The 143,980-nt window shown below is 42.0% G+C and overlaps 5 protein-coding genes and 2 long non-coding RNA genes across 15 annotated transcripts in view; 5 read left to right on the top strand and 2 right to left on the bottom strand.

Annotated features, from left to right (window-relative positions):
- Positions 1-37,629: 37,629 nt before the first annotated feature.
- Positions 37,630-48,675, top strand: ifngr1 (interferon gamma receptor 1). The gene is made up of 8 exons (XM_048988318.1): positions 37,630-37,647; positions 38,529-38,607; positions 42,341-42,461; positions 42,611-42,789; positions 43,615-43,793; positions 44,960-45,122; positions 45,442-45,575; positions 46,578-48,675. Exons 1-8 carry the CDS (start codon positions 37,630-37,632, stop codon positions 46,944-46,946), a joined length of 1,242 nt encoding a protein of 413 aa, XP_048844275.1. The 3' UTR covers positions 46,947-48,675.
- A 6,422-nt stretch (positions 48,676-55,097) lies between these two features.
- On the top strand, positions 55,098-57,007 carry si:ch211-132e22.4 (proteinase-activated receptor 2). The gene is made up of 2 exons (XM_048986944.1): positions 55,098-55,255; positions 55,692-57,007. Exon 2 carries the CDS (start codon positions 55,847-55,849, stop codon positions 56,753-56,755), a length of 909 nt encoding a protein of 302 aa, XP_048842901.1. The 5' UTR covers positions 55,098-55,255; positions 55,692-55,846; the 3' UTR covers positions 56,756-57,007.
- A 3,172-nt stretch (positions 57,008-60,179) lies between these two features.
- LOC125715455 (uncharacterized) lies at positions 60,180-64,047 on the top strand. Of its 2 annotated transcripts, none has more exons than XR_007384067.1 (3): positions 60,180-60,317; positions 60,459-60,627; positions 61,070-64,047. It is a non-coding gene; the product is annotated as an uncharacterized LOC125715455 (long non-coding RNA). The 2 variants fall into 2 exon arrangements; XR_007384066.1 differs by having other exon boundaries at positions 60,502-60,627; positions 61,070-64,046.
- Positions 64,048-72,036: 7,989 nt separating this feature from the next.
- On the top strand, positions 72,037-85,340 carry capn9 (calpain 9). The gene is made up of 20 exons (XM_048986904.1): positions 72,037-72,359; positions 73,363-73,432; positions 74,841-74,959; positions 75,169-75,302; positions 76,094-76,262; positions 76,940-77,023; positions 77,573-77,658; positions 77,744-77,821; positions 78,586-78,746; positions 79,319-79,482; positions 79,755-79,963; positions 80,506-80,542; positions 80,633-80,713; positions 81,002-81,059; positions 81,173-81,237; positions 81,661-81,729; positions 83,973-84,051; positions 84,593-84,709; positions 84,801-84,859; positions 84,974-85,340. Exons 1-20 carry the CDS (start codon positions 72,153-72,155, stop codon positions 84,998-85,000), a joined length of 2,073 nt encoding a protein of 690 aa, XP_048842861.1. The 5' UTR covers positions 72,037-72,152; the 3' UTR covers positions 85,001-85,340.
- A 7,917-nt stretch (positions 85,341-93,257) lies between these two features.
- On the bottom strand, positions 93,258-95,299 carry LOC125715458 (uncharacterized). The gene is made up of 2 exons (XR_007384071.1): positions 94,504-95,299; positions 93,258-94,248 (listed from the first exon to the last, which is right to left on the bottom strand). It is a non-coding gene; the product is annotated as an uncharacterized LOC125715458 (long non-coding RNA).
- A 22,385-nt stretch (positions 95,300-117,684) lies between these two features.
- Positions 117,685-132,901, top strand: LOC125715424 (B-cell receptor CD22-like). 7 transcript variants are annotated; one of them, XM_048986920.1, is made up of 9 exons: positions 117,685-118,299; positions 125,935-126,291; positions 126,571-126,918; positions 127,279-127,536; positions 127,807-127,888; positions 129,157-129,208; positions 129,727-129,863; positions 130,295-130,378; positions 131,111-132,901. In XM_048986920.1, the coding sequence occupies exons 1-8, from the start codon at positions 118,245-118,247 to the stop codon at positions 130,371-130,373; spliced, it is 1,368 nt and encodes a 455-aa protein (XP_048842877.1). In that variant the 5' UTR covers positions 117,685-118,244; the 3' UTR covers positions 130,374-130,378; positions 131,111-132,901. The 7 variants fall into 7 exon arrangements, 4 of the variants coding, with proteins under 4 accessions (XP_048842877.1, XP_048842876.1, XP_048842875.1 ...); XM_048986919.1 differs by having other exon boundaries at positions 130,295-130,379; positions 131,107-132,901; XR_007384056.1 differs by having other exon boundaries at positions 117,686-118,299; positions 129,761-129,863.
- Positions 132,902-140,221: 7,320 nt separating this feature from the next.
- The window catches only part of LOC125715433 (zinc finger protein ZFP2-like), a 9,121-nt gene continuing 5,362 nt past the window's right edge, over positions 140,222-143,980 (bottom strand). Inside the window, exons 2-5 of one of the 2 annotated variants that reach the window (XM_048986938.1) lie at positions 143,784-143,933; positions 143,544-143,611; positions 143,313-143,447; positions 140,222-143,135 (exon numbers count right to left, since the gene is read on the bottom strand). In XM_048986938.1, the coding sequence (XP_048842895.1) occupies positions 142,404-143,135; positions 143,313-143,447; positions 143,544-143,611; positions 143,784-143,907 (1,059 nt within the window). In that variant the 5' untranslated portion in view covers positions 143,908-143,933 and the 3' untranslated portion in view covers positions 140,222-142,403. Of the gene's footprint in view, positions 143,136-143,312; positions 143,451-143,543; positions 143,612-143,783; positions 143,934-143,980 lie in introns of both variants that reach the window. The other variant, XM_048986937.1, reaches the window with a different exon arrangement.

Here is a 143,980-nt window from a genome sequence, read left to right as displayed (position 1 = left end):
CGCCGACGCAAGGCAAGCAAAGCCCCTGTTATCTTCTGTGTTGCTGGGGAAGTGGAGGAGAATCCTTCCTCTATCTGGAGCAGCAGAGCGACCACCTCAGGCGATTCTTGAACAGTAACGATGTCGTCTTTGCGGTTCGGTCATTCTGTCACGCCATCAAACAAGGCACGACCCAAATCAGGCTGCTGTCAAAGAAAACCCATGTAAGGGGGTTTATTGATGAGAACAGATCATAATGATGGAACGAGGAGCACAGGACTAAGTGACAATAATATACAGGACTAAACAAAGGGGCAAACACAAGGCACCTGTGGCATGTTAACAAGAGGGCAGGAACAAGATTAACAAGATTCAGGTGTGGCAGGTTTGGAGGGAAAAACAGGGATAGGACATGCGGGGCAGGACTGGACATGACGTTCCATCTGTCATGGGCCACCGCACAGACATAAATCTGATCGCAGCCTGGGATCAGAAACAAAATTCCTTGGTCGGTGAAATTCACAAAGCGGATAGGGCTGGGCAATATAAACGATATATCCTATCATTATATAAAATTTAAACAATAAGAAGATGAGAAACTTTGTTTAACACTCTGCTTAAAATTAAAGTATTGCCACACACCAGCAATTAAGATTTCCACTTTCAATCTGAAGAAATACAGAACAGATCACACAGGGTTTCGGTTAAAAATGGGATACAGCATTTTACTTTTCACTACAGGATGGGTGACAAGTGTACCAGCAAAGCCAGTCCCATTCCCGGTAATGAGCAGTGAGGCAGTAAGAGAAAAACTAGGGCCGTCAATCGATTTAAAAATTTGTTAATTAGACTCACATTTTGCAATAAATAAATTACGTTTAATCACAATTAAAACTTTTTAAGACTAAAGCTTGTTATAATGCACATTTAAATGTAAAATTAAACACCAATTTAATGTAGAATAATCGCAAAATATGTATATTTCAGACAGCATTGTTTAATAGCACTGGTCGGCACAGAACTACACACAAAACTGTGCAGTCTTTATGAAATCACACTATGGATGAGCAAAAGTTTTTTACGAAAATTAATTGTCATAAGATGGAATTAATTGTCATTGGGACAAAATCCACACTCAACATTAGCCCTATTACCCTCAAACTGGACCACACCACCATCTCCCCCTCTCCTCTGATCTGCAACCTTGGTGATACCTTTGACCCAACCCTCTCATTTGACGGACAGATACGTTCCACAGCAAAAACCACTTACTTCCATCTTCGTAGCTCTGCTTAGGCTCTACCCTTCTAACTCTGCTGCTGACTCCCTCATTCACACCTTTATCTCGAGCTGTCTTGCCTACTGCAACTCGCTACTTGCTGGTATCGCTGCTAAATCTCCCAAGAAACTCCAGATATTCCAGAACTCTGCTGTCTGCCTCCTCTCCCACACTCATTCCTTCCAGCACATCACATCCATACTTCAGAGCCTGCACTTCTCCTGACATTCAAAGCTCTTAATAACCAAGCCCCATCATATCTTTCTGAACTGCTTCTGCCCTACCAGCCTCCCCGCAGTCTTAGATCATCCTCTTCTGGTTCTCTCGTCATCCCCCCATCCAAACTCCAAGGTTATTCCCGTCTAGTTCCCCGATTTTGGAACTGCCTCCCCACAGCTACGTTAATTGCGTTAAATAATTTGTATGAATTTCAATGATTAATGCATTAATTTTGACAGTCCTAGTAAAAATTAGATTTTTTTTTATTTGATATATGACACAAAGAGTTTTGTTTTGATTATAATTTCTTTGGAAAAGTTTGTGTTTTGGATAGTTTATTCTTTATTTTATTTTTGTGTGAAGATCACAGTAGCATTATAATTGTGACATACATTTATGTATAAGGACCAAATGCACTGTGTTTATAGTGTTTGTGGATTGTTGGATGGTTGCCAACTGTCCCGAATTAGCCGAGATGTCCCGTATTTTGATTACAATGTGCTTGTCCCATATGGGACAGTCATTGCCCCGAATTTCAAACTTTGCTTTCTGAACACTGAAGTATTGCGCTTGGCAAAAGTTGTATGGGTTTCCTCCTGCATTTCAAAACATGTCATTAGAAGAAATTACTTGTCAAAATTGCCCTTAAAGCATGAATGTGCCTTTACAAGGGCTGGCATCCTGTCCAGTGTGTCCCCAGCAGGATGCCCAGGATCACCCACAGTGATACCCTGCACTCAAAATGTTCCTGTGGCAGTCTTGCTTGATATCACATTAAAGGCTGTTAAGAGGCCAGGCATAGACGGTTAGGGCCTGTACTCAGAAGCAGCTTCAGAAATTAAAATTCTAAAGTTTGGTAACGTCAAGATAGTCATGAGGTGAGCTGCTGCTGTTTATTAATTTATCCATGATTGTGTACACATAATTGGTACTGAGCTGGATCCACTTTGCCTCCAGAGCTGCTTTAAGAAGAAATGAGCTACGTGTTCTGAGAGGCCATTTCACACAGCACTGTTGACTTAGGGATGGGCATTTCAGGCCTAAATACTACTGGAATTCCACCAGTCATTATTCAAATAACAGTTAATTATACCTATTCCCACATCGCCCCCATTTCACGCACAGAGAAACGTGCATGGCATACGGATCAAAAAATTATTTCAATACAAAATAAGACATTACTTGTTGCTGCAAAGGGGTAACGTAAAACATTAAAAGTAGCTTGAATAACATAAATTGAAGCTAAAATTAAATTAAACTGAAGCGATAGCTCAAGTGCAAAATATCATCTAATATCCTGTGCCTTAGACAGTAACAGTAAATAAAGACTTCTTTGTTTTTAAAAACACAATTCTAACAATGCTTATAGGATATTCTATTCATTTATTTCCATAGAAAATGAAACTCATTGCTACCAAAGGATAGGCCTAGCTTAAAACATTAAAAGCAGACTTAAGGGTTGAATGACATTAGAAAAATTTATCATGCATATTTTTAACCTTTGTAATAAATATTACGATATTTATAAAACAGAAAAGTAGCTGACCCAAAATAAAATAAATCAAATAGAACTTATCTACCAATAGTCAACCATGCTCCCAATTTGAAATACATATCCATCCATCCATGCATTCATCCATTTCCTATTACTACTAATTAAGGAAAAAGATGCAGTGATCCTATTCCAGTAAGGCAGGGTATGGAATAGATAGGGATCCGGCCCAATGACATATGCATATCTATACGTCTCCCATAATCCCTTGAGCCTGTATATAAATACTATATAGCATACCAGTACAGTTCCTGGCCTTCCTCTTAAGTGCTGGATATGGGACAGAATCAGTGTAATAAAGTTTCTTTATTCTCAATGTGAAAGTAACAAGACTATATTTGGTCACTCTTTGGTATTCTTTGTACTTTGAGTAGAGCATAGGCAGTGCCATCTAGTGAAAGAAAAGAGCAAGAACTATGTACAGCAACTGATGTAACAATGGATGTGGAGAACTGTAGACAAATAATCAGGATACGAATAATAAGATTATAAATAATAACAATAATAGATTTGGGAAAAGGACATAAACCCATGTTTCAATCCATTCCTAAAGGAGCAAAAGTGTCATTTATTTGATTTTATGTGTCCCTACTCACTATTCTCAGGCGGGGACAGTGAACAACATCCCAATGGGATGTTCAAACGCACAAGTGATGTTTATAGGCTTGGGATAGAAAAAGAGTGAAAAGACAAGTGATCAAAACAGCAGGAAACCTAGCGGAGGGTAGCCAATGGCACATTAGCAGATCAAACACCAGAGATGCTTAGAACCTGGGCATGTAACGATAAATCCCGAATCGATTAAAAATGTAAATGTATGACGATTTAAACCGGCTGATGTGGAAAATGAATCCCTACTTTAGGAGTACTTCACGATACTTTACTTTACAGAAAAACTGGTGTAATATTACATTCGATTTCACAACGACTGTTCGACGTCAGATGTCACTGCGTATTCACGTCGACGTCGTACGTTTGCTTTTGGTTTTGACCGAACGTGAAATGGCGAGCGAATTTGAAATTGAGGACGCACCGCCCAATCGTGAACGGACAAGCACGGACAAGACAAAACTGTGTGCAAACATTGTAAAAGACTGATAAGATACACAAATAGCACAACGAACATGCTTCAGCATGTCCACCGGCCCCACAGTGAACTCAATTCACCACCGCAAGAGCGAAGATTATTAAAAGGGCAAACCACGCTAAAAAGCTGCACATGCAAATGGATCACAGCAAGCCTTAGTTTATTTGGTAATGCTTTATATTAAGTGCACCTTCATAATGCATTCATTATGCATTTATAGAACATTCAGTGCACCTTCATAATGCATTCATAGAACATTCATAAACAGCATGCAAGTACACCTTAACATCCCTCAATAGCTTTAGTATACATTAATAACAAACATTACATGATTATACAATTCTAATGTTTGTTGTTATTATTATATAATGTTTGTTATTAATGTGTATTATAGCTATTAAGGGATGTTAGGATGTAAAGGTATACATACATGATGTTTATGAATGTTTTATGAATACTTAATGAATACATTACGAAGGTGTACTGAACGTTTTATGAATGTAATATAAAATTATTATGAAGGTCCATGCAGTTAATGTAAAGCGTATGCTACCATTTATTTATCTGTAGATTTTTTATTTATTTATTTATTTATTTATTTATTTTGATTTGGGTTTTTTTAAAAACAGCATTTTATTCAATTTCAGTTGCACTGTTAAGAAGAGGACATGTTTTGCACAATTTAGAAAGATAAATAAAGGAATATTTTTGAATAAATTTGGCTGCAGGTCATTCTGTTAAAAAGTCGTGAGAAAATCGTATAGTGAACGAATTCGTGAATCGTATCGAATCGTGTGTAGAGTGAATCGTTACATCCCTATTAGAACCATCCATCCATCCATTATCTTCCGCTGAATCCGCGGTCGGGTTGCGGGGGCAGCAGTCTCAGCAGGGAAACCCAGACTTACCTCTCCCCAGCCACTTCATCCAGCTCCTCTGGGGGAATCCCGAGGCGTTCCCAGGCCAGCCAAGAGACATAGCCCTCCAGCGTGTCCTGGGTCTTCCCCAGGGCCTTCTCCCAGTGGGACATGCCCAAAACATCTCATCAGGGAGGCATCCATCCTAATTAGATGCCCAAGCCACCTCATCTGGCTCCTCTCAATGCGGAAGAGCAGCGGCTCTGCTCTCCTGAATGACTGAGCTCTCCACCCTGTCTCTAAGGGAGAGCCCAGCCACCCTGCGGAGAAAACTCATTTTGACCGTTTGCATTCACAATCTCGTTCTTTCGGTCACTACCGATAGCTCATGATCATAGTTGAGGGTAGGAACATAGATTGACTGGTAAATCGAGAGCTTTTCCTTTTGGCTCAGCTCCTTCTTCACCATGACAGACCGATGCAGCGCCCGCATCACTGCTGATGCCGCACTGATCCGCCTGTCGATCTCCCGCTCCATCCTTCCCTCACTCATGAACAAGACCCCGAGATACTTAAACTCCTCTACTTGGGGAAGGACCCCCTCCCCGACCCAGAGAGAGCACTCCACCCTTTTCTGGCTGAGGACCATGGTCTCGGATTTGGAGGTGCTGATTTTCATCCCAGCCACTTCACACTCGGCTGCGAACTGCTCCAGTGAGAGCCGAAGGTCACGGTTCGATGAAGCCAACAGAAGCACGTCATCTGCAAAAAGCAGAGATTTAGTCCTGAGGTCACCAAACCGGACACCCTCAATGCCCTGACTGCGCCTAGAAATTCTGTCCATAAAAGGTATGAACAAAATCAGTGACAAAGGGCAGCCCTGGCGGAGTCCAACCCTCACTAGGTACGAGTCCGACTTACTGCCGACAATGCGGACCAGGCTCTGGCACCAGTCGTACGGGGACCGGACAGCCCCTATAAGGCAGCACGACACCCCATACTCCCGGAGCACTCCCCACAGGACTCCCCGAGGGACACGGTCGAATGCCTTCTCCAAGTCCACAAAACCCTTCAGGACCCTGCCGAGAGTATAGAGCTGGTCCACTGTTCCACAGCCAGGGTGAAAACCTATTAGAACCATATTGGCATATTGGTAAAAAACCCAAATTGTCATCTTGATAATGGGGTACCAGTTATCGCTATAATATTATTGATGACTTGGCCCTCCTGTCTGTGTTAAAGCTATATGTTGGTGAGTAAGTGAACAGGAACTGTCAAAAAACCATGAACATTTTAAAAATATGAATCCTTGAACTGCAATGTTTGAACATTTCTTAGACATTAAGCAGTGAGGTTCTGGGAAAGGCTCTACATGTGCTCACTACAACAGTGTATCAAATCAGGAGTGATATAAAGGATGCTGGGATGCAGGGGCATTGGAAGCATTTTGATTGTGAGGGACACACACTGGCATAAAATTACTATTTTATGTTAAATGTGGGGGGTCCAAACTAATAATTATGAAATGTGAGGGGGACACGTCCCCCTCAGATTTAATGACAGCAACGCCCATGTTGGGATGGATGAATGGATAGCATGATTTCAGGTTTTGTAATGGCCTCTTTGAGTCCTGCATTGCAGGTCCTACTGCTTTTCCTGTAAAATACACTCATGCTGCGATATGTTTGTGAAGGTGCTTCTCCTCCATGGGACGTACAACCAAGGAACAAAGAAAAAAAATGGCTGAAATTGTTCCTTTCCATGTAGCAAGCAATTTCACGTGTCTGTTCTCAATTGTATCTGAAGTACCTGTCAAAAATATGGAGGATTTTACTATTTTACAGTAAAGTAATAGAGTAAAATTACAGAATGAAACTCAAGACAACAAAACCATTAAATAATTTACATGGAGTTATGCAGTAATAAATTTATTTTATGTGCGAGCCCTAAATTTAAGTCCAATCGTCTCTGGCACGCTTCCTACATTCAGAAGAAGTAACAAGCCCTTCAGATGACAGGGCCTTGTTTTTATCAACAACTGGCCTCTTTTCTGTGCCAAGCATGGATTGCATCCAAGTAAGAGTGGCTGATTGGTTTTAGCTGAGAATATTAGTGAGGCTTTAAATAAAAGGTGGGCAGATTTTTCTTGATATAAGATATAATAATGACCCCTCTGCCAGTCTCTCTGCTCAGCATCCTTTTCCCTGTCAAGCTTTATGTGTTACACGAAACCTAGTGCAAACCAGCAAAATAGGAATATCATTTTTAATCATTTGATCCCTATAAAATTGTTGAAGTCTTATCATAGGCAGATGGTTACTGCTAAGATGTCGATGTTTAAATGCAAGGTCTCTTTCCAGTAAGAGCTGATTTCATCACTTCCAGTGATCTTGATTTTTTTCTCTCTTACTGAAACTTGGTTAAAGAAAAGGGACATCAGTCAACTTGGTGAAGTTTGAATTTTATGTTTTTTTAGCAAACCTATGTCGTACTGGTAGCCAAGGTGGTAGTGTAGCAGTGGTTTATAGGGAATCCTTCAACTGTAGCCTTCTCAGTACTGGTTAATTTGATTCATGCTAGTTGTTGATGCTAAGCAATTCAACAGTTCAGTTAGTATGCAAGGAGCCTGCCGTGTGCCGCAGAATCCATCGTCTTCTTAGTTCTATGGCCAGTTTCTTTTTTTTCCGAGGATGTTTTAAAGTATGATAAAATTTTAATTGGTGGAGTTTTTAATCTACATATTGATGTTTTCTGATCCCAGTTTTGCTGATTTTTTTAAGGACTACCGTTAACTTGATGCAGCGCATAAGCGGCTGAACACATAATCATGGTCACATCTTGGATTTAATGTGTACATTGGATATAAAAAGTACACATACCCCGTTAAAACGTCAGGTTTTGTGATGTAAAAAAAAATGGTACCATTATAAAACATTTAAAAAAAAACCTTTAACGTGACCGATACCCTGTCCAATTCAATTGAAAAACACACAAATCTGTTAGGAGGAAAGATATAAGAAATAGAAACATACAGTACAATAAGCCGGTTGCATAAGTGTGCACAACTGTAAACTAATACTTTGTTGAAGCACCTTCTGGTTTAATTACAGCATTCAGTCTTTTTGGGTTCACACCTGCCATCAATTAAAGTGACTTCAATTAACCCCAAATAAAGATCAACTCTCCTAGTATGATTTTCCTGACATTTATTCAGTTGCATCCTACAGCAAAAGCCGTAAAAGTTTTGAGTGTCTCCAAAATTGATGAAAAGACAAGACGAAAACTGGTCAGGAAGGCTGCCAAAAGGCCTACAGCAACACTGAAGGAGCTGCAGGAAAGGATTGTTCTGGCAAGTATTAGTTGTGTACTACATGTGACAACAGTTTCACGTATTCTCCACATGTCTGTACTATCGGGTAGGGCTGCAAGATTCAAGCCATTTCTCACAAAGAAAAAGATCCAGGCTCGGCTAAATTTTGCAAAAAAAAAACAATGCATCGAATCTCCCAAAATCATGTGGAAAAATATGTTATGGTCTGATGAAACCTAGGTTCAACCTTTTGGCCACAATTCCAAGAGATATGTTTGGCACAAAAACAACACTGCACATCACCAAAAGAGCACCACGCCCAGGGTGAAGCATGATGGTGGCAGCATCAAGCTTTGGGATTGTTTTTATTCAGCTGGAATTGGGGCTCTGGTCAAGGTGGAGAGAATTCTGAACAGTTCTAAATAACAGTCAATTGCACCAAAACTTTCAGGTGTCTGCTAAAAAGGTGAAATTCCTCTTCATCTTCAGCTTTCAGCATGACAATAACCCCAAGCATACAACCAAATCAACAACAACAATGGCTTCACCAGAAGAAAATTAAAGTCTTGGAAAGGCCCAACCATAGCCCAGACCCAAATCCAACTGAAAGTCTGTGGGGTGACCTGAAGAGGGCTGTGCACCAGAGATTCCCCCACAATCTGACAGGTTTAGGGCGATTTTGCATGGAAGAGTGGGCAAATATTGCCATGTCAAGATGTGGCATGCTGGTTCTCCAACCCAAAAAGACCGAATGCTGTAATTAAATCAAAAGATGCTACAACAACGTATTAGTTTAAGGGTGTGCACACTTATACAACCAACCTATTGTTCCTTTATTTTTACAGATTTATTTGTTTTTCAGTTGAATTGTACAGGTCATTAAAGGTTTCATTAATGGTCGCAAATGTTTTGAAATGAACGTGGTCTCATTTTGTACATGACAAATACCTGCCATTTTAACAGGGGTGTGTACTGCTGTATATCCACTTATATCTATTATCTATTATATCTATTATACCTTATTGATCTCAGTAGAAATTCCAAAAGTAACAGCATCACACACAAAAAGTGACATCACTGTACATATACAAAAGACACAAGACATGATACTGTAGAAAAGACACATTACAAAACCAAATTGCAATGTCCAAAGTGTGCAACTTTAAAATACAATACTATTCCCAAGGGCTGGCGATTGAGGGGGGAGACAGGCCAGGGGGGACACTTATTGTAGCATTTGATGGCCACTGTACATCTGGTATACTTGCAAGCATTGATGATATCTGTGTATCTAATCATGGCAACTTTTTTATGTTGAAATCTCCTCTGACACAAAGCATCAGTCACTGTTTTCATTTGTGGATACAGACACTGCCGCAAATATTTTTTCTACCTCTCGCTCCAGGCTGATATCCAGGTGTGGATAAGGCAGACATTACACAGAGGGTAGATGCATTCAGTAAAGCTACGTCTGTCTGTTTTAGATTCTGTTTCCCCTTTTTAAACTAAGTCAGGGGCAAAACATATGAGAACCAATAGGATTGGTGATCATATCCATGTGCTGAGGAGACAATGTATGACAGGTGAAATAGCTACTAATCTGTGCATGCATCTTGAAGGATCTTTTAATTTCACACAATTTAGCTGTTAAGACAGTGTATTTCTCACAAGTTATAAATACTAATAGGCTCACTTCTAGGTTTTTGTTTAAAACTTTTAATGACCTTGTCAATCCTGTTTTACAAACAGCAGCTTCAGACTCTGTTATATCATTTTTCACTGATAAAATTAAGAAAATTATGGCTTCTATGGTGCATCCTTAGCCTTACAGTGTGGTGCAACATGTGGAAAGTGACATGATCAGTCTCAATCAACCCTGTCCTGATTCTGTTTGGCCAGCAGATGTCACTGTTGTGCCCTTTCTTGGTGTTTACCCCAACTATTTCCAATCCATTGTTATGAGATTATTGCTATGGCCACACCTGCCCCTATTGTACACCTTTGTAACAGTATTTATATGTGCCCCTCCGTCATATGTTCCCCAGTCATGGCATTGTCACTTGTCGTAAGCCCGAGCTCCCCTGGAATTTCTGTAATAAATTCCCCATCAGGGGGTTTCCTTTACTATGGCTGCTTCTGGTGGATTTTACTCTTCCTGGCCACTTCAGACGTGACAGATAAGGTACTATTGAGTCCATTTAGGCCGATTTAAGAGCCAAAGTTCACTGAAATATTGTTTCAGCATAAATCATCATCTAGTCCTGTAGATTTTATACCCACTAGACTGCTCAAAGAAGTCAGCGATGTAGTAACCCCAATTCTTTTATTTTAGTTCTTCGGCCACTGGTGTGGTTCCTAAAACTGCCGTGGTACAGCTTCTGCTCTGGAAACCAAACCTTGATCATCCATCCATCTATCCATTTTCCAAACCGCTTATCCTACTGGGTCGCGGGGGGTCCGGAGCCTGAAGCAATGGGCATGAGGCAGGGAACTCACTGAAGCTCAACTCACTGACACTGAAGCTCAACAGAAGATGGGTGATGCAAAAGGACAACGACCCAAAGCACAGAAGTAAATCAACAACAGAATGGCTTCAACAGAAGAAAATACGCCTTCTGGAGTGGTCCAGTCAGAGTCCTGACCTCAACCCGGTTGAGATGCTGTAGTATGACCTCAAGGAAGCGATTCACACCAGACAACCCAAGAATATTGCTGAACTGAAACAGGTCTGTAAAGAGGAATGGTCAAGAATTACTCCTGACCGTTGTGCAGGTCTGGTCAACTACAGGAAACGTTTGGTTGAAGTTATTGCTGCCAAAGGAGGGTCAACCTGTTATTAACTCCAAGGGTTCACATACTTTTTACACCGGCACTGTTAATGTTTACATGGTGTGTTCAATAAAAACATGAAAACATAGAATTATTTGTGTGGTATTAGTTTAAGCAGACTATGTTTGTCTATTGTTGTGACTTAGAGGAAGATCAGATCACATTTTATGACCAGTTTGTGCAGAAATCCATATAATTTGCTTGCAACTATATCTAAATTGCTAGTATCCCATCAAACGGCTTTATATGACCAAAATTTTGTTCAAGACCTTAGAACAGCTTACCTCAAAGCAATAGATCAACGGACTCAGTAGCCATTTTTAAGTAACCTTTAAAAACACACTTTTATCACTAAGCCATTATAAATGTATTTGTTAGGGGTCCACCCAGTATAGCTGCAGGATCTCTGTTGTTTCTGTATTATTGTATTGTATTTTGTTTTGATCATACCATGTCTTAATTTGTGTTTATGACATTGCACACTTCTTTGACATACAGCTGTACATTTAACCCACTTCATAGGAAATTTAGATTCATATATACAGATATACATACAGTGTTATGTAAAAGTTTTCATGCTTTTCCTTTATGAATCACTGGTTGTTTGGTTCAACAATTTCAGTTAAATATATCATATAGCAGACGAACACAGTGATATTTGAGAAGTGAAATGGAGTTTATAGGATTTAGAGAAAGTGTGCAATAATTATTTAAACGAAATTAGGCAGGTGCATAAATTTGGGCACCCCAACAGAAAAATTACACTAATATTTAGTAGATTCTCCTTTTGCAGAAATAACAGCCTCTAAACGCTTCCTATAGCTTCCATTGAGAGTCTGGATTCTGGTTGAAGGTATTTTGGACCATTCTTCCTTACACAACATCTCCAGTTCAGTCAGGTTTGATGGGTTCCGAGCATGGACAGCCCACTTTAAATAACACCACAGATTTTGAATAATATTCATGTCTGAGGACTGAGATGGCCGTTCCAGAACGCTGTACTTGTTCCTCTGCATGAATGCCTTAGTAGATTTTGAGCAATGTTTAGGGTCGTTGTCTTGTTGAACTATCCAGCCCCTTCAACTTCAACTTTGTCACTGATTCTTCAACATTGTTCTCAAGAATCTGCTGATATTAACTGGAATACATGTGACCCTCAACTTTAACAAGGTTCCCAGTACCTGCTCTGGCCACACAGCCCCACAGCATGATGGAACCACCACCAAATGTTACTGTGGGTAGCAGGTGTTTGTCTTGGAATGCTGTGTTCTCCCACCATGCATACCGTCCCTTGTTATATCCAAATGACTCAATTTTAGTTTCATCAGTCCACAGCACCTTATTCCAAAATGAAGCTGGCTTGTCCAAATGTGCTTTAGCATACCTCAAGCCACTCTGTTCGTGGCATGTGCACAGAAAAGGCTTCTTCTGCATTACTCTCCCATGCAGCATCTCCTTGTGCAAAGTGCGCTGAATAGTTGCACAGTGACACCATCTGCAGCAAGATCATGTTGTAGGTCTTTGGAGCTGGTCTGTGGGGTGACTATGACAGTTCTCACCAAACATTTGCATATATATATATACATACACTGCTTAAAAAAATATAAGGAACACTTTTTAATCAGAATATAGCATCAAGTCTATTAAACTTTTGGGATATTGATCTGGTCAGTTAAGTAGCAGAGGGGGTTGTTAATCAGTTTCAGCTGCTTTGGTGTTAATGAAATTATCAACAGGTGAACTAGAGGGGCAACAATGAGACGACCCCCAAAACAGGAATGGTTTCACAGGTGGAGGCCACTGGCATTTTTCCCTCCTCATCTTTTCATTTCAATATGCAGAGGAACACAGAGAGGAATAGAGAGTGATGTTGCTCATTGTGACACGTCAAGTGTTTCAGCACATACCTTAGTTTGTGGTGCTGGGCTTAACCTCTCTATTTTTTCTATGGGTGTTGACCATAGTTATCTTCATGCCATCAGTAGCACTGTGGTTTTTGTTCCCAGATGTCATGGGTGTGCTCAGCAAGTGTCTTGCTTTCCTTGTTTGTGGTTGTAGCTGGCCCATATTCTGAGAACTGTAGAGCCGTAAAACCGGAATTTTATTGTGGTTATCTTGCAGTATGTTTTTATCTTTCAGAACTGTATCCTGGTTCATGTCTCCTGGTTCCTGTTCCATTTTCCCTGCCCTGTTTTTCCACTGAAACTCCCATTCAGTCAGCAGCCCCCAATCCCACTGGTCCCCTGTGTCCAGCGGTGCACAGTCTAAGATCTGTCATTGCTTGGGGCACCCTGCTTTGGATTGTGTTCAAGTTAATAAGGATGATTTTGTTTTTTTTTGTTAACACTTTATTTATCACTCACACCACACACGAATTACACAAACAGAACATGTGGTCAGTAAACAGAGCGTACCATTCAGGAAAGAAAATCCATATCCCCTACACGGCCCATGAACACATAGCGCAAAATCCTGAATAATTACTAATAACCTAAACAAGCGACAACAAATGAATAAGAAAACAAATGTATTCAATAAAAAAATGAATAAAAAAATAAAATACATAGAACATGATGTAAATATTTGCCTTACAGCAGCCGTGCCTGTTACAGCGTAAGCAGTAAATCAGAGCGATAATAGAGTTGAATACACAATGCTGTCACGCCCTGAATTCCTGTCCCCTCCTTCTCTCCCTAGTGTTATTAACAAGCAACACCTGTTGATTGTTTGTCTTATCTCTCGTTTCAGGTTTTGTGTGATTCACACCAGATGCCTCTCATTTGACCCTCATCAGTGATGTGTAAGACTGCCTCCCAGTGCCGTGCTCCCCAGTTTGGTCTTTGATGTTACTACCTGTCTTGTGCCTCGTGTTCCTGCCTAACCCGCATCTCCCTGTTTTAATCCCTCATGGTCCATTTAATTTGCCCTGTCCATATTCTGATTTCCTTCAACAATGTCCCTCTGATTTCCCCCCAACACCTGCCTTCACCTCTGTGCTTGTCCATGACGAACTACCAGTGAAAAGTTTTTGCACACCATGGCTTTTTACCACTTTTCCATTTATTTCATGAAGTGCTGATTTTTTTGTTCTTGTTAAGCATTGGAATGTTGATTTAACAACTATAAATGAAAACACAAGTCAAATAAAACAAGTTTCCTTTGTAACACGGAAAGAGCATGTAATATGTCTGACATCCTATTAACTGGTTGTGTGGTGATGGCATAGTTAAATTCTAGGCTGTCCTTTAACTGTAAATGCAATAGTTAACTGTTTCATCACATGAAGCAGAGCAATATTTAATATCCCTTGTAGAAAGAATGCCTTGATTTTCTCTGCTGTTATAACTTGTAGAGGATGTTACTTCGATGAATCAAAGGTATGACATTTCCTTGCTAATAAAGGTACTCAAACATACATATGGAGAACATACTGCAAATTTATTTGCTAGCAAAGAAAAGTGAGTGTATTTGTAGTAGATGTTAAATAACTTGCAGAACTCACAGAAACCCGTCCTTACATGTGGCTGCTCATCTGCGCCCCCCACCCCGCCACCCCCCGACAAATGTGCAGTCTGAGTCTTCTTCACAACTGTAAGGTACAGGTAAGCTTACCTGACATTGCAATGCTTGCAGAAATGGAATTTAGTCCAGTTAATTGAGGGTAGGATAAGAGAGGCTGAACTGTCATAATGTCACCATTGCCTGGCATCTGAATCATTTCATGAAAGGGCTTCAGTTTCATGAAAGGGTTAGGCTTAGGCTTAGGGTTAGGGTTAGGCTTAGGCTTAGGGTTAGGGTGGTGTGCTGTTGTAGGCTAATGGAGTTCAGGATGAGGTATATCTCTGACTCTAACTTCTTAAAATACATAATGACAAGGGAGTAAACAATCATAAAACGGGGAGTAAATGTTGTCTTTAATTTAAAAAGTGCAAAATAGTTTCTACATATGTTTACCCTCTACTACACCCCTGATGACAGTGGCAGTTGGCAGGAATGATTTTCTGAAGTGGTCCTTGTTAGCGGGGCTGGATGAGCCTGCTACTCAAGGTGCTCCAGTGGTTAAGGAGGATATTGTACCGGGGATGTTAGTCACTGTCCATAATTGAGAGCAGTTTATTGATTATTCTCCTCTTCACCACTGACTCAAAGGGGTCCAAAGTGGAGCCAAGAACGGAGCTGACCATTCTAATTAGTTTATTATTATCATCTCTTTCTGTCTGTTGCTATGGTGCTGCTTCCCCAGCAAAACACCGCAGAGAAATCTGTACTTGCTAAGACAAACTGATAAAGGATTTCCAACACCTTGTTGCACACACCTACGATGGGTTGGCGCCCCATCCTGATTTCTTCCCTGCCTTGTGTGTAGCCCCCGGGATAGATTCCGGACCTCCAATACCCTGAATAGGACAAGCGATTCCAGAAAGTGGATGGACAGATAGATGGATGGATGGATGGATGGATGGATGGCTGTTGCACACATCAAAAGATCTGAGCTTCCACAATTAATAGAGGGGTGAGCACCATTCTTCTATACAGCCTCTATGTTCTCTTTGTAGTCCAGTCTGTTGTTGAGATGAACTATTAGTTATTTGTAGGTTTTTACCATCTCGTTGTCCTCCTTAAATATGGAAATTGATGTGCTTGTCCCGGCAGCAGCCTTCCTGGTCCCAAAGTTTGATCTGAGTGACATTCAGCACTAACTGATTTCATGCACACCACCATACAGTTTCCTACCTGCTCTCTATGCTCTGCCTCCTCACATCAGTGAGATACCCAACCACTCTGGAAATTTCTGTAATGGCAGGACTCTGAACTATACTGTGGAAGTCAGAGGTGTACAATGTGAAAAGACTTGTGATGTCCCCATACTGCCTATCACCTGCTCAGACATACAGGTCCTCAACCACACAAACTGAGGTCTAGCCATCAGATGGTTTGTAATCTAGGAGATGGTAGGTGTGTCCACCTGCATTGCAGCATCTCTGTCAACAGCACTGGTTGGATGGTATTACATGCATTTACGAAATCAAAGAACACAATCCTCACAGTGCTCTCCACTCTGTAGCACACATTCTGCAGGAGGTAGACAATAGCATTGTCCATGCCTACATGAGGCTAGAAGGCAAACTGCAGAGTGTCCAGTGAAGAGCTCACTTGGGGACTGATGTGGGCCAGCTAACCTTTCCAGAACCTTCATCATTTGTAAGGTGAGGGCAATGGGTCTGAAGTCATCAAGTAAGGTGGGGGCTGCCTTTTTTTGGAAGAAGCACCAAGCAGGATGCTTTCCATTAAGCTGGTACTCTCACCAGAACCAGACTCAAGAAAAAGATGTTTCAGAGTCACACAGCTGAGGAGCGGAGACCTTGAGGACCATGGGGCTGATGCCATCGGAGCCTGCTTCCTCACCTTCGTGGAGTTTCTCCAGCTGTCGTCTCACCTGGCCGGTTGAGACAGACAGGGGGAAGTAATGAGTTTGTGTTGAGGGGAGGTGACTGTGGGGGTGTGGAGGGAATGCGGTCCGGACAGGTGGAGGTGAATGTAGCCATTGTTTTACTCATTTGCCTTTTCCAGACTGCCCACACTTTCTGACTTTTTGTGACTGTCATATTCCCTTTGACTCTGTAGCCAGTTATCTGCTTCATGGCAGTCCATACATCTCTCACTCTGTCCAAGTGTATTTTCCAGCTTCCTCTTGTAGGCTTCCTTGTTCTTCCTCAGCTTCACTTTCAGACACTTATCAGGTTTCTGTTCCTCGCCTTGGAGGCCCCCTTCTTCCTGTTCCACAGTTCTTTCAGATTGCTGGTGATCCAGGCCATGTTGTTTGGGAAGCAGCTGTTACCACGGAGCGTGATGTAGTCTGACATACATTCATCCCGATTTGTAGTCTCAAAACAGTCATTCTACTGTAAGTGTCAATTGCCTCAAGTAACCATTTCTTTCTTGGTCACTGACTGACGTCAGACAAAAGGCAAACAAGTTGATGTTAGTGGCACCAGATTGTGAACAGATCTTAGAGAGGAACACCAGTGGCACTGTATGCATTCTAAACTTATAGTTGAATAGTCAGAGAGTGTTTATAAAAAAGACTCAAGAGAGTAAATGAGTATCAAAATAAAGTGCCAATATTATGAACCAAGTGGTGCCTGCGGTTCACGAACACAATCCATTCCAGGAAAGTGGTGAACTCAAAGAAAATCAATTACATGCTACTTTTGAAAGTTCTATGAATGCATAATAAAATCATTATAAAGGTTCACTTAATGTAAAATGTTACCAAATAGTATTGTATCAATTCTAAGTCTAAAATGTGCTCTGAAGGTCAAATTTATGAAAGTACATTATGACACATTTTTGACTGGGGTTATACTATGCAAAGGATATGAAGCAGATATACTATTTATTGCAGCAACAATTCTTGGATTTGGCTTCAGCCCTCTTAAGAAATACTGTATGGTTCACCACTCCAGGATAAAACCTGCTGAGCATGGGATAAGAAATGTAAACAAACATCACGGGTTCTCTAAATTATTTGGTTGAAGATGATAAACTGTGATATATGAGACTAGGGGCCCCACGAAGGATTTCATGTTAAGCCGGATAACTTGTCAGATTTAAGGTACCCAAGTTTCAATGGACTCTTATCTTCGTCACCGACTGTACATTTAACCCAGACTACCTTAAACCCAACAAATTATCTGACTAAGCAAGAAAATTTGCCCATTCTGAACCCCCACAGCCACAGATACAGTGGAAATGGGTAAGAACAGAGGCATTAACTGACACCTGCTTGACTTGAGTATCCTATATACACATGGCACTCTGAATTTAAGCTATTAATCACTTATTCACTGCTATAATGCATCTGTCACTGAAACAAGGAAAGACTAACCGCAGAAGCATAAAGCAAGAAGGTACCAAGACAGAAGGGATACACGTATTCAAAAAAAACATGGTCAAATGAACAGAAAAGGCAGGCAGGGTCAGGCGGTAAAAGGGTTAGAATTGGGAACAAGAAGGCTACACGAAGGGCAGAAAAACAGCAAGTCTGGAATAGACACTCCAATGCAGGAAAAAACACAGACTTAGCAAAATTAGGGGCCGCATCCTTCTAAGGCTGCATTCGAAGACTGAACATGTCATGGCGATGTGACAAAGCCGTCACATTTCAAAGGCTCCTTCAAATTCAGCCTAGATGTGCATCCTTTTTTCCAAGCCATTAAGGATCCATCTGATGGATCCATCGCAGCCCAACAAATATCCTAAGATTCACTGCGTAGATATTTAGGAGAACACAGCCTATAAAGGCTATGCAGTCTGTGTCCTACAAAGGAGGCGGCCCCTGTATTGGGACACAACTACTGACAATCTCACAAGGTAAGACTGGGTAGAACAAGACTAAATAGGGTAAAAAAAAACAAGACACAGCTTGGCACAATGAAACAAAGTTAAATGAGAGAAGAGAAACAGGTAGGTGACAATGTGGGAACAGGAAGTGGCCACAAGGGAATCTTGACATTTCAGCGTCTCCATAGTAAGTTAAGTTCTGTAATTGGGTGTTTTCATAATAGATTACATTAAGTTACAATTAGATTCATACATCTTCCAACAAAATATACTGGTCATGGTGGGATCTGAAGCCTATTGCAGGCACCATTGGATGCCAAGGATGACATACAGCCTGGGAGGGATGCCAGTACATCACAGGGGGCACACGCACGCACACACACACAATCATACAATATAGGCAACTTAGCACCAGTTGACTGCTAGTCTTTGAGTTGTGTGAGGAAACCAGAGTGGCAGCTGGAAACCCACAGAACACAGTTAGCAGCCCATAACAAATAAAGATGACAGAGCTATCAAGATAAATGTAACTGAATTTAAAGGTAGGGTAGGCAATTTTAATCTGATACTTTGTCAAATTTTGCTAATTTTCTCTCATAGTCAGTTAGCTGTCCATTCTGTGTGTGCGTTGAAAAAAAATCCAGTGTTTCTAGGCAGCCCTGGCTCTGTAAACGGGAAAAACACAGAGTGGCTTTGATTAAGCCACAGAACACTGTTTCATCCAATCAGCAGCAGAGGGTATTCATGCTCATGCACAGAACAAGGGGAGGGAAATGATGATCCAAACAGCAAAAATTGAAAAAGTTCTTAGGTCAGGCAAGGGTGAAAAAAATTACGTCTCCACTATGCTGTCAAGCACTCCTCCAACATATTTTCATTTGATCTGCATCTCACAAATGTTCTACATTGTAATCCAAACACCTCAAACTAGCAATTTTTTCCAGTCTTTCTCTGTCCAGTGTCTGTATTCATTTGCCCATCTCAGTCTTTTCTTTTTATTGGCCATTTGGAGATAAAGATTTTTCTTCTGTATGCCTATGTTTTGACAATCAAGCCATGAGAGGAGCCGTAGTTGTCAACTGACCACCACATGTCGGGGGAAGATGCCGGATAGACAGGGTAGGCTCAAACACATAGTGAGGGTATGCTGGGAGTGTCTGGTGGAGGCCCCTTTCTGGGAGATCTTCAACTCGCACCTCCAGCAGAACTTCTCTTCTCTCCCATGGGAGTCATGGAGCTTGAATGGGCCAAGTTCCAGGACTCCATTGTTGAGGCGGCGGTGCGGAGCTGTGGTTGTAAGGTTGTTGGTGCCAGTCGCGGCAGCAATTCCAAAACCTGGTAGTGGACACCTACGGTCATGGATAAATGGAGCTGTCAGGCTGAAGAAGGGGCTTACAGGACTTGGTTAGCTTGCGGTACTCCAGAAGCAGCGGACAGGTACTAACAAGCTAAGTAGGAAGCGGCAAAAACTTGAGTGTGGAAGGAATTTGGTGAGGCTATGGAGAAGGACTTTAAGTTTGCCTCAAAAAGGTTCTGGCAGACCGTCAGTTGACTCAGGAGGAGGAAGCAGATCTTCACCAATGCAAATATATAGCAAGAGTGGAGAGCTGTTGTTCTCAACTTGGGATATAGTCAGGTGGTGGAAGGAATATTTGAGGAACTCTTAAATTCCTCGGAGGAAGTAGAGCTGTAAGACTCAGAGGAGAACTTTGCCATCTCTGGGGCTGAGGCCGCTGAAGTAATGAAACAACAATTTGCTGGTAGGGCTCCGGGGGTGGATGAGATTCGCTTGAAAGCTCTTGATGTTGTTCGGCTGTCTTGGCTGACATTCCATTTAAACATTGCGTGGATGTTTGGGACAGTGCCTTTGGATTAGCAAACTGGGGTGATGGTCCAAATCTTTAAGAAGAGAAACTGGAGGATTTGTCAAACTTTAGGAAGATCACACTCCTCAGCCCCCCTGGGAATGTCAATGGCAAGAATTAGTCCGTTGATTAGTCGAACATTGGATCCAGGAGGAACAATGCAGATTCTGTCCTGGTTGCGGAACACTGGACCATCTCTCCACCCTCACAAAGATACTGGATGGTTCATGGGAGTTTGCCCAACCAGTCTACATGTGTTTTGTGGACTTGGAAAAGGCGTATGACCTTATGCTTTGGGTTGTCCTCTGGGGGGTGCTCCAGCAGTACTGTATGAGGTACGGGGTCTGTTATTGCGGGCCATTGGATCTCTGCATAAACGGAGTTTGGTTCGCATTGCCAGCAGTAAGTCAGGTTCATTCCTGGTGGGTGTTGTCAGGACTGCTCTTTCTCATTGATTCTGTTCACAATTCTTATGGATAGAATTTCTAGACATTGTCAAGGGGCGGAGGGGGTTCAGTTCGGGGGTCTCAGGATTGCATCTTTGCTTTTTGCAGTGATGTTGTCCTGTTGGCATCATTGGACTGTGACCTGCAGCCAGCACTGGGGCGGTTTGCTGCTGAGTGTGAGGTGGCTGGGATGAGGAACAGAATCTCCAAATCTGAGGCCATGGTTCTCAACTGGAAAAGGGCGGATTGCCTTCTCCTAGTGGGGGATGTGTTACTGCCTCAAGCAGAGGAATTCAAGTATCTTGGGGTCTTGTTCACAAGTGAGGGAAAAAGGGAACAGAAGATCGACAGATGGATAAGTGCAGCATTGGCAATAATGTGGATGTTGTACCATTCTGCCTTGCTTGACAGATATACATTCCTACTTTCACCTATGGTCATGAGCACTGGGTAGTGACCAAAAAAATTAGATTGCAGATACAAGTAGCCAAAATTAGCTTCCTCCACAGAGTGACTGGGCTCAAGCTTAGAGATAGGGTGAGAAGCTCAGACATTCGGGAGGGGCTCAGAGTAAAGCCGCAACTCCTCTGCATCAAAATTCAGGTAGTTCGGGCATCTATATAGGGTGCCTCATGGACAGCTCCCAGGGGAGGTATTTCAGACATGTCCAACCAGCTGGAGACCCCAGGGCAGACCCAGGCCATTATGGAGAGATTATGGATGGATAGATGGATGGATGGATGGGCTTTTTCTTTGCAATTCTGCTTTGAAGGCCAGCATCCTGGAGTTGCTTTTTCACTGTTGATGTTGAGACTGGTATTTTGTGGGTACTAATTAATGAAGCTGCTAGTTGAAGACCAATGAGGTATCAGTTTCTCAAACTACACCTTCTAATATATTTACAGTTGCAAGAAAAAATATGTGAACCCTTGGGAATTATACAGATTTCTGCACAGATAGGTCATAAAATGTGATCTGATCTTCATCTAAGTCACAACAATAGACAATCACAGTCTACTTAAACTAACACCACACAAATAATGATATGTTTTCATGTTTTTATTGAATACACCATGTAAACATTCACAGTGCAGGTGGAAAAAGTATGTGAACCTTTGGATTTAATAACTGGTTGAACCTCCTTTGGCAGCAATAACTTCAACCAAACGTTTCCTGTAGTTGACCAGACCTGCACAACGGTCAGGAGTAATTCTTGACCATTCCTCTTTACAGAACTGTTTCAGTTCAGCTATAGTCTTGGGTTGTCTGGTGTGAATCGCTTTCTTGAGGTCATGCCACAGCATCTCAATCGGGTTGAGGTCAGGACTCTGACTGGGCCACTCCAGAAGGCGTATTTTCTTCCGTTTAAGCCATTCTGTTGTTGATTTACTCCTATGCTTTGGGTCGTTGTCCTGTTGCATCACCCATCTTCTGTTGAGCTTCAGCTGATGGACAGATGGCCTTAAGTTCTCCTGCAAAATATCTTGATATACCTGGGAGTTCATTTTTCCTTTGATGATAGCAATCTGTCCAGGCCCTGATGCAGCAAAGCAGCCCCAAACCATGAGGTTTTGATGTTGGTGTGCTGTACCTCTTTTTCTCCACACATAGTGTTGTGTGGTTCTTCCAAACAACTCAACTTTGGTTTCATCTGGCCACAGAATATTTAGCCAGTAGTGCTGTGGAACATCCAGGTGCTCTTTTGCAAACTTTAAACGTGCGGCAATGTTTTTTTGGGACAACAGTGGCTTCTTCCGTGGTGTCCTCCCATGAACTCCATTCTTGTTTAGCGTTTTACGTATCGTAGATTCGCAAACAGGGATGTTAGCACAAGCCAGGGATTTTTGTAAGTCTTTAGCTGACACTCTAGGATTCTTCTTCACCTCATTGAGCATTCTGCGCTGTGCTCTTGCAGTCATCTTTACAGGACGGCCACTCCTAGGGAGAGTAGCAACAGTGCTGAGCTTTCTCCATTTATAGACAATTTGTCTTACCGTGGACTGATGAACATCAAGGCGTTTGGAGATACTTTTATAACCCTTTCTAGCTTTATGCAAGTCATTCTTAATCGTAGGTCTTCTGAGAGCTCTTTTGTGCGAGGCATCGTTCACATCAGGCAATACTTATTTAGCAAAGCAAACTCAAAAACTGGTGTGTTTTTTATAGGGCAGGGCAGCCTTAACCAACACCTCCAATCTCATCTCATTGATTGGACTCCAGTTGGCTGACTCCTGACTCCAATTAGCTCTTGGAGATATCATTAGTCTAGAGGTTCACATACTTTTTCCACCTGCACTGTGAATGTTTACATGGTGTGTTCAATAAAAACATGAAAACATATCATTATTTGTGTGGTGTTAGTTTAAGTAGACTGTGATTGTCTATTGTTGTGACTTAGATGAAGATCAGATCACATTTTATGACCTATCTGTGCAGAAATCTGTATAATTCCCAAGGGTTCACATATTTTTTCTTGCAACTGTATCCTTTGCACAGCTCAGTTTCCTGACAATTTCTCACATGAATAAGCCTTCATTTCTCAGAACAAGAATAGACTGACGAGTTTCAGAAGCAAGTTCGTTGTTTCTGACCATTTTGACCTTGTAATTGAACCCACGATTGCTGATACTTCAGCTACTCAACTAGTCCAAAGAAGGCCAGTTCTATAGCTTTTTTAACAATTTTCATCTGTGCACATAATTGCTAAAGGGTTTTCTAATGATCAATTAACCTTTTAACATGATAAACTTGCTTTAGCAAACACAACATTCCACTAGAACACAGGACTAAATGTTGCTGAAAAATGGGCCTCTGTACACCTATGTAGATATTCCATTAAAAAGCAGACTTTTTCAGCTATGATAGTAATTTACAATATCAACAATGTCTACACAGTATTTCTGATGAATGTGATGTTATTTTAACAAAAAAATTTTGTTTTTTTTTTCAAAAGCAAGGAAATTTCTAAGTGACCCCAAACGTTTGAAAAGTAGTGTATGTATACGCAGTGACAAAAAAAAAAGTTAAGCACATAGACGTAATGGTTTGATTTGAATGTAATTTGGCACAGGTGCAGACCAGCGATGGGCATGTAAATGATTTGATTTGCAAAGATCTGGCACATCTAGTCACCAGACACAGCGGATGCCTCATAGAGACATTAGACAACATTATTGGCACTTGCCGGAGTTTGATAGGAGACGCATTGTGGGTTTGCATGAGGTTGGGTGGTCATATCATGCAATTGCCCAGCATGTGGGGCTTGCAGGTGTCACAGTCACCCGATGTTGGAACCAATGGGCTCGTGAGGGCACCCACACACACCTAGGGAGGATTGTTGTATTGTGTGGCAAGTATTACAGAACCTCATGACATCTGCACCTTCATCCGGACACAGGTATTGGACACCCCATGTCACCCCGCATTGTGTCTCGACAAAATACGGAATACGGGTTCACCATCCCACGCGTAATGTGGTAGAAAAATTATGAATCAACCTCTCCGATAACACAGAGAGTCACTTAGAATAAAAGTCTGGATCTCTCAGTTTGGTGAGTAAAGAAAATTTCTTTACTCAAGAAAATTTTATTCCAGTAATTCCAGTAAAGCGCTCCCGTCACACTTTGGCACTCGGTACCAAGTCATCCCGAGCACACAGAGCAACCATTTGATAAACCATAACTCCCAATTCCCAATAAGGACTTCTAAGTCCTGATTGGTCACAGAACACCAACAAACCGAGCTCAAACGTATAACAAACACAATTCTCCTGTTCTATTGGGTCACCTTGGTAGCAAGGTAAAATCCACCCATCTTGCTCAATTTACAGGAATCTGCCTCAGCTTCTAGACTCTGCTTGAGATATGTATATAGATATTGATCATATGAAGTTGAATCACTGTTAATGTTTGGGTGTTCCATTGATTAATGATTAACACATTGACGTATTGTCACTGAATGACTGTAAATACGTGGTTAACATATGATTAGTATGATTAACCTGATTACTTATACAGTTGCATTACCGCGTAACATATTATATATTGTCTACTGCGACTATTTTATAAAGCTATAACTCATTGTGCACCAGTTGGTGCAAATCTCACCCTGCAGGCAGTTTCTCCCCCCCCCCCCCCCCCCCCCCCCTTTGCTCCGCTGTCTGCCTCTCCAAGGTCCGAGCTTTCTTCAGGGACTGCAGAACTTACTGCAGGCAGCTATCATGAAGCGAGGTCACACAGTATTCAAAACAGTATTCAATCTCTTCCTGCCTAAGGCCTAAGACATAACAGACCCAATATGCCTCCCCTCCCAGGCTACCAATGTCCAATTTTACTTCCACAGTAGGCTGCCATTAAAGTTTTTAATATAGACCAGGAAATTAATTAACAAAAATTATTATTTGCTAGGCTTGGGAACGAATTGATCGAATTTCTTACGGGGAAAATTGCCTTGGTTTGCATACAGATCGCCTTAATATTGTAATATACCTTAATAGCATGAATATACATTAACAACAGCCAGCCCATCACAGGGCAGGGGGGGTGCACGTCCTGGATGGGATGCTAGCCCATCACATGGGAACAGAATGCCAGTCTGTTACCGGGCTCACACATGCACATGCTCACGCAGTAAGGGGAATTTAGAGACGCCAATTAGCCTAACTGCATGGAGGGTTCAGTGGAAATGCAAATGACATGCGGAGAACATGCAGACTCCACACACACAGAACAGAGGTGGGATTAAAACTCCCAACTCTGGAGGTGTGAGGCCACCAGGCCCCCACTGTCCTCAGAAAGGCCTGCGTCATCATAGCTCCCCCGAAATCTCAAAACAATATTCATGGCCTTTATTTACTCATGGCTGGTTTCTAACTGTACATGCATTATTATAAGAACATGTCACATCAATGTCTATCCATCCATTCTCAGTACCCACTTATCCTATTTAGGGTTGCAGGTATTCTACAGTCTATGGACACAAAGCAGGAAACAACCCAAGATGAGGCACCAACCCATCAGAGGACACACCTACAGGCAACTTGGTAAGTCAAATTAACATCAGCATGTTTATGGACTGTGGGGGGAAACCAGCATATACAGAGGAAACCCCAAGATGACACAGGGAGAACATGCCAACTCCACACACATGGAGCTATATGGTGGAGACTCAGGTCCCAGATGTGTGAGGTATTAATGCTAACCACTGTACCACCTAACCCCAGTCTGATTACAGTATATAATTATTAGTTTATATTTGTGGTGAGAGAAGTTCACTAGCCACAACTAATAAGTAACAGAATTTGATCTTTAACATCCATGATCACTGTTGTTGCATATTCTCACCTTTCCAAGATATTTATTTTTTCCATTAAATTAACTTATATTCATTATTTATTATTTCATTAGGGTCATCTCAACCAGAAGAAATTTTTATGTTTAAAATGTTACATGGTTTTAACGTTTCATATATGAAATTATTTACAGTAATATAGTCATATCCTCAGATGAAATTTCAAAATAAAAGTCCTAGTATGGGTCCATCCATTTTCCAAACCGCTTATCCTACTGGGTCGCGGGGGTCCAGAGCCTATCCCGGAAGCAATGGGCACGAGGCAGGGAACAACCCAGAATGGAAGGCCAGCCCATCGCAGGGCACACTCACACACCAGTCACTCACACATGCACTCCTATGGGCAATTTAGCAACTCCAATTAGCCTCAGCATGTTTTTGGACTGTGGGGGGAAACTGGAGTACCCGGAGGAAACCCCACGACGACATGGGGAGAACATGCAAACTCCACACACATGTGACCCAGGCGGAGACTTGAACCTGGATCCCAGAGGTGTGAGGCAACAGTGCTAACCACTGTACCACCATGCCACCCCCTTGTATGGGTCATTTCATGTCAAATCTTCACGCTTTCGGACCTCATCATCACGGATTTTAACGAAACTTGGCAGCTGATTTTGTCACATGAGTAACTTATGAAACTGAAATTTGTCGTGTCTTTTATTAATATTGAAGGAGATTTAAGGTAACAAAGTTAATTTTAACTTTTTTTTTGGGGGAGGGTACAATGACTTTGACTGGCTATATTTACCTTAATATAAGCTGCATAGAAATGGTCCTCATACTGTTTTAAAGCTATTGTCCAGCTCTATAGATTGAACAAATATGCCATCCCCATATGAATAAGTACTATGTAAAAACTTATTAAAATATTAAAAATTCAATGACAAAAAAAACTATATTTCAAATTTGATAATTTTTTTACAAAAGCTATGTCGTAATGTCATGAACATCTCCAGAAAATGTGTCCTTGGTTTTTAAGGTGTTGCTGAGATATCTTGACATAAATGTAGCGTCACATGGTTTCATATCACTAATGAACCTTTTTAATGGCAGCCAAACTGGCATAAAATAGTATAACAAGCACAGGTGTAAGTAATAACATTAATTAAGCTTACAAATATGCTACACTGAAATTTAAGGAAAGCTTCATTGCAGACAGCTGTACTTGCCATAGTACTGAAAAAGTCCACATGGCTAGTAAATATGGCTAATAAATGCCCTGCATTCATCAGAGGTGAGTGAGGTGTGCAAATCGGTGCAGTATAAGTGCACACTGAGGGAATCACTTGACTTTGCAACCATCAAAGGTTATGTCGTGGCTGCATATGATGATAATTGATGGCTAGGATGTGTTGAAAAAATTATGCCAAGCGCTGGAGAGTTCAGACTGAGCTTTTTACATCGAGCAACAGAGTGGACATACACAATTCCAAGCAAAGACACTATAGCTGCATCAAAGGCTCTGATGGACTATAAATTGAGAGTACAGAGTACAATCAGGTCCTGTGCATAAGCAATTCGTGATTCGCAAATTCACAGATCTGCGAAAATTACATGTACATGTTTCCTTCACATACTTTATTGAATTATACCTTGGTTACGTATACGACTTCTGTCAATAAGTTTACAGTCCTGCTCATTTAATCATTTTACCTTACTGTGAATGCAAAAGAAAACAGCAGCCAATGCCATGTTCTATGAATTAGTAGGGGTAACATTAGTACACTGTGCTGTAATTGTGCTAGTGTGACAAATATCCGTTAGGCGATACTGTACTCTATTTTTACAACTCTATTTTAAGCTAACTTTAAATGAAATGAAAGTGTTTTGGGAGCATGACTGGGGTCATAATTAGGGTTTAAACTATAGAAATAAGCACATATTATGATTTTTAGTGAGTCTACCAAACATCCGCAAATCCTTCTCATTTGTGAGCGGTTCTGGAACCTAACCTCGCGAATATCCCAGGTCTGACTGTATAGTAGTTGTTTATGTTCTTACATTCCCATCTTCCCATTAAACAGTACTGCTTGTATGTAACTTATGCATCATTACACAAATGCTCTCTTTGCCCTAGTAGCATAAAAGCCTATCTAGTTTGTTCATTTTTGTTATTATTTCAGGTTTTTGACAAATGAAGGCCCTTTTTAGTAGGCCAGTGTGTAGTCAAAAGTGTAAACTAAAGTGGAAAATAAACTATACTGATTGTACCATTAATTATCTTTTTTCCAGTTACTTTGGCAATATTGTCTTTTTTATTCATTTTTAATAGCAATTTAAAATGAAAACCTTAAAAACAAGACAAAACCATTACTGGGGAACAGCGAACAGGAAACACAAAACAGGCACAAAGGCAAATACCACAACAAAACCTGACACAGAACAAGAAACGCAGACAGACAACCCCGAAAAGCAGCCACGGGGCGAACACCAACAGGAGGATTTCACATGGAATGAGCCATACGAGGATAACTGTCAGACTTTTATTTTGAAATTGCATATGAGTTGACAACAGGAGGGAGGACTTTTTCTTGCTTTGTAACTCACGTTTATTAGCACTTACGCACTTCTCTGAAATCCGGTTTATACCTTTCGAGACGTGATTTCCTGAAGTTAAATATTTTAAATATGTTTTCGTCTTTATTTTAATTAAGCAGAGATATAAATCAGTTTTTTAAATAACAAATATACTTCTTTAAATATGATTCTCTGTTCGATCAAAACGTCCTTCGTTGCTTCCGTATTTATTCTTCTTATGTTGACTGGAAAGAATACCTCACATGGTAAGTAAATCTATATTGTGGTTTTAGATTGGTGTCTATATGGTACATAATTAAACATTAAAACTTTTGTCAATCTTGCCGTGATATTTTTATTATTCTGTACAGTTTCTAGAAAGATTGGGATTCAAGTATGTTATTGAATGTTATTTATTGTGGCTATTCACATCTTTTCCTTTATAAAAATAAGTTTATTATATTTTGATCTCGCAAGCAACAATATGCTCTTATGATTTATGTAAGAACGACCTTTTTGTTATCACTTATAAGATTTGTGATTTTATTTCATATGAATGTTTCAGATTTTAGAGCATTTGTAGTTTTCGAATGTAATATCCGTCAGAATTCTCCTGTACACTTTTATTCCATTAACATGAAACTAGCGCGTCTACGGTGTAATCTAATGTCCAAAGGTTTATACGCCAAGACATAAAAGCGCATGCCGATAAAACATGTCAATAAAAGAGTTATTAAAGTTGCTCATTTCAATGGGCTGACTTCAATACAAAATATGCAACCTTGTACCACGTTGGTAGATTATATGTAGGTACATAAGCTGTTTTACATTCATACATTATTTAATATATACCGAAGAGATAAAAAAATATATAGAGATACACATTTAATTGAGGAAAGTAAAACATTTTCTCATAGTATATTATATAAATATTTCTGCTTAATAGGTATGGAAGTTGTACGGAATAAAAACAGAAACGAGTTCTACTTCAATTGGGAAATTTCGGAAAGGGCAGCGTTTGGCTATGAATCACAGGAATTCATTTACTCAGCATTTCCTCGACAGACGTACTAGTTAACTGGAAACTATTCAATTAATTTTGCAGTCACTTGCCTATGACGTAGTTTTAATGCCACTACAAATAAAAATATAAAACCTCGAGAATAAAGAGAAAGTGTACTGGGCATCACACTTCTGTCATTAAAAACGCCCCACCTTACTTCCGCTAAAAGATATTAAAGCCAGAAAACTGAATATCGAATATGAGGCTATTTTGTCAAGTCCTTACACGATTCTGAACCTTTTCGCATAGTATTGAGTGACTTTATTCTTGAAACATTGCAGGTTTTTTTCTCGTAACTTAATGACTTTATTCTCGAAATATTATAACTTTATTTGAGCAAATTACTACTTTATTCTCGATAGGTGTGACTTTTTTTCTCGTAACTCTGATTTTATTTTCACTTTATTCTCGAATTATTTTGACTTTGTTCCGGCAAATTACTACTTAAATCTTGAAAGTTCTGACTTTATTCTCGAGATTTTATATTTCTATTTGTATTAATAGCGGCCCTAAAACTCCATCGTACTTTCCTAAAATACATACCTCAAAAATAATATTGTCTATTGTCAATTAAAATAGATGTCATTTAAATGTAGGATGCATAGACAGATGGTGAAGTATGCTTGACTGTTGACTGGGTAGATTTAGACAAAGTTAGAAAAAGTGGCAGTGTATATTTTCAATCTCTTTCAAGGTCATGGGCTTGGGCATGGACGGTAGGTTTTTGTTACCGATCAGACACACAGCCAGGTGGAAGACTTGAGAGTCTGAATCCCTCCCCAAAATATTGTTCAGTCCCCCAAGTTGATGAAACCTACTGAGGAAGGTTGCCCCCCACCCTCAACAGTTGTATTTGGCTATCAGCCCACCATGTAGCATTGAGGTTTGCTTACCCTTTCACTGAGGATTACAATGGCTAAGCCGCATGATCTAAACAGTTTTAAATGTGTCTTGATTGTTTGTGTCACACATGGTCATTTCAGCATCTAACAGCCACCCTGCTGGGATTTGGACACTGTACAGTGTCTATAGACTACAGATGGTAGTCTGATAAACAAAAAAAAACATACAGTGGCAGATCTGTTGCTGAGATAATGAGAAACATCAGAGGAGAACATCAGACTCCTCCAGTACAGCGGTGTGTGGAGGGAAATCTTCAAACCTGTTAACCCTTCAAGTGACCTAGTTTTATAAACAAAAGGAAGCTTTACCAGGTACAATTTTGTGGTACAAATACTGATATTTTGTCAATTTACAAAATGTATCGGCAGCCTCTTTTTGGGCCCCAGCTCTTCACAGTCCCCAGGATGAAAATGCTTAATAACTTTAGTAAACAGGCCTGAACTAGACATCACAAAATGACTTTGAATTCCCTTTGTTCCATAAATGTTCCATAAATTAATTCTTTGTACGTGATATCTTTATTCATAAGCTCTGTGTCAAATCTTTTCAGTTGTGAAGGAAAATGTTTCGAATCGAAGTCAAACATCAACCTAAAGCTGCAACAGAATGACTGGAATATTGTTTCTTGTGGACAGAATCATGTGCGTTGTTGGTTGAGAGTCTGTCCCAATGTCAGTGTCATTTATTCATCACATGATTCAACACTGAAGTGATTCTTATTTCTGGGGTTTAAGCTGCTGGTCTCCAGACTCTAGGTTGTGTCCTATAAAAAGCAAGAGTTAATAATTACCTTTACAAATTTTTTAAACAAATAAGGTAATAAATAAAATAAAACACTTTGTTAAAGAAATTTGCTTAGTCAAAATTGGTGTGTTGTGTAACTGAAGTTTTTTTTGCACAACTTTTTTTTTGTTCAAAAGTTGGCCATATAATTGTGTTAGGGATGTGCATCTCCATCTCTGAAGTGATGCGAGTCACATCTCGGTGCATTGCCAATGATAGGATACATTAAAGATACGTATGAAGCAACTACTATTGTGATAAGATACGATTCACCCCTATTGCGATGCAGTGCAATTCGACACCATACATCGCTGGACACGCCTCCAACTCACACGAGACTTGGCTGGCAGACTTGCAGAGAATTAGCCACTGGCAGCAGTGGAGAACTGGAAACAAGAGAGTGCGTTTTAGAAACAGTTTAGAAATAAAAAATTATTGGTCAGAAATCATTGGTTGCATTTCTATATAATAAAGACATAGGGCCTCTAGTAATAATTTAATATTTGTGTAACCCCGGCGCTGTGCTGCATCCCATTTGATAACTCCAGTGGACAGGGCAGCCCAGGCCCGGGACCCTCCCATCGTGGCACTCTGCATTGTGTTTTGGCATGTTGGTGATGTGATGTGACATGGTGAGGGGGGTGCAGGCTCAGGTGCGGTACAGCAGTAGTAACCATGGTGAATGTCTGGCTTCAGCTGTTCTGACACAGCAGGAAGTGCAATATGATGGGAGAGGTGGGCGATGGTGAACACAGTGTGGAGGTAGTATGACTTAAACAACAAAATAAAACAAAATACTTAAAGAAAATATAGCAAAGCAAGAAGCAAACAGACTTTGGACTGCATTAAAGATTCTCCTGCACTTTCCCATAAACACAAGAACAAGTTGCCAATTCTTCTCCCTTCACAGATGCAAAATAGATACTGCTTTTGCATGTAACTGTTTACAACAGTCACAAATTACATTTTTCAGTGTTGTGCATCTGCCTGCATGCAGGGACTCTGTGTGTATGTTCGTGTGCGGGGACTCTGTGTATCTGTGGGGGGACTGTGCCTCTGTGTGCGTGTGTCTTTTCAGGAAATGACATGAGAGTACGTGTAAGGCATGTCAAGTGCAAGGTGCAGAGTCAGGGTCCTGAAGGGTGCGTGGGAGTTTGCCCAACCAGTCTACATGTGTTTTGTGGACATGGAGAAGGCATTCGACTGTGACCCGTTCCCGGTGAGGGTTGGACTCCGTCAGGGCTGCCTTTTGTCACTGATTCTGTTCATAACTTTTATGGACAGAATTTCTAGACGCAGTCAAGGCATTGAGGATGTCTGGTTTGGTGACCTCAGGATTAGGTCACAGATGATGTGGTTCTGTTGGCCTCATCGGACCGTGACCTTCGGCTCTCACTGGAGCAGTTCGCAGCCGAGTGTGAAGCGGCTGGGATGAAGATCAAGACCTCCAAATCTGAGACCATGGTTCTCAGCCAGAAAAGGGTGGAGTGCTCTCTCCGGGTCGGGGAGGGGGTCCTTCCCCAAGTGGAGGAGTTTAAGTATCTTGGGGTCTTGTTCACGTGTAAGGGAAGGATGGAGCGGGAGATCGACAAATGCATTGGTCTGTCATGGTGAAGAAGGAGCTGAGCTAAAAGGCAAAGCTCTCGATTTACCAGTCGATCTACGTTCCTACCCTCACCTATAGTCATGAGCTATGGGTAGTGACCGAAAGAATGAGATCGCGAGTGCAAGCGGTTGAAATGAGTTTTCTCCGCAAGGTGGCTGGGCTCTCCCTTAGAGATAGGGTGAGGAATTCGGTGATTCGGGAGGGACTCAGAGTAGAGCCACTACTCCTCCTCATTGAGAGGAGCCAGATGAGGTGGCTTGGGCATCTGCTTAGGATGCCTCCTGGACGCCTCCCTGATGAGGTATTCCGGGCATGTCCCACTGGGAGGAGACCCCGGGGAAGACCCAGGACACGCTGGAGGGACTATGTCTCTCGGCTGGCCTGGGAATGCCTCGGGATTCCCCCGGAGGAGCTGGATTAAGTGGCCGGGGAGAGGGAAATCTGGGTATCCCTGCTGAGACTGCTGCCCCCGCGACCCGACCTCGGATCCAGCGGAAGATAATGGATGGATGGATGACAGTGCTCTGTCTGAGCTGTCCAATGAGCTATAGTTGGGTCAAGTAGTTGTAATAGTAAAAAAAATACAGCTCATAAAATAACACTCAATATTTTTAGCTGACTAGGTAGCTGAATATCAGCTCTGTGAGGAGTCCTTTTGTTTTTAGTGAGTATTTGAAAAGTTGCACAGGCTGAAAAACTATCATTACCACTTGGTAGACTTGATTCTTTTGCTTACTTTGTAGTCATCCCTGGCATATTTTCTTTGGTCATTGTTACTTAAGGCCTCATGCTGAATATATCATAAGCTGCCGAGCACAGTTGTGAACCAGTCTTCGTCTTTTGTCCTATCTATAGGCTGTTTCATTGTAGCACAAATGTTTTTCGAGTAATCTGAAGGGCGAGGTGACTGAGTCTGTGCCATTGTCCAGGGAAAAAAAACAATGCAGGTGGCAGCAAGGCATGTTAACAGACTGATGAGAAGATAGAGGAGCCTTTCTTGAGAACCAGGCACGTCACCTCATTCTGAGCTTTTGTCATGTTTTGTTCTATGCTTGAGGCGATCTCTGCCACGCAAGTGTTTCTCAGGGTTAGTTCAGGGTGGTCCTACTTAGCTTCTGTAATCCGGTCAGCTAACAATTGTTCAGCCACATGAGTGTTAGTTTGAGGGGGGATATACTCTGACCCCAGTAAGTATTATGGAGTCATTTGCCTTGCGCCTGATGAACTCGGAAGTATTTCAGACAGCATAATTAGTTTGGGAAATGGACTGGGAGTGTTCCATATGTCAAGCAAGTCATTCCCATTATTTTTTGTTTATATTCGATAAGGATGACAAAAAAAGACATAAGACGTCTTAGCATTTGCATGAAGGCTGTTGTGGTACTGGTATTTGATTTTTGCTTTGTACTTTTTGCATGCTTTTCATATGTTCACAACGCACAATGCCTAATGCCGTGCCTATCACTATACTGTATTATTCATTTGCACCAGCTACTTCCACACATGAAACACTAACATTAATTACCCCTTTTTCTTTATATTTACATTTAAATTGTCAAAAATGCACTTAAGTGAAATGTGTGCAGCCGTGGGTGTGTGTGTGCGCGCCCTGTAATGCGTTGGATTCCTGAACTTGCCTTGTTCCGCATGCATCCTGAAACAGGCTCCAGGCAACCCTCTAATGGTTATGCATTTGAAGATGGGTGAACTTCCATACAGTACTTATTCTTCCGGAATTTCCTATCAATCACCTAGTTTTTCCTGAGCTGATGAGTTCAGTGGAAAAATCAAGGACTAAAATAAGCTGAGGTTTTGTCAGGATCAGTCCCTTCCATGTGCTGTTATTTTTTGTATTGCTGGTCATTCTGTTCTTTCCTCAGTGTTTACCTAGGCTGAGCATCTTAATTTTTATTGCTTTCCCCTGCTCCATAGGCTGCCTCGTGGCTATATGAACAATTAACAAGTACTGGCACAAGAAAGCAGGCAACAGGTGGAACTAATAACAGATGATCACTGAACTAAGAAGCTAAACAAATTCAGAAACAATCTTGACACTAGAAAACTAAAGCAAAGTAGAATAATTACAGAATCACAAAGGCAAAAACACGAGGAGGGCAAACCATGGAAAGAAAGAAAGACTTGGGAACAAACTCATGCTAAACACTAAAAAACAAAAACTCAAATTAAAACAGGTGAGTTTAGTATTAAGCCAGCCTTGAACCCACAACCAGCAGATTTAGCCTGAGCCGCACACACAGTATGTATGTGGCCATTAGGGACACCAGAGAAACGCAGAAGGGTTAGACATGGATAAGGCAGATGGTGCAACCACAATCATTATTACTACTAATGCATCAATTTTCTGAAACCACTTATCCTATTTAGAGTCACAGGGGTCCAGATCCTATCCCAGAGGCTACAGGAGCAAGGTGGGGAACAACCCAGGATAGGACACCAACCCATAGCAGGGCACACTCACACGCCATTCACTCACACATGCACACCTATGAGCAATTTGAACCCTGGTCCCAGTCCACTGCGCCACTGTGCCACCCCTTACTACTAATCATAAATGCATAAAACACATAGGAGTTAACAATGTCTGATGAAGTAGAGACACTGAAATGTTATAAAATGTTATGACGGTTTTCATTTTGAAATAATTCATTTGTACTCTTTTATTTCATCCAAGGATGATTGTTTGTTATGGACTTTAGTGCTTACCTTAGTAGTTTTTCATATTTATTCTTATGAATGTACTCCTAGTACAAAATTGTTTGTATTTATACTGTAACGTTACAGTATACAATAAAGTTCTATAAAAAAAAAATGTGATTACAACAAGTGTAATTGGTTGTTCTTGTACGAAAGGCATGGCCATGGATGGACAGGTTTTCTGAGTGGACAGTGCCGTGTTTATATCTGTGATCTAATCTGGTTTACATTGAATAAAACCGCTCTGAGCAGGTTTGAGTTTACAGATTGGTTGCTAGGACAATCAAGCTAATAAGAGCTTCGAAGAATAATATAATAAAGGGCCTGGAACAAACAGGATCTTGGAAGATGAAAACTAATGGAACCATAAGCCTTATGCTATAAATATGAATATGTGGGAAATATCCTAAATCCTATGAATAAGTCCTGACAAGAATCTGGAGCACAAAGGTATTTCGTCTAACATCAAATTTCCTCTGAAAGGCAAGATCCTCATGACATGGGGAATGAGGGGACAAAATGTGGTCGTTCATTAATTCTTAACAGGGTCTTGTCTTTTTTCCTGTGTATTTCATTTTGGGTTTATGGGTCATTATTGTTCATGGTATATCTTAGATTTTTACGCTATTCAGTGCTTGTGTGTTTTAGAGATGCACTAGAACAAAACTGGTATGTTCATCTTGCCGATCCATTTGTTAAATGAACTTTGGCACAGAAATGATTGCATAATCTGTTGTTAACTAGAAAGACAAGATTCTTTATGTGACGCACCTTCAAAAGGGAGGCATAGCTGCCAACCATACATCACACTAGGGCAGATCACCGTAACATCCACACACACAGAGCAGACAAATACTAATATCAAAGACCTAATAAGAAGTAGGGGCATCTTGCTGTCATAGAAGTACTGTATTGTAGGATACTGAGCCATTTTTCATCAAGAAAAGCCTCCATTTGTTTGATGGATGGAAATGTACTTTGTACATGAACTTCCCATAGACATCTGCGAGTGTTTCAGTCTGCTAATTGTATGTTGGATTCTGCCAAAGCTGCCATTTGTCAGCAATTCTGTTCATAACCTTTATAGACAGAATTTCTAGGCATAACTAAGGGGCAGAGGGGGGCCTGAGATCAGGATCAGCACCTCCAAGTCTGAGGCGATGTTTCTGACCGGAAAAGGCTACATCGCCCCCTTCAGGTTGGGGATGCATTACTGCCTCAAGTGAAGGAGTTTAAGTATCTTTGGGTCTTGTACACGAGACATAGAAGACGGGAGCGGGAGATCAACAGGCAGATTGGTGGAGAAGGGACTAGCGTAAGGGAGGTCTGGGCATCCATGGTTCGACTGCTGCTCCCTTGACCTAGCTGTGGATAGGTCAGGTGAGGTTGGGGAGCATGCACTGATGCAGCGTGTTGCCGTACCACCACATGGCAAAGCTCATCGGGATCCCGACTAGCAACCCCCAGGCAGACACGTGGTCCAGTCCCAGAAATGACCTTCCATTTGCCACAGGTGAACCAGGTGCTAAGTGAGGATCCTGTGAGCCGGATCACCCTCAGGGAAACACGCCACATGGCCGTAGTGTTGTATCTAACATTCCTTCACAATGCAGGTATTGTCCCTCATTTGAGACTCCTCTAGCTACTGCTCATTTGAAGCAAAGTCAAACCAGCAGTACCCAAGGATTCGGACACAGTACCGAAGAAGTCCAGTCTTTGTCTCAGCTCACTGGAGAGCGGCCATGTCTCGCAGCTTTACAGTAAGATACTATAGGAAGCAGCAGGACTCTAAAGACTTGGACCCTCGTGCTTTTCGATATCTTCGTCCAAAGATATTGTGGACGGCACACCCTCCTGTCCAGAGACCTTATGATTTCCCGTACTCACCCAATCCGTCTGCTGATAGGAAGAATCACTAGAGCCATGAATGTTGCTGCCAAGGTGAGTAAATCTCTCGACAATATTAACATTCTCCCTGTAGACAGAAACACTACAGATGGCCATGCCTAAGACGTCATTAAAGGCCTGGATCTCGGTCTTTATCCAGGACACTCACAATTCACAATGGAGAAGTTCTACCACGGATCCCTGGGGCTACCGCTGATTCACCGCCCGTGCAATCTCAGTGAAACTGGGTGATTCACAGCTGATTGGAGGATCAGCCTCAAGAACTGTAGACCCAGAGATGAAACATCTGGTTCTGGGAACACTGGCAACACCAACACAACTTTCGGCAACCTTCAGAGACTTATCACGGAAGGTCTCCCACATCACATTAGAGTCAGCGGTCACACCCAGGTCTGCAAGTTCCTCAGACAAACTATATGCAAACTCATCAGAAAAAGCTTGATCTTGGAGTCTGGCCAAGTCCAGCCTCATTCTACTAGTAGGTGGTAGCCTCCTGGATCTAAGCTGAATCTTCAGAGTAGCAACATCAAGTCTGTGGTCTGAATTCACAAACTGGGCACTTCTGTTAACTCCAGCCTCCAGCTTCTACCCACGAAGATGTGATCAATCTCATTTGCTGTACCACCAGAACTGGAATACCAAGTCCAACGACATGGCTCAGGGCATTGGAAGCAGAATCCAGCAAGGAACATGGAGCCACTCTCACCCTGGATTCCTGATCCACGGGAACCAACACAATCGTCATAGCCAGCGCTGTCAGTTCCAGTGATCACATTGAAGTTACCCATAAGTAGAGTGTCACCTCATGGGCACCCATCAACCACTGAGTGAAGTTGTGAGTAAAATGTCTCCCTCAACAAGACTACGTGGTTGGAGCAGTCTCATAATACTCTCACTGAAAGGAGTGACATTAGACACCATCGGGAGGAGCTGATCCATTGCAGCAACAGTTACTCCCTAAGTATGGCAGTCATCACACTGACCAGACCAAAAGTAGGTATACCCACCTACAGAGATCTGGCCATTGCCCCGTACTCCCTGCTTTGCATTCATTGCGTCCAAGATCATTCATTGCTCCAGACCCCATGTGACCCTGAATAAGAAAATAGAAAATAGACTGATGGACATTGACTTGATGTAATCTTACATATATAGGTAGAAACCAGCCATCATGAAATAAGGGTCATGAATATTGTTTTGAGATTTCGGGGGAGCTATGATGACGCAGGTCTTTCTGAGGACAGTGGGGCCCTGGTGGCCTCACACCTCCAGAGTTGGGAGTTTTAATCCCACCTCTGTTCTGTGTGTGTAGAATCTGCATGTTCTCCACATGTTATTTGCATTTCCACTGAACCCTCCATGCAGTTAGGCTAATTGGCGTCTCTCAATTCCCCTTACTGCGTGAGCATGTGTGTGTGTGAGCCTGGTAACAGACTGGCATTCCATCCAGGGTGTACCCTTGCTTTAAAACCCTGTGATGGACTGGCATCCAAAAATGCTTCATAATGGCAATATGAAAGTGTTACCAAATACTGTGTTATGTTGATTATTTCAAAGTCTGAAGTGTGATCCGAAAGTCAAATTTACATTATAACACATTTTTGAAATTGTAACTCTAGCTTATAAGAGTGATAGGTAGTTACACAGACACTAAAGATAATCATACAAAGACTTCCTGTGTATGGATGTGGGGCAAAAAGAATAAAATATAATTCCATATACCATACTATTATATCCCATTACCCAGAGGTCATTTTGTGAGACTCACAACCCACATTATTTGTGGACTAGGTCACAGAGGGGTTGCATCAATCTATTTTAATGTTTGAGGTCATTAATGTATAGCAGCAATCCTGCTTCAACTGAGCTGGCAGTTTGTACATGGCTGCAAATGCCGTTATTCTTTTCCACACTGTTCATCTTGCCCCATAAAGTCTTTTTCACTGAGGTACCTTTGAACCTCTGCTGCTTAAAAAACTTGCATATCAAAGCATTGATTGCCAATTCACTTTTAAGGCTTTCATGTGCTACTGCATGGCTTTCATTTTAATATGACTCACCTGTGCAGCCACGTTTATGACATTGTTCAAGTTACTTCAAAATTAAAGTTCTCTTTTCACGTGGTGTTCCCATCTTCCACAGTTTGTGTGTGTTTATAGATGACAGCTGCATTTTCCTTGCAATGTGGAAATCATTTGTGATTGGCACCTCCAATATATATTTATTAAACATTTTTGATATCTTTTTCTCATCTTGTTTAATAATAATTATTGCTATTCTGTGAACTGTACTGCAAAGTCTTGAAATGAAGCTTTACTTGCCAATAGAATAGAATACAATGACTTTATTGTCATTGCACATTTTTTGCGCAACAATATTCGCAGAGCAGTCCCGATGTGCATATATCTAGTCATCGCAACATAGGATAAATAAAAAAAACACTTAAAAAAAGAATGTCCTTTATAAATATAAATTGATGTGCATAGTTTTGGCAAGTTATTGCACAGCTATTCAGAAGTTTTTTCCAGAGCATTACACTATTACTTCATATTATGAATGAAGAGTGTCTTATTTAGTTTTAGTCTGACAGGTGTTCAGTTCGGTAATAGCTCTGGGGAAAAAAAACTCCTCTTGCTCCTGTTAGCTCGGGTCTTTAGGGTCTTGTAGCACTTCCCTGTTGGTAGCAGGGAGAAGCGGTGATGGCAGGGGTGAGTTGTGTCTCTCAGGATGTTGCAGACTCTGCAGAGGCAGCACGTCCTGAAGATGTCCTGCAGTGAGGGAAGAGGAAGTCCTGTGATCTTCTGTGTTGATGACTCTCTGTATTGCTCTCCTGTCTGCTGATATGCAGTTGTCATAGCAAGCTGTAATATGGTATATCAAAACACTCTCAACAGAGCAGCGGTAATAGGAGGAACGGCTCTGCAGCCAGGTTGGTCATCCTAAGTGTCCTTAAGGAGTATAGTCACTGCTGAGCTTTCTTGACTAGGGCAGTGGAGTTGGTTGCCCGTGTGACTTTGTCAGTGATGTGGCTTCCCAGGAAATTGTAGCTGGAAACCTTTTGGTATTCAGTAGTAGGATGTGTACTGTACACTACTCCACCAGTTCGTCTCTGTATGCTGTCTCGTCCCCACCTGATATCAGCCCCACCGCTGTTGTGTTGTGGTGGATTTGAATGTTGTATTTGTGTAATGTGTGGCGACACAGTCGTATATGAATCAGGAGTATAGAAGGGGACTCAGCACACAGCCTTGTGGCACGCCTGTGCTGAGGGTCAGACTTGGAGAAAGGTCTAACTCCCTGGGGCCTGTTGGTTAGAAAGTCCTTAATCCACATACACAGAGGATTACTGAGGCCCAGCTAAAGGGGTTTGATAACTAACCTACTGGGGACTATAGTGTTAGTACTGTGCTGTAGTCCACAAACAGCATTCCCACGTACGTCCCTCGCTGTTCAAGGTTAGTGCTGTGTGGAGAGCTCCGGTGATAACATCCTGTGTGGTATGGTTCCACCTGTAGGCATACTGATGCTGATCCAGGGTGGGAGGGAGTGTTGGATCCGATGTGCTTCAGGATCAGTTTTTCTAAGCTCTTTGTTATGACGGGAGTGAGTGTCACTTGCTGATGAAGTTGTATAGACTACTGATGTTAGACTGTTTGGGCACTGGTATGAAGGTGGTCGGTTTCAGACAGGTAGGTACCTTTGCCCGTCATTAACATTCGTGCCTGTGTTTTCTGTCCTGTGTTTCCAGAATAAACTTCGTTTACCCGAATTCACAGTGTCTGTGCTGCTTCCTTGGATGCTAGCCTTAACAGAGTACAACAAAATACCCACTTTAACAAAGATCATAGGGGAGGTGCAAAAATAGGTAATAGCGAAACACAAAATAGGTATTAGTGAAACATGTGAAGTGCATTGAAATACCCATAATTAAGGTGCATGTTGTAAAATACTGGAAAAACAAAAAGTAAAAAAAGTAAAACAACCCAATAAAACATAAATTTTGCACGGAGTAGATACAGTCCAGTGTGTTTTCCCCTCTGGTTACACATTTACTGTGTTGGTTGAATGTGTATGTGTGTGTGTGTGTGTGACATATAAATGTTTTTCCTCAGAGTGGTAGTACGTGGATCATTGCGGAAGCGAATATGCGCTTTGTTTTCTGACGTGAATAATATTGCTGTTTCATGGATTATTAGGGGTGCGTTTTGGTGGAAAATGCTTAAAATATATGCCTCATTGCGCAAGGGATTAGTCTTGGATACTTTAGTGCACAACTGGACTGAGTAAGTTCTCTGGATTCCAACAAAATGCAATTCATGTCTGCACTTTATACCAAAGATATGAAACTTAGGTTGATGGTTGCGAAAATCAACACATTTTGCATTTGTCGAGTTCTAAGGGTTAACTCAGAACCCTTCAATTTGAAGCAGATGTCGATTGTATTGAATGACAGCAGTAAAAATGCAAATGTGTAAGTCAGTTTTTGAAATTATTCGATTTTGGCAGTTAGTAGAGATGGACACTTTATGCCTGTCTCATGGGGTGCTGAGTTTACTTGTACACATCATTGTAAGATTTGTGTTTTAATCAAGGTTTCTTCTTTAGAGAAAGTTAAAAATCAAAAGCCTCTGGCTAAATACTGACTTTTATTTTAGCTCTTTGACTGTATTTTGTTCACTCATCTGGCATTCAAATGGACTGCAAAAATTACCCTTTTTTCTTCCAGCAATTAGTCCTCCGTTCAATTTGACCGTGAACTGCCGCAACTTCACAGTCACTGCACACTGGAAACACGTGGAGCCCTCCCCAGGGACACAATTCAAAGTGAAAATTAACAGGGAAATAGAGTGAGTTTACACTTGTCGTCTACACTGTCAACTGTTTTATTCTCATTCTGCATAAACGATTTCCATTAGCATGTGACAAAATAACGTGAACGTCAGTAAAGCGTCAGCGTTTACCGGTTCAGTACCTTGTGATACTCTTTAAATGGCAGGCATGGAGACCCTGACATAATTAACACAACGCACCATCACTGTGACGTCTCCTCCTTGATCACCTCGGTGGAGAATAGCTACTACCTGGAAGTAAATGCCACAAATGGAACTGAGGAGTCTGCTGCTGAGAAATCCGAGACGTTTAGCTTCGATAAGTATATGCCATCGCAGGTGAAGTGTAAGTGTCATAAGTTATTTCTCCTGCCAAATAAAACCTCTTTGTGCTGTACAGCTTATTTGAATCCTGTGAACAGACGATTGATAAGACATAATGACTAACAGCATTTTGAAAACTGTAATAATTAGCAGCAGCCATTTGTGATGCAAACATGCTTGGTGAATGAATGAATTAATTAATGTAACATGTGTCTGTGTCTCTGTGTTTTGACTATATGATAAATGCATATAATAATTTTTTTTTCTTTTTTACTTCTTTCTTGAAATCTATATACACTTAAGATTTGGGGGGGATATATTAGTTTTTGTAAAAGGAAGTTACCCCCAGGCCAGTCTGGGTGAGAGGGACCATGTTAACGCTATCAGCTCTTAATGCAACTTTCAGGCCTGAAGCAAAGCACAGAAACAAACAGTTTCTTTGCCTGTAATGATCTAAGCACACTCTATCAAAGGTATCACAAAACAATTAAAACAGCAATAAGGTATTTGCATCAATGTAGGAAAGTAAAGTCACGGCATCAAAGGAAAGTCACAGCATCACAGTAAATCCTTCTTATTTAAAGTTCATTAGACGTTCCTCTGGAGGGTGTCAAATGTAGATGTTGACTCACCAAACTTTGAAGTCAAACCCGTCTAGCAAGATTCATGGTTATTAGTAGTGAGGTGTGAATTTGTTTGAATTTGAATGCACCTTCAGCAGGATTGTTCAAAATGCTTTTGCAGAATAATTAATTCAGATCTTTCGGTGTTTTAGCCTGCAATTCAACATCTTGAATTGAACTGAAGCTTGCTTGTGAAGTACACATCACATTTATTTTTGTGTCAGGTGTGTTGGATTTCCCTGCTGTCAAGCTCTCCGTTAAGGGTGGGAAGATCATGGTGCATTTCGTGCATCCGCTTCAGCTTTACAAAACAGCATCTGTCCTGCAGCATCTGAAGAAGACAGCGCCTGCAGAATACAACAAGCATAAACAGTTTGTGTATGACGTTGCCGTAAGCGGCGAGGTAATGTAACCGCATGAGAACATACTGTATATATACTGTATGTTACATATATACTGTTATAGTACCTAAGTGAAATTATTAATACATAGAAATAGCTATAGACATAGCTTATTAATGCATTGTCTGTTTAGTGAGGGTAGCTCAGGTGGTAACCCTATTGCATCAGATGGTCAAGGTTAAGGGTCTGAGTCCCACCCCTTCTCTGTGCCCACTTTGCATGCTGCTCTTGTGTCCATGTGCTGTAGTTTCTACCCAAAGTCCAAGAATGGGTGGCTAGTTGAGCATCTCTCTATATTACCTATAGTGTGTGTGTGTGTATGGGGGTCATGTATATATTACATTGTGGGGACTAAATTTTCCCTCAATGTGATAAAAACCTGTTATTTTGACATTGTGGGGACCATTATTTTTTCAGTCCCCACAAGGGGAAACTCAGTTTTATAAAAATCTGTGACTGCAATCAAAAAACTAAAAATCAAAAGTGTTGTTTTTTGTTTGGTGACTTATGGTTATGGTTGGGTTAGGGGATTACGTTTGTCAACACAAATGTGTGTGTGCCTGTGTGAGTGAACCTGCATGAAATTGCCCCCCCATATGTTTCAGATTTTAACCAAACCAGTCTCAATCATTTGTGATGTTGAAATCTTTGTTTGTGTTGCTTTCATTTTTTAAATATTTGTTTACATGGTAGCATTATGACTGTGAGTCCACTGTCCAGATTCCATCCCCCTGTAACGTGTCGCTCAGCTGTTTAACCAATGATGCAGGTTCAGGTTTCAAGTTCATCCTTACTGCTGCTGCAAGCATTCACACCAACAAAATACGTTTACAAATGTTTTCAAAACATGTTTTTAATTATTAAATCATTAACTTTTAGCTTGGTAGTATAACTGACATGTCAATGTAGTTTCTGCACACTCTGGAGTAGTAGCTTCTACTGAATAATGAGGTGATTCGATGGTTAAGTAAAATAATTAAGCCATTTATCTTGACAATGAAAATCTGGGTGCATTTTGATGTTCTAGAAATTGTTATCCAGGTGTAACACCTTATATTGCTGTTTGTACACTGATAACTGGATATTAATCTATATAGATGTTTTTTTGTGTTTTCTCAAGTCTGCTGTAGTGTAACATATGGATATATCTGGATATATTTCACTACAGAGTACATTTCTTTTTAAATGCATGGTGTCAGAGAACAAATGCCATGCAATCATCCCAATAACAAAGAAGAAAGAGATGTACTGTGTCACCCTGAATGGACTGCTCAAGAATACTGTAGTCAGAAGTTCAGAGTCAATATGTGGCCACGAGGAACCCGAGTACGGTAAGAATTAGTGTTTATATATGTTACCTATCCTAGGGGGTATGCCACAAAGCAGGATTTATTCCTTAGCCAGATAACTTAAGCCAAATGTGAGGAAGGCTCAATAGGAATGCTACTTACCTCTCTTCTAGTTAGACAGTTTCCACGTTTTTCTTAAATTATATATATATATACTATATACAATGCGTAGGCTAAGGATATTTCATCAGATGTTCTTGTTCAGTCATAGTGGCATCTCAAACTGACAGCTTAATCATTAATCCTTTGTCTAATAATGTTTCTCTTGGCTATAATGCCATCCACTGGTCTGGTTTTACAGGCTATTACAGGTGGCATCTCCTCTTGTTGTTGGTTCCTTTGGTTCTTGCTGTATTCATCATGACTGGGATAACAATGTTCAAAAAAGTGAACAAAACTACATCAAATCTGAAATTTGAAGAGCTGAAAATTTTTGTAAGTATCTTTGGCAATTATGAAACTGATTTAAGCTTCAAGGAATGTGCTATCATGACCCACCCAAACCCCTTAACCCTAACCATGCTAATGTAGGTATATTAATATTGGTGATTTGAAGTCCATTTCTTATGTTAAAATCAACTTTTTCTGTCGACTGAAAAAAAAACAACGTTTGCGATGTCATAATGGTCACCCTAGTGGCCAGGCAGTGTGAGGCCTACAGGTTCACACTTTGTAGAAAACAAGGTGAGCGACTAGGAGTAGACTATGATCAGAAGAATGCTGAAACTGCCAAACCAGATCAGTGGGTATTTTATCTTCCTGAAACATAACAGCGTTAAGGAATTTACTGTAACAGAACAGTAGTGATGAAGTCAAGAAGAGAGAAGTTTGACCAGATGAGATTGTAATAGATGCATAGCTTTGTAGTAATTCATCTGTTAGGCTTATTTTAGTTCCTGGTTAGGCTAGTTATATGCCTGTGTGGATTATTGGTACTAATTGATGGGGCACAAATACCTAATAGTAACTCTGTTACTACTGAAATGCAAATCATGAACAAATACATTCACTACTTCAGATAAAAGATGTCATGGATCATTTGTGATGAACAAACATTGGATCAGTATTTAACTTATACATAATACATTATTTGTTCCTTCAGTAGTTCACAGTGGTTTGCAGAATTAACAGATTTAGTAACAAATATTGCACCTGCTTGGGATAAAAGATGCATCATTATTCATTAATGACAATAACAAACATGAGATCAGTATGTAAGTAAGAATTAGTTTATGGTTAATTAATATGTAAGTAATAGCATAATATTATATTATTTGTGTCCCCTCAAGTAAAGTGTTATTGGATTATCTATTTATGTCTAAGTCTTACTTCTTTTTTGAATGTCTTGTTTGAAACAGACATCTACAGTATAATGAAATAGTTTCAGTACAGTTCAATTGATTTCCGAATGTGATCATAAATGCATTGTGTCTACAGGCCTTTGTTCTGTCAAACCGAAGGCCTGAGTGCAACATAATACAACTGGAGAGGGTGTCAGTGCAGAAAGTTCAGTCTGTAGAGCCCTGCATCAGCTCCCCAGAGGAAACGCACAGTGGCCAACTGCATACCACTGTCATGTCCCGGAATGGCTGCTTCAAAATCGGCCCAGGCCAAATGACCGGGAGTGCAAAATCAGCGGATGCACACAGCCTTCTTGATGACTCGGACATGGACAGTGGTCAGCAGAGTGAATCGAGTAACTGCCAGTCGGAAATGGACGAGTGTGGGTATGACAGGCCCCACCTGCTTGATTTTGAAATGAGCCCGGGGGACATGGTCACTGGTTACGGCTGCTCTGAAATGTGAACATGTTGCTTTGTGAGCATCTGCTAGGCTGGAATCCGTGATGTTCAGCCTTCTGAAGTTGCACACTCCACCTGATGCCTTTGGCGTAAGTTTAACCCTTAACTATGCACTTAACTATGTGAAAAATGTGAATGACCCCAGATCTATGTAATTCGACAGATCTGAGGTTCATACTGATATACTGTATGCCATTAAGCACCTGTAATTTTAGGAGTGAGATTACGTGGTATCCATGGCAATTCTAGGTTGTGAACGTATGTCAGGGAGGGGGGTCAGTGGGGACTCCCATGAAGAAATTTGGAACATGACCTCAAAATCCCCCCCCCCCCCCCCCCCCGACTATAATATTTATTGATAAAATGCTAAAATTTATCCAAAAAAATTGATGGATGCCTGAAATTCCCCATAAACGGTGTGCAAAGCCGTCTGTAGCATTATTTCATATGCAAGCTGCTGAGCGTGAGTCTTACCTTGGCACTGCACATGCCAGCCAGGGCATTCCCCACCTTCCAGGCTCCATGCAAACATGGGAAATGAGTAGAGTTATGGTATTATATTTTAAAAAGTGAACACCCTTTTTAAGCGTGCTGTAGGACAGATAATGATGTTTTTAAATACGGTTTACATTTGATGTGCGTACATCATCTGGTGATGAATAAACTGCTGTCTGACCTCTTGGTGGAATTTCCGTTAAGGTGAAAACACTTAAAAAGTACTTAAAAAGTACTCTTCCACTGATATTATCAATGTTTATACATGTATTCCTATATATTGTGTTTATGTAAGTATCATTTTCTATTGTAGTTTATTTCAGACAATAAACATTGAATGTTGATCTCTATATCTAACTCAGGACAGTTGCAGTCAATGCAGTGAAGCTCCTACATTTGGTACCTGTTGGAAAACCCACTGATAGAGGAGATCTGTCTCCTACTGGAGGAGAGGATGGGAAGCAGGGCTTCCTGTATTATAGCTGGCCATAGTACAGTACTGTGCAAAAGTCTTAGGCAGACAAAAGAAATGTTTGAAGCTGTTTATCTGTGTAGTAAGTGCACATTTGCTCAGAACAAAAAAAACACAACATATGAAAATAAAGAGTACGACAATAAAAACTAGAATTTTATGTGTTCTAAGTTACTGAAATGTAGTTGGATGGCTAGATGAACACCGCTTCAGTTCCCAAACCTCTCCTCGGGGGCACCTCAGCCATTCCATGAATTTATTAAATTTCACCACCAGCTCATTTAATTAACATTTTTAATTGATTAGGAAAAGTCGATGAGATTTTGATTAGCTATGCAAGGTGTCAAAAAACATATGGCTGTATTGGTTGGCTGCTGCAAATTCTGGGGTGAAGTTTTGAAATGGCTAAGCTGACACACTTTGAAAGGCATAGTTTTCCACACACATGAATATCATGTAAACATCCTTTTCTTTGGCTGCCTCCGACTTCTTCACAGTACTGTAAGTTAGTGATCAAGCTGAACTGGCATGTAATGTGGGTGTCATTGTGTATGTGTGCATGTGTCTGCTTTCTGGGATAGTCTCACAGATAATGTATGTAATGGGAGAGGAAAAATTTAAGGAGCTCATGTTATTTGTTTTAACAGGAAGATATCTGGTTGCTTATAAATTGTTTGTTTTGTACTTGAATTGAATTTCTGCTGTTTACTTGAATTTGAGAAATTTACATAATCACATCAGTCAGTAAAGCATTGTTTAACTAAAACTATTGGTGTCTGTTTAATTTTTGACCATATAAAATGATATTGCCTGATATCCATCCATCCATCCATTTTCCAAATCGCTTATCCTACTGGGTCGCAGGGGGTCCAGAGCCTATCCCGGAAGCAATGGGCAGGAGGCAGGGAACAACCCAGGATGGGGGGCCAACCCATCGCAAGGCACACTCACACACCATTCACTCACACATGCACTCTGACGGGCAATTTAGCGAGTCCAGTTAGCCTCAGCATCTCTTTGGACAGTGGGGGGGAAACCAGAGTACCCAGAGGAAACCCCACGACGACATGGGGAGAACATGCAAACTCCACACACATGTGACCCAGGCAGAGACTCGAACCTGGGTCCCAGAGGCGTGAGGCAACAGTGCTAACCACTGCACTACCATGCCGCCCCCTTTCCTAATATCAGGTTTGGTAATTTTTATCTCTGTATTGACATTGAAGACTAAATTCTCATATTGGTTGGGATTATTGCTTCCTAAGGATCTCCATCCCATCCACTTTGTTGTTGTTACTGCTGTTTATGTGTAATTTTTATAATGTAATTTTATTCATTTATTTTATCAGTTAGTATATCTCTGTAAAGCTGACCTGAATGTAGCGCAGCTTTAAAAATCTTTTGCTTATCAAATCAATTTCATAGTATTTTGCTGAAACATAAAAACAATTTGACAAGTGAGGCCTTGTCAACTGTAATAATGTCATAATCTGCCTTATATTGCTGGGATTCTGCAATGGATAGTGGAATAGATGGATTTTAATAGATAATTCATTAGGCTCTTTCATTCCAAAGGAACTAGCATCTTTTTTTCCAGAACCAGGGACTATTGTCGTGTTCACGCCACAGGAACCCGGCCTGATTGTAGTTTGTTGCTCCAATCACTGAGCTGGAAGACACCCACTCTGCACAGTGAATCTTGGGCTATGTTGGGCTGTGAAGGATCCATTAGGTGGATCCCACATGAATCTGCAAAGGAAGGATGCATTTCTAAACAGCATTTGAAGAAGCCCTTGAAATGGGACAGCTTTGTCACACTGCTGACGCATTCGGTCTCGATGGATACGGCCCCTAAATTTCAACACAGCCTGAGTCTTTTCTGTCACTCACACACCATTCACTCACACATGCACACCTACGGGCAATTTAGCAACTCCAATTAGCCTCAGCGTGTTTTTGGGCTGTGAAGGGAAACCGGAGTCGTATGAAAACATGTGAAGTTTAATGTATGAGGTTTTTGCATCCGCCATGCTTATTTAGCATAAAGGTCCCAGTTCCTGTTGTGTGATGTGAAAGCGACACACAAAAGTGGCCAGGAGCTACAAAAGTTCCAGGCTGAGACAGACCCAGAGTTTGTAAAACAGGACCAGAATCCAGAACTTTGGTGTGAAAACACCTATCGATACCAAGTAGGAAATTCTGGTAGCAGAGCAGCAGATGAAACAGGCATTATCTGCCCTGTCATAGAACAGTATCCCGTTTCAGGAGTAATGCAGACTTGTGACCTGTGCTGCCTACTGTAGGACATTCTCATTCCTTCCAAAACTGCAAGTGGAACAAGCAGGGGGAAGCTCAGTACTGGATGGATGGGCGGGAGGATGGATGCATGGATATTGCAATGCATTCAGAATGCCCCCCTTCCCCAGCTCTCCATCCTCTTACAGTCTCCCTGAAGGTTTATTTCCTGCTTGCCTTCTCATACCACCTCTCTCACCCCTAGCACTATGCATGTGGCCAGAGAAATTCATGGAAGTCTGCAATGTTATAAATTCTTACTCTGTGTGCAGAGGGATGAATTTTTGTCATCAGGGGTGTCTGCCGGTCTGTTCACGTGCCGCCCAGATTTTGGGTCTAACACATTTTTTGCGTGGCGATTCACGCAAGAAAATTGACTGGGTGTTTCCAGTAGGTGGCAGAAGAAGGTGAGTAGCTGTTGCTGTGGACGCTTTTGATGGCTATGTGAGGAGGTGCAGAGGTGCCCACTTATATATAACTCATCACTGAAGGTGCAATAAGACGTTTTCCGGTGCATGAATTCTTGGAAATAAATGAGGATGAGATGAGAACTTTAGTGTTTTTGTGCATTTCTATCCTACAATACTATTTAACTGTCTAACTGTGACATCTTTAACTGTTCATAAAAGTCATTTCACTACATTGCATGCATTTGTGTTTGCTGCAGTACATCTGCCATCTGCTGGTCTAGTGGAGTATCACTGCTTCATACATGTGCTGATTATATCTCTGTCCACAGGGAAATGTAGTATGTAAACAAGAGACTGTGTGCGCAACTGTAACGACACGTGGAAAAGTGAAGTATGACTTATGCTTAATAAAATAGGGATCCAGGCTTCTAAAATGCTAGGCTAACATGCTAACTCCAAACACTAGCAAATGATTCATGTACCAGCAAACAAAACCTGTCAGGGTCAACTAATTGTGTTTCTCTGTTTTTGGTCTATGCCAGCATCTGCTATCTTTTATTATTCCTGTGCATTCTGATGGTTGTAGTCTTTCTTAATACTGTCATCCTAGTGTTTGTTTCATAGTTTTCAGTTTTGCCGTTTCCCAGTTTCCGTGTGCTTGTTAGTGTTAGTAGTTTCACCTGTTGCCTGTTGTTCCTGTGCCTTCCTTGATGGGTTGATTAGATTATGATTTACTTCTGTCTCTTGTTTGCCCTGGTTGTTCCTGTGTATTTAAGTTCCTGCCTTTGTTCAATTGTTTAGTCCATCATTGCCTGCCATGTCCTATGGTCCCAACTGTACCCATGTATGGTTCTGTTAGACGTATCTACCCCTGATTAGTTCTGTCCCCTCATGGTCCTTTTTCTGTTTTCCTCAGTGTGTTCAGTTTCTTTAATAAACCCCTTTGTGTCTCCTGTGGATTGTCACCTTTATTTCTGCCTGTGTGACACCATGACAACCTGCTTGTTTCATTTGTAACAAAATGGGAAATGGAGTCAAAGATTGGCTACTTTTCGTTCTTTAACAGTCATTTAAATATAATCTGTTATGGTTAAGGAGTGGTGCAGTGGTTAGCATTGTTGCATTATGAATCTGCCTTGTGCCCATAGCATGCATAGGACAAGCAGGTATGGAAAATTAATGAAGAGATTTGGTTATAATTATATAGGATGATTTTCAAAACACCAGTATACCATTATATGATGTACTGCTTTTAAAAAAGATTACCAGTATTCCAGTAAAATAACAGAACTAAACTGCTCATACAGGAAATTGCATTGTGTTAACTTCTCAGGATGTTACATTGTGAAAAATAACTCGAGTGTTTGTTAACTGTACATTAAAACTGCTTTTAGGGTCATTGGATTATATTTATTATAGAGCTTAATGAATGTAACTTTGGAAGTGCTTCAGTCCTTAGGTTCAATAGGTTAAGTCCTTGGTCCTGCTCTCTCTGTACACTACCTTTCACGGTCTGATCATCTAGTCACCTGGCTTCTCCTATTACTATTACACTGATGACATCCCGCTCAATCTGAATGTCCTTCCCACAGATCTACAATCGGTGCTAACCCCTAACGTTTCACATTTCTTCTGGTTACTGTTTCCAGCTCCTCCTAGTGGCCAATCCTGCTCTAGGTTATGACTCTTTTACAGTTTTATATTTTGCCTTAAACTCCTTACACCTGATCTTACTTTGCACACCTCTTGATGTTGTAAGAGCAATTTAGCTTTTGTTATTAATGTAGCAGTAGTCTTAGGGAATGAGGTCTGTGTGCATTATGTATGCTTCACTTTAGTGTCTGAATTGGAAGTGGTTTGGTTTTAGCTGCTTCTGTAGTTTGTTTTGAAGTACCTTGTTTGTCCCAATTGCGGCCCTTCCGGGTAGGTGCCTGGAACGTCTTGTCTCTCCGGCATGTTTGCCATCTTTCTCTGCTGTCGGGCGAGCTTAATAAATTCATAAATTTGGTGCCGGCACTCTCTGAGGTACGCACACCGGGGAGTGGTCAGATCTCTGCATGTGGGTACACCTACTTTTGGTCTGGTCAGTCTGATGGCTGCTATACTCAGGAAGTAGCTGTTGCAGTAGCAGATTGGCTTCTCCAGATGGTGTCTGATGTCACTCTTTTCAATGAGTGTTGTCATGGACCAGGGCAGGTTTGGGGCAACGGCGTGACATGGTGCAGGTCAGAACGGAAATACTGGACGACTCACTTGCGGTTTAGGAAACACTGGGGTTTATTAAAAAGGGAAAAACACTAGGGACACTAATAAAACAAAAGTAGACCACGAGGGGTCAAAGACAAAAGGGGAATAACAGTAACCAAATATCAAATAGACTAGGACAAAAAACAGCTAGGATCAGGCAGGCAGGCAGGCAGGCAGGCAAAATACAACAAGCTTGAGTAAACTTGAACAACTAACATTCAACAAACCAACAGTGAAATGAACAGAGGCAGGAACCTAAATACTAAGACTAACAAGACTAACACAGGGCAGGTGAGACTAATTAACATGGGTAGGGAAAACAGGCAATGGAAGAAACTAATTATAATAATACAATTAAGGGACAAGGAAAGACAGGATGGCCAGCGCCACCTGCTGGCCAAACAGGGAAGGGACACGAAATACAGAGACAAAAGAGGTGCTGACCCTGACAAGCGTATTATGAGACTCAGGCTAAGGCACTCCTTGGGTGTCTTGTCTCTTGTCTCAGTGTATCCTCCAACTGCGGTAAGTGATATCTTGTTGAGGGAGACATTTTACTTGCAACGCCACTCAGTGGTTGATGAGGTGACACTCCTCTGGTCATGGGTGACTTCAGTGCGATCACTGGCAGTGACAGGGCTGGCTGTGAGGATTGTGTCGGTTGCCATGGGTCTGGAGACCAGGGTGGGAGTGGCTTTGGGAGAAAATGAGAGGCAGCTGGAAGTGAATGACATGAGGGTAGGAATGAGAGGTATGGAAAATGAATTACAGGCATGGCTTGGTAAGGTCACATCAAGAGGAAGACAGGAGGGTCAGGTGGATTTGGTGGGCAGGACACGACACATTGGGACAGAGTGGGAGGAGGGGAGGAAATTCAGGACAAACTTCGGGAAATTACAGTACAAGTGTTCGCCAGTATGATGACATAAGCTAAATCACAGTCATGTTGTCAGTGATATGTTGCATACTCCAAATGGATCCAGATGATTGAATTATGAGATTGAATTATGAAAATGCCATGAATATGTACCATGTCATTTTGTGAAGCATAAAATAGATTCTCTTTCTCCCTCTGACCCCTTCCTTTGATTCTGTCTATCACTCACTGATGTGTGTCTTTTTCTAAGGGTCTAACCATGTATCAGCTATAATCATAACCATAAAGCACCCCCCCCCACATGCATGCACACCTGCTTACTAATGTGATGTAAAGAGCAAAGCTAGTTTTAACTTTGGAAACAAAATATTACTGTCATAATCCCCATGAATCATAACAGTTGTTTTTGGAAGGAAGACAATGTAGGAGAAAGATGTAAGTGGGTTACGTTTAATTACTTATACATCCAACAGCGCATAACTACAAACACTGCAACTTCTAACACACCCATTACTACTCAAAAGACAAGAAAATGTTATTTCCTTAATCAATCACAGCTGTAGTTAATACATACCACCATAATTCCTCAAATACAACACAAGGGCGAAGTGGGAAAAAGGCTGACAAGAGTCAGAGTCTCAAATTTCCAATTTTGCCTGAGCAATGCCACCTGCAGTGTCAATGGGAACGTTTCTATAATCAATGTCTCCCCTCCTCCTAAGGATGGGGGTCAGCGTTCTACACACACTGACTAACTAGGTGCAGTTCCCAAAATAATTAAACAGGCATCCTTGAGCAGAGCTTTCCCTCCCCATGAAGATAAGGCAGGTGTCTCATACACTGACCAGTGTCGTACAAAACATATTGAGCAGCACCTTTCCCTGTCTTCAGCAAACCCCTCCAAACCTGGGGAAACATGGTGAGCGTCCTTGAATAGGGTAAGCATTCCAGAATGAGGATTCTTCCACATAAGATAATGATACTCTGAAACCAGTCATTTGTGAAAAACAAGTTATATAAGTGATCAGAGAGGGGAAAAAAACTTTCACCTTAATACAATAATATCATAGGTCAATCATGGACGATGTATCTGAATCTCAGGATGATCAGTCCATACACGATCAGAATCAATCCACACCTCAATCACCTCATATGTATGTATGTAACAGGAGGACAATGATTAATTCTAGGCAACGTAGTCGTCCGCAAATTCGTTCTAATACAGTCAGCAAAAAAAAAACTATTTCAAGCTGTCCTAAAGTGGTCTTTTTGTGAAATGTTTCAAAAGCACTTCCTGTGCATGAGGGATGATGCCTGAGTGGTGCAAAGTGGAACTGCTAGAGGAAAAGGAAAAAGGAAGCTGATATATAAATCAGCATCTCAGTGCTCTGTGCTCCTGCATTGTAACTCACAACACTGTTCTTCATTAAATGTTCTTAGAATTATTACTGCTAGACTAATTAATTTTTGTTTCTCAAGAAAAGGAGACCATCGAAACCTAATTCACCACTTCCCAGGTAAATTTAACTAAAATCTTATAAAGATAATAATAGGTTAGCTTCCATTAAAAATAAGTTTTTAAAAGTAAACTATATACTGAAATGTACTATATATTCACCTTTACTATGTACTCAAGAGTTTTTTTGCTGTCTAAATTCAAATTTATTTTAAGTGCAGTTTTAAATTGGGCACATGGTACAATATTTGGTGATATCAGCCAGTTCTTTTTCAACAACTCTTCATAAAAATGTTAATTGTAAACCCCACATTGCTTTACTCATTCATGACAACTGTCTATTAAACTTTGAACTATTGCATTATTGAATAATTTATAGTAGAATAATTCACAATATACAGATATTTAACTCAATGTTAATATGCAGGATAGGATTTCATTCAATTGCAAAAAGGATATTCATTCTGATTTTTAATAGTCTCTGTTTTTGCTCATAGAGATCAACAACAAAAAAGGCAGCATTTATCTGAGTAAAAATAATCCATTAATACGGTCATCAAAATTCCAGAAGAGTCCATCAAGGAAGTCATAAGGATTCCATAAGAGTTCATAAGGGAGTGTTATCCGCGAAGGATTCCTGTAAGATTCCAGAATGAATGGATCCAGCTCATTGAACTTTACTGTAAAGCATGTGGAAATCTTTGAAGAAACAGTTGCATGGACAATATTATTAATTGGTCTTCCTGCAATCAGCCTGGCTTGTTATGCGTTGTACCGCTTGATCAAGGCTGATCATGTCGCCCCCCTATATGTCATCAACCTCCTCCTTTCAGATTTGGTGCAAATCATCTGCAGAATATATTTTGTTACTCAGAGGCATTTCGGATTCCAGTCTCCAGAACTTACCAAAGCTCGATTAATTTTTCTGGTCATTGTCCGTTTTGGCTTGGTTGCTAGTCTTGGCTTCATGGTGTGCATCTCCCTGGAGAGATACCTGGTGGTTGCTCATCCACTTTGGTATCGGTACCGTCGCAACCTGAAGTACACAGTGTTAACGTGTATTTTCATATGGCTGTTTTCTATGATATATGCAGTGATTGATTATAACATAGAAGAATACAGAACCTTCTTAAGTGTCCTAGCACCCCTATTCCTGCTGCCCTTTCCTTTTCTTCTCTTCTTCTACGTGAGTTCACGGAGAGCCTTAAAAAGAACTATTTCAGTTTCTGTTGCAGAAAAGAATCGTATCCTTGGTGCCTTAGCCCTGGTCTTTGGCATCTATGTTGTGCTATATCTGCCCTTTACGTTCATGGCATTTTTTCTGGTAATATCTAACATACGCACTTACACAGTGTATTGCTTTATGGCTGTTGCACGCTCCATGGTGCGTCTCAGTCCCCTTGTGGACCCCTTCCTGTACATTTTCATGAGAAAGGGAGCCAGAGACACACTGGAGGCCTTCCCCTGCTTCAGGAGGGTATTTGGATGGAGCACAACTAGATCTGATGCAGAAACTCCAAGTACACTTCCAACTGGGACTGACATGAACAGCAGTATCTAGCAAATACAGGAACCGTTGACCTGCCTTTTTAATCCTCTTCATTGTTGTAATCTAGTAGGAAACAAGCAAAAAAAAGTACCATTTTGAGATCCCTTCTATTTTAATTGTACTCCAAAGACAAAGCATTTGTCTTTAAAGTTTAGTTTTTTGTTCATTTGTTTATTATGTTTTTTTCTTTTAAAAACATTCTGCTTGACATGTGTAGGGTGTTTTGGTAGTGATGTAAATTTTCAGTCAATTTTACTTCTTCTAATAAAAAATAAAAAAGTCATTGTCCATCCTTTTCGGCTTCACTATGACATCATACCACTAACCATTGTGATAGAAAATTGAACAGAGGATATATTTTCTTAACTAGCTTGTAGATAAACTGCTTTTGGAATATATTTTTATATTATTGCAAGAACACCTGTGTCATGCCCAGCTCGTGCGATCCTCATGTGTGCCACGCCCACTGATTATCCACGTGTGCTTCCCTGATCGTACCCAGCTGTACCCTGTTGTCTTGCCTATTTCAGTCCATGTCTTGCCTTAGTTCTTGGTCCATCATTAATGTTTGTTAGCGTCAGTAGATGTCTCCTGATCTCTGTTCAATCCTGCTCCCAATTAAATCCCCGTTATCCCCGTATTTCGCCTGCCCGTCTGCCTGCCCGTGCAATCACTGGCTTTAACCGGCGATCGTAACAACCTGGGTGACAGACAGCTGACACTCATGAGACAGGCTAAATGAGAATTGAGGTTTGAGATAAGTGTTGACTTATGTTTTGGAGCAAAGTCCATCAATGAGTCCCTTATCCTTGGCCTGTGTAGGGTGGCCAAGGTCCATCAATCAGTCTGTTCTCCACACTGGCACTGAAGGATGCACACACGATGATACACAGTTTGTAGGTCCCATTTGTGATGTCACCCCTTCCATGGGACTGAACCAAGACTCCAGCTCAGATGGTGCCCACCCAGACATGTGGAAAAGCAGAGAGCACGGATGGTCAGAACATGCGTTGACACATAAATGGACAAGCATAGTAGATAAAAATGGCATGTACTGCAGCACCAGCAGCCATAGTTACAGTGTGTTAGGTTGCGGGAAATCTAAACTGAAGTAGTAGGTCTTCAGTCGAGATTTAAAGACTGAGACTGAACTGATATCCCGAACATACAGTAGGCTGGCAAACCACTCCACAATATAGGGGCCCTGTAACAGAATGCTTTACCACCCTCTCTCACTTTATATGTGGAACCACAAGGAAATCTGAATTCTGTGATCTGATTGGACAATGCGGCTAATAAACTTGAAGTAATTCTGTCAGGTAGGCAGGAGGTAGACCTTTAAGTGCCTTATAGGTAACTAGGAGAACTTTGAAGTCGGCTTTAAACCGAACAGGAAGTCAATATAAGGAACTAAGAACATGGGTTATGTGTTCAAACTTCCTGCTCCTGGTGACAGTTCGAGCTGCTGCATTTTGAATACGCTGCAAGGTATTTAATGTGCAGTGTGTGATACCAGATATCACACATACAATACTTTTTTCCTTTCTGATGCTTGGCTGAGATCTCTCTGAGACAAGACTAACTATCTGATAAAAATCCACCTAAAAAACATACAAACATCACAAAATTGAACCTAAAACATACACTTTCTGGGGGGTCCCTGAGGACCAGGTTGAGAAACACTGATTAAAAGTATGTAACCATTTTTAGATTAGACTGTTTCCTGACTGCAAGCAGGTGTTCATACTGGGTTCTGGCATCCTGAAAGAGGGCCTAGATTGAGATTCACTTGACCTGAGGGTCCATGAAACTGGGGTGAGTATGAATCACTGTTTTTATTTTATTATATTTATTGTATTCCCTTGGCTGGGAATACATATGATTTTGGGACCAGTCCACCGCAGTCCCATGAACATGATAATTCATGAAGGGTTTTACTGCTCTTTTTCAAACTTTGCAGGCATATTCTGAGATGAACTGGACCTGATCAAATATTGAGACAGATCACCTTAAAATTTAAGCAGCGCTGCAAAGTGAAACCAAGGAAAAGTGCAATTTTCATACTTGGTCTTGGTAAAGTGATAATCGAAAAGGGATTTGAAAGATATTTTTCAAACTTTGTAGATTCATGTATGGGTGTGGAACTGATTAAATTCAGACAACTCACCATAAAGTTGTAGCAATATCACATGTAAAGGGTGCCTGCAGATGACATTTGACCTTGTGAATGTAATAAGTCAAAAAGTTACTCATGTGACCAAATCAGCATGCCAAGTTTAGTTAAAATCCGTGACGATGAGGTCCGAAAGCGTGAAGATTTGACATGAAATGACCCATACAAGGGGGCGGCGTGGTGGTGCAGTGGTTAGCACTGTTGCCTCACACCTCTGGGATCCAGGTTCAAGTCTCCGCCTGGGTCACATGTGTGTGGAGTTTGCATGTTCTCCCCATGTCGTCGTGGGGTTTCCTCCGGGTACTCCGGTTTCCCCCCACAGTCCAAAAACATGCTGAGGCTAATTGGAGTTGCTAAATTGCTCGTAGGTGTGCGTGTGAGAGTGAGTGGTGTGTGAGTGTGCCCTGCGATGGGCTGGCCCCCATCCTGGGTTGTTCCCTGCCTCGTGCCAATTGCTTCCGGGATAGGCTCCGGACCCCCCACGACCCAGTAGGATAAGCGGTTCAGAAAATGGATGGATGGAAAATGTACAGCTTGATGGATTTTAACTAGTAGCAGTCATCCACAGACAGGCAGGCTAATCAAAAACTACTTAACATATAAGTCCATAATTTGTAAGTTAGTTCACACGGATCCAAGAAATTGAATATAGCCTAGTGTCTGTTTCAGTTGGCTATTTAATTTTTATACAGAGCCACAAGGTACCTTTAGAACTAGGAGCAGCTCAAGAAATAAAAGGACATGAGAAGCCCGGACCATTAAGCAAAACTCTTTTCTCTAGAGACGCAGTTGATGAGCTATTTGAAAAATATACAATACAAAATCATAGCATAGGGGCTACCTAAAAGCAATAATAGTAATAAGGATTCAGCAAAGGGTGGCACAGTGGTTAGCATTGCTGCTTCATAGCAAGAAGGTCCTAGTTTGGTCCCGGGTCCTTTCTGTGTGGACTTTGCACGCTCTCCCTGTGTTCACGTGGGTTTTTGTCGTGGGATCTGTGGCCTGTACTACGAAGCGGGGTAACTTGTCGGATTTAAGATTCAAGTGGACATAATTCAGGGTTTTCCATACCAGTATGTCCAATGCAGTCTCAACAGGGGCAAGATATATATAAATTTGAAAGGCAGCACAGTCCTAAATCGGTCTTTTCATGACAAGCAACACTGACACTTACAGGCAACACTTCCTGTGAATGATGAAATGCCAGAGTGTAGAGGGAAACTCCTGCCTGAGAAAGGGGAAGATAAAAAGGATGTCGTAATACCTCAGCGTTCTGTTTACTGCTCCAGCCTCCGATTGCCTGTGCAGAAATCTGAGATTCTCTCCTGTGAATATTTTTATTAATAAAATTTTTACACCAGTTTCATTTTCAGCCAATGGAGAACATCTATCCCTAACCAGGTAACTATAACTTAGGACAATTGCCTTTTTTTTTTAAAAAAAAGGTTTTAGCCCTGGTCTTTGGCATCTATGTTGTGCTATATCTGCCCTTTACGTTCATGGCATTTTTTCTGGTAATATCTAACATACGCACTTACACAGTGTATTGCTTTATGGCTGTTGCACGCTCCATGGTGCGTCTCAGTCCCCTTGTGGACCCCTTCCTGTACATTTTCATGAGAAAGGGAGCCAGAGACACAATGGAGGCCTTCCCCTGCTTCAGGAGGGTGTTTGGATGGAGCACAACTAGATCTGATGCAGAAACTACATAGTAAGTAAATGTATTCATACATGTATCAGCAAATTGAGATGCCCTATTGTTGAATCTGAATGTTATATTTACATTTTGTCTTGTATAGTTTATAATACTTTCTTGCTTTGAAATATTTTCTCATAATATTTTACCCATGTAATCTATACTTTTCCCACACCAACCAGCTTCTACAATTTCTAGACATACTGGATGGATCAGCTGATAATGTTAAAGCTACAGTAATAAATGTGTTTTTATCTGAATGACAATTTGCAGAATGATGTATTTCTTTCTGTATATTTTAATGTCCATGTAAGAAAATGTTGTATTATTTATATTTTTTGGTGGTGCTGTGTTGCAGTGGTTAGCACTGTTACATCACACCTCTGGGATTGGGGTTTGAATCTCTGCCAGGTTTCCATGTGTGTGCAGTTTCCATGTTTTCCTTATGTATTCATAGGGTTTTCTCTGGGTTTCTTCGACCCCCCCACTGTCCATAGATGCCCTGACGTTAACGGGAGATCCCAAAGTGTACCCCGTGATGAGTTTGTGCTCTATCCTGGGTTACTCCCTGCCTTGAGCCCACAGCTTCTGGAATAGCTTCTTCCCCACACCCTGAATCACCCTGCATATGACAAGCAGGCATAAAAGATGGATGGATATATTTCTTATCTTCTATTATTTTGACGTTAAGACAAAGTTTCATATAAATGCCCCCTTTATATGTGTAAAATTGTTCCATAATCATTGTAAAATTAACATAACTGAACATTTATACTGTCATGACCTGCTCGTCGGCTCCTCGTGTGTGCCACGCCCCCCTGATTACCCACGTGTTCTTCCCCGATTGTATCCAGCTGTGTCTAGTTACTTTGATCAGTCCTGTGTATTTCAGTCCGTGTCTTACCCGAGTCTTTTGTTTGTCATTGATGTTAGTCGATGTTCGTGCCCCGTCGTCTGAATAAATCCCCAGTTTACCCCGTGCTTTGCCTGCCTGCTCCTTTGCCCGCTCTCCCGCCTGAGCGATCACCTGCTTAACCAGCGCGATCGCTACTTAATCGTGACATATACTTTGTTTAGAGTATTAGATGATAAACCATGATTCCTGCTAAATCACTGAGATATAAAAAATATGTAGTGCTCTACAGAGAGCTGTCCGAATGACACTGAGAAACATTGTGTTAGCCCAGCTTAATTTTTTCAAGCAAATTATGCAGGATTTTTTGAGGTTTTTCATTGTTTTTTTTCGTATAATGTCCAGCTGCGTGTTCAGATCATTTTGGTTTTTTGACGCATCACACTTTCCATTCAATTTTTCTGTTTATTCGTGAAAATTCCAGTTTCAAACATTCTAATATGAACAGATGAACAAAGAGCTGCTGGCAGTGATTTTCCATATATGACAGGAAAGATTTTTTACAAAAATCAAACCTCTAAGGGCATCTTTCTACTAACTGAAAAAAAAATTGGCAAGTCACGAAAAGAGGTAAAATGCACTTGCTGCACATCACCATCACTTGCTTACCACACATCACCAAGAGAACGTTCAAAAAGCAAACCACAGACAACTTATTGATGTTGAGTGTATTTTTAATAAATGTTAAGTAACATACAAATGTAGAAAATCTCTAAAAGACTCTATTGCTGAGTCAACTAAGTTATAAGTACAGATTTTAGAGTGATCTTCACACAAATTTTCATTATCTGTGTTACTAAATGCAGCTATAATGATGCTATAATCGCACCAAAATGTCACGGGCATGAAGTGGTTAAAAAAGAAACAAACAAAGGAAAAACACAGTTTAAAAGCGCTTAAGTAATAACAGAAAAAATGCAGCTTTACCCAGAGGAACCCACTCAGCTGCATTGATCACAAACTTGGGGAAAGGTAACCCAAGTCTGCTGTTATGTGCCATAAGAGTTCTGGATATGTCTACAGGACACCTCAGTCTTCTGCCCCAAGCGCCGCTCACTACTTGCTGCTTCAGCCCGCTTCCCAGTTTCTGGCCACGCCCCTTCTGCCCTCTGACCTCTGATCCTGGCCCTGTGTTCCGGTCGAGGATAAACCCTGCTGAACACACCCAGCTCGAGCTCTTGCTCAAGCTTTTGCTATTGCTGTGTTGGTTTGCTGTTTCTGATTGACTTCTTGTGTATGACGGTTCTGATTGTTTGGTTTCTGGTTTTCTGCTTCGCGCCTTTTTGTACCTTTGCCTTTGGTTTGTTTGTCTTCTGGTTTTGACCTCTCACTTAGCTCCTGACTGCTCTCTTTGCCTCGCCCCTTCGGATACCTTGTTTCGGCCTTTGTGTTTCCTGTATGTTCATGTCTGTTAGGTGTGTAAGGAGTGACTGCCTCTTTGTTTATGTGTGGTTTACTGTGGTTTTGGGTAGGGAGTTTGGTTTAGTCTTTGTCATTTCGTTTTCTCTTGTTTTCATTACCTTTAGAGTTAGCTTAGTTTGGGACGTGTTCCTTAGCCATTTTGGTTGTTGTTTTGGCCTGGGTCACTCTCGAAGTCTGTTGCGTCTTGTGTTTGTAAAAGTGTCTGTGAATAAATATAAAACAATACAAAAAAAATCCCTTAGTTTCCCGTGTTCCCTTTTCCCATCCCCTGGTTGTCTCATTTTCCCCTCTCCTTTCCCTTTACCTTTCTGTCGGTCCTCAACCCTAGACTGGCGATCGTAACACTGCAAACAGCAGTATAGTGTGTGCTTTTCAGTCTTGAAAGTTGGTCTTCAAGCTCTGAGCTTTATGGGAGAATTCGCCCCCCCTCCAATTCAATTATGATTTTTTTTTGTAGCACAGCAAATGTGTATCAGAACTTTCTAGGAAAATGAAAGTTTAGGGCATGAGTGAGTCCAAATATCATTGCCACTGCAGAAGGCACATTCTCCAGGTTCTGCAACATGATCAGTCCTTCAATAATGAATCCCACGTCATCTGGCTCAGTCTCTGCAGTGTCCGTCATGGCGCTCCCTGTACCATTGTCATTCATGCCATAGTGTTTTATTAGAACAAGAAGTCCTACTTCAAAGTTTGTAAGGTCCCAGAAGAAGATCAAGTGGAGCTGGTGAAACAAACACTTGAAGGGCGAGGCGGAACTAACCGTAAGGCTTATGCTGCAAGATAGCACTACAGACATCGAGGAGGTCTTTAAAATTCTTGACAAAGTGTATTGTGATAAAACCCCTGTAGGAATAATATGAACCCTCTGAGGTTAATCTTATCAAATAAGGGTAGGGAACACACTTTCACTGACTGGGGCATGGTCACACATTTCATTCAATATCATAAACTTCCCATTCGCGGCTGTCAGCTTGACCCATTTAGAAGGTGATAGCTTTGATTATCATCAGCGCCATTAAAGGACATATTTGCAAAGTAAACTAAGATTAAGATGACTTCATTAAGATGAATGCCAAAACAAATATATAAGAAATTATTTATCTGCCACGAATTAAGTTTATGATACTGAATTAAATGTGTGACCATGCTCCAATCAGTAAAAGTGTGTTCCCTACCCATAGACCGCAGAGGGTTAAGGGGGAGATAACCTTTAACCTTAGTTATAAGTCTCAATTGATAAAAACTTGTTTTTATGACAGAGCTCACCTGATTATCGAATTTAAAAGCACTGTCAAGGGTCCCACCTAGGTTCTTAACAGATGAGCGAAGATAAGGAGAAAGAGGGACCAAAAGAGCAGAATGGCAATCAATACGCTTATGGCCAAATAGAATAATATGGGTCTATCATTGAGGTTCTAAAAATTACTGCTCATCCAAGATTAAACCTCATTTAAGCAATCAAACAATGGTTATGCCATTACAGTCATTCCTGTTTAGAATTAGAGGCAGATAAAATTGTATGTCATCTGCAAATCAGTGGAAGGAAATATTATATTTTCTGAATATAGAAAATGTACCTGAATTAATTGTCTGATGAGATCGTTGGTAACTCACACAGTGATGTGATTTAAAGCCAGACTGAAACTTTTCATAGATTTCATTCGTGGTCAGGAATGATTGTAACTGATTAAAACCCACTTTCTCTAAGCAGCTTAGAAATTGGTCTAAAGTTTGACAAAAATGAAATTTTGTTGTACTATAGCATGCTTAAAGGCAGATGGAACAACTCTCGAGCTGAGACTGGCATTTATCAAAGGAAGGACAATCGGCCCAAAGGTATCAAAAACATCTTTAAGGAGGCGAGAAGGAATATTATCAGAGGGACAGTATGAAGGCCGCAGCTGTTTCCCTATGCCTGAAAGTGACGAGAAGGATACTGGCTCAAACCGATTAAAGACAGGAGAGCTCAGATAATGAGTAGAATGGGCAAAATTAGTGGAACCAGCGAAGATAGATTCTGGCCGAGGAGAAGAGATTTTGTCAATAAAAAAATTTAAAAAATGAATAGCAAAAGATGGATTATGGCACCACAAGAGAGTGATTCACTGGGTTCACAAGGGAGTTAAAAAGGTTAAACAGAACCTGAGGCTTATGAACATTATTAGAAATGAGAAGATATATTCCGTATTTGTAGCTTTAATGGCTCTCCGGTGCTCCGAAAGGCATTTGTGTAACATTAGTTTAAAAATATGGACCTTTCCCTTTCTCAATTTTCACTTCACATACTGGCAAGCACGTCGGAGGGCACAGATAGATTAATTTTTTATTGGCTCAGAAAGTGCTTTAGTGCGCTTAAATCTAAAGGGAGCAACGGAATCAAAATAATTTAAAACCTGCTATTAAGATTGCCTGCTATTACATCACACACATTCAATTCATTAAATAAGTTACAAAACAGAAGTACTGTACCAGGGGTTATCATGTGAACGTGACGTGCAGGGACAGAAGTTTTCTCTTTCAAATAAAGGATCGAAACGGTGAAAAGTACAGGCAAATGATTAGAAATACAAGCTGAATTACTATCATTTAGTTACAGGTAGTCCACATGACAAAAGATCTAAATGTGCCCTTTTCATGAGTCGGGCCAGTGACAGACTGAACAATACTAAAAGTGGCAATAAGATTAAAAAAAATCAGTTACCATATGTTACGTCCGCTGAGCAGACAAGCAGGCAGACAGAGGAGTGGAGCCGTAAATACGAGCAAACGGGTTTATTAAGGGCAGACGAGGAAACACAGCACACAACATCAATAACGGATCTGGGGTTACACACTCTGACGTGGACTTAAATGCACAAGACAAGCCGAAATAACAGGAAACAGGTGATCACAATCGGGAATTCACATGAGGTAACGAGGGGGGCTTGGCACACAGGAGGATCGTACGCGCAGGTCATGACCCCCATGACTTCACCTTGTGTACCGACCATCGAGCCCTGACTACCCTCCTGACCACCAAAGGCGCTGACTGTGCTGGTGTGTGTACTGCGCGCTGGGCCGCGCGACTGCTGTGTTTCACATACGACGTTGCCTACTTACCTGATTCAGAGAGCAACACAGCTGATTGTCTTTCCTGTCTGTCCTTACCTGCTGCCACAGAGGACAAAGCCATTGAACCCGAGTTTGAAGCTATGCTGTCTGTGGATCGTCTACCTGCAGTCTGCTTCCTGTCCTGAGCTCTGTGCATTGCGTGAACAGATGGCTGATGGCTGGCCTCCTTCCATGGCTGCTGTAAAGTGTTGCTTTACGCCCTTATGTCAAACTTCGCCATGAACTGTCTGTGCAAGGTCATTTTATTTTCCGTGCTTTGTTGTTCCTCTTGCTCTGTGCCACACCCTGGTTGACCTGGCCCATCAAGGACATCAAGGAATCGTGAGAACCAAACATCGCCTCCGTGACGTTTACTGGTGGCCAGGTATGGATGGTCTAATGACTGCTCAGGTTAAAAACCTGCTACTCCTTCTGCTGCTCCACTACAACCAGTACCTTTCCCATCAGAGCCTTGAGAGAAACTTTGATGTGGTTGGCCTGTTTGAGATTGCCGCCACGGATTGCCGCATTGCTATTACACTGATAGACTACCACAGTAAGTGGCCAGAGGTAGCTTTTACACCCTCTGCTACAACAACTAACATTGTTTCTTTCCTCACCTCAGTGTTCAGCAGACCAGGCAACCCTAGGACCATCATATCAGACAATGGTCCCCAATTCTTGTCTTCAGAATTTGCAGCCTTCCTGAGAGATCGTGACATTCAGCACATACGTACGGCAGTCTACCATCCGGCTACTAATGGTGCGGTTGAATGCTTTCGCCGTGTCCTGAGAGCGTCTGTCCAGTCTGCTAGTCTGCAGCATCAGCCGTGGAAAGTTACAGTTACAGAATTCCTACAAGTGTGCCGTGCCACTTATTTGACTATCCCTGCCGGCCCCTGGAGGATGGGCTCCCCCTTTGAGTCTGGTCCCTCCTAAGGTTTCTTCCTTCTAGGGAGTTTTTCCTTGCCACTGTCGCCTATGGCTTACTCACTGGGGGCTTTGGGTGCGGATGCTGTAAAGTGCTTTGAGACAATGTAATGTTGTGATAATGCGCTATACAAAAATAAATTTGTTTGTTGTTTGTTGTTGCCACTCCACATGCCACTACCGGATTGTCCCCTTATGAGTTAGAAAAATGCGCACACGTCTTCATGTCCTTTCACTACCTCCAGCAACCGCAGACACCGCTGCACTTCATCGGCATGTATCCTTGTAACAGTGCAAAATGAAGACCTACATCAACTTCAGCAGTGGAGCACGTCTTCCAGTTTTCGAAAAGGGAGACAGGGTGCTCATCTTAAGGCCTCATCACGTTCCAAAAGCTCATTCCCGCTATTCCCAGCCGTTGGAAATAAAAGAGAAAGTAGGCCTGAGTACCTATCGACTGACTGATGGCAAGAAGTGGCATGCATCGCGCCTAACCAAATTCCAAATACCTTCTGCATCTGAGAAGTCCACCAGCTTGTCACACGATGGCCGTACAGATGTGCCTGTTCCTGATTTTGACCATCCGGACATCGAGGACACTCACGAAATCCCTGCTCGTGTCAGATAACCCCCATGCCGGTTCAAAGACTATGTGACATAAGCTTCTTACAACATCTTACAACCCCCAGTGATTTAACTTAATGTAGTCTGTGCAAATGTTCATTATTGCTAGTTCGTTACTTTCTCATATTACTGTAGGGTGTTAAGTTTTGCTATTCTTATTGCTAATTTTATTTTGTGTCTGATTCTGGAGAATGGTTCTATGTGCGCATTGAACAGTTACCTCTATTATGCCTATTCATGGGTGTTATAATGTGTTACTTAGAGTTATACTGTACACTTGATTCTTAAGAGCATTCGTGTACAGCAGTGGTTCTCAAACTCGGCCCTCGGGACCCACTGCCCTGCTTGTTTTCCTGCTATCCCTGCCCCACACACAATTCCCAGCTGTCTTTCAGCTTCTGATTGACTGAACACACCTGATCCAGGTAATTAGCAGTGTGTAGGGCAGAGATAGCTGGAAAACAAGCAGGTCAGTGGGGCCCGAGGGCCGAGTTTGAGAACCACTGGTGGTGAGGTACTTTGTTGTTGCTTGCCTTTTAGCAGTGTAATTCTTAAGTGAGGGGGAAATATCTTGTGTTCTGTATATTCGCCAATAGGTGGCGACAGAAGGCCAGGCTTACTCTGTGTCTGCCTTCCTGGTAGAAGAGAAAAAAAAAGAATGCAGAGAGACTGAAAGTACCATGTTGCCATGCTGTGTGTGATTTCGTTTACTGCTTACCCTGCTTATACCACTCCAGTCAGTCACCACACAGCACAACAGTTTGCTCACCATACCTTAAGAAGGACATTGCTGCCTTGGAAAGGGTGCAACATACAGTAGGGCTACAAGAATGATTCCTGTTCTTAGAGGAATGTCTTATGAGGAGAGGTTAGCTGAGCTGAATCTGTTTAGTCTCAATCAAAGGAGACTAGGGGGGGACATGATCCAGGTATATAAGATTCTAACAGATCTGGATGCTGTTCAGCCAAATGGCTACTTCAATATTAGTTTAAATACTAGAACTCGTGGCCATAAGTGGAAATTAGTGGGAGATCATTTTAAAACGAATCTGAGGAAGCACTTCTTTACACAGCGTATAGTTAGAGTATGGAATAGTCTTCCTGCTAGTGTAGCACAAGCTAAAACCCTGGGTTCCTTTAAATCAGAGCTAGATAAGATTTTAACAACTCTGAGCTATTAGTTAAGTTCTCCCCAAATGAGGTTAATGGACAGAATGGCCTCCTCTCATTCGTAAATTTCTTATGTTCTTATGAAACTGAATTGCAAATGCCTCAAAAATGCTTAAAACAAGATGTACAAGCGAAGTGAAAAATACATTTCCATTTACAGGATTTGGCAGACGCCCTTAGCCAGAGCGACTTACATAAGTGCTTTGAGACTCTGCAATGAATTTCCGATGCTAGCTCAATAAGGACCCAAGCTATGAATACTATCTCTCTGAGAACTCCGTTGAGTAGTGCAGAATTTTTTATTTTTTTTATTATTATTATTTTTTTTTTAAAAACACACACCAGACAAAGAGCCGAGTAAGAATACAGAAGTTCTATGTCAGGTATTTCTGAAAAAGAAATGTTTTGAGTCGTCGCTTGAAGACATTCAAGGATTCAGCTGTTCGGACATCTAGGGGGAGTTCATTCCACCAATTAGGTGCCAGGACAAAGAAGAGCCGAGATGCGTGTCTTCCTTGTGCCTTGAGGGGAGGTGGGACCAGTCGAGCAGTGCTGGAGGATCGGAGAGATCGGGGTCCAGTACGGGGTGTGATGAGGTCCTTTAGGTAGGATGGTGCCAGAGAATTTTTGGCTTTGTATGCGAGCATCAGTGTTTTGAATCTGATGCGGGCAGCTACAGGAAGCCAGTGGAGGGAGCGCAGCAAAGGAGTGGTGTGGGAGAACTTGGGAAGGTTGAAAACAAGACGAGCAGCTGCATTCTGAATCAGTTGGAGGGGACAGATGGCGCTCAGTGGTAAACCCGCTAGAAGAGAGTTGCAGTAGTCATAGTCAAAATGCATTAAGTAGTCAAAATACATTAAGTATGTTTCAAGCAACCTAATTTTCATTTGTATGTAAAAATATAAAAACATTAATAACATTTACAGTGTACATATATATTTATGTATGTATTTAATACTTTGTACAACCTCCCTTTTCCAGTATAACAGCACTGAGTCTCCTATAACATTTTATAAGGTTGGAGAATACAGAGCAGGGCATCTGAGTCCATTCCTCTTTACAGAATCTCTCCAGATCATCCAGGGTCTTAAGCCATCTCTTGTGCTCTCCTCTTCAGCTCAGCACAAAGGTTTTCAATGGGGTTCCAGTCAGGGGACTGAGGTGACCATGGCAGAAGCTTCATTCTGTGGTCAGATAACCATGTTTGTGTTGATTTGGACATGTGCTTAGGATCACTGTCCAGCAAGAAGATCCAATGACAGCTCAGTTTTTGTTTCCTGGCAAAGGCAGCCAAATATTGATTTAAAATGTCCTGGTATTTCATGGAGTCCATAATGCCGTGTACCCTAATGAGGTTTCCAGGGCCCTTGGAGGAAAAACAGCCCCACCACATCACACAACCTCCACCATATTTTGCGTTTGGGTTAAGGTTAATTACATTATAGCCATCCTTCTTTTTACGCCAAACCCACCTTATGTTCATTGCCAAAAAGCACCATTTGTGTTTCATCATATTACATGTAACATGCTAATGGATGACTAAGGGAATTTGGGCTCTGTGTCTGCTCATGTTCGTATCCCTGTTAACTAGTCATGGATTACAGCTTGAAGGTTCCTATTCACTCTTCTGAACTCAAAGATGTACAATTTACAGGGGAAACATGCTTCAGTTACATTTTATTCACTATAATTTCAAAAGAAAATTATTTCTTGGTGAAGGATTTTTTTTTCTTGGAATAAATTTATGTTAATGAAAGGTTGGATTTTTCTCAATTTTGCAGTAGTTGGGGAGGTCGATGGTCGGATAATACCTTGTGCGAGGGCTTCTCTGACGTACTCCTCCATGGCTGCCTCCTCAGTGATGGATAGCGGGTAAAGTCGTCACCGTACCTTTTAGAGAAGCGATCTACCACTGTTAGGATGACGGAATTCCTTTTTGAGAGGGGTAGATCCATTATGAAGTTCATAACGATATGCGACCAGAGACTTAAACTACCATTAATCTTTGAAGATACTGTACACAGAGGGACACAATAGTACTCACAATGTCTCTCTTGCCTCTGAAAATATAGAGTTCATTCTTAAAATGTCAGATTTTACTTTAATACTAATTACCGTTTATAAACACATAGCCCCATGACAAAAGGTGACTGTACTGCCACCCCAATTTTTGGTGGTACTGCATCTTGTGTACACGTCACGTTAACTCCTCGTGTTCTACCCTACGATGGGTAGAAAGAACATATAAAACACCCGGTGTATGCCATTCATTCATTTATCCAAGGATGTTGAGTTGACTAAAAGAAGCTGGCCCTCTTCTATCCCCAACCTGGCAACCCTGAGGCCTTCCTGTTCCGTATGTCTGCTTCTGTTCTGTTCCTCCCTCAGTCAGTTTCCTATCCTGATCCGTAGCCACGCCCCTGGCTTTATTTGTATTTGGAAAAACATCATTTTCAAAAAAATAAAACGAATATGAAATATTGGTGGTTAGTGTTTGGGGGGGGGGGCACAATGGTTCATTCTGGTTCACACTGCCCCCATGACACTGATCCTACTGCAATGGACTGGCACCACACCCACAGTGTGTGCGTCCTGCGATGGACTGCCCTCACAGCCACAGTGTGTGTGTCCCACGATGGACTGTCCTCACAGCCTAGGTGCTGCCCTCCCTCATGCCCTGTGCTGCCTGGGATAGGCTGCAGGCCCTTTTCCCTGAAGCATCTTAAGCAGCTGGACCAAGGATTGGCTGACAGACTCCTCCCTGCCCTGAAAATGCAGCCATACTCTAGCCCACACACTAACAGTTCTGTAGCTCCGGGGACTAAATTATCCAGAAATACTAATTTTGACAAATGATCACTATAGTAAGGTTAAATGATTAAGGGTGGATTAAATAAACTGTGATGTTTATACACTTAGGGGAAGGGCAGGACTAACTTTGTGTTGAATCCTACTTGACTTTGTTGTTTTATATCCAAAAAGTGTATAATGTTGACCTGTTTATCTCGGTAAAAATGCCAATTGTGCTTTTTTTTCCCCTTTAGGATGTTTAATTTAGTTGGTAATTAAATTAAAGGAGAAATATTAACAGGCATTTAAACAATTTTTCTCTTGAAAATATAATCTCCCCCACACAAACCCCTGCAGGGTAGTTTCTGGAGGAGATTCCTTCACACAACCCTGAAGACAATGCCATGGGAGGCACCTCGTCATACTGGATGGCTCAGTCAAGAAGGCAAACCTGTTCTGCTAGATGTGGGCGCAGTCATACAGCTAAGTGACGACCTGTCTGACTGACAGCAGTCAGAGACGCCAGCGATCTGCCAGCAGTCTGCCTCAGGTTCCAGACGTTCTCAGGTTGTACATTCATTCCCAGTGGGCTCAGAAGATGCCCTACCAGCCCATCAGCACCAGGGGTGGTCCTAAACCCACTGCAGCCATCAGCAGCCAGTCGGATGGCAAGACATTCGAACAGCTACGACAGGAGTGCCTGCAAAGGAAGAAGCTGTTTGAGGACCCCGACTTTCCAGCATGCGACTCGTCACTTTTCTACAGTGAACGTGTCCCTATCAACTTTGAATGGAAGCGTCCAGGGGTATGTACAATATTCATAATTATAGGACTAATACTACTCTGGAAGGAAGTGCCCAACTGTATGTACAATATACGGTCAAGGCTACAGAATGGAAACAATGGTTTCTAATCATGTGCAATGAAACCTTGTCATTCACCTGTACCATTTCACTCTGTAAGATTAATGTCTATGACCTTTCGTATGAATTAGCAGTGTACAGTTATACTTAAAGGGCACTGACTGAAACTAGAGCTGGTTTCAAAAACATGACACTAATTCTTCATTAAACATCAATTCACGAGGTATAATAATTTGTTCTAAAACCGTTGTTTGTAAAGCAATATAGTTTTATACATAGTAAATAACAATACATTTTATATTCCAAATCCCCCCTGCTTTGTGCACTGTGCTGCCTGGGATAGGCCCCCCGGCGCCCGCTATGACCCCGACAAAGATAAGCGGTTAGAAGATGGTTTAGTTATTTGTGTTTGTTGTGTTCTCTCATCAGGGGGCGCATAGAGATCACTTTTCTCTTAACTTCCTGTGTAAGATTTTGTCACTTTTGAAAAACCTGAAAGACACAAATTCACCAAACAGGAGCGAAGGAGGTTCCATCAAGGGCCGTTCCTTTGTTTTCCATTTGGGGTGTTGGCTTCTGAATCTGTGCATTCCATTGCAAACAACATTTCTGTCAGATTGACCTCAAAGAATGTTCACACACCCTCAAAGATACCTCTGCTGCTCCCAGTCGTTTGCAAAGAGCTGCTTTACACAGAACCTGATTGTTCAGATTCCTCTGTGTTCTGTGAAAATACACAAATATGTTATCATGAGTGCCCTGCGATGGGTTGGCACCCCATAGGCTCCAGACCCACCAGGATCCTGAACAGGATAAGCAGTTTCAGAAAATGGATGGATAGATGGATGCTATCACGGCATTTATAAAAATTATCTCATATGTACAGTCAAAGGCATAACCAAAGGTTGTTTAAAACCACTTATTTGTTGTCTGATTTTATTTTAGGAGATTTGTAAAGACCCTAAATTCATCTTGGGTGGAGCTGACAGGACTGACATCTGCCAAGGCCAGCTGGGTCAGTGACACGTCTGTCCGAAGTACAAAAGCAACATCGTGGCATAAATTTTAAATATTTGGTGGAATGTCACTATCAAAGCTGTCTTTGATATACACACATATTATATAGCTGTGGAAAAATTAAGAGACCACAACACAATTTTTTGTTTCACTAAATTTTTAATTTATGAGTGTGTGTCTATGAATGATATATATTTATTTTGTAAACTGCAGCCTGGTCCTTCTCTGTTTCTCATTGATGAAGGGCTTCTTCCTTGTTTTATGGGGCTTCAGTCCTGCTTCTAGGAACCTGACATGAACTGTCCTACCAGTGCACTTCACACCACTTAATATTTCCCATTCCTTTTGAAGGTCAATTGATGTCATCCTACGATTCATCAGAAACTGCCAAATAAGTTAATTGTCATCTCTGGCATTAGAAAGTTGCTTTCTGCCCAGTGTCTCCTGCTTTGCCTTATTCCGATTTCCAGTACTTCTGTCTTAGAAATTTTGTATCTTCTCAGTGTAGCCTTCTACCAGCAGAATCACGATTAAATAGAGATTTAAAAATGCAGATTTGTTTAAAAAAAATTGAGCGGTCTCTTAATTTTTTCCACAGCTGTATATATTGGCCAATCTAAATATCAATTAGTGAAAATGTATTTCTCTTTTTTGTTTGCAACTTAGGAACTTTAGGTATTTGGGAAGCGCAGACATGAATGCTAGCAGTGCTATTGTTAGCTTACCTATGATCTTTTATCTCGCTAATCATGCTTCTGTAATAGTACATGTATGTACGGGCATAGAAATAACAATAACTTTTACTCACATACTTTTCATGTTTACTGAAGTTTTAAAAAGTGATCAACAAAACAAAATTGCTGTCAGGCCAAACTGATTCTTCAGTCAACATTTCTGAATATCATACGTAACTTAAAGAAATGAACTATTTGGTAAAAGTTTCAAATTGCAGGTTAATTTAATATTATTAACGATAATTTTTATTCATTTTTTTCAATTTGAATGGCCTTCAATATGTGCATGTAGGCAATTAATCAGTTCTAGGAGACTGCAAAAAAACCTGTATTGAAGTTTTTTCATTTCTGACTTTGGGGCACAGTCATGTTTTCTGAAATTGCTTGTTTTTTAATAGCCAATGACAATAATGAAGTCTGATTCAGTCTGTTGTTATGTTCTTTTGACTTAGCACTATGTCCGTCACATTCTAGATAATGTCTATATGAATACATTATATTTGTCAATCTGTGATCTTGAATTATAATTCAAGAATTGTGAAAAAACCTATTCATTTTTCTTGTATTCTTGCTCTAAAAATCATCTATTGGCATTGCTGAATTGCTGCAGTATCAATATTGCGAGATCTGCAGCACTCTGAGTATTACCAACGTTGGCCGTTTGCATTGCAGGTGACTGCTGGCTGCTGGCTGCCGTGGCCTCAATGACCCTTCATAAGGAAACACTGAATAGAGTCGTTCCTCCTGACCAGAACTTTGACCAGGGCTATGCTGGCATCTTCTATTTCCAGGTCCAGCTCCTACACAGCGTTTATATATCACTGTAGTGGACAGTGCAATGTTTTAGATTACTGTTCCATATATCACACATTACATCTTTCAGTCGATAGCAGTGTTGTTATTGATAAATTTGAGCTTGCATTTGTATATGAAAAAGCTTTTTTAAAAACTGAGTATATTTATAACACAGTAGCTAATCTAGATGCTTTTCTTCATGTAGTTCTGGCAGCACAACAAATGGGTAGAAGTGGTCGTTGATGACAGGCTGCCAACGGTTCGAAACCGTCTGATTTTTCTTCACTCAGCTGATAGCAATGAGTTCTGGAGTGCCTTGCTGGAGAAAGCCTATGCTAAGTAAGGAGAAATCACAAAGACAACAACCTTTCATAACATTTATGCTAAAATGAATCATTTATCAGCTAAGGGATCACAGATACCAGCTAAGGGATCACAGATACCAGCTAAGGCGTCACAGATACAAGTTAAGGGATCACAGATACCAGCTAAGGCATCACAGATACAAGCTAAGGTGTCACAGATACAAGCTAAGGGATCACAGATACCAGCTAAGGCGTCACAGATACAAGCTAAGGGATCACAGATACCAGCTAAGGCGTCACAGATACAAGCTAAGGGATCACAGATACCAGCTAAGGCATCACAGATACAAGTTAAGGGATCACAGATACCAGCTAAGGCATCACAGATACAAGCTAAGGCGTCACAGATACAAGCTAAGGCGTCACAGATACAAGCTAAGGCGTCACAGATACCAGCTAAGGCGTCACAGATACAAGCTAAGGGATCACAGATACCAGCTATGGCATCACAGATACAAGTTAAGGGATCACTGACACCATGGATACCAGACAAGGGATTACAGATAAAGATAGTGATCAGTGGTTGGAGGATTAGTTGATCTGTTATTGGGACAGATTATTTTTAGGGCATTTCTTAAAATTTGAGGATTCTGATGATGGGATGTGGGTGGGTGGGTCATTCTAGCAACAAGGAGCCACATGAAAATTCATACTATGTGTTGGTTAGGGGAAAGGCAGGCTCATATTGTGTTGGATCAGTGCATTTGAACATAGGATTTCATAACTGATGTAAATAAATGAAGCTCTTCTTCTGGCTCCCTGCAGGCTGAATGGGAGCTATGAGGCCCTGAAGGGCGGCAGCACTCTGGAGGCCTTGGAGGACTTCAGTGGTGGCGTGGGGGAAGTGTACGAGACCAAGAGCCCCCCCGAACAGCTCTTCCAAATCCTGCAGAAGGCCCTGCACAGAGGCTCCATGATGGGCTGCTCGATCGACGTAAGGCTTTACATATTAGCTGGATAAAGCCAAGCCGTGGCTTTGGGAGGAGAGTTATGCTGAACATCTAGTTAGTTGAGTAATGAAGGCAGGTGCTCTCGCCTTCGAGTCACCTCAGTTCTCTGACTGCATTACCCAAACTGAATTTGTCTATTACTATTGAATATCACTAAATAGTGACCTTGTCCTTAACTTCGTACATGCAAACTCTACCATGAAAAAATGATCCAGCCTATATACTATGGTAATGCTGCCAGGCTTCTCCTGCCAGACTATACTTAGCCACTCATTCTCAAGGCATAAAACCAAATGAGCACACAGCAAAAACTACTACTGCTAAACTGTACATGTCCACTGCTGTGCTGTATACTGTACATTCACTGTTTACAGCTGTGCTGTATATGTTTGCTGTTTACAGCTGTGCTGTATACATTCACTGTTTACAGCTGTGCAGTATATGATTGCTGTTTACAGCTGTGCTGTATATGTTTGCTGTTTACAGCTGTGCTGTATACATTCACTGTTTACAGCTGTGCTGTATATGTTTGCTGTTTACAGCTGTGCTGTATACATTCACTGTTTACAGCTGTGCTGTATATGTTCGATGTTTATTCAACGTTCCGTCAGTATATTCTCCTGAAAATGGTGCAACATTTATTAACTACCTCATACCCTAGATCACAAGTTCTGCTGAGTCAGAGGCTCAGACATCCACAGGCCTGGTTAAGGGGCATGCCTATTCTATCACAGGGCTCGAAGAGGTATGGGACACTGCTCTGCTTAACGTTTAAAATAAATATATTGTAATCAGATATTCATATCATATATGTATATAAATGTCAAATGTTTATTAATGATGTTTCATTCTGGCATGAATATAAGCAACAATGGGGTCTATAATGCAAAGCTTGGAAGCTGACTGAGTGTATGTCTAAAACAGATTTTAGCAGAAAAAGAAATCGTGAAAAGCACTGAACATGTGGCAAGGTAGCATCTACCAATGATCTGAATGCAGCTTAAGAGAAATTGAATGGACTGAATGAAATGTGCCAGCACTCTACGGTCTTTCTTCACAAAGAGTAGCAATCATACAGATGCACACTGATATGGCCTGGGCATTTCATATTTTTTTTGTTCATTTATGCCCATTTGACCATAAAACTCTCTTTTATTCCACTTTTAAAGTGGAGGGAAAAGGTTTCTTTTTCCTAAGGAAGCTTTCACACACACAAACAAACATTTATATATGTGCAACATTCACCTTTACGTTGAAGTTGATAATAAGTAACATTGTTTTGTAAATACTGCAGGTAAAATCCCGTGGGAGAGTGGTTCAGCTAATCCGAATCAGAAACCCCTGGGGACAAGTGGAGTGGAACGGACCATGGAGTGACAAGTAGGGGGCGCTCAGCTACTCAGTTTGTCTTCCTGTGTCCTGTCACCAGAAAGAGCGGCAATGTGACACCGTTTCACTTTCTCAGCTCATCTGAATGGAATTTAATTGACAAGGCCGAGAAGAGTCGCTTGCTGGAGAGGGCCACGGATGATGGAGAATTCTGGTAAGTCTGATTAAGATCATGTTAGCATTATTAACAGTGTAAAAATGACTAGCTATCAACATAAATCATTATCAATAAAACTTCAAGTATCAATTCAGTAAGAATACACAATGAATAAATAATTATCTATAATAATATATTAGTTATAATTTATAGCTATTAATATTATCTTTATAAACTTCATGAATTTAGTGATTCATTGTCATTGTTGACACGCCACAGCACACAAGAACGAAATGTCCTCTGTGTTTAACCCATATGTGACAATGGGACATAACAGGGGGCAGCTAATTCAGTGCCCGGGGAGCAGTGCTTGGGGGCAGTACCTTGCTTGGGGCACCTTAATGATGCCGTGCTGGGTGGGGATTCAAACCTGCAATATTTATATTACAAATGCACTTCGCTAACCATTAAGCCACCACTGAGTAAAAGATTAATTAGTTTATCAATTACTTCTGGTACAGTTCTGGCATTTAAAAATGTTGGTATTTTTAGTTATATATACTGTTTGTGTGTGTATGTCTATATATATATATATATATATATATATATATATATATATATATATATATATATATATATATAAAAGCACTTTCTCAACAGAGTATTCAGATAGATGGTATTCATAGCCTGGGTCCTTATTGAGCTAGTATCGGAAAAATTCATCGCAGAGTCTCAAAGCACTTAGCTCTGGCTAAGGGCGTCTGCCAAATACTGTAAATGTAAATGTAAATGTTTGATTTACTTTTGCCTCTGAATTTCAGGATGGAGTTTAATGACTTCAAGAAGAATTATGATAGAGTCGAGATCTGCAATCTGACGCCGGATTCACTGTCTGACAGCACCAAGAAGAAATGGGAGGTGAAGGTATTTGAGGGAAACTGGATTCGTGGATCGACAGCTGGAGGATGCCGAAATTACATTGGTGAGGTCATGAGTCATGGTGGTTCGGACGTGAGGAGGAGGCATGATGGTGCAAGCAGAAAGGGAATGTGGACGACACACTTGCGGCTTGCAGGGAAACAAGGGTTTATTAAAGAGAAAAACGCAAGAAACACTACAAAATAAAAGGACCACGTGGGGTCAAAAGTAAACAGGGATAAACAAAGACTAATTACAACCAGGGGCAGGCGGGTGGGTGGGCAGGTAGCAAAGAACACAGGATAAGACATCAAACAAACATCAATGACTCCAGGAAGAATAAAGCAGGATCAGGATTCAGCTTCCATGATTGTTGATGTCTGTGTAATAAAAAGAATATTAGTCTGTCCATTATTCTCTCTCAGGGGAGCTTTGCCTTAATTAGTAAATTAAAGACTTAATTTTACATTCACACAGTTAGTGCATCAATTGCTGTCTGTGCAAGTGGTTAGACTCATCACATACAGTTCATTATGGATCACTGGATATATGCAAACATGACTTGCATAAAATGAGATACATAAAATGAAGAATTTTGGTTGTGCATTTAATAACATGTCAATTCAAATGCTCCAGACACATTTTGGACAAACCCTCAGTTCAAGCTGACCCTGGTGGACCCTGATAAGGATGATAATGAAGACATGTGCAATGTCATCATCGCTGTCATGCAGAAGAACAGACGGAAGCTACGGAAGGAAGGACTCGACCTGGAGACCATCGGCTTCGCGGTTTATGAGGTACCTCCTACTGTTCCTGCCTGAAAACTGCAGGCCTGTCAGCAGTAGACTGAAGTCAAAGGACGATTCTTATTAGATTATTATTATTAAGTAAGGTAACACTTTAATTGATGGGGAAAAATACTTGGCAGTTACTTAGCTACTACAGCTACTATCTTATGCTCCATCAAGTAAAGTGTTCCCTTTGAGCAAGATATTTTTAGTTGATAGATTGTATTTTTAGAGGTTTTTCATTTCTTTTAAATTTAACGCTAAGTTTGGATCATTCGCAGTGTCCTGATGGCAGTGATCATGCTGACAAAGACTTCTTCCGCTATAACGCCTCTAAAGCACGGAGCAAGTCATACATCAACGTGCGAGAGCTCTCCCAACGCTTCCAGTTACCCCCTGGGAATTATCTGCTTGTGCCAACCATCTTCCAGCCCCATCGCGAGGCTGACTTCCTGATAAGGATATTCTCAGAGACCAAAGCCGACTGTCTGTACGTTTCAGTGGCTGTAGTGCAGTAACTGGTCAAATTTCATTTAGCAGCATCATCTCACCTCTCCAGGGTCGAGGGCTTCAGTTTCATCCCTAATCTCTTGTATTATGAAGGTTTCACCCAGGTGCTCTGGTTTCCCATCCTTGTGTGTGTGTGACCAAATGTCCCCACAATGTAATAAAAAAAAAACCCTGTAATTTTGACGTTTTGGGATAAAAACCTGTAATTTTGACATTATGGGACATTTTTGGTCCCCACAAGGGAAACTCAGTTTCATGAAAATGTAAATACATCAAAAACCTAAAATAACCAAAATTCTTTTTTTTCTTATTTATGGTTAAGGTTAGGGCTGGATAGGGCTTAAGCTTGTCATTATTGGGATTAGGGTTTTGCCCATACAAATGAATGGACGGTCCCCACAAAGATATTAGTACAAACATGTGTTTGTGTGTCTATGTGGTCATGCATATTGTGCATATATCATATTGTATATCATATTGTGGGTAAAAAGTCAGTATAAAAATACTAATTTCACTCCACAGGGAAATGGGTAACTCCATTGAGGCCAACCTGCCAGAAGTAAGTAAAGCCACAGGTAAAGCATGGAGCCTTCGATAATGGCAGAGCCTTCTAGGAGTCTCATGTCTGCCTAATTCTCTGTTGCTCCAGCCTCCTAAGCCAAGTGCACCTGAGGAGGAGAGCAAAGAGGAACAGGGCCTGAGGAAGCTCTTCCAGCAGATCGCTGGATCGGTAAGGCACACACATACAGGCCATTGCGTATGTGATTACTGAATGCATTCTGCTGTATAATTACCTGCAGTCCCACTACTGTTTAATGCCTATGTTACATATTTACAGAATTAGTGTCTGCTACATACATAAGCATTGAAATTATAATGTCCAGACTCATACAGCCCGTATATTTTCTGTGATTTTTGTTTTACTTTATATCTCTGACTACTTTGTCTACATGTTAGTTTTGGTTTCTATGTGCACAGCTGGATTAAAGGAAGCACATATTTACTGCTCCCTTATTAGGACCAGGTGATCAGTGCATGGGAGCTGCAGAAAGTGCTGACGGAGGTGCTCAGGAGGAGTATGTAAACCACCACCACCTACATCTTCACTATCAAAGCATAGGCAGCACATTGCAAAGCTCTGCTCTATTTATTTGTGATCTGCTCATTTGTTTATTCATTTCCTTCTCAGGACAGGAAGTCAAGTTTGATGACCTGACCATTGACACCTGTCACAGCATGATCAATCTCATGGATGTATCCTCTGCGGGCTGGATTAATTTGGGAAGCAGATCAAATATTCCCTCTGTGTTAAATGTAATGCTGAACTCCTTATTGCTACAGCAAGCTATAGCAGACACTAACCAAGGGTAGTATTCTACACGACAGCTGTTACAGGACATTCTGGGATCACGTTTCCCTCATTCACGGTTTAGGAAAAGTAATTGTCTGCACTTTTTGGAAATTTTTGCATGATGTTTTCAGCTCTAGTCCAGTCCTTTTCATAGCTGAGCTGCAGCAGTCTAAGGATTAGCCGTGTGCATCTGATGTATTTTGTCATGTAAAGAACTTGCAGTAGTTCTGGTATTTTTTAATTTTAATCGGTAAAGAACCTTAATGTTAAAAGATACATTACTGGATAAAAGTTTACATATATTGGACTTGACTGAATACATACAGGTGGATAACTCTGGTACTATGGATTTTCAAGAGTTCAAAATCTTCTGGGATAAATTCAAGAAATGGATGGTATGTATAGATAAATATTTTAAAGTCTCATTTATTTAGTCATGAATTGCCATTGTTGACACATCACAGTACACAACAGCAAAATGTGTCCTCTGCATTTAACCTATATGTGACAATGTGACACAGCAGGGGGCAGCTAATTCAGCACCCAGGGAGCAGTGCTTGGGGGTGGTACCTTGCTCAGAATACCTCAGTGGTGCCTCGCTGGGCAAGGATTCAAACCTGCAATCTTTCAATTACAAGTGCACTTCTCTATTCATTAAGCCACCACTCATATCTTTTCTGGCTTGTTGATTTCTCTCAGAAAATGACCATAAAACCTATTGTGGTATAAAGAATACTGATAATAAACTAAGATTGCCATTATTTTTAGTTTAGTTCACACGGATCAACCTTTGCTGAGATTGCAGAGATTCCCTATTTGCCCCTAATTAAATCACACAAAACCCTTAATATTTCTATGGAAATGAGCATAACAAACACTGTTGATACTTGTATTGCTTTCAAAAGACCGAAGACAAAATATCCACAAAGTTTGATTAAGATTCTATCGATGTGCTGAATTTTAACAAGAAAAATGAGAAATGACAAGGCCAAAATTATTAGCCCCCCTGTGTTTTTTTCTCTTTCAAGACAAACCTCACCATTTAATTAGCTTTAAAACCACACCTGAACATTCGATTAACTCTCACACCACACCTGAGTGCGGTGCATTCAGCAATCAGCATTGAACTTTACATAAGGAACTCTGGTTAACAAGGTCAGTGGCACTAGAACATTTGGACCAACTCTGACACTTTTGTTAAGAAGCAATTTCATTATGCCAAAAACAAAAGAATTTGTCTGGACCTCAGAAAGAGGATAATAGATGCTCATTGTGAGGATGAAGGCTACACTGCCATTTCCAGACATTTAACAGCGTCTAGAATGGCTGTACGATGCATTATTGCAAAGCACCAGGAGACAAAATCTGTTGCAAACAAACCTGGGCTTGGCCGAAAGCGCAAGATTTCAAAAACTAAAAAATAATCAGAGAAGTCAACAAGGATCCCCGGGTCCCTGCCACGGTGATTGTTGCTAAGCTGGCCTCTTCTACAGTTGATGTGTCAAGGAAGACAGTTGTGAGAGTTCTTCAGTTTTGGACGTCTGTTCTTTGGTCTGATGAGACTAAACTTCAGCTGTTTGGGCACAGGGATGTTGCTTTCGTTTGGAGAAGGAATAGAGAAGCCTTCAACCCTAAAAACATAGTTCCCACTGTTAAACATGGTGGAGGAAGCATCGTGTTGTGAGGCTGTTGTGCTGCTTCAAGCACTGGGAACCTTGTTTGTGTTCATGGGGTCATGAAAAAAGAGCAGCATGTTGACATTTTGAAGAATCACTTATTTGCTGCAAGTCTCGCTTTAGGTTACCGCTGGGTCTTTCAGCAAGAAAATGACCCGAAACATACCTCCGAGTTGGTCACAAACATTTTGAAGGACATAAAAATCAGGGTCCTGCAGTGGCCCTGACCGAGCCCAGATCTCAATCAAATTGAGAATCTGTGACGGGTGCTCAAGGTGAATGTCCACGCTCGAAAACCACGCAATCTGGATGAGCTGGAACGATTTACCATGGAAGAGTGGGCTCGTATACTTCAAGAGACGTGCCAACCTAGTTAAGAACTACAGGATGAGGTTGTTGTCAGTTGTAAGACAGAGAGGCCACACTATTGACCGTTAAATGTCAGGGGGGGCTACTAATTTTGACCTTGTCATTTTTCACTTTTCTTCTTAAAATTCAGGACATCAATAAAATATCTTAAACTTTGTGTAGATTTTGTCTTTGTTCTTTTGGAAGCAATACAAGTATCAATAGTGTTTGTTATGCTCATTTCCATGGAAATATTAAGGGTTTTGTGTGATTTCATTAGGGGGGCTAATAATTCTGACCTTAACTGTAAAGTTATTCATTTAAAAAATGAACCTGGCACCCTTCACAGGAGAGGTTAGGGCCTACATACCAAACAGGTACGTTACATCATTTCTGCTTGTACAATAATTAGTATCTACAGCACTACACCCTGCTGTTGACCAACCCTACCACACCTTGGGGAAAAAAAACTGGAAGCACTTCTGCATTGACGTCTTGGGGCAGGATGCCAAGGGGTGTGTGGCAGGGAAGGGCTCCACAAGGTTGAGTCAGTAGTATTTCATAGCCGGTCTGGCTGGCCTGCTGTCTGAGGTGAGTGTGTTTCTGTTTTTCAGATGCTGTTCCTCTCATTTGACACAGATCGCAATGGGCGTATGTCTTCCTACGAGCTGCGCAGTGCCCTTAAAGCAGCAGGTAAAGCACACCTACATAAAACTGACACCTTCAGGGTTTGGGCTTGAATCCTGCTTTTGCTGTGTATGTCTGGAGTCTGCATGTTCTCCCAGTGGTGTGTGGGTTCCCTCTGAGCTGTGTCTCTACATTGCCCATAGTGTGTGATTGGATTTGTCCTGCCATATTTAATTCTTTGGATAGACTCCAGGTTCATCAAGTCAAATAAAGTGATTTTCCCACAAGACCATGGTGAAACGCACAGAAAGCATGTAACAAAAGGGGGGATTCAGAATTATTTCTGCATGAGTGCAAAAACACAGGACAGTGCAAGAAAGGTGATGTAATATTGTATACACATAGTGGCTGAGTATGTAATCAATGATAGCAGCAAAGAATAGTGTCTGTGACCTGACAATAAATAGTGCCAATGGTGGTGAGGGGGGTTGGTTGTGTGGTTTTAGGTTCAGGATTATTGAATAAGCAGGGATTGATTAATAAAAATAAGACAACGAACCATTCAAACCCGGAGTGTATGAAACAAGCATGTGGCTTTACTCCCAAGGGATGCAAGTTAACAACAAGCTACTGCAGCTCATCTGCTTGAGGTTTGCTGACTCCAACTTCGAGATCGACTTCGATGACTACCTCACCTGCATTGTACGGCTGGAAAACATGTTCAGTGAGTAACATGCCAACCTCCTGCTAACAGGCAGAAGTGAATAGGTCACATGGTGCCTGATCCTCTTCATAATTACCGGATCTTTACACAGGGGTCTTCCAAGCACTGGATAGTGCCAAGAGAGGAGTGGTTTCCATGAATTTTAGTCAGGTAATAAACTTTTCCTCCATCATAGTCTATTTTTCTTTCTGTAATATCATGCTAGCTGCACAATAACCGGTGTGACCATATGACAATGACGATCGGAATGTCTTGTCTCAACAGTTTCTCGTACTATCCATGAATGTTTGAGAACCAGATGCTGAAGATCAAGAGGCGTGTCAAAGAAAAGTCGTAATGTTTTGATCTGGTAACATTAGGTATGAATCCCAAAGCCAAATATTCATTAAACTGACTCAAATTTCATAAGGGTCCTTAGCAGTTACACACTCCTTACCCATGTTTCCAAAGGTGATGTTATACTATATAACCTATTTCATACAATAATTAGGCTTCTGAAATGAAATTCTTTTTAATATCAGCCATCTTGTAAAACAATCACACTTGTGAGAACTGGTTTGGCAGGGGAACACTTGCTGAAAGAAATGTTCAAAAGGACTCATGGAACGGGCATAATAAAGGCTAATTATGAGTTGTTATTGTAAGTTTTTTTACTCTGCTAACAAACATCTAATATATAGCAACTATAAATTTCCTGTTTAATCCATGATTTTTCTTTGGAAAAACAAGTCATCTTGACCTTTCAATTTTATGTTCATGAGTAAAGTTACACTTCATGCCTGGTAATGTGTCACAAAGGGTAGCCAGACAAGACCTAATGAATTTTTAGATTAGATTAGATTAGATTAGATTCAACTTTATTGTCATTACACATGTATAAATACAGGGGCAACGAGATTCAGTTTAGCATCTAATCAGAAGTGCATAGAGCAGCAAGTACAATAAATATAGTATGTGATATGTATGGTTAAATGCAGTATGCACAGTTAAATGCAGTATGTAGAGTTAAGAGCACAGTGAAGGTGGGAATAGATATATAGATAGATATACAAATGTTCAAAAAAAATGTGGATGGCAAATATATAGATGTACAATATACGTGTATGTACAATGTACAGTACACAGATATATACAGATGCGCTATGTATGTGCTGTGATACTATAGGTACTATAATATATATATACACAGATGTACAATATACAGATATATACAGATGCGCTATGTATGTGCTGAGATACTATAGGTACCATAATATATATATACACAGATGTACAATATACAGATATACAGATGCCCTATGTATGTGCTGTGATACTATAAGTACTATAATATATATATATATATATACACAGATGTACAATATACAGATATACAGATTCACTATGTATGTGCCGTAATACTAAGAGTGCTATAATTATATATATATATATATATATATATATATATATATATATATATATATATATATATATATACATAGATGTGCAATGTACGGGTGTGTTGTGTGTTTAGCAGGGGACTGAGTTCAGTAGTGTGACCGCTGTGGGGAAAAAGCTGTTCCTGAACCTGCTGGTTTTAGTCTGAGAAGGGGGTGGCAATGAGATTAAACACAAACTCGGCATCCTAAGAAACTGGCATGTGGTGAAAATGACAAGTATCAGAATATGCGCAATAGAATTAACAAATACAGTCAAAGCTCGGATTGCGAGTAACTTGGTTTGCAAGTGTTTTGTTGTTACGATCGGGTGAACGCGGGTAAGGCGCACGGACAGGCAGGCAGGCAAGGACCAGGCAGGAAGGCAGAATACAGGGGAAACGGGGATTTAATAAGGGAAAGCGGTAACGGGAACATCAGACGTCGACTGACAACAGCTAACATCAATGACAGACAAGGAACTAAGGTAAGACACGGACTGAAATAGACCAAAGAACAGGGTACAGCTGGGTACAATCAGGGAAGCACACGTGGATAATCAGCGGGGCGTGGCACACACGAGGATCTTACGAGCTGGGCGTGACATTTGCCAGACTTTAGTAGAAAAGCACCACCGAATAAGGGCGTAGCAGTGCGAGCGATGAATCTGTTTAACGACAATGCAATGTCCACAGGCAAAAACAGCTGTCATTGGATAGGTTCCTTGTTAAAGTCACACAAAAAGAAAAAGATTCCAGTGAGCCAACAGATAGCAGTGATTCTGTTAGTTATAGTGAAAGTCGTCCTACAAAATAACCCTCCCCTTCTCCTCTCTCTTGTCTCCCTCACACCATCCACGATTCTTTTCAAAGGTAAAGTGCAGGTTAATTTGTTCTATGTATTTTTACTTTATATTTTGCATTAATACTTTTTATATGAATATTTTTGGGTTGTGGAACGAATCATCTGACTTTCTGAGAATGGGGAAATTCACTTTGATATACGAGTGCTTTGGATTACAAGCACGTTTCCGGAACGAATTATGCTCGCAGTCCAAGGTTTTACTGTATTTTATTGCCCCTCATTCCAGAAAAAAGAGAAAAAAGTACATGTACATGAATCCATGTTGTGTTATATCTTTCACATTTTCTCTATATAATATGTGACACACCAAAAACAATCTGAATACAGACTCGGAGCTTCATTTCCCATTTCATTCTTTAACCAGAGGATGATTCATGTGAAACCCATCATTAGTGGATATTCAAAATTTATACAAAGAAATTTGACCAGTTAAACTCTGAAACCAGGGGTTGCACAGTGGTGCAGTGGTTCCCTCACACCTCTGTGTCTCGTTGTGCTACAGTGCCATGGCAATAAAGCTTTCAGTTTCTCTGCATTGGATTGAGGGCCACCCTACTGCAGTACAGAGTGCACCATCGCCATCTACTGATCATTCACAATCTGCAGGTGGAAAAGTAGCGAACAAACTCAGCCTGACATCCCAAAGGAATCAGAAGGATTACCGTAATACATCTCCTGGTCAAACCAACTTAATGATCAATGTATTTGTCTTGAATACTATAATTTAGTTACAAACCATGTTGACTAGCTATGCTACACATGCCATATTATTTGAGTGTATCTCAGGTGAGGGTACTGCACGCATGTGTACAAAGGTGGTGCCTTCCTGAAAACCCTGTACACACAGCACAGTGGCTCAGTAGGTGGCGCTGTAGCCACACCTATAGGGTTTTTAGTAGTTATACCTCCTTTCTATGCATGTTCTCCCCGGGACAGAGAGTTAGCGAAAGGATTTACATGGCTAGTGTATCTTGGGAAAAGAAATAAATACTTAATATTACTACTAAATCAAGTAGTAGCATACATTTGTTGAATGTCAAGCTTATTTTATTGTGCCACTAATTCAAATTAGTAAGTAAATCGCCACTAGGAACTAGATGCTTGAGGAACAAACTCCTTCACGACAATAAAGTAGCAATTCTGGGAATTTAGCAACATGACAGCACCACCTTCTTAAAATACATTTATATTTCAGATTGGAAACTTAGCATTTCTGGCATTATGAAATATGACTTAGGAAATTTGAATATTTTAAATTTATTACAAACAAAACTACACAAAATGACAACGGTTTTACATAAACATTTTGCTCCCCAATGTACTGCTTAATCCCCAAGAGGCATCTGCAAACAAGAAGACCAAGAAAAAAAGCTGTTAGTTGAATATTAAAGATTACAGCCAAAAACAATAATTAATTTCAGGGCTTCTTAAGTTTCAAAAAGTTAAATTTAAGACTAAGATCTCTTTAGACCTCTTTGGAGACATTTCACATCCATACTGGCAAAAAAGTATGAAGGCTATGCAACAAAAATGATCTGAAGTTTTAATCAAATTTGGAATGGAATGGTTGTTTGGACTCTGTCTCAGCTTTTCCATATGAAAATTATCTCCGTAAACTGAAGAGGTTTGTACGAAAGCCAGAATTTCCCCTTGCACAAAGTAGAAGAAGGTTATCTGAGGTTAAAAAGATCAGTATTATTGAGATACCCTGCAGGAATTTAAGGATGCAACATTATGTTGGACCTGTTCCTGATGGCCTTCAAGCAACAGCACAGTACAGGGAGCTGCAGACTGAGCAATGGTCAACCTACAGGGCCATTGAATATGAATATGTTGCCACTAGCCAGTGTAATTTAGCTGCACATGCCTTTAAAATGTGTGTGTGTGAGATATATATATATATATATATATATATATATATATATATATATATATATATATATATATATATATATATATATATGTGTGTGTGTGTGTGTGTGTGTGTGCGTGAACTTCGGACTGAAGTTTAACTCAGTAACAGCGCAGATAACAATTAGTGTGCATTAGCACGCTGGTGGATGGGACTCAGCTAATTGGTTAGCGGACTGCTAATCACGGGAGCGGTGCGTTTCCAAGACTGAGAGGACTACGGCTTCACCCGACAGTGTTATCTGGACCTCAACATCGCAGACGTTGGTGATGGAGTCTACTTTTTTTATCATTCTTCCCTTTTTCCGTGAGTGTGACTCAGCTATTTCTCCGTGGCTCCATGTTGTTATTTTGTTAGCCTATTGTGGTGAAGAAGCCGTTGAGTTTAGGTTACCACGCACCCGAGCCATGTACAGGCCTGCATTGGTGAACAATTTCGCATTTGCTATTTTAAGTTATTGCCGGCTAAAGGTTAACTGGGTTTAAAGTGAATACTGCAAAAAGGTTTTTATGTTCTTTGAATATTTCCTTTGAACTTTGATGGTGAAATATGGAAACAAGGGGAAATATAGAATATAGTATTTGTGATTGAATATTAATCTAAGTAAACTGTAAAATTGATGTGTATATTTGTTTTACTTTCAATTTAAATGGTTTTACAGTATTAAAGGTACCTTTAGGTGAACAGCGTTAACCGTATTCCTTTAGAGCAGGGGTGTCCACACTTTTTCAGCTTGCGAGCTACTTATAAATGACCAAGTCAAAATGATCTATCTACTATAAAAATGCAAAACATATGTTTATGTATAAAAATATTAAGTATTATTATTATTCTTTGTTTCCCTTTTGGATAAATGAAGTATTTTTTTTAATGAACTGGGATTTTAGTTCCTTCACCTTTCTCAGCTCGATTTTCGGAGGGAAGTTAATGTCGTAGTTTTTATTAACAGTCCGAAAATGCCGCTCCACATTTCCCGTCTTCGGAATAGCAATGGTAGGCTGACAGATTAAGCAAACGCACTTCGAATATGACATGGTGAAAAAAAAACCCATTCGGTATGGAAATGGTAGGTTTTTGGCTTCTTACTTGGTCCAGCTCCCCCATTCATTTTTATACCCTTTCTTAAGTTTAGTAGAAATAAGTTTGAGGCGACTCGGCCGCTTGCTGGAGTTTTGCAGCAGCTGATGCGGTTGAACACATCATCTATCCTCTATTTTTTTTCATGCCATGCGATCTACCCACTCTGCCTTTGCGATCGACCAGTAGATCGCGATCGACCCCTGATTTAGAGGGTAATTACACTTTAAAACACAGGGGATATACATAGAGATAAGTTTATACATTGTTCCAATCATAAACAGACGCACAGAAGTTTAAAATCCATGTCTATATTTTTTTTGTGTGAAATCACGCTCACTCTAATGGACTGAGGGTAGCTTCCTCTATTTAAAGCCAGGCAGGCAAAGGGGCGCTACAAAACTAAACCATGAAACTCAAAATAGGAAACAGAATCTAATGCTAGGGGAATGCTGTAACAGACAGGTAACACACAAAGCAAAAAAAAAACAAAACAATACAAATCACAAAACACAGGAACTTCAAAACTGATACAACTGAAAAACTAGGGAACAAAATCTGCAAAAATGTAAAAACAGAAGAGGCAGGACTTGAACACACAACTGGGGGGTTTACAGGTAGCTCAGCTCATTGAGCTATGTGGCCGACTGGGGAGCAGGGAAACACACTGAAGACTGACACCAGGCAGGACAGGATAGCCAACAATATCTGCTGGCCAAACAGGGAGGAGACAAGAAAGACGGGTGCTGACCATGACAGGCAGTGACTGTTATAATTATAAAGACACTCATTCTATTCATTTTATGGCGCCATGTGATGCCCAGTATCGGTTTGTGATGGCGGACGTGGGAGCATATGGCAGGGAAGTGATGGCAGCGTGTTCCAGGAGAGAGCTTTGGGCTCCAGACTACTTGAGGGCACTCTGGGAATAGTATCACCAACTGTGATACCAGGCACAGATGTCCTGAACCCTTCCGTCTTCCTGGGAGATGCTGCCTTCCCACTACATCTGAATTTGATGCGTTCATTTCCTGCTGAGTTTTTGTCAGCCACTCGTTTGAGGAAGTACTTTTAAAAGTAGCATGGTATAGAATATCATGGTGTTCATGTGAAATTGATGCTCTTAGAAAAATCTGTGGATGACCCTGCGTGTGTAATTTTATGTTAATAATGTTTACAAGCTCAAATCTCGCTGAACAGGAGTAGATTTTCAACTACTGCGATAATGGCATCGCGTTGGCGAGTTTAGGCAACCGCTGGACTGCAGCACATGAAGCGCAGTACACGTGGTGAAGTCCGTGCGTGACTTTGCACAACTTCCTCATGTGCACTGATTCCGGTGGCAACAGGTATGCGCCCACAAACCACATGATCAGTACCACTGGAAGCAGTGACATCCAGCCAGGGGAGAGGAGGCAGCTCATGGACAGGGACAGTGACCTGCGGATCATGACGTGGCTGTCTGCTGCCAGGGCGTCATGAGCAACAGTCCCTGCAAGATACAATGTAACAACATTCTTCCAGTCTTGACAAGTACTGGTGCAGTGGAAAGAGGGAGTCATAAGAAGAGGTTCACTCTCCTCCCATGGCCAAGTGTATGTGTGTTGGCTTGTGTGGTATTTGTGTTTTTGTCACCAAGCTGGTATTCATGTTTTGGGGTATTTAAAACGATAAAACTACATTTTCTGTTATAATTCTTGACCATTGTCAGCTTTATCTCACAAACAATATAGACAGTAAATATGTTTAATATTTACAATTTACTTCGTTCTGATCATGTTTCTCACTGAAAGCACTATGATTCCTGTGATAAAATGTGAGGGCAGCATGGTGGTGCAGTGGTTGGCACTGTTGCCTCACACCTCTGAGGCCCGGGTTCGAGTCTCTGCCTGGGTCACATGTGTGTGGAGTTTGCATGTTCTCCCCATGTCGTCGTGGGGTTTCCTCTGGGTACTCCGGTTTCCCCCCACAGTCCAAAGACATGCTGAGGCTAATTGGAGTTGCTAAATTGCCCGTGTGAGTGAATGGTGTGTGAGTGTGCCCTGCAATGGGCTGGCCCCCCATCCTGGGTTGTTCCCTGCCTCGTGCCCATTGCTTCCGGAATAGGCTCTGGTCCCTCCCACGACCCAGTAGGATAAGCGTTTTGGAAAATGGATGGATAACATGTGATTTTTTTATTTTTTTTATAGAAATCAACACATAGGTGGAAAACATCATTGATCTTGAACAAAGAAAGTTTCCAGAGCTGTTGATGTTCATTCTGAACTGAACCAATTGAAAGGACAAAGTTTTTATGTAGTGTCAGGGCCGGCTCGTGGCATTGGCAATATAGGCAAATGCTAAGGACGCCATCCATCCAGGGGGCGCCACAAACGAAGGAAGAAAAAAGTGTAACATTCCACTATTCTTAAAGCTAGTTGGTATTAATGTGTCTTAATATGAAAAGAACAAGCCCACATGAATTTACCTGCTTAGCAAAGCCTGTTAAGTAGTAGCAGTAATAATAATAATAATGATGATGATGATGATGATACATAACTTTCCTAGGCCACCGCGGCGCCTCCCCCTCCTCCCTCCACGCCGCCCCCTTGTAACTCCCCTCAATAACGAACACGAACACAAGTTGATCTCTGATCACGGGCATTTATTCGCGTATCCATCCGGTCGAGCATGCCGTGAGAACTAGATAAAATAAAGCACATAAATCATAAAATTAATCAGTAAAAACACATGCATTTTCCTAAAAATAACAAAAGACAAACATAAATACATCTCGCTCACGCCATTAAATTGCAAAATGGACATAAAATCTCATACGTCATTGGTCGTGTTAATTCAAGAGGAGTTAAAGAAAGAAAACGTATGACTGCAGCTCATACAATAACTCCAATCTCCATGAATATTGACACATGCCATGACATATGTCTTTAATTTTAATTATATTAATTACTAAATTCTTAATTTAAATCAAATTATTCCTAGATTTCAGTTATGTTTAAATTATTCTTATATTTAAATTAAATAAACTCAGGGCCGGTCGATCTTACAGGAGACATAGGCGGCCGCCTAGGACGCCAACTACTTAGGAGACGCCAACTTGCCAGCCAATTTCCCTATTCCTGGGATGGGGGGGGTGCCGGCGCTGATGCCCTCCTACGGCGCCTCATCGGCTAGGACCGTTACTGTGTAGTGTAGTATTCAAATGATATAATGATTCAATGGAGCATGTACACCACATGAAGTACGGAGTGTGCATCGCAAATGTATTTTTTGCACTTGATATGTTTATGTGTCTTTATTCATTGCAAAAGCGCATACACACACACACACATATATACAGCCCTGGAAAAAATTTATATTACAGCACAATTTTTTTGTTTCACTCATTTTTCAATTTTAGGGTGTCCATCTGTGAATAATATACATATTTTTTGCAAACTGCACCATGGATCTTCCCTGTTCCTCATTAATGAAGGGTTTCTTCTTTGCTTTATGGGACTTCAATCCTGTTTCTAGGAGCCTGATACAAACTGTCCTACCAGTGCACTTCACACCTGCACTTGATGTTTCCCATTCCTTTTGAAGGTCACTTGATACCATCCTATAATTCACGAGAAACTATTGGATAAGTTAACAGTCACCTCTGGCATTAGAAAGTCGCTTTTGCCTTTTACCTGGCTAGTTTCTGGTCGTTCCCAGTGTCTCCTGCTTCACCTTATTCTTCTGTCCTGCTGTGTTAGAAACTTTGAACCTTGAAGCATCCTGCCGCTCAGCGTAGGCTTCTGCCAGCAGAACCATGATTAAACCAGGATTTAAAAAGGCAGATTTATTTAAAAATATTGAGTGGTATCTTAATTTTTTCCCATGGATTTATACAGTATGTGGGTATATAACTTCTGATTTAGTTGGTAGCCCATGTCCCACTTGTACAGCACCTGTGCAAGACCCAGCTTTGCACACGTTCTAGGTCTGGGGGCCCCAGTCTTTTACAGTAAGTGTCCGGGTGCATATTGTCTGAAGGAGAAGTCATCACTTCCTTCCTCTTGGTCATGCTTCTGCAGGCGGGATAACACTAGTTCAGTCATTGATGCTGAAGGTTCCTTCCGCTTTCTAGAACCTAGATTGTAGTACAATCATGGGTGATGGTGGGGTCTACGGGGGGGCTGGCTCAGGTTTCCTGAATATGGCCGTTGCTCCACAGCAGCGTCAGATGGTCCGGGGGTGACGCACTCTGAAGTCAGCATGACCTCTTCACTAATGGGCTGTTCTGTCTGAAACATCAATAAAATGATGCATCAAGTATACTTTCCAATGCAACGCTTCTCCAGTATTATGAAATCTTTGAGGCAAATTTTACTAACAAGATTTCAGAATATCATCACACACCTTATATCTTAACAGTAAACTGTCATATGAAGTGTATTTGTTTAGTCACACCAGCCAACAAAGCACAACATTTGTGTTCAGAGAGGTTTTTTTTCGGTTTGTTTGGGCTAACCCCTTTAAACCGCTAGCTGGGCACTTACCTCATCACTTTCCAAGTTGGAATCCATCCCTTTGAGCTTGATGAAACCTGAAAGCCAGCTTAGCGAAGTCAGGATTGATGGGCTTCCTTTGCTTCCATCCTCCTTGCCACTCCTTCCAACCATCTCTTGTTTTGCATTCAGTCTCGCTGATATTTCCATCTTTGCCTGCACTAATTCAGTTCTTTGCCTAATGTTTTGGCAATTACTTCCCATTAATTAGAACAACTAAAGACGTCTTTGTGTTCCTTCAAAGATGTATTATATATGCGGGTATTTCTGCACCTCCTCACATAGCTGCTCATCGAAAGCATCCATAACAACCAGATCTCTGTCTTCGTTAAATGCAGATCTGTGAATCTGGCGCTGCCATCTACTGGATCTACTTCGTTTATTATCTTGCACATGCGCAATCAATGCAAGGTTTCCGCTAGACATAAAAATGTGGGCTACATGCGCACATGGAAGTATGAATTGACCATAAGAAGTCTATCATTGAGCCCATGCTAGCACTGAGGGTTCTCATCAAGCACAAACAGAAGTAAAGGCAGGGTTTCCTTGTAGTCTTTGTCAAAGTTCATAAAATGTTTGACTTAGTTGTCTGCTGGGACATCATGAGACTTTGCAGAATCCCCCCAAATTTGCTAGATGTTATGGCTGGCTTGTGCAGCAGAACTGTGAGTGCTGTGCACCACGCAAGCAGAACCTCTGTGTTCTACCCAATGAATTCTGGGGTTCATCAGGGGTGTGTTCTTGCTCCTACTCTCTTCAATGCTTGCATGAACTGGGTGTTGGGCAGGATCATGGGGTCCAGTGGCTGTGGGGTATATGTTAGTCAGGAAAGATTAACTGATCTTAACTTTGGCAATGATGCTCTGATCTTCAGGATCAATAAAGGCTCATATTGGGGCTGTCAAGAGACTGAGCAAGAAGTCTGAATGTCTGGGTTTGGGTTTGGGAGTGTCAAAACCAAGATCCAGGCCTTTAATGACCTGTTGGGCACAGCCATTATTATTATTATTTTTTATTTTATTATTATTATTATTATTATAATTATTATGTGCAGTTGTTTTTTGTGTGCTTATTTTAATTTCTCTCCTTTTAAAACGTCAGTAAAGCACTGTCATGTCTTACCCATCGTGTCTGTCTTGCACCCCCATCGTCTCCCCATTCATGGCTCCTTGTTACAGTAAGTCCTTGTTAGTCTGTGTATAAAGTCTTGTGCTGCCTAGTCCAGTCCTCGTCAGTATCCATGACAATGTCTCCCCTGCCATGACTTGTGTCTCCCCCGCTTGTTGCCATGTTACTGATCCCATTCTCTGCTAGCCTTGGGGCCTGTACTATGAAGCAGGGTTACTGGCTCACTGGGGTAACTTGTTGGATTTAAGGTACCACAGTTTCAATGGATTTCATATTTGTTCACTTACATTTTGTCCATATTACCTTAAATCTGACAATAGTAGCTTCATAGTACAGGCCACTGGTCTCCCTTCAGTTTGACCCCTCGAGGTCCTTCTGGTTCCTTAGTTACTATTTAGAATAAACCTCCCATAACCCCACCTCCTGCTATCTGTCCTTCGTATTTATGACTAGCACTATGTAAACCCTTTGGTTAAAGCAGTGTCATATAAATAACGATTGACTGACTGAACAAGTCAAGCTGCAAAGAAATAGTAAAACTTAAAGAAAAATGATAGGGTGGTTTTTCTTTGACGAATGATCCACAGGATCATAAGTATTCAATTACTCTATGCGGATTTTCTTTACACTAATGGTGAAACGTCAAGAATTATCTAGCTTCAGTTGGACAAATAATCAGTATGGGTTTATCAGAACATGTAATGTGTTATTGTAACTACAGTGTATTTAATTTCATGTATGTCCAGATCTACTTCTTATCAAACTACTTCGACTTATCAATCTACTTATCAATTTCATTCAGATTGATAACTTGTTTTACGATCCCTACTAAGCAGAGATACATTTTCATGTTTGTTGCCTGATCACTATCACAGACATCTTATCAGAGCAGCATGTAAGTGTGTGTAAGAAGGAACAGCACTCAGAGAAAGCCCACATGCAGGGGCAGCATGGGAGCTGGAATCACCATGGCGACACAAGTTGTGAAATTCACAAAGGGGAAGTTAAATTTAAAGTTATAATAGCCTGGAGAAAGCAAAGTGTGGTGTTAATTCTTATTCCTGCTCAAATGAAAACATTTTCAGCGAATAGTATCACCAACAAGCTCTGCTATGTATTATTTAGAAAGTAATGAAATAAACTCCTGTTTCCGGTTTAAAAACCGCTACAGTTCTTTTATATCATAAACGTAATTTATCACTTTAGTTAAGGTTTTAAAATGCTAGAACATCATCTAGAAAATTTGTGCTTTTGTGAATTTAATGCTCAATTTGAAGGTTCCATAGAATGAAAGTATGACTTTACCGCAGCATAGTTGAAAAGGGAGAATTGGGTACATGGAAATGACATAACATGAATCTCTTTCAAATATAATTCCTGAATAGGTAAAAGAAGGAAGTGAAACCCCTGTTTCGAAATTCCTAGGCTGTTGTGTAACAGGTCGTTCAAGGGTACATTTCCCAGAAGCTCCATGGTTATAGCTTGCATGGTTATAATTGTGACCCATCACCACAAAATGAGTCTTATGGGTGCAGTTCTACCAGTGCGACTTAAGACTCATTTCGTGGCAACGGGTGACAATTATGTAAGTTGGCAATTACATTGCTAGCAACTAGGCTTTTGGGAAAACGTACCCCAGTTTACTGGGGAGCCCACTAGTAAACAACATTCTGAAGTCTGTGATATTGACATTGACAAGAAGCTTCTGTACTTACTGTGGCCTACTTTTGGTTAGCTAAACAAATACGTATTCAACACTTAAGTAATAAACATGAAAGCAGAAATGCATTACAAACAACAGATTTACACGCTGCTTAACCTGCTGTTTGAAGTTCTTGATAAAACTTGTACGACTAAGCTAAGCATTGTAATTTGTTGCATGCTGTCGCAGAGCCTCACTGTATATCAGCCAATCAGAGCAGAGCTCTCAAATATATTACTGATTCCACCAAATAAGGGCAAACAGCCTGTTGATTCATTCTAGGGCCAAATAATATGGTTGTAAATGGACCTGTAAAACCACTTCTGGACATTTTTTGAATAAACAAAGTTCACATACCTTCTATGTAGACACCAGAGAACAATCTGAAAAAAATGTATTCTATGCCACCTTTAAGTAAACTAAGCATGACCATCTTTAGAATTAAAGGTTATGGTGATGTCATCTAATGGAAATAAGGGAGTAATAGAAGGAGATATTGTGTATGTAACATGTGGTACAGACAGCTGCTCTATCAGCCAATCAGAATTCACCTGCTTTAACCCTCTGGGGTCTAGGGGTAGGGAACACACTTTCACTGACTGGGGCATGGTCACACATTTCATTCAATATCGTAAACTTGACTCATGGTAAATAAATTATTTTGTTATATATTTCTTTTGGCATTAAACTCATCTTAAGTGTTAGTATACTTTAAAAATATGTCAGATTTATGTGAAGTTTGTAATTTGACATCAAAGTATAGACATTGCAAAATGCAGTTTGCAACACTTGCAGAAAAATTACAAAAGTACATAGTAAGCAATGGTGGCAGTTTGTTTTGATCCCAGATATCTGCTCACCAAAGTCTTGGCTGCATGAAGATGACTGAATGGTGTAGTTGCAACATTCAGTTGGATAAATAAGTAAGAAAAAGCGAACTCACTATGTCACTATTTCTGGTCTCCTTCCATTGAATATGTAGCAACTTTCATGCGTATGCATGAACCATTCATACCTGGTCACACCCCCCCCCCCCCCTTTTATGGCACTGATGAGGATGTATCTGGATCGCGTTTCACTGTTGCAGTGTTCATCAAATTACCATGCGAATACGATTTGAATACACACTAATACAGCCAGTTATAATGTGAATAACGATCTTCAGGTGAGGGCGGCACTACATGCCCCCGATGCAGGTAAAACAAAGAAAGGGGAAATGGTTTACTTTGTAGCCGATTTAACATAATTTAAAAAAAAACTTTAATACTTCCAACAATAGACGTTTTGTAAAGAAGACAGATTACGGATTTAGTCGGTGTTTTTTTCATGTTTCTATATAAAGATTTCAGCGATATATGAACTGAAAGACACGAAAAATACGCTGCATTATCGACAATGCACTCGACCCCAGAGGGTTAAGGCCAACCAGACAATCACAGAAATGCAATCCAAACGTCACTTCAAACCTGCCTGCAAATATCACTCTGAAAATTACTCCAGTGCTTTGAAAGGCAGTTAAGCATCCAAAAAGGGATTTTATTGTACAAGAGCCGTATCACAACAGTTTTTAAATAAAGTAGCAGAAACGATGTTGATACAACATTTCAGTTGTTTTGTAAGTACAACCAGAATTCCAGAAAACTAATACTTTCAAATCACATGAGCCAATAATTTATTCACAACAGGACATAGATAACAGGGACGTGCACAGGGATTTTAAGGGGCAATTGCTCTGACCTGAAAAAAGTGTACGCCCTCCCCGAAAAAATAAAAATAAAAATCAGACTGTATGGAGAACTGAAAAATATACCATTTCTTTATTAATTAAGTCTTTCTTAATATACCTTGCTTCAAATTTACTTTAAAGCAGAATCCTCCTATTGGGGAGTATTTCAGTAAAAATCTTGAGGACCTCTTCCTTGTAAATTTCCGTCTCTCTTTCTATGGCCAGCAAGAGGAGGTCGGACAGTCGCTCTTGACCACACTGATTTCAGAGCCTTGTTTTGATCAGTTTCAGCTTTGAAAAAGGACGTTCTACTGTTGCAATTGAGACAAGTAAAGTGGCATATATTTTGATGAGCTTGAAGAATGTGGGAAATATGATGTGAGCATCATGTTCTTCGAATACTTCAAGCATAGACTTGACAGTCCTCTTGGGACACTTGTACGATGCGTGGAACACTCTCAGCTGTCTGAAGGTTGGTCTCTTCCCCCTGAAGACCATAAAACATGCATAGTGAATGCGCTATAGCAAAACCTTGGCCGAAATCCTTCCACTGTTCTGGGTCAGTGAGGCTATGCAGTGACCTGACAGTGTCCCGAGAGTGCCCTTCTCCATAGAATCTCCTCTCAAGCTCCTGCCTTAGTCTGTCCAGAAAGGTATGTTATATCCTTCCCCTGTAATACTCCTCCAGGATCTGGACTTGATCATCTTCAGTTGCTGATGTGGAGCGGATTTTCATTTTTGCAGGGACATTTCTTCGTCTCCCTGGAATCTCTGTTGGTTTGTCAATGTCGTTATCCTCTGCTGTCTTTCTGGCTTTATTATAGGTTCTAGAGAACTGGTCATCTCACCACTCTTCAGGACACCATCTAACACAGTGTAAGCAGCAGCCAAGTCCAGGCCATCCAGCTGGAGAGCTTTAGAGGCAATTGATGTTTCCATGAACACTGGTGTTGCTATTTCAAACACAGGAGAAATTCAAAATCTATGCTGCTCAACAGCAGTTTATCATCACCTGCAGCCAGATCGGCTGGGTGACACTCTCTCAGATTCCTCGGGTACTGTAGGACAGCAAGGATGAACTTCCTAATTGTCTTCAAGGCATTTTCCCTGCAGCTCCACCGGGTGTCTGAGAGCCTCTGTAGCTCAAGGACACATTGGTCTGGATGGTTGGCCCTTTGTGTCTCCACGAATACTACGTAGTGCTTCGGAGAGTTGGCAATGATGGTGTAAAGTTTCTCGATGACTGTGAAGAAATCCAGTGTTTGTTGGACTTTGCACTTTCCACTAAAATAAGATTTAGACAATATGCATGTCAATGCACATACAATGCCTTCTTGTTTTGTCTCTGAATCCGGGACTGCAGCCCATTGTAATGTCCACTCATATTGGCGGCTCCATCATATCCCTGTCCAGAGATATCTTGTATGTTCAGGTTACTTCCATCAAGTAACTTCATCGCCACATTCTCCAGTGCCTCTCCCGTTGTTGACACCACGTCACATAGTTGGGCGAAGCGTCCCTTTATAGTCATGTGCACATATCTCTCAATAAAATACACCTGCTCAATATGTGACACATCAAACGTCTCATCCAGCAAAATAGAGAATAGTGATGCTTCTGTTACATCCTTCTGTATGATTCATTTCACATAAACACTAAACTGCTTTTATGAGGTCATTTTGTGTTCTATTGGACAGGAGAGACACCTGCTTGATGCACAAGTGTGATGCTTGTTTTTCCTTGATTACATCAAGATGAAGCCTGAGTACGCTGGCATATTGGCCAAGCAAGTCCACCAGACTCATAAAATTTCCTCTGTTTGAACTTGACCAGCTTTCATCATTACCCCTAAAGGCCAAACCTTGTCTTGCCCGAAATAATGTGATGTCCATTAAATGGTAGATTATCTCTCTGTTTGCCTGCCTCTCTCTTTCTTTGGCTGCTTGCATCTGAGAATCAGCTACAGCAAAAGCCCATCTGCAGTGTATCTTTCTTAAGTGCATTCCACCTGATCATGCTCGGCATATGTGATTCACTGCTGCACTGCTCCTTAATTTTCACTTTGACCTGCCTCCACATGTTAATCCCCACAGACTTCCATCCTGTCCTGTTCTGAAATCTTTCCTCATTCTTGAAAACTCTGCAGCTGAAGCAGTACATGGCATCATTCTGTGGCGAATATTCCAGCCAGGGGTCATCATCATACCAGTGGGCTTGAAAACAGTGCCCTTCTGCATTTTTTGGGAACTTCACAATAGGTGGGCAAGGCCCAACTGAATGTAAAAATTTGATAAATGCCTGATTGTATTTAAGATTATTGCTATTTACATGGGCTGGATCAGTTGGATAACTCAAATTCTGTATTCATGGATTCTGCCTCACTCTTCATATCAGCATCCTCTCCTGTTGGAATCCTGTCCTGACTTTCTGTGTTGTTTCTCCTTTCCCTATTTTCCAAGTCTGTTCTATTCTGGTCTGGTCCTGGCTCTCTGTCTGCTGTACTTTGCTCATCATCTGTCCAATGTTACAAACAACAACAGCCCAGTAGATGCAGTAGTATATTGTTGTCGTCATTGTTTTTGTTCTGCACAGGCAAGATCTTTGATAGTTCAAAAGTGCAGAATTACTAATTACAATTAGTCTGAAATAAGTCTGAAAATATGGGCCTATTTCCCCATTTCACACCAAATAATGTAGGTGTAGCCAAGTGGGGAAAATTGATCCCTTTTCCCTATTGGTTCCCCTGTGTTTTGGGTGGGGCTTAGTGCTATATAGAGGGTGGATTCGGGTAGGTATGGGGCTGACGCAGTTCCTGTTGCTGGCGGTGGAAGCAGCAGCTGTGCTGTGAGTGGGCAGGGGGTTAATTGGTTTCCGTAACCATCCCTTAGCCATTGGTTGCGGTATATTGATCGCATGGTTGGTGAAATGCATGCCGCTGGGGAGATGCGTCCTGTTGCTGTTGGGGCGGTGGTGAAGGCAGCCCCAGCAGTGGTATAAGTCTTCCGGTTGGTGGTATGTATATCGGGGAGATTAGCGGGGTATTTAGTTGTTAGCGTGGCCTGTAAGTATTTTAATATATTGCAGGTTTACTGGGGAACGTGGACCTCACCGCTGTTTTGTCTGTCTGGTTACCAGCGATCGACATCTGTGCATCCTGTGGAGAACGTGGATTCATGGGGTGGCCAGAGCGGGACTTTGGTGCCAGGAGTTGCTCGGAGTGCTACTATTCCGCTGCCGATTGCGGCATCTAGTCCATGCATATACTGCCTCAAGATTTTGTATTTTGGTTGTTTTGGTATGCTTTATTTTATTGCATGTTTAATTATTTGTGTGCCCTGGTTTGTTAATTTATTTTGATTGTGATTTTGTATTTATCTTGGGGGCGGTTAAGCAGGCCTAGCGGGGTAATGGAAAGCGGCGGTACCCTACTAACCTGGTGTCTTGTTCCCTCATCTGTGTTTCAGGGCTAGTAGCCTTGCGCAGCACCCGCCTGGTGTATGGTGGACGCCACCCGTGTGCGTGTGCTGTAAAGTCACCGGTGTTGGTGTATTACGCCGGGTGCGGGGTCGATGGCAGGGATTGGGCGCCTACGGGGTTTTAGATTTATGGTGTGGACTACTGAACCTTTGCATTGAATGTAATAAAACAAATAACTTTTACTGGCTCGCGTCTCTGGCCCTTTCCGGTGATTCGAACCTGTGTGCTGTTCTGAGGGTTGGGGTGTTAGGGTCCCCAGGGCAGTGTCCCTGGGGTGGCGTAGTCGGCTACTCATAGGGGAAAAAAGGGGTATTATAGATCGCTAGGCCACATTCTGGCGTAGTCGGCAGGATCACCGGATCAAGGGTGGAGACGTGTTTCAGCTTAGTGCTTGGTTGACAGACAAGACAGCGGCAGGTCCAATTAGGTGGTAGTTGATTGAGGGCTTTATCGGTTGGTTAGGGAGTTTTCCATCGGGTCCATTATGGATGAGGAACTGCGGCAATTGCGCGAGCAGGTTGCGCGGCTGGAAGCGGAGAATGAGTGGTTGCAGCAAGAGAGGGTGGTTGATAGGCCATTGGGCAGTACCGTGGGACAGTCTAATCTTCGGGGTGTGTCCCTTGTTGCTGGGGCCATGGCTCCTGGGGTCGAGCGAGTGGTGTTTTCTAGGGACAGGAAATGCCCCATGTTTAGGGGTAGGTTAGGGCTCAGTATATATGAGTGGGTGGAGGAGGTTCAAGCCTGCATTCGGGCCCGTCAAATAGCCCTCGCTGACCAGGCCCTCTTTATGATGGACCATCTGGAAGGGGAGGCTAGGGAAGAAATTAAATATCGGCCCCGGGAAGACAGGGAAAACCCAGAGAGGATTATTGCCATCTTGCAGGAATTGTATGGGTGCAAACAGTCTTATGTGGCCTTACAGGAGGCCTTCTTCTCCAGGCGCCAGCAGGAGGGGGAAGGGTTGCAGGAGTTTTCCTTAGCTTTGCTGAGTTTGATGGGGAAGGTTACCCAAGCTGCCCCTGGTGCCGTGCCCAATGCGGAGGTTCTGTTGCGTGACCAGTTTATTGAATACGTGAGGGATGGGGCATTGCGCCGGGAGCTGAAACGGTTTGTGCGACATCAGCCTACTGCTACCTTGTTGGATGCTCGCAGTGAAGCGATTAGGTGGGAACGGGAGGGTACGCCTAGTGTTACTCGGGGGCGTAGTTACTCATTCCCTGAGGTGAGTGGTATTCAGTATGGGGTGCATGGGGCCTCCGTTAATAGTCCCAGTCGGTCTTGGGTGGCTGACTTGGGGGAGCTTAAGGAGTTGGTAAAGCGACAACAGGACCAGCTCAGTCAACTGGCCCAAAACTTGCAAGCTTTGCAGAGCCAGCATGGTCATTCCTCCTCCAGGGCCCAGGTGATATGTCGTCGATGTCATCAACTGGGCCACTATGCTAGGGAGTGTGAGAGGGAGAGGGTTCCTCCTCATCCAGTACTGCCTGGGGACGCTAGGACCCAAGGTCCTAAGCAGTCGGAAAACTAGCGCCCACCACACTGTTGGGTCCCTGTGCGGTTGGGGCTGATGTGGGCCCAGAAGTTGTACCGAGTCGGGGAAGTCCCCGGTTTAGGTTGATGTCAAAGTGCCCCAATATAGAGGTGGTGATACAGGGTATTCCGGTTTCCTGTTTACTGGATACTGGGTCCATGGTATCGACCATTCGGGAGAGTTTTTTTAGGGAGCATTTTGAGCTAGGGGGTCCCGCTCGTCTTCAGTCCTGCCATTGGCTGCAACTGCGGGCAGCGAATGGGCTGGCTATTCCATATTTGGGGTATTTGGAGCTTGATGTAGAATTGGGGGGTACCGTGATCCCACGTTGTGGGGTGTTGGTTGTTAAGGACCCTCCAGGTCCTCTGCCTCCCCAGGTTCCAGGAGTGTTAGGGATGAACATGATTAGTAGGTGTTATCAGGAATTATTTGGGCAGCATGGGGCTGAGTTGTTCAGTCAACCCTCAGTGTCCGGGGCTGATGGTGGCCTTGTGCAGGCCCTTCAGCAGTGTCATGCAGTATCAACTCAGCGGAGTCAACATCAGTTATCTAAGGTACGGGTGCGGGGGAAGGGTGCTTGTCGTGTTCCCGGGGGCACTATGAAGCTGGTTGCTGTTACCTGTGCTGAACATCTGGCAGGTCAGTCAGTGCTTTATGAACCCCCAGAGTCCGGGCTGCCCGCGGGGTTACTGGCGTCTGTTTCCTTAGTGCGGGTAGTGGGGGGTATGGCCTATATCCCAGTCGTTAATGTGGGGAAGTCAGATGTTCTGCTCTTTTCAAGGACGCCTATAGGTCACTTGAGTCAAGTCCATATGGTCGACTTACCCCCTGGTGTTACGGAGGAGCCGATTGAAGCAGCGTTGGTTGCTGCTCAGACTGCCTCTACGTCCGGATTGGATTCGATCAGTCAGCTAGAGTTGCCAGGGTTGACAGAGAGTGAACAGACCCAGGTGAGGTCTTTGTTGTGTCGGTATGGGTCTGTTTTTGCCAGTCATGACAGGGACCTGCGGTGTACAAGTCTATTGACGCATAGCATTCCGTTGGTGGATGAGGTTCCAGTAAGACAACGCTACCGTCGTATTCCACCTTCGGAGTATGAGGCAGTTAAGACGCATATCCATCAGCTGCTGGAAGCACAGATTATTCGGGAAAGTAGTAGTCCATACGCTTCCCCGATTGTGCTGGTGAAGAAGAAGGATGGTAGTTTGCGGTTATGTGTAGACTACCGCCTTCTTAACAGCAAGACTCGTAAAGATGCATTTCCTCTTCCTCGTATCGAGGAGTCGTTGGATGCATTGACCGGGGCCAGGTGGTTTTCCACCTTAGATCTGGCCAGTGGATATAATCAGGTACCGGTGGCGGAGGGTGATAAGGCTAAGACTGCTTTCTGCACACCCTTTGGATTGTTTGAATGGAATCGGATGCCTTTTGGCTTATGTAATGCTCCGAGTACCTTCCAGCGTCTCATGGAACGGTTGTTCGGGGACCAGCAGTGTCAGTCCCTGCTTCTGTACTTGGATGACATTGTAGTGTTTTCATCTAGTGTGTCCCAGCACTTGCAGCGGCTGGAACTGGTGTTGGAGCGGTTACAGCAGGAGGGACTCAAGGCTAAATTAGAGAAGTGTGTCTTCTTCCAGCAGGAGGTAAGGTATTTGGGCCATGTCATCTCGAACCAGGGGGTGGCTACGGATCCCAGTAAGATCGATGCCGTGGCTAATTGGCGCCGACCCACTGCAGTGTCAGAGCTACGGTCCTTTTTGGGGTTCGCTAGCTATTACCGGCGTTTTGTGGAAGGTTTCGCTAAGTTAGCTGCTCCACTCCATCGACTGGTGGCTGAAGTAGGGGGCACCAAACATCGGAGGGCTCCTGCTGGTAATTTCATGGCTGCTTGGACCGGGGAGTGTGAGCAGAGTTTTGAGGCCCTTAAGGATAAGCTTACCCGGGCACCGGTGTTAGCCTATGCAGATTTCTCTCTTCCCTTCATTCTAGAGGTGGATGCCAGTCATTGTGGATTGGGGGCCATCCTCTCCCAGGAGCAGGATGGTAAGGTGAGACCAATAGCTTATGCGAGCCGTACTCTTCGCCCCCCGGAACGCAATATGTCTAACTATAGCTCCATGAAGCTGGAGTTTGTGGCACTCAGGTGGGCAATGGTGGAGAAGTTCCGGGAATATCTTTTGGGGAACAAGTGTGTTATTTATACAGACAATAATCCACTTAGTTACCTATTGAGTGCTAAACTTGGGGCTACGGAGCAGCGGTGGGCGTCACAGTTGGCGATCTTTGATTTTGAGATCAAGTACCGGTCAGGCCGAGTTAATCAAAATGCAGACGCACTGTCGCGACAGTATTGTCTGGAACCTGAGGAAGGGGTTTTGGCAGCCTCCGGTACGGCTTTTCCGCAGGCTTTGCAGGCTGCTTTGCGCTTGGAGTCTGTGGCTATACAAGCAATGGTTTCCGCACTTCCTTGCTCCAACTTGGTAGATCTGGCTGCTTTGCAGGGAGCAGATATAGAGCTGCGGACAGCGAGGGCTTTCTGGACACGGCAGAAACGCCCCTCTTTAGAGGAGCGCCAGCAGCTCACTAAGCCTGTCCTTACACTGCTGCGTCAGTGGGAGCGGTTGGTGATGAAGGATGGGGTTTTACATCGTCGGGTTTTGTCGCCGGCTGGAAAAGAGCCCGTTTTTCAGCTTGTGGTGCCGACAGTGTTGCGTTGGCAGGTTTTCGTTCAGTTACATCAGGCACATGGCCACCAGGGTATCGAGCGCACCCTTGAGCTGATACGGCAGCGCTGTTATTGGCCAGGTATGTTCGCGGAGGTGACCCGTTGGTGTCAGGAGTGTGAACGGTGTCAGGTGGCCAAGGACTCGCAACCAGTGGTGCAGAGTTTTTGGGGCCACTTGGTGGCCTCACGCCCTAATGAAATCTTAGCCATGGATTTTATATCTTTGGAGCCCTCTAAGGGTGGGTACGAGAGTGTTCTCGTAATGACAGATGTGTTTAGTAAGTTTACACAGGCAGTGCCCACTCGGGACCAGTGTGCTTCAACGGTGGCTCAGGTACTGGTGAACGAATGGTTTTACAAGTTCGGGGTTCCCAGTCGGTTGCATTCCGACCAAGGCCGGAGCTTTGAAAGTGGAATCATTCGGCAATTGTGCCAGCTGTATCAGGTGGAGAAGTCACGGACAACTCCATACCACCCAGAAGGTAATGGTCAGTGTGAGCGGTTTAACCGCACTCTGCACAATTTGTTGCGTGCTCTGCCACCTTCTCGGAAGAGGGATTGGGTGTCTTGTTTACCTCAGTTGCTCTTTTGTTATAACACCACACCTCATCAGGCAACCGGAGAGGCCCCTCATTTCCTGATGTTTGGGCAGGAACCCTGGTTACCCGTGGATTTTCTGCTTGGGCGGGTTCCTGAGCCCAAGCCCGGGACGGTTCAGGAATGGGTGGTGGAACATCAGACTAGACTCCTGGTGGCTTTTGAAGGGGCTAAGGACCGACTGAGAGCAGCAGCGGACCGACGTAAGACGGCGCATGATTGTCGTGTGCGAGGTTCTCCCTTAGTGGATGGTCAAGTAGTGTATCTGCGGGATTGTGGGGTTAGGGGCAGGCATAAAATTCAAGATGTGTGGAGTTCAAGGTTGTATCAGGTGGTGCGAGCCCCACGAGAGGGTGGCTCAGTATATACAATTGCACCAGTTGAAGATTTGACTAAGACTAGACAGGTACATCGCAGTCTTTTGATGGCCCAAGTCCAAGCAGAACCCGGGGTAGGTGCCCCTGTGGAGATTCCTGAGGAGGAAGTGGTTTCTTCCCCTTTAGAGAGGGAAGTTGAGACGGGGGACTGGTGTCTGCAGATGGTTGAGGCCCCAGGAGCGCCTGTGGAGTTAGTAGGGTTAGGTGCTACTGGGTCCTCGGTGATTGGTAGGCAAGTAGGAGGGGAGGGAGTTCCCCCGCTGACTTCGGGTAGTGTCTCTGGGGGGGTGCCAGGTAGGGGAGCTGTACGAAGGACCACTCGGCCTACTGCTGGACAGCACTCTAACATTCATCATTTGCCACGGGCAGCGGGGGCCCCAGTGAATGATCCGGGTGGGCCACCGGATGTTAGTTTGCAGTCAGTGACGGGGTTGTTTCGACCTTGGAGTTGACCAGTCTTTCCAGGGTTAGTATTGTTCATTGCCGGGGCGACAATGCAAAGGGCGGGGGTGGAATGTAGCCAAGTGGGGAAAATTGATCCCTTTTCCCTATTGGTTCCCCTGTGTTTTGGGTGGGGCTTAGTGCTATATAGAGGGTGGATTCGGGTAGGTATGGGGCTGACGCAGTTCCTGTTGCTGGCGGTGGAAGCAGCGGCTGTGCTGTGAGTGGGCAGGGGGTTAATTGGTTTCCGTAACCATCCCTTAGCCATTGGTTGCGGTATATTGATCGCATGGTTGGTGAAATGCATGCCGCTGGGGAGATGCGTCCTGTTGCTGTTGGGGCGGTGGTGAAGGCAGCCCCAGCAGTGGTATAAGTCTTCCGGTTGGTGGTATGTATATCGGGGAGATTAGCGGGGTATTTAGTTGTTAGCGTGGCCTGTAAGTATTTTAATATATTGCAGGTTTACTGGGGAACGTGGACCTCGCCGCTGTTTTGTCTGTCTGGTTACCAGCGATCGACATCTGTGCATCCTGTGGAGAACGTGGATTCATGGGGTGGCCAGAGCGGGACTTTGGTGCCAGGAGTTGCTCGGAGTGCTACTATTCCGCTGCCGATTGCGGCATCTAGTCCATGCATATACTGCCTCAAGATTTTGTATTTTGGTTGTTTTGGTATGCTTTATTTTATTGCATGTTTAATTATTTGTGTGCCCTGGTTTGTTAATTTATTTTGATTGTGATTTTGTATTTATCTTGGGGGCGGTTAAGCAGGCCTAGCGGGGTAATGGAAAGCGGCGGTACCCTACTAACCTGGTGTCTTGTTCCCTCATCTGTGTTTCAGGGCTAGTAGCCTTGCGCAGCACCCGCCTGGTGTATGGTGGACGCCACCCGTGTGCGTGTGCTGTAAAGTCACCGGTGTTGGTGTATTACGCCGGGTGCGGGGTTGATGGCAGGGATTGGGCGCCTACGGGGTTTTAGATTTATGGTGTGGACTACTGAACCTTTGCATTGAATGTAATAAAACAAATAACTTTTACTGGCTCGCGTCTCTGGCCCTTTCCGGTGATTCGAACCTGTGTGCTGTTTTGAGGGTTGGGGTGTTAGGGTCCCCAGGGCAGTGTCCCTGGGGTGGCGTAGTCGGCTACTCATAGGGGAAAAAAGGGGTATTATAGATCGCTAGGCCACATAGGGATTGCCATTTCTATCACAACTTCTCTGTATCACCGGTTGGTTTGCTTGCTTGCATCCAACTCTGCAGGGATGTGCTCCCCTTTGCTACCTCCCTGAGCTGCCTCTCTCTCTCCAAAGTCCTCCTCTTTTGAAACATGCCGTCTGGAAAAGGCACCCTTCAAACCTGAGACAACTGGAGCAGTTTGCTCATGAGGAGTGGGCCAAAATACCTGCTGAGAAGTGCAGAAGTCTCATTGACAGTTACAGGAATCGTTTGATTGCAGTGATTGCCTCAAAAGGTTGTGCAACAAAATATTAAGTTAGGGGTACCATCATTTTTGTCCAGGCCTGTTTCATGAGTTTTCTTTTTAAATTAATTCTGTTAAGCATGGTTGAAAATCAATGTCTGACTTTTATTAGTTAAATTTCATAGAATTTTTATTTATTATTACTTTTGTCAGATTAAAGTTATTTCTGTGACCATTGTGAGTTTTTCTTTCATTGACTGAAGGGTACCAACAATTTTGTCCACGTGTGTATATACAACTGTGTGTATCTACTCTCCTAGGTCAATGCACACTGCACTTTAAATACATCACTTATTTCTGTTCACTGTATATTGCACAACAATTATTTCATCTGTCACCACTTGCCACTTTACACGTGTGCAACCCGTGCACACTGCACTTTACTGTAGATATGCTGCTGTCTCCTGCTGTCAACTGTGAAACGCACATTTACAGTCAATGTACAGTCAGTCGTTCATAGTGCAATCTAGGGTTCCTCTCTTTTTTCTTTTTCTTCCATTTTTTTATTCTATTCTATGTATATATTGTTTAAATTCATTCTTATATATTGGCTGCACTTTTTATATTCTTAATTATTGTAAATTGTAACTTTAAATTCTTAGCTTACCCTTGCTTGCACAGTCTTTGGATCGATCAGGGTTCATTTCACTGCATGTTGTACTTGTTATAACTGTATGTGACCAATAAATAATCTTGAATCTTGAATCAAAGCCACAGCTTTATAACACAAAACTTGATGCTATAATTGGTGAGTGCATTTAAACAGAAAATTCTTTCTTTAACTCATACATATTTGCCTTATGCAGTTTTTACCTACTCATTAAGAAAATGACTACATCATTACTAGCATTGTATTAAAAAAAAAAAACTTTAATTGTTGAATGTAGGATAATCATTTCAGATTTGTGCATGTGGGGGGAAAGTCTTACAGTGCTGCAAGATAAAAAAAAAATGTGTGGTTGTTTGCAGCATTGTTAAAAAATATTTTTATTCACTAGTTTTCATATGAGTCAATGATAAAACTGACGTATGTTGAATTACATGTAGATACATCCTACTTTGACTATTTTACTTGTTTAAGTTTCCTGAAATCACCATGAAAGAAGTGAAACGCATCATAAGAAAAAAAAATGCAACAATACAAGCTACGGCAAACAAGCCACTGCAAAAAGATAAGTATAAAGGATGACCTTTCTCCCTGAAGCTGGGGACACATGCAGTATTTCAGAGAAGTGGCATAACAATTGTGTAACACCGCTATTTAATGGGAAGTCAATTTATGTTCTATTTTGGCATGCACAACCATTTTGAGTGATTAAGAGAAAAAAAGTGTTAATAAAAAAGGAGTAATCTAAGTATTAATTTTATTTCTATAATCTACTGGTAGTCATATTGCTACTGTTTAGTAATTGCTGTATATGATACACTGTGGTACATGTAAAAACTACATACTGTATATGACAACAAGCAAAGTTTGAAAGCAAAGAAGAGTTAAATGTAGATTTCAATACGTAAATTGTAAGTATGATGTTAAGTTCTTGTAAGTATTGTTGCAATATAAAATCTAATAAAGTAGCAGTTTACTGAGAGTATAACTGTTATGAACTAAAAAATGGACTGCTAGTATTTAACAAGTAAACAAAGTGTGTGTGTATGTATAATTATATTTACCTGCAGTATTCTTTAAAGTATGCTTTAATAAACTAAAAATCGGCTGAATGTGTCATGCCCGGCTCGTCCGCTCCTCCTGTGTACCACGCCCCCTGCTTACCCACGTGTGTTTCCCGGATCGTACCCAGCTGTGTCCGTTTGCTTTCAATCAGTCTTGTGCATTTAAGTCCTGGTCTCCCCAGTTTTCCTTGTCTGTCATTGATGTTTGTAAGCATGAGTTGTTTCCCGGTCCCCGTCTTCCCAATTAAACTTCCGTTTTGCCCCGTATACTGCCTGCCTGCTTCGTGCTTGCCTGCTTACCCGCACGATCGCCGCTTCGTCAGCCTGCGATCGTGACAGAATGTATATAAAAAGTTTGCTTATACTATATAGCAGTATATTTGCAGTACAAAATAAAACTTAGACATAAACTAGACATGTACTCAAAGTTTACTACTTTTACACTTAAAATATATACTTTAATAAACTAGAAGTGGGCCAATTTAGTCCCAAGAAGTATGCAAATAGTACACTTACAAGTATACCACCAGTACATTGATAACAGTATACTCACTACATAAAGTATACTTAAATTATATACCTTACATTTACTTTAGTTTACTTAGTAAAATGAACTTCAAGTATACCTTTTTTGGTAAGGGTGTTCATAGTATTGCCCAATATTGCAATCCTCTTCTCTGCTACTAAAATTTGTGTAAGAATGGTCGTGAAACCATACGAAAGAGACATTAATCATGTAGCTTTAAGATACATACTCGTTGCGTGGAAGAGAATTTCCAGTAGGGCCGTGGAACAGTTCATGGTGGGATTGTTGTCAGTCTCTTCGCTGGTAGTTTATTAATTGGATGTCTGCTTTAGTGCTATTGCCTGACTACTCCCATTTGCCGTTTTTCCTGTTCTGTACACGGGGCAGCAGCAGTGGCACGGGGTCAGTTTTATTTGTGTCTCTGTTACTCAGAATGGGCTGGGGGACGTGTGCGCGGAGTTAGTGTGTTTTGCGGCTTAGCTTCGGGCGCCACGTGCGCGCAGTTTCTGACTTCGGTCGGAGGGGGCGGGGGGGTGGTTGTTCTGGACCTGGCCGCAGTCCCGATTACTTTTTTAATGTCTTCTATGTTACTGCTGCGTTGCCTGTCCGGAGCATGGGTCTGGGGGATTTTTGTGTCTGTTTGGGGGGGTGGGAAGGGGTTTTTCCCTGAGACTTACTTCCTGAAGTCACGGTTCATCGACCGGCACATTCAGCTTCTGGTTCATGTCTGGCATATTGAGATTTTGTTAACTTGTTTTTTTTTCCTTGTTTACATCTTACTGTCTGTTTTGTTTTGATCATGGCCAATATAAATATAGCTTCCTGGAATGTTAGGGCTCTGAATACTCCCAAAAAACGGTCCAGTGTGACTGATTTTTTGAAGAGGCAGCACGTCGACCTTGCCTTTTTAATTGAGACCCACCTTCTCCAGCGAGATGCACTGCGGGCGGCCTCCAGGTTCTACAGGGTTATCTCCACTTCATCAGCTTCCTCACGTAGATGTGGAGTGGCCATATTAGTCAAGCGGTCCCTTCAGATTCATATTCTTAACTCTGGGGGGGATGCTGACGGCAGGTACTGTTACGCCCTCTCTGACCTGGGGGGTAGGAAGGTCTGCTTTGTTGCCGCATACGCTCCCACTCCCCCACGCGCCTCATTCTTTCGGGATCTTTCTGACCACCTTCTTAAATTTCAGGAATTTGACCTTGTTATTGGAACTGATGCTAACGCTGTCCACAACCCTGTCCTTGATAAATCTCCCTCTCTCGTGGGTAGCCGGGTGCCTCCCTCCACACGTTCCCTGTGTAAATTCGTGGAGGACTTGAATTTGGTCGATTCATTCCGCCTAATTAACCCCTCCGCCAGAGAATTTTCCTTCTTCTCACCTCGCTTCAAATCCCAGTCTCGCATAGACTATATCTTTGTTTCTCGCTCTCTTGCCTCTGCTGTTTCTAATGCTTCTCTGATTTCTTCCTCTTTGTCTGACCACAAGTGTGCTCTCCTCCACTTAGCTGTACCTACTCTCTCTCCTCGGGCCCCAAGATGGAGGCTCAACACTTCTTTGCTTCAAAACTCTAAATATATAGCCTATCTGACTCCTAGACTTGAAGAATTTATTTCAATTAATACAGGCTCAACTGATGACCCAGTCTACTGCTGGATGGCAATAAAGGGCTTTCTCCGCGATGCCACGGTTGCTTTTGCCAGTGGCCTGGCTCGCGAACGTCACCGGAAGATCTGTGATCTCGAAAGGCGGCTAGCTCACTTAGAGAGTGCTCGTCCTGTAGTGGTTGATCCGGATCATGAGACCCTCATTTTAAACACCAGGGCGGAGCTAAATGTCCTTCTGTCACACCGCGCTGAGTTTATGGTTCATCGCACTAGGTCACGATATTATGTCTCAGGTGCTAGGCCCAGTAAGTTGTTCGCTCTCAGGCTCCGGCAATGTGACTCTTTCTCCTCAATTTCTTCTGTTAGAACCAAGGACGGAGCTCTCACCACTGACCCACAGGAAATTAACAGTAGCTTTTTTCAATTTTACTCAGATCTATTCTCCCCTCCCACTGTCTTTCCACCCTCTGACCCTGATTCGTTTCTTGACTCTGTACCACTTCCTTGTCTCTCAGGCCCAGAAGCCTCTATGCTCGAGGCTCCCCTTTCAATGTCAGAACTTAAAGAGGCTCTGGACTCCATGAGCCCTGGGAAGTCTCCAGGGCCCGATGGCCTCCCTCCGGAACTCCTTTCTGCCTTCTGGAAGCAGCTCTCTATTCCGCTCTTCCACATGCTGAATTCTGCCATTTCTGCCTCCCATTTCCATCCTTCTCTTAATCAGTCCTTGATGACTTTGTTGCTCAAACAAGGTAAGGACCCTACAGATTGCTCCAGCTATCGCCCGTTGTCCCTTATGAATTCAGACATCAAACTGCTTGCCAAGGTGCTTGCCCGTCGACTGCAGGCGGTGATTTCCAAATTGATTCACCCAGACCAAACTGGTTTTATTAAATCCCGTCACGCGGCCGACAACATCCGTCGCCTCCTCCATGTACTTCACACTGCTCCTTCCTTTCCCTTCCCTGCTGCCCTTCTCTCTTTAGACGCAGAGAAGGCTTTCGATAGGATGAATTGGTCATTTTTGTGGAGGGTCCTGCATAGAATGTGTTTTGGCTCTTATTTTACCAACCTAGTCCAGACCCTTTACTCCTCCCCCTCTTCTGTCCTTTTGACTAATGCCAACATTTCTCCTCCTTTTCGGCTTCTTCAGGGGGCCAGGCACGGCTGTCCCCTCTCCCCCCTACTCTTTAATCTGTCGTTGGAGCCTCTGGCTGCCGCTCTCCGTCACTCAGATGTTATTTCCCCCATCCTAGTGAAAGGTGTCCCTCAGACAGTTTCTTTATATGCTGATGATCTGCTTCTTTACCTCGGCAATGCTCCTGTGGATCTCCCTCATGTCCTTAACCTGTTTCAGTCATACGAATCCCTGTCTGGCTATAGGATTAACTGGGCAAAATCCTCTCTCCTTCCGTTGAATCCTGCCTGCCGCTCCTCTTCACTTCCTCCTTCTATTCCTCAGGCAGGGTCTTTCAGATACCTGGGGTTGGACATTTACCCGTCAGTTGCAGAGCTCACAGCTGCTGGCTTCCGTCGCACTCTCGAGGGCATTAAAGCCTCGATCTCCTCGTGGTCTTCTCTTCCCCTCTCATTTCGGGCTAGGCTGGCTGTTATTAAGATGAACGTGCTCCCTAGAATTAATTTTATGAGTTCCATGCTTCCCCTCTCCCCTCCACCTGGGTACTGGGCCTCAGTTAAGTCTACTATTTCTACTTTTCTTTGGGATGGCAAGAGACCCTCCGTCAGACACTCTACCCTAATCCGTGACCGGTTGGATGGGGGCGTCTCTCTACCGGACTTCGAAATTTACCACCTTGCTTTTACTCTAAGGCCAGTTTGGAGCTGGATCAGTCCTCCCCAGCATCCCCCTGCCTGGCTTCCTATCGAAGCAGAATATGTTCTCCCCCATCGTCTAGCCTCGCTCCCTTTCCTCCCTGTTAAATTCAAATCCATCTCTGCCTCAGTCGGTCCGATTATCTGTCAGGCCCTTCGCACATGGAGAAGGGTTGAGAAATTGTTGGGCCCCTTCCCAAAATGGCACCCCAGTGTTCCGTTGCTCCATAATCCTGTCCTGAACATTGGAGGCCGCCCCATCTCTTCCTCGCCGTGGTCTCAGTCAGGTATCTCCACCCTGGGTGACATTTTTGATAGCTCGGGTCTCAAATTGTTCCAGTCTCTTAAGGTCACATTTAATCTTCCCTCTTCTTCATATTTCTTCTACCTCCAGCTGAGGTCCATGCTTAGGGCCTGTAATATCTCCTTTTCCTCACCTCTTCCGTTTCACCCGCTGTGCAGATTTGCTCTGTCCCTTTCTCCTGTTTCTAAGCCCGTGTCCAGTCTCTATTCCCTCCTCCGCAAATCCTCTCATAAACCTCTCCCCATAATTGCTGTCTGGCAGGGGGAGCTCTCTCCCACCCCCGTCTTATCTTGGAGTGTTATTTTTCATAATATTAAAAATTGTTCTAAAAATCCCAATCACCAGCAAACACAATTTAAGTTTGTTCACAGATTATACCCCACTCCCAGGAAACGCCATCTCATGGGCTTAGAGCCTGACCCCTTGTGTCATCTTTGTCCCCTCCAGGTCCCTGGTACCTTTCTCCATATGTTCTGGGACTGTCCTCCAGTGGCTGCTCTTTGGGATTACGTGGCCAGATCTCTCTCTTCAGTTCTTTCCTCTCCCATCCCCCTGTCTCCCATGGTCCTTCTTCTCCTGGACTTCTCTTCTCTCTCTCTCTCTCTCGCTTCCAGCAGAGGCTTCTGATGTCTGCCTCCTTAGTGGCCAAGTTGTTATTAGCCTCTCGTTGGAAGTCTCCTGATCGTACCATTCCTTCTGTCTGGAAGTCCACCTTTCTTGATCTGCTTCTGCTGGAACTCTCTGCAGCCCGGATTAACAACTGGTCTGGTTCTCAGCTGGTCAAAGATTGGTTGCAGGTCATGTCCTGAGGCCATATTCCTTGTTTTTTGTTTTGATTTTTACTTTCCTAATTCTAACATTTTTCAGTGGTATAAGTGTGTTATTTCTTTTATCCTCAGTTTTTAGCTGTGCTCTCCGTGGCTGAGTGTGCCGGTGACCTTTATTGGTTTTTTGTTTCCTTATATTTGAACTGCTGTCTCAGGGTGTATTGGGGGTGGGGTGGGGGTGGAGTATGTTCTGTTTTGTTCCATTTTGTTCTTTGTTATAAAAATCTCTAATAAAAATTTGGTCACAAAAAAAAAGTCTTCGCTGGTAAATTTACTCATGATTCTGTCATCAGGTTTGGAGAAATCGGAGGGGTCAGGCAGGGAGAACATCATCATGGGGAAGCACAGAACTATATAACTCAATGTCAGACTCACTGCTTTACTTCTGACACCATGGAGTCCACTGCTAATGTTCAATAAACAGTGCTTTCAACAAGAAAGGTCTACTTGATTTTCGGGGTTGACTTCCATTTCCCGGTAACCAGCATATCCACAATGCTCCACAAATGTGAAAATCATGATATTGCACAGCTTGTGACATATACTGTAGAGGAGTCTGATACTCTACTGTACTGGAAGGAAGACCAGAATCGGTTCCCCTTTTTAGCTTAAATTGCATGTCAGTACCCAGTCATTCCTGCCTCATTTGCTTCTGCAGAACTCATGTAAGTATTGCTGACAAGTTATTTCGGCCTGAAAGATGCCATCATAGTGAAACCAAATTTCAGGATTTAATAATTATTCCATGCAATAAACAGTATTTACACACATATATATACATATATATATATATATATATATATATATACACACATATATATATATATATATATATATATATATATATATATATATTTTTTTTTTTTTTTTTTTTTTTTTGTCAGGTATGGGGTTGGACGGGCAAGCAGGAAGCAGGGAAAGACCAGGCAGGCAGGCAGGATCTTCGGGAAAACGCGGGTTTATTAAGGGAACAGGAGAGGTAGGGCAGACGGCGACAATCTGACATCCACTAACATTACTAACATTAATGACCAGTCTGGGCAAGACAAGCCGAAAACAACAGGAAACAGCTGGGCATGACTGGGGAAGCACACGTGGATGATCAGGGGGCGTGGCACACACGAGGGTCGGACGAGCCAGGCGTGACATATATATATATATATATATATTTGTTTGTGTGTGTGTTAAATTCATGGATGAACCTGACTGATTATTTTGTTATTGGAGTGGACAAATATCTTGTGGTAGCATTTATCAAATCAAGGAAGTTAAAATGAACATGCTTTGGCTCAACAGTGTCTGTATTATAATTACTTTTAACTGATAGTTTTTTTATCCCCATACCTGCTCATTCAGAATGATAACCTTCTTTGCGATCCCTTTTGGGTCTTGAAACAGCAGAGATACATTTTCATGTTTGTTACCTGATTACTGTCACAGATATGTTATCAGATCAGCATGCATTTGTATGTGAGAAGGAACAGCACTCAAAGGAAACCCTCGTAAATTCTGGTAAAACATGCAAGGGCGGAGTGGGAGCTGGAATCACTGCAGTGGGATGAAACATTGGACTGTCCACTGCGATACCAAAGTTGCTAAATTTAGATGGGTTCATAGGAGAGGAAGTTAAAATGAACATCTTCACATTAATACCCTGGAGATAGCAAGGGGCGGGGGTGTTATTATTTTTATTCCATTTCTACTCAACATGCATAAGTATCTTCTGCAAACTCTGAGCAGACAGTGAGTGATAAAGAGCTCAGAGCAGCTGGAGCAGCAGAGATGGGAGCTGGAGACGCTCTGAACTTCTGGGGACTGGTTGTGATCGTCTTACCTGGTAAGAACATCAGCTATCGAGTATTTGTCAGCGTCTTTTGTTCAGAATTGAATTGCTCACTGAATTGCTTCAACTACCATTAAATTGGTTTAATTCCAAACCCATAAGGACTGATAGGAGATGTGGAGAGGGGATGTTATCTGGAGAGCAATGTCCGGTAGATATTTTTATTTTTTTTCTAGCACAGACATTTCTACATATTGACTCTGCGGGGTCAGTCAGCATAACTATTCAATTATTCAGTTATTGGCATGCTTTGCACAGCAATGTGGGTATGTGTACATTTATATATGGTATATCTCTCAATATTAAATATTTAATATTGCATTGCAAGAGCAGTGAATGACGAAGGAGACTTTATTGTGGGGCAGAACAAGCTCTTTTAATGCAGTCCTTATAAGGACTGCACACAGGCCCCAATGAGCAACGGAACCAAACATACTAGCAAAACACAGGGAGGTGAGACGCCGAACAGGTAAAGCTCACACATGGTACGTACTTTATACTACACTAAAGACATGCGAGGGTTGGACAGGGCTTACACAAGGCACGGGCAAACACACACGTAACCACAGGAGGATAACAATAGTAACACGACAATACAAGGGACTATTTAGAATTGGCCACGAGCATGCCGGAATATGCTAATCCCACCGGTGCCACAATATTTTTTATGAAATGTAAAAAAAAAAAATCAATCGTAAGCTAAAAGCCAACAAGGAACAAAAACTCTATCCAGTATCAAAGATTGGAGTAATTAACTTACAGGTGAACAGTATCTGGAAGAAGGTGTTTTCAAGAACATAGTGCAATTATGCTACAGGTTAAGAACATAATGCGAAAATAAACTGAACATGTAAACCTAACAAAAAATGGTTAGTGAGGGTAATCAACAGATAAAGGGTCAAACACCCACGCAAACAGCAATATCCTGTCTTGCAGGGGAATAACACACAAGTCATGTCTGGATACGACTTATTATGTATAGAGAAGAACAATGGTTCGGTTACTTTGAGGTGGATTTGTAACTGATAATATTTGCTATGAGTTGGAGAGAGGATTAACTCACCATAAACTTCTCTATTAACTGGAGAAGTCGTATACAGTATGCAGACTATCTCCCCTCTTCTGTCTGCGTCCCCCCCCCCCATAATTGAACTGGAATCATACTCCCCTAAAACTAACAGAAGGGCAGGAACTAAAATAACAAATATAAATTATTATGTGGTTAATCCAACATGTTTCTTATTCTTCCTGACAGTACCCACCTCTCTATGTGTGAACTTCAGTGCGCGACATACTGCCAGGATCAGGACAGGAATAAGAGGCAAAGTCAGAAAGGACTGAGCCAGGATCATACACCAGAGGGGAACTATGACAGACATGGAACACGAGGATGTGGGACAGGGCAATAAGAATGGGGAAGACCACAGGGGACTGAGCTTAGGTACTCGGAGCACGCAGACCACTGCCAGAATGCAAAACAGGAGGAGCCAAGGGCACATGTGCAACATTATGTGCAGGAAATAAGAATGAAACCAAAAATAAGCGGACATGAACACTATTTCTTTACCCTGTTCTTTATTCTGGCTTCTTTTCTCTTTTTCTTCTTTTTCTCTCCATCACATGCTCCTAGTCATCTGAGCGAGTAGCCCACTCTAGTGGTAGGCAGTAATATTACAATACAAAACATGTCCCCCCTTTGTTAAGCAAACTCCCCATACCACGCAATTATCAGCAAACTCTGCATTAACAATCAACAGGCACACATGCTGTCGCAATACATTAACCAGTATGTAGCATAAGCTCTTTGAACAAGTTTAAACTCAGCTGAATATGATAAGCAGCAACCCCAAATATGTACCAGAAATAATCATCACTAACAAACCAATTTCCTGCGTTACATCTGCATATTCGAACAACTTAAAGAAATAGCAACGCGTCAACTCCCTGCATAATGTGTCATGCCCTACTCGTCTGATCCTCCTGTGTGCCACGCCCCCTCATTTACCTTGTGTCAAATCCCAGTGTTCCCAGCTATGTCTAATTGTTGTTAATTGATTCTTTGTATTTAGTGCTTCTGTGTCTGTCTTACCCCTGTCTGGTCATTGACGTTCGTGCTTGCGTTGAGTCCTGTGGTTTTGTAATTTCTAATAAATCCCCGTTTACCCGACTTCACGACGTCTGTGCTGCTTTCCCGGACGCAAACCGTAACGATAATGTATCTGAGACCCCTGTATTACAATAGTCCAACATCTTCCTGCTCGTAATCCTTCAGTCAAACAGATTTCTTTTTTTAGTCTTGCTGGTCTGGGTGTTTTAATATGAGCCTGCAGTTCTGGCTCAGGAACAGGTTCAGTATCTGTCTCTGTGCTGTGAATCGGACACAAGGGTAAGTGGCTTGCATTCCACATTTTCCCGTCCTTCAGCACAAACATGCTAGGTCTGACCTTGGGCTTGACCTTAACAGGCTCATGGAATTTTGGAAGTCCCTTCTGTATGTGAAATGGTTTCTTTACCCAAGTAATACTGCCCTCCGTGATCTTTGTAATGCATGCTCCTCTTTTTAAGTCACAGTAAACCTTTGAAGTCTTACTTGGAGCAGAGGTGGTTACACACTTCCATGTCGGATGTTGCAGTCCTTCGAGTATGTTTCCCCAGTCTAGTCATTGATGTTTCGTGTTTTCCTATGCCCTATTTAGGATTGATTCCTAATAAAAGCCTATATTCCCTGATTTTCCGTATCCCTGCTCCTGCTTCCCAATTTCCCGGTCCGCGCTCACGCCTTCATCGTAACAAGTCCCAGTAATGAGTGTAAAGTAGTGACATTGGTTAGAGCAGGAGCTTCCTGAATCACTTGCATGTGTCTGTCATCTGATATGTACAGTAATTTTGTGTCTCAGAAATGTCAAACTGTTCTGCTTAAAGCAGCACATGTCTTTGCTTAACTGAAGACCGGCTCTCCCAGTGACGCCAGTACAGCATGCAGGTGATGATCGTGCTCTTCCAGGTGCCATTCAGGACTATCAACATCAGTTTCAAGAATGCGCTTGGTGTGGAACACAATCCATATGGAATTCTCCGAAATCCGAATAATCCATCAGGCGTAATACATGTTATAATGCCTCTGTGAGTGGAACCTGGTGGTAGGTGCTCATGAGGTCAAGAGAAGAGGGATATTGGCTGGTCCCAAATCATCTCATCTGTCTGCATGGTGAACCCATAAGATACAGTCAGCATGAACATGAGCCATGTGCTGTTATAAAACTTGCGAGACTATTTTGTGTTGCACTTTGCTCCTGTAACAAATAGGGCCCTGGGAGATACTGGGAACATAAGAGAAACAGAAAATAATAAAACTAGATACAAGCAGGGTAAAGAGGATCAAAGTTACCAACAAAGACTAAAACTGAAATACATGATCAGAAGGACATAACTAAGGGGAACCAGAATCAAAGACCCCAAAAATATAAAAACATCCAAACTGGCCCCTAGCCCACTTCAAACCCAGAACAGAAGAGGCGGCAGATTCCCAGCCACCTGCTTAGTCCACGTAGCCATATCACAGTCCGGGGAAAGGGACCAGCATCTCCCTTTCAATTTGTATTTAGAGAACAAAAAATCACTGCAAATACAAATTTAAAATATTGTAATTAAGCAGTTGATTTTTACAAGGATTTTAATACAAATCCCATTTCCAAAACTGTCGGGATGCCAAGTAAAATGTAAATAAAGACACTTTGACATTTTGAAAGAGCTGTGAAATCTTACAGTGGAAGTGGAAGTGCAGTAATTCTCTGATCTCTGCAAACAGATTTTTTTTTAAAGAAAATAATTATGCAAACCTATTAAACATGCAATGTTTTTAAGCAACTGTAAAAAGTATTTTTGAAGTTTAAACTAATAAGTCTGTCAAAGTGAAAATAAACTTCATCTCAGCTATGAGACCGGAACATGTGGTTCCAGTTATTACAGAGTACAAGAATTTTTATAAATAAATTACAAATATCAACTCTAGGTGCAGTGGTTAGCACTGTTGCCTCACACCTCTGGGACCCGGGTTCGAGTCTCCGCCTGGGTTACATGTGTGTGGAGTTTGCATGTTCTCCCCATGTCGTCGTGGGGTTTCCTCCGGGTACTCCGGTTTCCCCTCACAGTCCAAAAAACATGCTGAGGCTAACTGGAGTTACTAAATTGCCCGTAGGAATGCATGTGTGAGTGAATGGTGTGTGAGTGTGCCCTGTGATGGGCTGGCCCCCTATCCTGGGTTGTTCCCTGCCTCGTGCCCATTGCTTCTGGGATAAGCTCCGGACCCCCCCCCCCGCGACCCAGTATGATAAGCGGTTTGGAAAATGGATGAATGGATGATCAGCAGGGTTTAGATATGAAAACAGTCAATCTATTTCAATACATCTATATTGTGCAGCACAATTGCTATATACAGTACTATACACTATATACAATATCTATATAGTATCTAAGTAGTATTGCATTTGTAAAATGCAACTAGAAAACCCCTTGTCTCATGCTGTCTTGCCATGCTTCTCAAAAGATAATTGGAACGTGTGTCTTCTGTTCAAGTAGTTTAGCTGTGGGGCTTTCCACACATTCAAATCACGTTCGCATGATAATTTGATGAACAACGCAACACTGAAACGCGATCCAGATACATCCCCATTAGCACCATAAAAAGGGGGGGGGGGGTGTGTGGCCAGGTGTGAATGGTTCATGCATACACATGAAAGTTGCTACATATTCAATGAAAGGAGCCAGAAATAGTGACATGACTTCGGTTTTTCTCATTTATTTATTAAACTGAATTTTGCAACTACACCATTTAGTCATCTTCATGTAGCCAAGACTTCGGTGATCAGGTATTTGGGATCAAAACAAACTGCCACCATTGCTTACTATGTACTTTTATAATGTTTCTGCAAGTGTTCCAAATTGTATTTTGCAATGTCTATACTTTGATGTCAAATTACAAACTTCACATAAATCTGATATATTTACAAAGTATACTAAGATTAAGATGAGTTTAATGCCAAAACAAATATATCAGAAATAATTTTCCATGAATTAAGTTTATGATATTGAATGAAATGTGTGACCATGCCCCAGTCAGTGAAAGTGTATTCCCTACCCCTAGACCCCAGAGGGGACAGGTGAGAATAGTTATAGCAGCCTCACACACACCCCTAAGCGGGGGGCTTCCCCCTCCCCTAACCCACGCAGATAGATAGATAAAACTTGGTATTGTTCTGCAGACCGCTGACACCTTTTCCTCCGCTGGCAAGACACGGCTGCCGCCTGTCCAATCACCGATGCCTCGGCCTCCGAATGTATAAGCACACCCGTAGCCTCGTCTACAGGCTCATCCACAGCCTCATCCGCAGCCTCATCCACCGCCTTGTCCGCAGCCGCTCACGAGCGCTTGTACCCCGGTCTCTCGTCCCACGCCCTGTGCGCAGTTGGCTCCTCCTCTTCCTCTCAACCCCTTCTGGTTTATAATAAAGCACAACCTATCCCAGCCAAGCACCCGTTTCTAGATCACAAATTAGCAATCAAGACATGATGCTGGGAAGGGAGAGTTCAACAATTAGCGATCAAATCATTACAGATACTTATAGAGAAATAATATATTGAACGACAATCAAACCCACGGCACAGCGTAAGCTTAAACCGTCCTTTGGTATCCATAACCCCGCCACCTATTACAGTACCAATCAGGGACGGATTACGGACTGGGCCAGCAGGGCCGCTGCCCAGGGGCCCTTGGGGTGCAGGGGGCCCTTGGGGCCCCTAGCCCAAAACAATTTGCAACGCTTATCAACAATGTATTTTCGTTTGTCTATTTTAGAGGACCTACATTCTTTGATCCCCTGCCTACAAGGGCCCCTGACCCTATAGGGAGGGCGTTTGGCTGCCAAGGGCCCTTGAATTGTGGTGGTGGTGGTGGTGGTGGTGGGGGGGGCCCTCGTGAACGCTTTGCCCAGGGGCCACACAACCCATAATCCGTCCCTGGTACCAATAGTCTATCAATCAACACATTTCAACATGACAAATAGACTCAAGAAATTTCAAACACATGTTTTATCAAATGTGCAGTATTTCATGTCTTCTAGTATTCAACTTTTGTCTGTAACACAGTTGACAAATTTGAATGTTCACTTTCATTGAAATATTTCAAAACTCATTAGTGTGGGGGTATGTTGTAGAAACAACCTGACTATTTTGCAAAAAAGTACAGTGATTTCTTCACTTTTTGGTTGATATAAAACATACCCAAAATTACACAATGACTCTTTGATGTAAACTTATTGGTATAATAAGATGGGTAATATTAGGTATGTATATCTTTATTGGAGCTGATGTCCATTACATAGACTTTTGATTTGTTCATATTTTCCAGATGACCGTAGTTCTGTTAACTGGTGATGTGCCCAAAACAAACATGGACATTTTCTCCATTAAATCTGACACAAGAGAAGTGCTATAGTTCTTGGCAGCAGGTGTCACCTAGAGCTGCAAACTCTGGGTTTTTTGGAAATGTAGTTGGCTGGGAAGTTAAGCTAACCAAGTTAAATGACTAGGTAATGTGTTGGTTACGTCTGGTTTTGGGTTCTTACCCATTTTCTTTTGGTTTGTGTTTGGTGTAAATTATTTTCTTCACTTAGTTTTGTCACGATTGCCGTTAAAAGCGGGCGATCGAACGTGCAGGAGAGTGGGCAAGAAGCAGGCAGGCAAGCAGAATACGGGAAAACGGGGATTTATTAGGGCGCAGGATTGCACAGGACATCGACGAACATCAATGACGGACACCGGACACAGGCAAGACTTGGACTCAAATAGACAGGACAGATCAAAATAACTAGACACAGCTGGGTAAGATCAGGGAAGCACACGTGGATAATCAGGGGGGCGTGGCACACACGAGGTTCGGACGAGCTGGGCGTGACAAGTTTAGTTTGCTTTTGTGTTATATGCCTATTGTGTTATATATGCCTATTGGGAGGAAAAATAAAACTTTAGCATCACCACCTCTTTAGTGGACCTCAATTTATTTTGCACCACAAGGCTGTCCGACAATAACGTCACAGTGATTTTCAATGAGGAATGTACTGGCCCTTCATAAATGATTTTAAAATAGTGAAATTAAGCAACTTTTTTTGTTTTTGCTGTATATACCACATCAAAGGAGCTATGAATGTCGGAAGTTGGACTGAAAAGCTTGTTCAGCAAAATGCATAAAGTTAATTACATTTTCAAAGGGTTGTAGTTTCAAAACTATTAGAGTTATGTCCCTAATATGAAGGATTTCTCCATAGGTTTAGTATTGGAGCATGCGGAGGGTGACCTGTGACCCTCTGGCTGATTTGATGTAGAATGAGCCCATAGTTATACTTCTTTAATGGCAGTGTGAATGATGCAAATAATAGGAGAGGTAATTATTCAGTTTAACAAAACATGAACAGTATGAATTGAGTCTCCTGTCTGTCTAATAGTCATGAATTCAAACTTATTTTCTGTGTTTCTGAATCTGACCAAGAAATGCGTTTTTTGGTGGTTGCTCCCAATGTTCCCTGTTTCAAAAACTGACACTGTTGTTATTTTTTTGTAATTGATGTTTTCCAGGGGTGATGACTGGTGAATGGGCTGTACGGTATCCTGAGAAAGCAGTCTGTGCTATGAGAGGATCTACTGTGGTCATTTCCTGTGAATATCATTATCCACAGTCATTCAGAGTGGAGACAGTCATGTGGTGTCATAATACGTGTACACACTATTCATATATCTGTCACAGTAATAATGAAAACATTACTGCTCAGTACGCAGGCAGAGCAGAGTGTTTGGGGGACAAAGTGAAGAACGGTACATTACAAATAAAGGACATTAAAGGCACAGATGCAGGAGAGTATAGATTCAGGTTTACAACTAATGAAACAACTGGAAAATGGAGTGGTCATCCTGGAGTTACTCTTAAAGTCAATGGTAAGTCTAGTTAAAAACAGCTAATCTGGTCTAAATCTGGTCTGGTCTAAAACCAGAAAGCAGACTGTGTCCAAAGAAGTAAACTTTATTGTTATGGGTAAGTACATTTTAATAAAGAAGTCTCTTCACTCATCTGTCCTACCATCACTGTGGAAATAAACTGGATTTTTTTTTGGTTAAAATAAAAAAAAAAAAAAAAAATACATAGCATTTTATTCTTAAGTAAAATAGCAGAAACAACATTAATGGAACTTTTCAATATGTTTTTTTGGATTCTAGATGCTGCATGGACTATAGATTATCCAGAGAAAAGCCTGTGTGCAGTGAGAGGATCGACTGTGGTCATTCAATGCCAGTATAATTATCCAAAGTCATACCAAGAGGATTCGATGATGTGGAGTCATAATACTGAGGACTGTGCTGGAAAATCACATGTCTATAACAGCAATCATATACACATTAGTGCCCAGTATGCAGACAGAGCAAAGATCTTGGGAAATAAAGAGAAGAACTGTACATTAATGATAAACAACATTACAGAGAGTGATGCTGGAGTGTACCGATTCAGCTTTACAGCTAATGGGTGTGAACAGTGTGGTCAGCCTGGAGTAGCTCTGCACGTTTTTGGTGAGTCAGTACTTTTTTCCAGTTTCACCTTATTTTTTGTATCACATAGCATAACCAAACTATTTGTATTCTATGTCTGTTTTCATTTAGACAAATTATGCATGACTGAGCCACTAACTGCTAATGATGCTCGTTAATGAACAGGAGAGAATATCAGCTCTGGGAAAAATGTGTGTATCAGAAAGGAGATTACAGTAAATAGAAGTTCACTGCACTGCAGTGCATAAGATGTAGTTCTGAGTAATAATATTTATTTATAGCTTTAGGATTTTTACTCTTTGCCATGGCTTTACAACCTGTTATAGAAGAACCTGCATAAAAATCCTATTGCTTGTTTTTCTATGTACTGTATGATTTCAGAATTAAAGGTAGTGATGACATCTTCTAGAGGATATGGGATATTGACAGAAGGAGATTCTGTGACTCTGACATGTGGCACAGAGAACTGCTTTCTCAACCAATCAGAATTCACATGGTTTAAGGACAATCAGTCAATCACAGGCACACAGTCCACACTTAACTTCAATCCTGTCTCCTTCAATCACTCTGGAAAGTATTCCTGTGCATTAAAAGGATACAGAGGGACTGAGTCTAATACCATCCTACTTCACATACAATGTGAGTATTTAGTCTGATCCAGGAAATTAACACCACAGTCTGATTCTCACTGTTTTGTTTATATATTTTCTGCGTTTGTGTCTCAAATGTTCAAAAATGTGTAGAAAATACCAGTTGAAACAGAATTAAGAGGAATAACTGGAGATAATAAGGTAGAGAATAAAATGGCTATTAATAGAAAAAGTCACACAAATTGGCTTTACCACCTTTTTCATTATACCAAATATTTTTCTTTAATTTCCTTTTTGTAATGTTTTTACGCCTTTTCAGCTAAAGGTTATCCAATAACAGTAATGGTACTGCTGCTGGGAATACTACTGGCTGTTTTAGCTATAATAATATTCATAATCAGGTGAGTGTTTTACAATTCATTTGAAATAAAGTAATTTTAAAATGGTAAGTATTGCAAATATTTATTCATTGAATGATATTCCAGTTTATCCGGAGACACAGGAAACTGGATTCCTATCATCCTCTCCATGTTCATAAAGCTCATCGGCTCAAAACACACATATGGCATCAACTTGAAAAGAAACACTTACATTAACATAATCAAAGCCAATATAATGAACAGAAGCCCAGGCTGTAACAATCGCCGGTTGGCGAACAGGTAGGAAGCAGGGAAGGATGAGGCTGGCAGGTGAGGATGCAGGATACGGGGTTTATTAAGGGAACAACAGGGCAGACGGCGACGAACCAACATAAATGACAGACCTGGGGAAAACGGACTCAGACGCGGACTAAATACACAGAACACAGCAGACTGATGGAAAACAGCTGAGCACAATTGGGGGAGCATACGTGGTCGATCAGGGGGGCGTGGCACACACGAGGGCTGGGCATGAGCGTGGCACACACGAGGACTGGGCATGAGCTTGGCACACACGAGGGCTGGGCATGAGCTTGGCACACACGAGGGCTGGGCATGACAGATGCCCTCTGCTGCCCACAGGAATAAGCACCCCTCTGCCCTCCCAGCTCCAGAGCTCCCCATTCTCTGTCCAGTCCCTGTTGTTTTCCCTTTTCTCTGCATAGCCCCCATGTCTCCCTGGTAACCCCCCATGCCAGTCTCTGGCACTAGTGGCTGTGAGAATATTACTAGTTACTTTAGCTGTAATAATTAGCATATGATTTGTTTGTTTTATGGTTCATTATATGTCCATATTTTCTTATTTTCAGATGTTTCATTTTTATGTAAAAATACTCAATTTCTTGCAATTCATTTCATTTGTTTAAGTACAGTTGACCCTTCTGCATTATGAATTTCCCCAACACCGTTTGCATATTTTGCGGGGTTGGCGTCAGAAATTAAATGCCAATTTTTTGGGAACTTTGGAAAAGCCACAGACAACATGAGTTGCCCAGTAGATGACAGAAGAAGTTTAATGACTATAAATGCATAAAATATATGTACTATGCTGGTTTGGATGACGCCAAGTGTGTTTACAGTATCGTCTCACATGATATATCACTGATATTTTTATCTCATGTTTCTATTATGTTTTCATGCTGCTTGTCAAGGAGACCAAAAAGATCATGGGGGGGAGGGGGGGGGGGCATGGTGAATATAATTTGAATGCAAAAAATGTCTTAATAAGGTCTATCTGATGTGTCTCTCAGAAGGAAGAGAGATTCATTGAATGTGGCGATTGACAGAGGGGATGAAACACAAGTAAGACACTGAGAATTATGAATTTATGAAACTATTTGTTCAATGTATGATTATATACAGGGGTGCACATTACTGGTACGCAAGCACGCATTCACCTTTAAGAACGATACGTGTGAGAATCGATTGTTTGTAAAAGCACAAATGCGTACTTATTTTATGCACATTTGCGCTGCTTTGACAAGAAAATACCTTGCATTTTAACCCGTATACCGCAAATGAAGTTGAGTTAGCATATAAAGATTAAAATACGTTATATTTTGTTCCTATAGCAGCGCAAATCTACATAAAATAAGTACACATTTGCCCTTTATAAACACTCGATTGTCGCAGGTATCGTTCTTAAAGGTGAATGCATACTTGGGTACCAGTTATGTTCCCCCCTGATTATATAAGATATGATATTTGACCACAGGGGGTCCGATTCACCAATGTGAATTTTTTCACTTCAACATTATTAAATATAAATTGTCTGTTTTAGTTGGACATTAAAATCTCGCCTTTTCTCTCTCCATCTGTAGATTCCAAGAGATAACGAGTATACAAATATTACAGACTTTGTTTTTCAGACCAAGAGCCAGAGACAGGAAGTGTCATCTCAGGTGGAGGACGTCTGTTATGCTTCTGTGCAGTTTAACACCAAACAGCCAGGCAGGCAGTGAGTGTGAATTTTTCTTATTTCATTGCATCTGTGTGTCGTCATATGCTGAGGCACGGCAGGGAGACAAGTGCGGAAGTCCAGGAATATAAGTAAAAATCGGGATTTATTAGGGATAGCCATAATCCGGAAAACAGGGAACACCAGCAACATTCAGACGTCAAGGACAAGACTGTGGAAACAGTAACTGGGAAGCGCTTAAATACACAAATACACTCAAATAAACAAGACTAGATACAGCTGGTAATTAACAGTATTCCACGCGAGGTTAATGAGGGGGCGTGGCACACAGGAGGAGCTGCAGGATCGGGACGTGACACTGTGTAGGTCAGAATGTAGAAATACCAAGATCAATTTTATGTTTTATAATTAAAAACTAAAAGTTCCCATCAGACTGTTTATACTTAAGAATTTAAATACAAACGCTGCAGGTGTGATGTCAGTAAACTGAAGAACCGCGATGATGAAGTTGTATACGCTGCGGTCAGAGAACCAGCCAACTGCAGCTAAACTGGGTAAAATATCACACCATCATGATCTTTCATTGTTGGCGACACTGAAACCTGAATATAGCAGAACATCATAGCAATACCACCAACAAATACCAGCCAGATATACATAATAAAATCCTGCTGGCTTTTAATTACTATTTCTGATTTTTTTTGTCTGACTCAGTGTATCCATCTAAAGGTCTCACTGGATTGATTAAAACAAGTTATTAAATTCATCCATGCATCTTTGTATAACTTTTGTGAAACAGGGTCTTTGATGATTTTATCAATTTTATCAGTGAATAGTCTACAAAGTAATTTTATTATTAATTTACCAGCAATACCTTTCGTAGTAGTGAAGTAAAACAACAGAATACATTGCTTTAAGCCAGCGCTGTAAGCGGCTGCATGAAGTCAAACGCAGCCACAGATTCGGTTTTTTGAAACTTGAGTTTTTTTGTAATTTGTATCTTTAAACGCTGAATTTGTTTTATCGTGAATTTGTGAACATGGAAAAATAGCAGCGAAACTGCATAATAAAAAATTTGAAGAAAAAAAAATCTGATGCATATTTCCAATGCATAAATATTCAATGGTAGAATTTCAGTGGCATATAAAATTCAAACTGTGATGAGACAGATTTGCTTCCATAAATGCCTCCTAATATCAGTGACTGGCCATTTTAGGAGTCATCCTCACCCTCGGCTCTGCTCCCCTGCTTCTTCCTGATCGATCCTCCCTCCCTCCGCGGGGCAGCAGTCCCCTCCAGAGCTGAACACATGCGTCAGAGGAGCTTCTGAAGCTGCAGTGACCATAGAGCACTCTGGAGTGGCACTTTGGCTGAGAGTCATTCTCAGTGAACTGAGGCAGACAAGCTTTCCTTAAACTGCCCCTGGATGTGTTCCGGAAAGTGATTTCTTTTAGAGAATGACTCACAAGATAATGAACATCATAAGTAAAGAATGGGTGAGGTCTATGTGCGTTTCCAAAGTAGTATTTTGTTGGCTCCTCTCCAGCCTCCACGTGAGAAAAGCACAGCCTGTTGATAACAGGAACATCAATCCCACGTATTTCAAAGGTGAAATGTGGTATGATTGTTACACCAGATGCATGCTAATGTAAAAAAAAATGTAAACTAATTAGAAAATGCATGTAAACATACAAATGCAATCATAATTAAGGGCAACATAAACTGAGGTATTTGTTGAAAATATAAAAATAGAATCAAAATGTGATGTTGCTTCCCTGTAAAAAAAATGTGCAATGACAAGCAGCAGTAGAAAAAGTAAATGACAGTTCTCAAAAGAAGCCTTAAAACAACTTATTGAGGAGGTGGTCAAAAATATATTTGAATAAAGTAATTACTGGAATGTTGTGCAGCATATTTCACATAACAAGAACAGCACAGCTGCATTTAGGGGAAAATCTTAGAGCTTCCAAGGACTTGTGTAGGCACTAGAATCTCATCTCTCTCATAACACATTCTACAGCAGTGTGTGTTCTTTAGTGCAATGAACACACCCAGATCAGAAGGCTAGCTAGCAAGGCTAGCTTTATTGCAGCAGTGAGACAGACAAGCAAGTAAGAGCAGGCAGAATCATAGTCGTGTGTGAGGAGGGCCAGGACCATGAAGGAAGGAACACGGCAACCAAAGATGAAGTCAGAATACAGAGTCGTCGTCAATAGTGTGGGACCAAATTTTCAGCATCCTGGGAGATCAGATGGATCCGTGGATGCAGATGGGGCACACGAGGAGACCATCAGATGGACGAGGTTGGAGAGGAAGGGCTAGATGGGGTTTGGGCAGGACGAGCGTGAAGATCGGGCAGGACGAGCGTGAAGATCGGGCAGGACGAGCGTGAAGATCGGGCAGGACGAGCGTGAAGATCGGGCAGGACGAGCGTGAAGATCGGGCAGGACGAGCGTGAAGATCGGGCAGGACGAGCGTGAAGATCGGGCAGGACGAGCGTGAAGATCGGGCAGGACGAGCGTGAAGATCGGGCAGGACGAGCGTGAAGATCGGGCAGGACGAGCGTGAAGATCGGGCAGGACGAGCGTTAAAACATTCAGTTTGCCTCATTAACAACTGGACAATACCTCACACTGAGCAGGGGCTTCTGCCAGGTTTAAGTCTGCTGTGGCTAATTGGTACTGATTGGAAGCAGCTTACTTACATATTACTTTAGTTCTGAACGGTTTCGGGAAACGCTCGCTAATTAACAATCAATCAATCTTAATTGCTATATGTTGGAGTGAAATTAACTACTTTATCATTCTGTATAACCAAATATCTGTGTCTCTATGTTTACCATGCTTCCTGTCATGTACTGGAACAAGCTATTCTTCCTCTTTCCAGCTAGCTAACACCTATTAGTTTCACAAATTATTAATAAAGATCGCGAGTTTCATAAACCATTGCGAAATACGGAAAAAAATGCATATGTAAATTGTTTGTCTCGCACTATAAATAAAGGAGCCAAGGGGAACCACTCTTTGTAGCTCGCACTGCAGAGAGTGTGGATACCCTTGCGCAAGTAAAACTTTAAAGTGTGTTGTCTCGTAATTCATAGTGTATGCAGAGTTGGAGTGTAAAGCTTTGGCGCTTTCTCCAACACATATATGATTTGGAATGTAAAGCTTTGGCGCTTTCTCCAACATATAGTTTGGTCCTGTGTGCAGAGTTGGAGTGCAAAGCGTAGCGCTTTCTCCAACACTATATAACGAACTACTGTATTTACATATGTAATAATCTAGGGTAGCATGCTGGCTCACATGTCCAGTGCTGAATCCCAGTTCTGCTATGTGAGTGTAGGGCTCCCCCTTGTGGGCAGTCCAAAGACAGTATCAGACAAAGGCAGTCGGGTTAATTGGCATCTTAAAGTGTCTGACTGACCGTGAACCCTGCGACACACTAGTATCCTGCTCAGGGTGAACTGCTACCTCGTGCCCCGTGTAGCTTATCAGGCTTCTCTGACCAGGAGAAGCAGCTGGAACATCATTTTTCATCATACTCTCTGTCCAGTATATAATATTTAATGAAATTGTGAGTTCAATGCTGGTCTGTTTTTCTGATGCATATTTACTTGCTGATTTGACAGAGACTGCAAATGCATCCTGCCACATCTTGGCATTTGCATAGTGAATCCCAGCTGGTCAATTGGGACAGGGACAGCTAGAGACTGACTTCCTGTGTAGATACAGTATTGCTCATTGCAGGCTTGTATTGATTTTGCAGTGTTTTCATTGTTTTATGTCTCAATTTAATGATCTCCTTCATAAACTGCAGCAAAAGCAAAAGTCTTACTGTACTGTAAACAGTTTTGGCTCCCCCCAATCAGCACTGGCCTCGGCCAAGGCCGCTGCTGAACTAACAACTCCTCCAGAAGAACAAGGCAGTGAGACTCTCTTGCATTCCTCTCCCCCGATCCCAAGGACTTACCGCACCCTCCCTCCCATCCAACGCCTTCGCCGCTTCATACCCCCAGCGTGAACAGGGGATGGCTGTCTGTCTCTGCTGGACTACCTCCACCACCCCTTTTCCCCCACCCGTTGCAAGTCGTGACATTTTTATGTTGTAAGGTGTAGTGACCATGTGCTTATGTTACTGAGGTGTTTTTTTCGGTTCCCACAATGTCCTCCCCACTGGAGTACAGTCTGGGGGCTGTTTTTTTATTCTCCTCCTCTCTCCTCATGTTACTCCGTTTCTTTTCTTCTCTCTTCCCCTGTCTCCCGACCGGTCTACCCCCTACTGTGATGTTTGTGTATATGTATGGTCGGTTGATGGCCTGTTTTTCGCTGTGACATGTTATATTTCACTAGTGACATGGTATATTGCAACAGCAATAAAGGGTTTTCATCATCATCATCATCATCATCATAACAGTATCATTGTATTGATTTTGTAGTGTTTTCATTGCTTTATTGCTAAAATTACATGACATTTTGATTTCCTTCATTTTCTCTAGTAAAAGCCTTGAACTGCCAGCGGAATTTAACAAAGCACAAGCCAAGCTTACAGCCGCACGCAGGCAAAAATTAATGTAAAGTTTATTTATTAGATCCCTTATTCCTATTCCACAAATGTGCCTCTGCATAAAAATATGTTATCAGATCAGCAAGCATCTGTGTGTGGGAAGGAACAGCACTCCGAGGAAGTGCACATGCATTCTGGGAGAACATGCAGGGTCCTGGAGCCGACACCTTATGGTGGGAGCTGGATTCACCTCTGCAGAGGCATGAGGCACTGGGCTGTCCACTACGACACCAAAGTTGTTAAATTTAGATGGGCTCATAAGAGAGGAAGTTAAAATGAACATGTTCACATCAATAGCCCTGAGACAGCAAAGTGGGGAGGGGGGTTAATTCTTGTTTTTCCCAAGATAAATAAATTCCTTCTGCAAACTCGGGATGTTTTTGTTTGGGATGTTGATTCGGTTTCGGTCTTTAAATCTCGACTGAAGACCCATTACCTCAGTTTAGCTTACCTGCCACCTAACACAACAACAATTGTCCACGAAGGGCAGCCACCCGTAGCGGCGCCCAGGGAGCTGGGAGTTAAGGGCCTTGCTCAAGGACCTGCAGACGTGCTGAGGCTACGTTTGAACCACCGACCTTGTGATTACAGACACACAGGCTTAGGCCACTGAGCCAACTAACAGATATATTTAAGGATTTAAGAAGAACACGCCAGTCCCAGTAAGGCATGTCCTGCAGTGAGGTCGCTGGCTGAAACCTACTGTTATTTATTAGCAGTTTGGCTCATTCCTACGTCCAGAGAGACTAGCTACAGTGCCATGTGTTGTGAACAACTTTATTATGTTGTGCACAGTGGACAAAGGAACATGAAGATCTCTGGAGATGGACTTGTAGCCTTGAGATTGTTGATATTTTTCCACAATTTTTGTTCTCAAGCCCTCAGACAATTATCTGCTCTTCTTTCTGTTCTCCATGCTTAGTGTGGCACAGACACACATCAGAAAGATTGATTAAAGCTAAATTAAAGCCATTAAAGCTAAAGTCGAAGGCATCATCGGCGATGCCACGTATCTTTCTCGTATATTTCAGTTCATGACTCGCTGAAATCTTATTAAATCTTAGAAACATAAAAAAACGCAGACTAAATCCGTAATCTGTCTTTTTTAAAACATCACTTGTCAGAAGTATTTAAGTTTTTAAAATGAGGTTAAATCGGAAAAAAATAAATCATGTCACCTTTCTTTGTTTGGGCATGTAGTGCCGCCTTCTCCTGATGATCACTATTCACATTATAAATAGCTGCATTTCCACGTATTCAACTCGCATTGGCATGGTAATATGATGAACAACGCAACTATGAAATGTGATCCAGGCACCATAAAAGGGGGGGGGGGGGGGAGATGTGGCCAGGTGTGAATGGCTTATGCATACACATAAAAGTTGCTACATATTCGATGACAGGAGGTCAGAAATAGTGTCATGGGTTTTTCTTATTTATTTATCCAACTGAATCTTACAACTACACCATTTAGTCATCTTCATGTATCCAAGACTTTGGTGATCAGATATCTGGGATCAAAACAAACTGCCACCATTGCTTACTATGTACTTTTTTAATGTTTCTGCAAGTGTTCCAAACTGCATTTTGCAATGTCTATACTTTGATGTCAAATTACAAACTTTACATAAATCTGACATATTTACAAAGTATACTAAGATTAGTTTAATGCCAAAACAAATATATAATTTATTTGCCATCAATTAAGTTTACGATATTGAATGAAATGTGTGACCATGCCCCAGTTAGTGAAAATGTGTTCCCTACCCCTAGACCCCAGAGGATTAACGTTCGGTTAAATATTTCTACAATGGAAGTTTTAACTTCACTATCTGTGGTGAAATGTGTGATTTTATTACTTTTTAAAAGTTTCTGAAAAGTACGATTTAACCCCAGGTGGCTGGAGTCATAGTATGTACGGCTCCAGACATGAGTTGTATTCTTGGCAACAGGTATGCTTTTCACAAATAGTTTAAAAAAGACTATTAGAATGATATTCAAGTTTTACAAATTTATTACACAGGTATACATTTTGCCAAAGATACAGTTTAAAAAAACTATTGAAATTCTACTCCTGAAGCCAACACCTTATCATGGTGGAGGGGTTTGCATGTTACAATGATCCTAGGAGCTACGTTGCCCGGGGTCACCCAAGGCAAACAGGTCCTGGGTGAGAAACCAGATGAAGCGTGGCTCACAAGACCCCTTTTGATGAGAAAAATAATGGATCCACGATTTCCCTTGGCCAGATGTGGGTCACCGGGCCCCCCCCCTCGAGCCAAGCCTGGGGGTGGGGCTCGAGGACGAGCGACTGGTGGCCAGGCCTGCACCCATGGCGCCTGGTGGGGTACAGCCTGAGACCCCTCCAATGGGCTCACCACCTGTAGGAGGGGCCATAGGGGTCGGGTGCAGTGCGAGTTGGGCAGTGGGCAAAGGCGGGGACCTTAGCAGTCCAATCCTCGGCTGCACAAGCTAGCTCTAGGGACATGGAATGTCACTTCTCTGACAGGGAAGGAGCCTGAGCTGGTGTGCCAGGTTGTGAAGTTCTGACTAGATATAGTTGGGCTCACCTCAATGCATGGCTTGAGCTCTGGAATCAGTCTCCTTGAGTGGGGTTGGACACTCTTCCAGGGAGAGGCACCGGGGAGGGGTGAGCATACTTATCGGCCCCTGGCTGGGCGCCTGTACATTGGGGTGTACTGCAGTGGAGGAGAGGGTAGCCTCCCTTTCCCTTAGGGTGGGGGGATGGGTCCTGACTGTTCAGAATACCCACCCTTTTTGGAGTCCTTGGAAGGGGTGTTGGAGAGTGCTCCTCCTGGGGACTCTTGTTCTACCGGGGGACTTCAATGCTCACGTGGGCAATGACAGTGAGACCTGGAGGGGCGTGATTTGGAGGAACAGCCAACCCTGATCTGAACCCGAGCACTGTTTTGTTATTGGACTTCTGTGCTCGTCATGGATTGTCCATAATGAACCTTATGTTCAAGCATAAGGGTGTCCACATGTGCACCAGGACACCCTAGGCCGCAGTTCGATGACTGACTTTGTGGTCGTGTCATCGGACTTGCAGCTGCATGTCTTGGACACTCGGGTGAAGAGAGGGGCGGAGCTGTCAACTGATCACTACCTGGTGGTGGGTTGGCTCCGCTGGTGGGGGAGGAAGCCAGCCAGGCCTGGCAGGCCCAAGTGTATAGTGAGGGTCTGCTGAGAACGTCTGGTGGAATCCCCTGTCAGGAGGAGTTTCAACTCCCACCTCCGGCAGAGCTTGGTCTCGGGGGAGGCGGGAGACATTGAGTCCGAATGGGCCTCATTCCGTGCCTCCATTGTGGATGCTGCTGACCAGTGCTGTGGCCGTAAAGTGGTGGGTGTCCGTTGTGGCGGCAATTCCAAAACCCGCTGGTGGACACTGGTGGTGAGGGATGCCGTCAAGCTGAAGAGTCCTATTGGGCCTTTTTAGCCTGTCGGACTCCGGAGGCAGCTGACAGGTACCAGAGGACCAGGTGTAGGTAGGTGTAGGAGTAGTTTGGTGAGGCCATGGAAAACGACTCCTGGACAGCTTTCAGGAGATTCTGGTCCACCATCCGGCGGCTCAGGACGTAGAAGCGGTGCCACATCAACACTGTTTATAGTGGGGATGGGGCGCTGCTGTACTCAACTCGGAACGTTTTGGGTCAGTGGAGGGACTACTTCGAATACCTCCTCAATCCCACCAACATGCCTTCCAATGAGGAAGTAGAGTCTGGGGACTTCCCTATCTCTGGGGCGGAGGTCACTGAGGTGGTTAAAAACCATTCTCCCTCTAAATCTTCGGCCGCGAGGCCGAATCTTTCCCCTTGGTCGCACCAAACATGACGGTATCTACAATCTCTGTATTACCTCTTACTGTTAGGCCTACTACTTTTAGTCCATGCACAAAGCTTGCTATATCCCCCATGTCCGGTTGGGGGTGTGGTACTCCCAACATGTATCTCTTTTCTACTTTTAAGGTAGTTATGCGTGGAAAGACAAAATGTCAGTTTCGATTTATGCGTGTTTAACTTTTCTTAGGATTCTTTAATGAGAATACAATGTGTCAAGTTTTAGGTTAGCACTGATTATCTTCTTTCTTAATTATGTCGAATGTCTATTTGATGCAAGTCACGGTGTTTTCTTTTATCTTCTGGAAGTTGTTTGCACAAACAGAGAACGGGGTACGTTACAGTTGACCGGGATGACCTATAGGGGGTGTGTGTAAATGACAGGACAGAGACCAGGGTACGTTAGACCAGGCCAGTTGACCGGCATGACCTATGGGGGTGTAAATAACACCTGTATGTGAAAACTACTCGCCCCCCAACTTCAAAAATAGCTCTTTTCTTCAGATAACCGCACATTAAAGAAAAGGTGGGTCCGCTTTACCCCACTCACTCCCTCCCCTGCCAGTTTCACAGACACACACACACGGACTGCTGTGGGGGGTGCAAAGTATTTATTGGAGGTAAGCGTCAAACACACCTCTCATTCTACAGTATGCTCCAACCCATTTTCCCAGTTTCTTTCAGAATTATACAACACTGGGATAACGTCCAACAGCGCTCTCAGAATCTCCAAGTCCTTTGCAGACACAGCCAGCCTCAGATGGTAGTAGAATTCCTTATCCATAACATTTCGAGACTCCGGACCGCCGGGGACATCGCTCACTTTCCAACAGTACTAGACCAGCAGCAACCCCAGCATACGGTCACACTCAATCAGGTAACCAGTCTGCTCACCACCGCCAGCCACGTACCGGGTCAGGCTACATGGTGAGGCATCCTCATCCTCCTCTATGTGGACAGCCACGTACTAGCAGGCTTTCCGGAAAGCATAATATGCAGTCTCCGGCAACCACATGGACCTAGACGGACACCTCCCCATCACATACTCAATGGTCAGAGGCTTGTCCCCGATCATGTCAATAATCACCATAGGACAATCATATTTCGGTACAGACACACTCATGAACAACTTCACCCTCATAACATGGGCTCCAATACCATCAGTCAAATCCCACTCGTATTCATAAGCACCCATATGCCAAGCCATTTTCTGCTTCATATCACTTTGACAAATGTCAAAATAAATAAACAACAACACTACCCACTACTCATGACGTCACATGACCCCTGTCCCCATGACCTCTGTGACCACACCTGTCATTTTGACAAATGTGACCTCCGTGATCTCCAGGTCGTAAATCTTTTTGCCTCAGTGACCTCTGTGACCCCACCTGTCATTTTGACAAATGTGACCTGTTTGATCTTTAGATCATAAATCTTTTTGAAAGAAGTGGTATTCCTTATCATGTTGGCCAAACAATATCACAAGGATTAATTAACATTCTTTATTGTCAGTCTTTCCAATGAAGAATGGTATAAAATTGAGAGACCTCAAAACTCTCTGAAGATGGTGGGTTCACAAGGTAATTTATAGTGTTAAAAGAACCATGGAATTCCTCTTATTCTTATCTGCAAAGTATGTAGCTCTAGTCAGATTTGCTGCATCACTGAACACTTTAACTGAATTTTCCACAAGATCGTGAAAGATGTGAAATCTGTCCTTCTTCCATTTTCATTCAGTTTGCCTATAGCATCATCTCCATGCCCTGATGCTAGCTTTCAGTCATGGTTGTGGTTTATGGGTTTTTTAATTTTACAAGGGGCAATATTATCTAAAATAGATGTATATAGGGAATTGAAATAATATTATGGAAGATAAAAATTTGAGATTCTCTATTACTATTTTAAATAAACTGATCTTGTCCCTTACTGAAACTGTAGGTGAAGTTCCCGAAAATGACTCAAGTTGAAACCTGGTAAGGTAAAGTTTCTTTAATAGGCAAAAGAGAAAGTAAAATGAACAGACTGTCCCCGTCCAAATTCTGGTGATACTGAGCCAATAAAACAGCAGTATATATACACACCTTTTCCAAGCTTCCTCAAAAAGCCTGCTGGTAACTGATTGGTTATTTCACTGAAAAGAAATTCTATCAAAAAAACTTGTTAACAATGATTGGTCGATACTTCCAGTGGTGTATTAATTATAATTGGTTGCTACTATTTTCTTTAACCACTGACCTGAGAGAGATTGGTATGGCTTTTATCATTCTATTGTAGGTCTTAACAGAACAATAAAGATTTCCATTATTATCAATAAAATGAGCAATACCCCAAACCCTTTTGGATCTCCATTCCGATCTAAATACAGATTTCCTGCTGAACAATATGTAGCTGTTATTCCCACACATGTGTTATGTGGTGTGATGTTATGTTTGTATATTAATTCAGTAAAGAGGGACTTGCTCATGGAATTCAAAGACCTCAATGAAAGTCGCAACATATTACAAAGTTTATTTCACTCATTTTATGAAAAATCACGTTGGAGACAAAAGAAAGTGTCTATTTTTAACAAAACATCTCAGCCATTTCAATTTCAAGACACCATTCATATCATCAAGATTAATTACATGCACACTCCAATCTTCATAGTTTTTAACTACGTCATCTTTCCGTCATCTTTACCATCAATTTCAAATTGACGGTATTTTTTGCTTTATTAATTTTTACCAATATGGCTAAAGAAAAGGCTGAGTAAATGAGTCTGGCCAAGCTCTCCATTTTGCATCATAAGACCCACCCAAAACTTGTCCTCTGCAGCCACGTGCTTAGAATAGAATTATATTTGTTTAAATTATTCCAAATCTTCATATTGCAGTTTTTTTTCCTAGAAATAACAATCCCCAAGTATTTAACCTCCTTGTCGATCCTTATATTATATAGTGACTGTAGGGGATAACCATGTAAAGCTAATATTTCAGATTTATTTAAATTCAGTTGTAGGCCAGAAGCCTTCTAAAACTGGTTGACTGTAAGGCCAATGGAATTTGACTTCCATTTTTTAAAAGCAAAGTTGTATCATCTCCCAACTGGCTTTTTATTGTCTTCCCATCACATTTATCCTTCAATATAGCCGTTTCTAAACAAAATAACATTTCTGCCATATAAACAATAACTACCACATCCTTGACATATACTACTCTTAATCTCAAATCTTGAAAAAGTGCCATCTCTGAAAGCTATTGAATTATTAATTCCATCTTATAGCATTTCAATTAAGTTTATAAACCTCTCTAAAAATCCAAAACAATGCAGTTTTCGATATGAAAGGATGTGCAACAGAATCAAATATTTTATAAAAATCCAAAAATAAAACGAATTCACTGTCTTGAATCACAGAGCTATAATCAAGTAAATCTAAAACAAGTCATGTTATGAATTGACCTTCCATTCAAAAATCCTGATTATGTCTATTTATGGTGGAGATTCCTTTCTTCAGCCTAGCAGCAATAGCCCCCGAAAGTACTTTGTAATCAGTATTAAGTAATGTGATTGGTCTCAAATTGTCCAATATACTTTATTTCTACAAGATTTAGCGATCAGGAGTCGGTTGCACAAAACACCTTAAGTTTTCCCCTTAACTATGACACTTAACGTTTAATTTCTCCTTAGCCGAGTGATGTATTTAAGGGTGGTGCACAGAATCCTTTTAAAGGTTTCCTTAGCTAAGGGAAAATCTTAAGGGATTTACTGCAGCGAAAGATATTTTAAGGCAGTAAAATTGTACAGTTTCCATGGAGACCATTTGTTTGCTTGCCCTTACGCCTGCTTGTGATACCTGTTATCGCCTCCAGTGTTAATTTCGTTGACATAAATGTTGATGAGAATAAAACCTGATGACCTTTGCATGACTACAATTGGAAAGAAGAAAAAAACGTGATTTAAATATGCGTTTAAGGACAATGATAAAATATATTAATCTGACAAATATAAATAAAATTTTTAAAGCCGGACTTTGTCCCTACTGCATCCTTATCTAATGAAAATGTGCACTGTTCCCCCTGCATGGATTAGATGGGTTTCCTGAGTGGACAGAGCTCTGTTTATATCTGTGACCTAATCTTATTTACATTGATTAAACCTGCTCCGAGCAGGCTGATGCTTACATATTGGTTGCTGTGTCAAGTGTGTGAGTCTGCTGGTGCCTCTCTATATGTTCTAATCGACTGAAGCTCTTCCCACACTGGGAGCACTGGTAGGGCCTTTCCCCTGTGTGAGTCCACTCATGTCTCTTTAGGGTTCCTGACCGACTAAAGCTCCTCCCACACTGGGAGCACTGATAGGACTTCTCCCCTGTGTGAATCCGCTGGTGTGCTTTTAGGGTTCCTGAATGACTGAAAGTCTCCTTACACTGGGAGCAATAGAAAGGCTTCTGCCCTGTGTGAATCCGCTGGTGTGCTATTAGGTTTCCTGAATGATTGAAGGTCTTCTCACACTGGGAGCATTGGTAGGGCCTTTCCCCTGTGTGAATCCGCTGGTGTGTCTTCAGAATTTCTATACGACTGAAGCTCTTTCCACACTGGGAGCACTGGTAGGGCCTCTCCCCTGTGTGAATTCGCTGGTGTATCTTTAGGTGTCCAAATCTACTGAAGGTGTTCCCACACTCAGAGCATTGATAGGATGTCCCCCTTGTGCAAGTCTGTCGGTGTTTTTTAGAAGCTTTGTTTATAGTCTTCTCACCCTGTGAACCTCGTTGAGCTGTCAGTGTGTCTGTACTCCCATCTTCCAGGGTACCGAGTGTGTCTGTACTGAGCTGAGCAGCACTGGGGCCAGCAGAAGTTGTGGAACACTGGGTAGTTTTGACAGATCCAATCCTCAGTCGTTTCATATACTCCTTGGTGGAGCAGAAAACGAACTAAAATTATTTTCAAGTCAGACATTAAACTATATTTACGTGCTTTTCTGGTGTGACCTACTGTTGGCTGCCTTTGAGATTAACAAACAAAAATTAAACCACTTCAGAACAGACAAGTGACATGGGTGAAAAGACCAAAAATACACTCCATTTCACCTTGTTGGGGGTCTCATTTGTGGTCTCTTCACCCTGTGATATCAGGCATTCCCTCTCCTCTTTCTTAACCTCTCCAACACCCTGCTGGGAAGGTTTTGGGTTCATGCGGAAGCTGGTTATATTGTGGGAAGGTGTCTTCTGAAATCAAAATTAAACACCATGAGACTGTGCCAGTTAATCAGAGTGTTACAATGCACAGCCAGCAACAGTCTGCATCAAGCACAAACAGACCCTCATTCCCTGGTCTGTGGGTCTCCTCTGACCAGGCAGCCTGGATGGAGGCTGGAAACTCCTGGATGCTGAAAACACAAATTAATGTTTCACACAGAATGCACCACTTTAGGGCATATCCACAACACTTCAACTTAGTATTCGAATCACATCTATGCTTTAATGACACTGATGAATTCTTGACGCCATGTGTGAAGGTATCACCCATCAGGGCGAAAGCCCTCTGATCAGTTGTTTCACCTCGACTCGCCATGTGGCGCGTGCTCCTTCTCAGAAGGTGGGGAATCCACTCCTCCTCTGAATCACTATGTTTGTCATTGCCCGGCCTTTCTGCCATCCCTCTCCTGAATCGGTCTCTTCTCATGAATGCTGTGGTTGTGTTATTCAACTCTAGAGATAGTGGGGACAGTTGGGTATTATCACACTCTCAGTATTCC

Source organism: Brienomyrus brachyistius, chromosome 20, assembly GCF_023856365.1.
Source record: "Brienomyrus brachyistius isolate T26 chromosome 20, BBRACH_0.4, whole genome shotgun sequence".
NCBI classification, from domain to species: domain Eukaryota; kingdom Metazoa; phylum Chordata; class Actinopteri; order Osteoglossiformes; family Mormyridae; genus Brienomyrus; species Brienomyrus brachyistius.
This window is presented reverse-complemented; position numbering and strand designations above follow the sequence as displayed.

Excerpts from the sequence above, each read along its gene's own strand:
- capn9 (XM_048986904.1), top strand. The coding sequence starts at position 72,153 with ATGCCCTACCAGCCCATCAGCACCAGGGGTGGTCCTAAACCCACTGCA. Across the intron at positions 73,433-74,840 it reads CATCTGCCAAGGCCAGCTGG|GTGACTGCTGGCTGCTGGCT; the intron begins GTCAGTGACACG and ends TTTGCATTGCAG. Across the intron at positions 81,730-83,972 it reads ATAAATTCAAGAAATGGATG|ATGCTGTTCCTCTCATTTGA; the intron begins GTATGTATAGAT and ends TCTGTTTTTCAG.
- LOC125715424 (XM_048986920.1), top strand. The coding sequence starts at position 118,245 with ATGGGAGCTGGAGACGCTCTGAACTTCTGGGGACTGGTTGTGATCGTC. Across the intron at positions 126,292-126,570 it reads AGTTACTCTTAAAGTCAATG|ATGCTGCATGGACTATAGAT; the intron begins GTAAGTCTAGTT and ends TTTGGATTCTAG. Across the intron at positions 129,864-130,294 it reads ACCAAACAGCCAGGCAGGCA|GTGTGATGTCAGTAAACTGA; the intron begins GTGAGTGTGAAT and ends CAAACGCTGCAG.
- si:ch211-132e22.4 (XM_048986944.1), top strand. The coding sequence starts at position 55,847 with ATGAATGGATCCAGCTCATTGAACTTTACTGTAAAGCATGTGGAAATC.
- ifngr1 (XM_048988318.1), top strand. Across the intron at positions 43,794-44,959 it reads ACGTTGCCGTAAGCGGCGAG|AGTACATTTCTTTTTAAATG; the intron begins GTAATGTAACCG and ends ATTTCACTACAG. Across the intron at positions 45,123-45,441 it reads CCACGAGGAACCCGAGTACG|GCTATTACAGGTGGCATCTC; the intron begins GTAAGAATTAGT and ends CTGGTTTTACAG.